Here is a 113,726-nt window from a genome sequence, read left to right on the forward strand (position 1 = left end):
GAACATTGAAAATCTATTGCTGTGAATGAAAATCTGTCACTCTAAATGGGTATGTGCTCAAATTTGACCAGTTGAGTTTAAGACACAAAACAGCAACTTGAAGAAGGAAAAATGAAGAGAGTTTACAATTAATGGATTAAATTTTGTTGTTGTAATAGTAGGGTTAGTCTTATATTTCTAAATGAAAAATCATATGTATTGTTACCATGTCTGATGATTCCTTTGTTAAAAGCAAAAGTGGTCATGTGATGTACTAAATGTAAATTGCTGTTTTTAAATGTTTAAATCATGCCAAACAAATTATGTCTGTGCCATCCAGGATTTATTGTTAATCTTTTACTGAGTACTTGGATTGGGATTAAGGGCTTGTACTATGCACTTTTTATCAATGAATAAATAGAAAATGTTAGTAACACTTTTTGTTTTCTGTTTGGCTTTTGTGGAAAGAGAAGCACTTTCACTTAGTAAAATGTTAACAATTATGTTAAAGTTTCTTTGTAAGACTGCTTACCCCTAACTAAAGAGAGAACTTTAAATTTTAAGAAACAATATTTATATAATATCAGTATAGGGCCAGTATTCAGAAGAGATTATAAGAATCCCCAGGATATTAAATTACAATTACATTTCTTCATTATTTTCTTTCTTCCTAGAATACAGAGTCAAAGTGACATTTGCTTTTAGGGAGTAATATTCAATAGTGTTAAATATTTGAACTTGTTATATGCTTTTATATGTTAATATACATAATTATACATGTAATTACATGTTACCTAAAAGGAGTGAGACCTGTAATTATACAGAGAAAATACAAAAATGATGATATGCTTTTGCTCTGACCTGGAATGTGTCCAGATACTAAAGATCATTAATATCCAGATGCATGTTAAAAAGGTACAATTGCTGTGACATTCTAGTGTCAATGTCTGTGCAATATCTTTAGTGTTACTTAAAATGGCAAAATTTGTGAAATAATTTTAGTCTGAAGTTTATCATTACATGTCATTGGTTAAAGGAATTTTTGATAAAACTTAAGGTTTCATTAAATGACTCTGAAATAATAGTTTTTCTCTCAGAAAATCAAATTCAAATAGAATAAATTTTTTGCTTCTTGCCATTTCATCTGATGATTTTTCTCAGTTCTGTATCTCAATTTGTGAAGTCCCACCACTCCCTAAAAGATGTTACACAAACACCAACCATGATATATTCTCATTCTCTCTCTCTCTCTCTCTCTACTGGGGATTGAACCTAGGGGTGCTTTACCACTAAGCTACATCCTCAGCCTTTAAAAATATATTTTGAAAAGGTCTCACTAAATTGCTGTTGGCCTTACTAAATTGTTGAGTCTGGCTTTGAACTTGCAATTGTCCTGCCTTAGCCTGAGTCAACTGAGATTACAGATGTTAGCTTCTGTGCCAGCCATGATTCTTTTTCACATTCAGATTTTCTTTGCAGTACTTCCACATATGCTAGACAAGCACTCTACCACTGAGCTATTTACTCAGCCTCACTACCAGACTTTTTAAAAACGAGGCATGATGGTACACACCTGTAATCCCAGTCATTTCAGGAGGCTAAGGCAGTAGGATTGAAACTTCAAGTCCAGCCCTCAGCAACTTAGCAAGACCCTGTCTCAAAAAGGGCCGGGTATGTAACTCAGTGGCAGAGCACCCCTGAGTTCAATCCCCAGTACCAAAAAGTTAAAAATAAAATGGGTTAACAATGTAATCTTTTCCCATTAGTTGGTTTTCATGAAACTTTAATGTGAATATCTTCTCAAATGGATTATATTCATTCAATAAACATTTCAACATTTGTTTGATTATTGCTTAACTATGTATATTTTAAAATGGATGTTATTCAGGAATAGATTACTGAAACAATTTTGAAACTCATGTGCCAAAATGGATGTCTATTGAAGGGATAGGGAGATGTCTGGAAGGCAAGGGCATGTGTAAAAGTGAAAAACAATTTTAGTTTGAAGAATAAAGCAGCTTGGTTTGGGGTTGTGGCTCAGCAGTAGAGCACCCGCCTAGCACGTGCAAGGCTCAATCCTCAGCACCACATAAAAATAAACATTGTGTCAAACCACAACTAAAAAATATTTCTTAAAAAGAGAATAAAGCAACTTTCATATCAGGATAATTCTAGCACTACAGAATAAAAAAGATTAGGAAGGCTACAATTTTCTCCTCTACAACATCCCAGGATTTTTTTGTTGTGATTGTGTCCCAGTATTTCAAGAACTCAACAGTCAGTTAAATAAGTGCCCACTGGCAACAGGTTGAATTCCTTGTGCTCTCATATTAAATTTTCTTGATGATAATCACTGAAAACATTAAATATATGTAAAGAATTTGGGGTTAAAGAAAGACAGCTGATGATTTTTTTTTTGGGGGGGGGGAATATCGGGATTGAACCCAGAGGTGCTTAACCACTGAGCCATATCCCCAGGCCTTTTTTATATTTTATTTAGTGATAGGATCTTGATAAGTTGCTTAGGGCCTCGCTAAATTCCTGAGGCTAAACTTGCGATCCTCCTGCCTCAGCCTCCCTAGCCCCTGGGATTACAGGCATGTGCCACTGTGCCCGGCTTTAATGTTCTTTATTATCCTGTAATTTTCATAAGGTAAATACCCTGACACAATGATTCAGTCCCCATAATCAACTCTTCATGCAGTTCTCAAACTTATTTTTTCATCATAGCCATTTTGCCATGTACATTATAATGTTTAATTTTGTTGCCAGGAATGATGGTGCACATCTGTAATCCCAGCAACTCTGGAGGAATATTGCAAGTTCAAAGCCAGCCTCAGCAATTTAGGGGGACCCTAAGCAATTTAGACTCTGTCTCCAAATAAAAAAGGGCTGAGGGAGCTGGGGTTGTAGCTCAGTGGTGGAGTGCTTGCCCAGCATATGTGGGGCACTGGGTTGGATTCTCAGCACCGCATACAAATAAACAAAAAATAAAGGTCCAGGGGGGGGGCTGGGGATGTGGCTCAAGGGGTAGTGCGCTCGCCTGGCATGCGTGCGGCCCGGGTTCGATCCTCAGCACCACATGCAAACAAAGATGTTGTGTCCGCAGAGAACTAAAAAATAAAAAATATTAAAAAAAAAAAAAAAAAAAAGGTCCAGGGGGGAAAGGAAGAACAGCGGAATAAAATAAACATTATTGTTGCTGTATGTATATACATGACTGCATGACTAATGTGATTCTGCAAACTGTACACTGAGAAAAATGAGAAATTATACCTCATCTGATTCAAATGTATTATATGTCAAGATCATTGTACTGTCATGTATAACTAATTAAAACAAAAAAAAAATAAAAATAAAGGTCCATTGACAACATTAAAAAAAAAAAGAAGGGCTGAGGATGTAGCTCAGTGGTAAAGCACCCCTGAGTTCAATCCCTAGTACCAAACATTTTTTAAATTTTATCAATGTTATTTAGACTTGGGACAAAAAATGCTAAGTAAGTTAGCTTTATGTGAGCCAGGCCTAATCACCAATGTAAATAATTCATTCAGGTTTTTAGCTTTTCTCATAACTAAAAAATACACCAAAAGAACTTGGGATATACTTCTGGTACAGTGTTTGCCTAGCATGTGCAAGAGTCTGTGTTTGATACCCAGCACTACAAAGAAAAAAACATATAAATAAAAATAATAAAAATGTATTTAATACCAAACACTCAATGAATCTCAAACCTTTTTGATTTCAGTTCCCCCAAAGAGCTTTTGTTTATTTTGGTTATATCTATCCAGTATTTACTATAGCCAAAATTAAAACTGAAGACATGTGAAATTATTAAGTATTTTTAAATAACAATAAACCCAATATATGTTCATGGCAGGTTTTACATTTTTGCAGATTTCTGACTTACTGTACAACAGCTGGATAATCATCTGTATTTTGCATTCAGTCTGTTGCAATATGTTCGCTTCTTATGAAACTATACATTAGTTGTCAATACTAAAAGACTTGGTGTATTGATGATGCTGGTATAGTGGCTCAGTGGCAAAGCGCTCACCTGGAACACATGAGGAACTGGGTTTAGTCCTCAGCACCACATAAAAATAAATAAATAAATAAAGGTATTGTGTGTCCATCTACAACTAAAAAAATATTAAAAAATTTAAAAAGTCACCCTGCTTACTTTTAAAAAAGAAAAAAAGACTATTGGTATTTTGAGCAACCCATACCGTGTCTCACCAGTAACTATGTGACCCTTAAGCAGCATTTAATACTACTGAAAATCAATTACAATGTTCGTAAATAATATTTTGTAAACCCCTACATAAATATTGGGGGTTTTGTCTTTATTTTCTTGGGAATTGAATTCAGAGTTGCTCTACCACTGAGCTTCACTTCCCAGTGCGTTTTTATTTTGAGAAAGGATCTTGCTAAGTCATCCAGGCTGGACTTAAACTTGCAATCCTCCTGTTTAGCCTCCCGAGTACCTGGAATTACAGGAGTGTGCACCAATGCACTCAACTGTATTGTTATATGAAGCAGTCACCATCCCAACAACAACTCCCCTTCCATTTTTTAAAAAATATTTTTTAGTTGTAATTGGACACAATATCTTTATTTATTTTTATGTGGTGCTGAGGATCGAACCCAGGGCCCCGCACATGCTGGGCTACCGCTAAGCCACAACCCCAGCCCCTCCCTTCCATTTTTAAAACCCAAGTTGTATGGAAACTGGAGTCAAGACACTTCTTTTGAGTTCCTATTGGAAGGAACTCACCCAACTAGGAATGGACAATGGCACCTTTGATGCCAGAGAACTCTTGATTTGGTGTTGGTAGAAACGAAAACAAGTCAGGCAAGAGAACATACAGACAAGACTTTTATTAGAGCTTCTAGTAAGAGAAGGGAGATAGATGCAGCACTGACCAGAGTGTAAGGCTGGTTCCCCTAACAAATGTAGAGAGCTAGGTTTATTCATGTGAAAGAATTGTTTGCCCATGTGGGAGGTGGGGGCAGTGCACTTTTAGGAATGATGATTGTCAAAGATGTGCTTTTCTTTTTCTAGGAGGGCACTTTTAACTTTGAGGAAGGTAAGGTCAGTTCGTCATCCTGGGACCAAATGTTAATTTGGATGCAGCATTCTGCATTCACATCTCTGCCTTGTGGTAAGGATGAATTGCTGCAGCTATTAAGTGAATACATAGGTGGAAATGGAAGAGAACACAAATCATGGGAATCTGCCATTTTGATGGCTCTGCAACAGTTTTTATCCTTTATGTTTGTCCTGGTAAGAACATCCTGGCCCTAAGTATGCATCTGGTCTCTGAAGTTGATCAGATTGTTTAAGGCACATACCTAACAGGCTAAGAGTTAAGGTGAGATAGCAGAGAAAAAAAGGCTTGTAACTATCTTTAATGGCTGTCAGGCCATAAGTTAAGGCCCAGGAGTTCTTTTGCCCTTTATCCCCAGGATGATCTCTGTCTCACCTTTAGGTCAGTGTCTGATTATGAGGTAGTGAGGTAGGAGTTCAGGGGCATCGAGATGGCAGAGGCAGGATACAAGAAACACATCTGGTGGAGTACAAGACAGAGAAATAAATCACCATGTCCCTGTTCAGGATCACTCCCATTACCGTGACAACTCTCACCATTGAGGCTTATTGCCATGGAAACTCCCACCACAAGTTCTGTATTCTAATCAGGCAAAAATCAAGTAACCAATGGGAACAAATGTGGCAAGATCTTCAGTCAAATTTCTCCCTTCTCTGTGGGTAGAGGAACAAGGCACAGCTCAGCATATAAATGACAAGACTTGTTCAGACATGGGACCTTTAGAGCTTCTCTCCCTCCTCCTACCCCCTTTTCCTCCCTCTTCCCCCCATTTTGCTTTACTTTATAGAGTGTCACTTTCACTTTCAATAAATCTAAGCTCTGCCTATTATTTCTGTGTGTCTTGCTCAATTCTTTGTCCTGGACCCCAAGAACGTGGACCACAACTGGCCACCCCACCAGTCAGTTATGTAGTATAATAAATCCCATGTTGTGTTGTAAAATTAAATGGGCCAACATTTGGAGGAGCTGCAAACCTCAGTGAACCCAAAGGGAAGAAATGCAAAAAATTGAGAGAATGATAGATATTGTTATATTTTGTGCCTGAACCAAGTCTGTTTTCCACTATAGAAAGCTCATTTTCTTATTTTTATGTGCTGAAGATTGAACCCAGGGCCTCCTGCATGCTAAGTGCAGTGAAAGACACTCCCAACACTGATAAGAACAAAATTCTTCAGATATTTTCTGCCTGCCCAATAATATAGTTCAAAGTTCAACATCTCTTTCTCTCTGGCTCTCATTCAGGGGACTGAACTTAGGACCTTGCACATGCTAGGCACATTCTCCACAACTGAGTTTTACCCCTTGCCCCTGTGTCTTTTCATCATGTACAGTGATCAATAATATCTCTTCCTTTCTCTAAAATTCCACCTTGTACAAAAGGACCCCATTGTGCTTATCACTGAGGATTTCATATTGCTCTGGTTCTACTGAGAACTATCTACTCCTAGGACGACAGTAAGAAAGCAAGCAAAATAATGCAGTCACGTCTCACTGTCTACTAAAAACTCTTCCAAGAAGAAAGTTACCAAAAGCAGTGGTTCACAAAGGCAAGTTTTACCCAGACTCTGGCTGCATCAAACTCATCTGCAATGGTTATAAAGCACAGATTGAATCTCATGTTCAGATTTGGGCTTCTGATAAAATTCTCTAATAAAATGTACCAACTCTCTTTGGAGAAGTGGCATTCTAGGACTGGGGCAGGAAATAATACAAGATGAACCTGAAGTATTTTTGTAGTGCCAGGAAGTGAGGAAACAATCACCAAAAATAAAAAACAAGAAATCCTATGTTAATAAGGGAATGCCAAAAGAACATAAGAGTTAACAAAAAAGAGCTCTTAATGGCCAAATCTGGAACAATTTAAGCATTGAAATAAGGTGCTATAGCATCATATCCCAAAGTACAAAATAAATATCCATGAACCCATAACTAAATAATTGAATTTAAAAATGGCAGAGAAGTCCCCTGTGCAGAAATGTAATTTATGTAGATACTCTACCCACAAAGTGGTGGAACATAATTCCCTAAATGCATAGTGAATTCCACTTTGTGGGTAGAGTATCTTCCATTTTCTAAAAATTACTTCACGTATCTAATCTCAAAATTGTATTTCACACCTAAATAATGGAATGAAGACAAAGGCAGAAGTTATTTAGTCACTTTTATATTGTAACAAAATACCTTACAGAATTATGAGGAAAGTTTTATTTTGGCTCACAGTTTTGAAGTGTTCAGTTCATGGTCGCTTGATCCCATTGTTTTCTTTCTTTTTTCTCTGTACTAGGGATGGAACCCAGTGGTGCTTTACCACTGAGCTACATCCCCAGTCCTTTTTATTTTTTGAGATGGGGTTTCTCTAAGTTGCTAAGAATGGCCTCAAACTTGCAATTCTCCTGCCTCAGCCTCCCTAATTGCTGAAATTACAGGTGTGTACCATCACAGGGGGCTTGGCTCCATTGTTTCTGTTTCTGCCAGTGATGTGGCAGAACATCATAGCAAGGAACTCCTGGTGGAACAAAACTGTTCATCTCATGGTGGCTGGGAGCAGAAAGAGAGAAGGATTATTGAAAGGACTGGGGGCAAAATATACATTTCAAGGTCATGCTCCCACTGACCTACTTCCTCCAAATAAGCCCCGCCTCCTAAAGTTTCCACCACCTCCCAAAAGCCTGGTAAACTAGGAATCCTTCAGTGGATTAACCCATTGATGAGATTAGAGCCCTCATGATCCACCTCCCCCCCCAGCATTTTTTTAATTTATAGCATCAAGTAAATACGTGCATGTCTGTTCTTTTTTTATTAGTTATAATCAGCAGAAAGCTTTTTGATTCATTGTTCATAAATGAAGCTCCCCTTTCAATAAATGAGCTTTCCAGGGACATTTCACATCTAAACCATGACAAGATTTTTTTTTTTTTAAACTACAAAGAGCCCTGTATTTCACAGAACTCTATTTGCGCCCATCCTCCATAAACTTGTGATACTCCTGTCTCAGCCTCAAGACTTGCTAGGATTACAGACTGGTGTGCACCCCTGCACTCAACAAGACTTTTTTTTAGGGGGAAGGAGGTACCGGGGATTGAACTCAGGAGCACTCAACCACTGAGCCACATCCTCAGCCCTATTTTGTATTTTATTAGAGACAAGGTCTCACTGAGTTGCTTAGCACCTCACTTTTGCTGCGGCTGCTTTGAACTCATGAGAATGATACCAAGAAGTCAGTCTAGGGTTGTGGCTCAGTGGTAGAGCCTAACACACATGAGGCACGGGATTTGATCCTCAGCACCACATTAATAAATATATTACAACTAAATCTATTAAAAAGAAAAGAAGTAAGGTCTGCATCTTATAGGATCTTGGAAGCCAAATATGGACTCTGGACTTTATTCTGTATATAAAAGAAAGCCATTGGAGCAGGGGGTGGAGATTATATGATCTAATTTGTGAATTTATAATCACACTCTGATTGCTATATAGATGAATTGTATGAATCCATAGAAGAGCAAAGGGGCTGGGGTTGTGGTTCAGTGGCAGAGTGCTTGTCTGGCATATGTGAGGTGCTGGGTTCAATCCTTAGCACTGCATAAAAATAAACAAAATAAAGATATGCTGTCTATCTACAAGTACCAAAAAAATTAAAAAGAAAAAAGAAAAGTGGCAAACCTTTTGGAGTTCAGATAAAAGTTGTTAATGGCTTTGACTAAGGTTGTGGAACTATGAATTATAAGAAAAGACCAGATGTGAGATATATTTTGGAGATAGAACCAACAGGTCACAATGATGGCCTAGTGAAGAATGAAAGGGAAGAGAGAACAAGAATGATATCTAGATTTGGGGCCTGAGCAACTGAGTGGAAGCTGATACAAGCTGAGATGGGAAAGTTTCATGGAAAGAGACTGAGGGGTTAGAGGAGAAAACAGGAAGTAAATATGAGTTAGAACACAGATTCACTTGCTGGAATAAAAAGACCCCATGACTTAAACTAGATAGACTTAAGTTCTCTTGCATGTGACAGGCCAAGAAGTGATCTAGGGCTGAAATGAATCCAGATTCTTTCTACCCCTAGAACAGTGCTTCCCAAACTGCTGAGCCAATGTTGCCCTTCTATCATGGTCAGTGCACAAGCACCCATGGGGTTAGTGCTCCAGCCCGAGGTGTTGTAGGGAGAAGAGACATGGTGAACCTGCCTCAAGGTTTAAGTGTTTGTTCTGGAAGCTGTTCATATCCTTTCCATTCACATCACCTTAGCCAGAACTTAGAACTTCAGAACAAACCCAAAGGAGGTTGCACAATGTAATTCTCATTCTGGGAAACACCTGCTCAGCTAAAATTTAGGAAATCTATTACTAAAGAAGAAAGTGACTAGTGTCTCTTTCAATAATTCAGTGTTGGCTATGATGATTTTGTAGTGCCAGACATCCAAGTGGAGTAGGGAGTTGGATACAGACATGTGGAGCTAAGCATCCATCATAAAGGGAGAGAAAATTTAAGAACCAAAAAAAGTTAGATGGTATTTGAATCTCAAATGGGACAAAATCACTTAAGGAGAGAGTTAAGACAGAAAAGAAAAAAAAAAATCCCTTAACTGGGCCCTGAGTTGCTACATATGTACAACTCTGGTAAGGAAGAGGAGCCAAACAAGTAGACTTAAGAAGAAATGGCCAGTGAAAGAAAAGAACTATTAGAGTGAATGTCTTGGGAGCCCAGAAAAGAAAGCAAATTTCCAAAGGAAGGTTTAACTTTGTCAAATTCTGCTGGGAAATCAAATAATGGGGATAAAGAATAGAGTATTTTGGGCAGAATATAGCTCAGTGGTAGAGTGCCTGCCTAAAACATTTGAGGCCCGGGTTTGATCCCCAGCACCACATACAATAAATAAATAGAATAAAGGTATTGTGGGCTTGGGTTGTGGCTCAGAGGAAAGAGTGCTCACTTAGCATGCGTGAGGCACTGGGTTTGATCCTCAGCATCACAGAAAAATAAAATAAAGGTTTTGTGTCCACCTATAACTAAAAAATAAATGTTTTTAAAAAAAGAATAAAGGTGTTATAAAAATATTTTTAAAAAAATAGAATATTTTGTCTGGTGAACTTAATAATTGTGTCAGTGGAATGATGGAGATGAAAACCCAACTGGAAGAGTTAGCAAGAATTGGTACTGGGGATAAGAAAGGAGAGACAAGGGCTGGGGATGTGGCTCAAGCGGTAGCGCACTCGCCTGGCGTGCGTGTGGCCCAGGTTCAATCCTCAGCACCACAAAGATGCTGTGTCTGCTGAAAACTGAAAAATAAATTCTCTCTCTCTCTCTCTGAAAAAAAATTATAAAAATAAATAAAATGTGTCATGTCTTTAAAAACAAAGAAAGGAGAGACAATACAAGCAATTCTTTGGAGGAGTTTTACAGTGAATGAGAGCAGAGGACAGGTAGTCATTTGAGTGAGATATGGACATAGAGTGGGAAAGAGAACTTTTTTTCTTTTTCATTATTGTTGTTTCATTAAGATGGAGGATAAAGTGTTTGCAGAGAAGTCAGGAATACCACTGAGCTTTGTCCGTGGAGCTCCTCTTTGTGTCTGGCCTGAGCACCACCATCATTGTGTCTTACAGGACTAGTTGCTCTAAGATTTTTGTGTTCTTGTCAAAGCTCCCTCACCCTCACCTTCCCATTCTCCCACTCTATTTATGACCTCACTGTGTTAATGTGCCTTAGAAACGACCTACTATCAGGATTAAGACTATCATGTCCTCATCAACTCTGTTTATATTAGCAATCACTAGAAGATCTGGATTCCCAGCTTGGTGTGTGTGTGTGTGTGTGTGTGTGTGTGTGTGTGTGTGTGTATTTTTCTGTGGATTTAATCCAGGGGTGCTCTAACACTGAACTAAGTCCCAGGCTTTAAAAAAAAAATTAATTTTGAGACAGGATCTTGTTAAATTGCAAGGCTGACCAAACTTGTGATCCTCCTGTCTTAGCCTACTGGGTCCCTGGGGATTAAAGGCATGTGCTATTTAGCCTTTCTACAAGGTCCTGTATATCCCCTAAATTTACTGATGCCCTTTTCCTCATGTCCCAAATCTCCTAAACTCAAGAGCTATCATCAGCAAAACCTGGTATCTTCAACCTTTGTTTGAACATTCCCTTTGGTCAAACCTGCTATCTCCTAAGGGGATTAACTCTTTCCCATCACTTTCTTTAATAGGAATTGTTCTCTTTCCCAGACTCTCTAACCAAAGAATGTAAAGATGGAATGAGCATCCTCCCAGTTTCTCATTTGGGCTGTCAGACTGTATATTATCCCTGTCTCCTTTTCTAAAATTCTCCAACACTTTGAAGCTCATGCTGTCAGAGATTTCCAGATGATATCCATCTTCTAACATTCATCTATAGACCTCTGAATCACTCCTCCTCATTTCTTTGAGATTTTAACTCTGGAATTTCTGCTCTTCTTTTCAATACTCTCCCTATTGTGATTATTGGTGCTATCAATATCCAAGTAGACAATTCTTCCAATAATCATTTCCCTGATCTCTCATTCAATAATCTTGTTTTCACACTACTGCTACTATCCACTCCTATTGGCATATCCTAGACCTGTAACTGCTAACATTTTTATTCGTATACTCCCAAAAGAATTGTGAAAAATCACATATTCATGCTACATATTATCTTGCACATTCTTTTTTCATTTTAGAAATGTAATGCAAACCATTTTTGATGATCTTCTTTAATAAAGTTTCTTATGTGTTCCTTCTTTTTCCACCTCAATTACCAGCTTAACTAAACAAACTTTTGGAGACATTTATTTTTCCTCTTTTTGGCCAAAATACACAGAAGACAGAAAGAGCCCTAAGTTTTGACTCATGTGTTTTCCCCTAAACTCATCTGGCTCCATCTATAAACAAACCACTTATCTCTGCTTGTCTTAACACAATCTTTGGGTAAGGCCACTAGTGTCAGCAATACTATTATGCAGAAATTTACAAAGGATTTTGTAAGACTACAACCAAATTGATTAGCTCAAAGTAGAAAGATAACTATAATTCCAGTTCCTGCTCAGTGTCAGAATCAACATGACTACACATCTTGGAAATTTGAAGAATGTCTCTGACTTCAGCCAATGGTGTGCACATTTTAATTTGGCATTTACTATGTTTCTAGGACTAATTTTGTTAATAAAAATAGAAAATATTAAACATTATATAAGGGGAAGATAAGTGGAAAAAAATGATTCATCATAATATTGAAGGCTGGGGTAATATAACTCAGTGCTAAAATGCTTGTCTTGGGGCTGGGAATGTGGCTCAGTCGGTAGCGCGCTCGTCTGGCATGCGTGCGGCCCGCGTTCGATCCTCAGCACCACATACCAACAAAGATGTTGTGTCCGCCGAGAACTAAAAAATAAATATTAAAAATTCTCTCTCTCTCTCCTCTCTCACTCTCTCTTAAAAAAATAAAATAAAATAAAATAAAATGCTTGTCTAGCAGGTATGAAGCCCTGGATTTGATGCCCAGTATAGAAGAGAGGGAGAAAAGAGAGGGAGAGGAGGAGGGGAGGGACAGAGAGATTGGATATAAGTTCAAATGTTTGTCAAGTTGTTTTTAAAAGAATCAAGGTCACTAATTTTGGCATCTTCTGTTTGACATTCAGACCCTACCAACCTAAGCCAAAATTTACTGTTTCGTTTCTTCCTTCCTTCTGCAACTGGATATCAAACCCAGAGCCTGTGCATGCTAAGCACAAAATCTTCCCCTAAGCTTATACCCTCAGTCCCCCAAAGTTCTGTTGCTTACTCTGAACTTCACCCTTAACAAAAATATGCATCAAATTCGAGGATCTTTGATTACTCATTATAGGTGACTTCCTCAAAACCAGAACTCAGTAATATCACTTTGTTTGGCACCAGGAAGAATTTTCCACCTGGGTAATAGATCATAGTCATGTTTTGTTTGTTTGAAAGGTAAGCCCTTCTTTTGTGAAATGGGCTGTTCTCAGATCAGTTTTAGAAAAGGGTACCTGTGGAATTTGAGAAACTGGAAATTAGGATTCTTTTAACTATATTTGTCCAAAATAAAACTAACCTTTACTGTCAGAATTCAGGAAAGTGTCATCCTTGGTGTGACATGAAGTAGCAAGGAGGGATATTATCAAAGCCTTTATTACTTTTAATCCCCAGTCATTTCTTGAATCTGTTATTTCTCTGAATCTCCACTGCTTCTAGACATGCTACCTTCAGATGAATGTAATTGATAATCCCACATTCACTCTTTGTATTCCTCTAATTACCCTCGTCATTTCTTTCTAGTTAATGCCTGTATTTCCTTTAGAAATCATTATAACTTGAGGAAATATCTATGATCTACTATGCTAAATATTATATTCACCCTTTGACTACCTTTCTTTTTTCATATTTATTTTTTAGTTTTATTTGAACACAATACCTTTATTTTATGTATTTATTTTTATGTGGTATTGAGGATCAAACCCAGGGCCTCACACGTGCTAGGTGAGCATTCTACCGCTGAGCCACAACCCCAGCCCCCATAGCACCTTTCTTTAATAAATTTTTTATTTTTTGGTACTGGGGATTGAACCCAGGGGTGCTCTACTATTGCGCTACATCCCTAGCCCTCTTTTTTATTTTGAGACAGGGTCTCATTGAGTTGCTCAGGTTTCAATACTTGCAATCTTCTGGAATATGCAATGGTCTGGAACTTGCAATCCTCCTGTCTCAGCCTCCAGAATTGCTGGGATTACAGGTGTGCACCACTGCATCATTTAGTAGTTTTAATTTTACATTTTTCTAGATGATTGTTTGATGTTCCCCCATAGAGTAAAATTTACAAAGGTGGGGAACACATCATCCTTTACTCACAATTACAGTCCCATTAAATAGCACAATCATACCATGTAATCAACAATTGGGGAAAATACTTGTTTCAATGAATGAATCAATAGTTTTTAAATTCACACATGATAAGCAAGCATTCTACCACTGAGCTAAAACCCCAGCCCTCTTTGTTGTTTTTTTTTTTAAATAATAATTTTCAAAACAGTCAATAGAATCTCAAATTAAATTAGAATATCAATACTAGCTAGAATGGGTTCCATTCTCAGCACCACATATAAATAAATAAAATGAAGGTCCATCAACAACTAAAATAAGAAGAACCCATTTGTAAACTGAAATCCTACATGAAAGGGTTACCTATAAAGAAGATAAAAGTAGAAGGAGAGGGATAAGAGAGACCCAGAGCCCTGCATTTAACCTTCTACTTCTTCTCTTTTCTAACAGACTCTGACAAACCTCCAGAGAAATTTAAGGCTCTATGAAACAAAATTTGAAAACTGGTTTGGGGCTGGAGGGATAGCTCAGTGGTAGAGCATGTGCTTAGCATGTGTGAGACCCTGGGTTCAATCACCTGTACCACAAAAACAAAAAACAAAAAACAAACAAACTACATCAGCAGTTCTTAAATTTTTGGTCTCAGAAATCTCAAGTTTAAAAGCTGAAGACTACAAAAAGGGTTTTTTGGATGGGCTGTATCTATTTACCATATCAAAAATGAAAAGTGACAAATTATGAAAAATATAAACTCCTTTAAATCAACAATAACTATACATGTTAATATAAGTAGCATGTTTTATGCAAAATCACTATATTCTTCAAAAATATTTAGTAAGAAGACTGACATTGTATTTTTTTCTAATCTCTAATATCTGACTGAAAAGACAGCTGGATTTTTATTTCTGCTGCTGTATTTAATCTGTTACAACACAATATAACCTCTGAAAAATTCCACTGTACACTTGTGAAAGAATGAGAGTGAAAAAAGCAAATAGTATATTATTATCAAGAAGATGTTTTGACCTTGTGGATCTTCTAAAAAGGCCCCGGTTACTGTTAGGGAACCCCTAGTTTAGAGTTTGAGAAGTACTGTCCTAGATTCAATGGTCCATTCTAGCTAATATTGATATTCTAATTTAATTTGAGATTCTATTGACTGTTTTGAAAATTATTATTAAAAAAACAACAATAAAGAGGGCTGGGGTTATGGATCAGTGGTAGAATGCTTGCTTAGCATGTGTGCGGCACTGGGTTCCATTCTCAGCACCACATATAAATAAATAAAATGAAATATATATATGCACACGCACATATATATATGTGTGTGTGTGCAAAGAATGTGAGGTGAACACTATGCAAAAAAAAATTTTTTTTTGATTGAACCCAGGATCTCACACATACTAAAAAATGTTGTCTTCAAAATAAAGGGAAGATTAGGTTTATTCTAACAACAAATTAAATCAATGCTAAATTCAAAAAGATACCTCTACTATATTATTTGCCTCATGCATTGCAGTGGCTTGTAAGCACGTGAGCTTTGGAAGAATGAACTGAATCAGTCCATTTTGCATCTTCTGCCTTTAGGATAGTGTCTGACCCGAAGTCAGCCCTTAATAAATATTTGTTGGATGAATGAACTGCATTGAATGTACAAAGCCTACATAGTCTATCACACTTTCTACAATTTGCAGCAAGTTATAATTAACATTCAACAATTTTCTTAAAGTTATCACCATGATCCCATTAAGACAATCACAATCCACATGATAGTTTAATGTACCTTCATAAGTATAAGTTGTTTTTTTTTGGGGGGGGGGTACTGAGGATTGAACTCAGGGGTACTGGACCACTGAGCCACATCCCCAGTCTTATTTTACTTAGAGACAGGGTCTCATGAAGGGATCCTTCATAAGTTTTTAATCACTCTCCTCATGAGTTACAAGTCATGCGCTGCATTAACTCTCACAATAGTCAAGGACTGACCCCATACAGGATGATAGTCCTGTAAGATTATATTGCCTACTGACACAGCCGGCTTAGTTTGTCTAAGTACACTCTATGATGTTTACACAATGAAAGTGCCTAAGGACACATTTCTCAGAAAGTATCCTCATCGTTATCGGATGCATGACTGTATTTAAAAACCACTTTCGACTTCCAAGTACAGATTACGTCACCTGATGTAATTCATTTAATTAGGGAAATTAAAAAAAAAACTATGACTATGCTTGATTTTTTCCCTTCTAAGATTTGAGGCTTAAAATGATCTCGGAGTAGCGAAAGAAACAGGAACTGCCCTTCACGTTAAGAGTGGGCGGGCTCCATACTTTAATTTTCCTCTTTTTCAGACACTTACACATTGCTTACTGCCGGCTATGTATCATGCACAGACACCCCAGGTTCTGGGTTTGGCTGTATGGAAAATTCGCCTGGAGGGCGTGGGTGTCCGGCTTCGCCTGCCAAGGACCGGGCGGGGACACTAAGTGGTCCAGTCATTACGGAACTCAGCGCCTCCTTCCCAGACGCGGCGGTCGAGCGGGACGTGACTAAACCTTGGGCCGCGGGCCCAGAGGGCGCAGCAGACCCAGGGCCTGGAGGGTGTGGAAGGGGAGTAATCCACCCTCTGGGACCACGCCACACGGTCTAGGAAGCTGCACAGGAGGACAGCGCTCCAGCAGTAGGGGAGACCGGAAAGGGGGCAGGACCTTCCGGTCGCCTGGGCCCGCAACACTCTTTACCCCTTCCCTGAGTCCCCGGCAGCCCACTGCTTGGCTGACACAGTCTCCCGCTTCAACGCCGACTGCCAGTACAGCGAAGCAGGGGCAGAAGGTCGGCCTCCCGACTATCCAGAAGACAAAAAGAGCACTAAACCTCTTACATGCAGCAGCCTAGACCCGCCGCGCGAGAGCACAGTCGCGGGAGGGGTGGGGCCGCTGAGCTGGCCTGTGCGGATTCGCTCAAGATGTCGGGGGCGGGACCTCCCGCCCCGCCTGGCCCCGCCCCTGCGCCCTGCTGGAAATCGGGGCCCGGCCCTAGGCCTAGTGCGGCGGCGGGAGGTGGAGCAGGCTAGCGGCGGAGGGCAGAGTCCAGGAGGGCCTGGCTCTGGGGGAATGAAGCCTCCGCCTTCTCGGGCAGAAGCCTTTAAATACGGGCGCTGGCCCGGGACTCAGGGTGCGGCGTCTGGCAGCCTGAGGGAGAGGCGTGCGCTGAAGGGAGATCAGGCGGAGTAGGTTGCGGGTGCAGAAGCTGCTGCAACCGGGTCGGGAGAAAGGTGCAGTCCGAACATTCGGAATAGAAGCGGCCGCGGAGCTCGGGGCTTGGAAGCGGTAAGCGCTTTTCCCCAGCTAGCCCCGCCGCCGGGTCAGGATGCTCCCGGGTCGCGGATGGACGTGGAGGGAGCGGGGCGGGGTGTGTGCGCTGCTCCAGGTCTCTAGCTGCGCTGGGTCCTGGGCTGCCAGTCTCTTTGGCTCCGGGCGGGAATCGCGTTTTGTATTTGCTTCCCTGGAGATGGGATAGCCTTACTCAAGATTCATGCGCCTCTAAGACTCTTCTCTTTCTGCTTTTATCCACTTTCTGGCTGGATGCAAACGAGATTTCCCCCTCCGCTTCTGAAAGCCGAGCGTCCACCGAAAGAAGCGGTCCTTTCAATGGGGACCTCAGTTTGGTCTGAGTCTAGTCTTTTGTTTGGGTTTAGAGTAGGCTCACCTGGGGGGACTGCCGCTATTTTCAGGCCGCCACTTGAAATCAAAGAGAAACGAAGTCGGAAAACCCCTTTGAAGGCAAAATCCCAAGACATTCTATCATGATGGCTGTGTAGGCTGCCTGCAATCCATTGTTGACCGCTACACATTTAATTGTACTACTTCTTGTCGGGAAAGGAGCCTTTCCTGCGTGCTTCAGGAGACCATGTTTGTGTGAGATCTTGAAAAAATTGTACGTCCTACATATAAGAAGATAATTAAGTAGAGTTGAGATTTCTGATACACAGAAAGAGGGATTGACTGGTAAGCAGCTATTCATGATGTTCAGAGAAGTAGCTTTCCATAGACTGGCCTCAAAGACACAGTGAGTCTTTGAGTTTCTTAAAATCCCCTAAGAATTGGAGAACAGTAGTCTGGTCTGTTTCTTCGGAGGGGTTCTGAAAATGAAAGAGCCAACTGTCTGCTCTGAGATGTGCTTTTTTAGTACACAGCATCTAGTTTAAGGTAAGCACTAGAAAACCCTGGTTGAAAGGATCCCATTTTCTTTCATTCATGTTCTCCTTTCTCTAGCATAAAATCTGTACCTGATAAGTATGCTCCATCTTCCTCTACTTGTTAACACAGATTTGCAAAATGCCCTTTAGAGATAATGTTAACATTTTCTCACTGGTTAAATATTTTTATTGGATCAAATATCTTAATATTTAATTTCTGGAACTGAAAATGAAATGTGAAGTTGAGAATTCCATCTTTAAGGCCCATTGATTAGCTCCTGGTTATCTATGAAGAGTGCTGAAGAAGGCTGTGGGCAGAAGGATTATATTTTATTTAAATTGCACTGTGGGGCATTTGTTATTTGTTAGTGACATCTTCTAGGTTGAAATGTTTATCTGAATTTATGAAATTTTTACATGAAGAGTAGTTTTGGAATGGCTTGGGTGTTGCAACTTTCAAAATACAGAGGTGAGAACTCATTTCAAAATGACCTATTCAGTAAGCAAATATCATTTTTCTGATAGCATAATAGAGGAACAGAGGATACCGACAAGTAGAAATAGAAAATGGACTCAGAAAATGTTATACAAAGTGCATCACTAACACTGTATCAACCTCCATATTAAAGTTTATTGAGGATGTCATTGAAATTTCAAGTGATATTTATTTGGATTTGTACGGATTGTTCATCTGGCTTTTTCATTAATTTTCCCATTATCATATACAAACCATATGAAGTAGCAAGAGAATCATACCCAAAATGAAGTCCTAAAACATATTCAGTTCTATAATACTGATCCACCTACCATCAATTATCTGCCTCAGTTGCTCTATGTAAGGGAAGCTGAAATATGGTCTTACAATTCAGAAAAGAAAATGGGAGAAAATGCTTTGGAGAAAATGTTACTGTTCTTTAGGGCCACTAAAGAAAAGAAAACATGGCTGGGGTTGTGACTCAGTGGTAGAGTGCTTGCCTAGCACATGGAAGGTGCTGGGTTCGATCCTCAGCACCACATAACAATAAATAAAATAAAGGCATTGTGTCCAACTACAACAACAAAAAATATATATATTTTTTTAAAGGAAAACATGGTAGCATGCTTCTGGTTCCTTATTATAAAATACTGTGATTAGCCATTTAAATTAAGCTGTTTAAACACAAGCCTGCAACTTAAGAGGTCCTTGTGAAAAGTTACTTATTCAATGAAAGTTTATTGAGGGGCTTCCATTCTAGGTGTGAGGATATAGCCATGAATAGCAGGAGATAAGAACTGTTATCCTCAGGGTGCTTTTTTAAACTACGAATTCCTTAAGCCTAAGAGTTGCATCAAGTAGATATTTAATCTATGTTTATCATGTGAATGTTAAGAGAACCTATCATTGTTGAGATTGAAGTCATAGATTTTGTTAAGATTCCTAATAGCTGGATGCCATTGTGCACGCCTGTAATTCCAGTGATTCCATAAACTTAGGCAGGAGAATTACAACTTCAAGGGCAGCTTGAGCAACTTCATGAAATTCTGTCTCAAAATAAAGAAGCGCTGGGCTTGTAGCTTAATGGTAGAGTGCTTGCCTAGCATGTGTGAGGCACTGGGTTCAATCCTCAGCACCACATTAAAAAAATAAAAGTATTGTGTCCATCTACAATTAAAAATTTTAAAATAAAAAAGGGTTGGGAATGTGGGCTCAGTGGTAGACCATCCCTGAGTTCAACCATCAGTACAACTGGGAAAAAAAAAAAAAAAAAAAAAAAAACCGCCCAAATAACCTCTTGGCTATAGGGTTGAGTGGTAACCCTGAAAGAGTCTCTAGTTCAGAATTTCAAATTATCTTTTGTAGATATTATAGGCAAACTGGTTTTAATTAGCAAGGGAGGCTAGCTAGCTGTTCGGTAGTCTTCTAGTATGTTAGTTCTTTGAAATCATCACAATTCAGGATCTGATCTCCATCCCTGCAGTTCTAGAAAGTAAACACTCTAGGGGCTGGGGATGTGGCTCAAGCGGTAGCGCGCTCCCCTGGCATGCATGCGGCCCGGGTTCGATCCTCAGCACCACATACCAACAAAGATGTTGTGTCCGCCGAGAACTAAAAAATAAATATTAAAAATTCTCTCTCTCTCTCTTCTCTCTCACTCTCTCTTTAAAAAATATATATATATATATATTTATATATTAAAAAAAATAAATAAATAAAATTCTTTAAAAAAAATACTTTAAAAAAAAAAAAAAGAAAGTAAACACTCTATACACTCATTGGTCTCAGGTGTTGATTTATTGTAGTCTTCGCTATGGAAGGCTATACTAGTATATACACTAGAATGGAAGTATTACTATTTCAGTAGGGGAGCGTTTTCTCCCCCCAGTACTGGGGATTGAACTCAGGGCTTCCGATACGCCAGGCAAGTGCTCTGTCACTGAACTACATCTCCAACCCCAGCTCCCCACTTCTCTTTTTTTTTTTTTTTTTTTGCAGTGCTAGGCATGAACCCAGGGCCTCCACATACTGGGCAAGTGCTGTCTCACTGAGCTATAACTTTGGTCCCTCTAGACCCCCTCCTCACTTTTACTTTTGGTACTAGGGATTGAATCCAGGGGTGCTTAACCACTGAGCAACACCTCTAGCTCCCTTTTTATAAAAATTTAAAAAAATATTTTTGTTGGGCTGAGGTTGTGGCTCAGTTGGTAGAGTGCTTGCCTAGCATGTGTGAGGCCCTGGGTTTGATTGTCAACACCACATATAAGTAAATAAATAAAGGTCAATCAACAATTTTAAAAAATTTAAAAAATATTTTTGGTTGTAGATGGATATCATACCCTCATTTATTTTATTTATTTTTATGTGGTGCAGCAGATCAAATCCAATGCGAGGCAAGCACTCCACCACTGAGTTACAACCCCGTCTCCTAGCCCTTTTTAGTTTTTGAGACAGGGTCTTGCTAAATTACTGAAGCTAGCTTTGACTTGGGATCCTCCTGCCTCAGCCTCCCAAGCTGCTGGGATTACAGGTGTGCCTACTCCCTCTAGACCTTTTTATTTTAATTTTGAGACCGGGTCTTGCTAAATTTTCTAGGTTGGCCTTGCATTTGCAATCCTCCCATCTCAGCCTCCCAAGTGACTGGGATTACAAGTGTGTGCCACTGTATGCAGCTTGGAGATTTGTTGCAGTGTCTGGAATACATTTATCCTTTGGAATCAGTGGTGGATTGGTTCCAGGGCACCCACGACATATCAAAATCCAAGAATATTCAAGTCACTTAGATAAAATGTGTCGTATTTGTGTATAATCTAGGTAATCCTCCTGTATACTTTAAAAACATCTCTAGATAGTTGTAGTACTTAATACAGTGTAAGTTGTTATACTTTATTGTTTAGGGAATAATAACAAGAAAATATTTTTTTTCAAATGTTTTCAATTTGCACTTGGTTGAGTCTGAATGCAGAACTATCAGATTCAGATGGCCAACTGTATCTGTGTCTCAGATCCAGGTTATTACTTTTGAGTAGCCTGGTTTCTGGGAATCTGAATTCATAAATCAGAATGGAATCAGAGCAGCCAGATGCAGTGGCACACACCTAAGATCCCAGCAGTTTGGGAGGCTGAGGCTGGAGGATCCAAGTTCAAAGCCAGTCTCAGCAGCTTATCGAGGCCATAAGCAATTAAGTGAGACCCTTTCTCAGAATAAAAATGTGGCTCAGGGGTAAAGTACCCCAGGTTCAATCCCCAATGCCAGTACTTAAAAAAAAAAAAAAAAAAAAAAAAAGGAACAGAGCAAAACAATCTTTGGGAAGCATGGAAAAGCCTGTTCCTGTCCCTGCTTCTCTGAAACCAGAAAAGGTCTGACCTCCAGATTCCACATCACTGTTCTTTTGCTGTATTAAAATAAATATTGTATCAAATAGCATGTGGTTCTTGTTCTTCACTCCTCTCTTTTCCAGACTTCAGGTTTATTATTCCTTTAACACTCCCCAGCTCCCTTCAGTGGAGTAGATTTGAGCTACATTAACACCTTTGATTATTATGGTTATGTTCTGCTATGTTACATTGTTTTTAAATTATAGCCTTATGGATTGTTATGGTTTGACTTTTCTGAGAGGGACATTCAAGACTCACTTAAAATTCCTTTCCACTGTGGGAGATAAGTATTTCTGATTATTATTCCTTAATACCTTCTCCATTTTTTGTTCAACTGAGAAGATCTTCTCATTTCTCTGAATTCATTTCTTTGTCTTTATTCATTTCTTTTTCCTCTCATCTGGAATGTTCTTCATTGCTTTCTTTTTCCTTCTAAATCTTACCCAATCTTTAGACCAAGTTCAAGTTCGACATCTACCTTGAAACTTTCTTTCCTTTTCTTTTTTGAAACGTTTGTTTTCCTCTGGACCTTAACACTCATTTTGTCATTTAATTGATTATATTCTTTGTATAATTTAACCATTTTTACTTAGTTGTGAGCAACTTTTTTTCATCTTTTTAACCAGTTGCAAAGTCAACCTTTCAGAGTCCTTCTCTAACTACCCTATCTAAAGGACCCCTTTTCCCCACAGGTTCTCACTTTTTCACCAGTGTGTTTCCATTATGTGAAACTTTCACAACTGCCATTATTTTGTGTTTCCCTTCCAGAATGCAGCTGTGCAAGAAAGAGCAGGAGCTGGTCTGTCTTGTTCACTATTGTATTCACAGTACATAGAACAATGGTGTCCATTACTTGGTGGGGTACTTAATGAATGTTTCATTGAATTATTCTCCAAATCAGTTGTTAAATACTTGAATGTCAGGACCTAGATCTCTCCATAGCCAAATTCTCTGCTGTGCCTTTAAATTGGGAATATTAATTTTTTTGTGAGGAAGAAGGGAATAGTCTGGAACCAGTCGGAGATTTTCAGAACATTCCTCTGAACTTTAGTCACCTAGTCCTTCCGATATAGTCTTTCTGCCCATGTAGATTCTTTCTCCATGTGTGAGGTACAAGAAGCCTGAAAAATGGTAAAGGGTAGAAGTGAAAGTAGAAGATGGGTGAAGCAAGGAAAGAGGGATGGATGCCACAAGTCAACTATGGTAGGCTCGGTATTTTTGCCAAGGTGAATCTTGGAATCCTAAAGGCTTAATAGGAATAGTAAGTAGGCTTCGCAAGTGATAATAGAGAACTATTAACTCATTCAGGTTATTAATGAGAGAATTTATCAGATTTAGAACATGGCTTAAATATCTCTTATAATTACACATGCAAAATGGGGCAGGAAGAAAAGGAGATGCCTTCAGAATGCGTTAAGTGAAAAAAGCCTGGTGTTGGTAGAGCATGTGGTATTCTGTTTCCTCAGTTTAGAAAGAAGAGATTATTAGAACATGTATGTGCATGTGTGTGTATGTGTATTAGTTGTGGTTTCAGGTAATAGCACTGAGAGGATATACAAGAAACAAAGGAGCTGCTGAGGAAACAGAGTAGAGGAGAAAAAGTAAATTGAGGCTTCTCAGTGTATATCTTGTTATAACATTTAATTTTTGAATCATGTGAACATATTACCTATTCAAAACAAAAAATATTTTAAATTTTTTATGTATATCACTAACAGTGTTTCTTCCCTTAATAGAATCATATGATTCCAAACTCTGTTCTTGTTTATTTTATTTTTGAAATACTGGGGATGGAACCCAGGGTGGCTCTACCATTGAGCTACATCCCCAGCCCTTTTTATTTTTTATTTTGCGGCAGAGTCTCACTGTGTTGACCAGGTAGACGTGAATTTGCCATCCTCTTGCTTCAGCCTCCTGTGTTACTAGAATTACATGCATGGGCCACCATGCCTGGCCAGCTCTTTGTAATTTTGATTAGTGTGAATCAGTTCATCTAATGACTTTTAAAAACCTATCAAAATCTGTGTTACAGCTTTAGTAACACAGAGTTGTTTTTTTGTTTGTTTATTTGTTTTTTGGTGGTGGTGCTGGGGATTTAACCCAGGGCCTTATGCATGCAAGGCAAGCACTCTACCAACTGAGGTATATCCCCAGCCCACAGAAGTTTATTTAACCATCTCATTGCTTCTGTGGAGTAGAAAGAGTTTAAAGTCATTGCCCAGTATACCTCAAAATAATCTAAGAAGCCAAACTAAGTATGTAGGGAGTATCAGTTGCTCGCTCCTCCCTCCCTCCCTCCCTCCCTCCCTCCCTCCCTCCCTCCCTCCCTCCCTCCCTCCCTCCCTTCCTTCCTTCCTTCCTTCCTTCCTTCCTTCCTTCCTTCCTTCCTTCCTTCCACCAGAGATTAAACCCAGAGGCACTTAATCCCTGAGCCACATCCCCAGCCACATGACCCACATGTAGTGTCATTGCTCATATGTGCCTCACTGAGTTGCTTAGGGCCTTGCTAAATTGCTGAGCTGGCTTTGAACTTGGTAATACTCCTGCCTCAGCCTCCCAAGCTTCTAGATTTCAGCCATGCTCCACTGCGCCCTGCTCAAAGTCAGTTTCAGTCTCTCTCTCTCTCTCTCTCTCTCTCTCTCTCTCTCTCTCTCTCTCTGTATTATAACAATATCTGAGGTGGATAATTTATAATGAATAGCAATTTCCTGGATCAAGGTTCTGGAGGTTGGCAAGTCTTAAGATGGAGGGGCTAAAGGCTAAGGCCTTTTTGCAGCGTCATTCTCTGGCAGAAGGGCAGAGAGCAAGAGATCAAACTCAAAGCTTTAAGTCCATTCATAATAGGCACTGATCCATACATAAGGTTGGAGCCCCACAAACTAAGCACCTCCCATCAGGTCCCACCTCCTAACACAGTTGTACTGGAGATTCAGTTTCCAACACATTTTTTTTGAAGACATTTAAACCACAGCCAGGAGGATAATCTCAGAGCCCAGTTCTGGGCTGTGAAACTAATCTTAACATCTCTCATGTTAGTCAAACCTGTTGTATAATTCACCTTTGTACACCACAGCTTAAGGAAGAATTGCACTGCTGTGTAAATTTACCCTGGAGCTTTCCCTCAGCAAAGTTCTCCAGGTTTATTTGAGGCCTAAATGAGGCCTTATTTTGCTTTATGATTTTTTTTCTTTTTTTTTTGAAACAGGGTCTTACTAAGTTGTCAAGACTGACCTCAAATTTGTGAGCCTCCTGCCTCATCCTCCCTACAGATTGGGGTAGCGAATATGTACCATGCTTGACTGCTTCATGACTTTCTAAATATTAGGTCATAATTGTTGTGACTCTTCTCTAGTAATATCAGTTACTATGATTTTTTCCATCTGTTTCATAGCTGAGAACATGCTAGGTCATCCAACTGGAATGTTGTTTTTTTCAATCACTGTTTCATAATTCTTATGAGTGAATATAGGAAATCTTTCCAGATATTTCTTTTGAAAGTTTTTAAAGTGCAATGAATGTGCAATGGGATTTCTTGAAATTTTCTGTTTGCAGAATGAACATTCTTACTGTTTCCCTTCTAGTACAATCATGTTTGAAATTAAGAAGATCTGCTGCATCGGTGCTGGCTATGTTGGAGGACCCACATGTAGTGTCATTGCTCATATGTGCCCCGAAATCAGAGTAACAGTTGTTGATGTCAATGAATCAAGAATCAACGCATGGAATTCTCCTACCCTTCCTATTTATGAGGTAAATGTATTAAACATCTGTTTGTTTTCTTTTTCTGGTACCGGAGATTAAATCCAAGGACACTTAACCACTCAGCTATATCCCCAGGCCTTTTTTATTTTTTATTTTGAGACAGGGTCTTGCTAAGTTGCTTAGGATCTCATTGAGTTGCTGAGGATGGCTTTGAACTTGAGATCTTCCTGCCTCAGCCTCCTGAGCTGCTGGGATTACAGGCCTGCACCATTGCGCTGTACTCTATTTTCTTACTATTTGTTCAATATTTTGTATATACTATTAACATAAAAATCTATGGTTACAGCAGATGATAAGAAATTTAGTGAGAAAATCTGGATACAAAATGTCATGGATGTTTGGTTGGGAGCATAGTTCAGTGGTAGAGCATGTGCCAGGCTCTAGCATTAGCACTGCAAAAATAAATTAATAATAATAATAATAATAGAAGCCATGTACATTAAAATGAGAAGTATGTCAAGTATTCTCAGAAAAAAATGAGTATACTTGAGAAAGAAGAAGTATATCAGAATATTAGTAATGTTGGTATTAATTGCAGTGAGATTATGGTAATTGTTTTCTCTGTGTTCTTTTTTTTTTTTTCTTTTTTTTGAGTACCAGGGATTGAACTCAGGGGCACTTGACCATGAGCCACATCCCCAGCTCTATTTTGTATTTTATTTAGAGACAGGGTCTCACTGAGTTGCTTATTAGCACCTTGCCATTGCTATGGTGGCTTTGAACTCCTGATCCTCCTGTCTCAGCCTCCCTAGCTGCTGGGATTACAGGCATGTGCCACTGTGTTAGGCTCTATGTTCTAATTTCCTCTGTTAATATGGTTACCATATTGTAGTGGAATTAAAAGGTGGTATCCTATTAAAGTAAATTAAACTTTAGTTGCTTATAATGTTAATATAAGTCCAATATATTTTTAGATTATTGTACTTAACATCAGATAAAACTTAGATGGAATAACAGAGCCTTCCATAGAGTTCTTACCAAGAATTACCTAGAATTTCAAAATTTCATGAATTTGGAGAATTTATAGTTTGGAAAATATGGTTTTATTTAAATGAACTATCCAGATCCCTTTATTATTTCACCATAAAATGAATTCATGATATGCTTTTGAAACCCAGCAGGAAAGTATCTGAAATTTTGATGGTAGTATTTTGTATCCAACACAAATATATTCCTTTTTATTCCCCAGAAAAAGTTGAGTTATTTTTTAGACTCTATCAGCCATAGTCTTTAGTTTTTGAGACTCTATTTAGCCATAGTTCATAATCCCAGGAAGTAGGGAGGATGAGGCAGGAGGATCACAAATTTGAGGTCAGCCTCGACAACTTAGCAAGACACTGTTTCAAAACTAAAAAAGGCAGGAGGATCCCAAGTTCTTTTTTAGAAGAGAAGTCTCAAGTAGTTTTGTTTATGAGCCCATGAAAAAGCATTCACAGAGTAGTAGCCACTCAACATTCCAAGTTTACTCATATCTGAATCAGATTTAGAATTAAAAAGTTCTTCATATGTGTGGTTTTACCCTCTTACCTTTACCCTTTTTGTGCTTTGTCCTTTCTCCTACCAGATCACCTGCCATAATAGTTCTTTAACTTCATGTTATAGCATTCTCCCTGTTGAAAGAAACTTACTACTATATTTGGCTTGCTCCTTTCATTTTTTAAAAAACATTTTATAAAGACAGCTTGGTAGAGAGTTTTCTAATTCTGATATCCATTAAAGAGCCACAAGTCACCTGAAATCATGTACATCCATACTTAAATTCAGTAATTAATTTTGCTGGTAGTGTAGTCTTCAAAAATAAAGTATACTTATCAGAATAGTTAAATAAACTGGTACACTCCTGTAATCCCAGCAACTTCGGTGGCTGAGGCAGGAAGACACAAATTTGAGAGGATCAGCAACCTAGTGAAAGCCTGTCACAATAAAAAATAAAAGGGCTAGGGATGTAGCTCAGTGGTAAAGTGCCCCTGGGTTCAACCCCCACAAATAAATAAGTAAATAAACAAATAAATAAATAAATAAATAAAATTACCAACAGTGCCAAATGTTAATAAGAATGTACAGTAATTGGAATTTTATACATTGTTGGTGAGGATGTAAATTGGTAGAGCCATTTTGTGAACTAACAGCATCTAATGTTAACATTTAACATTTAATGTTGACGTCTAATGTTAATACCTTTCTTATGTGTTACCATATCAACTGAATAGTCATTGTCTTTTTGTTAACTTTCTTCATTTAAAAAAAAAACAAATAGGGTTGGGGTGTAGCTCCATTGGCATTTAAATTCTTTCATAGAAAATATCATTCTAACCTAATTATGATATTTACATAATCAATTAAAAGGTAGAAGCTGGGTATGGTAGCACATGCCTGTATTCCCAGAGACTGGGAGACTGAGACAAACTATAAGTTCAAGACCAACCTTGGCAATTTGGCAAGATCTGGTATCACAATAAAAAAGTATAAAAAGTATAAAAAAATGAACAAACAAAAGCCCCACAGAGCTCTTGATGTTTATGAGAAGTGAAATTCTTCATTCCAAAGAACTGAAGAAGTCAGACTGATGTACAGAATATCTTTCTTTCCTTCCCTTTCTCTAACCCTTTCCAATTGGCTTATTGCCAATACAAGAAGTCTTGCCTGGTATACTTATACAGGCCAGATCAATAATGAAAATGAATGTGCTACTGCTAATGTAATAAAGTTAATAACTGACTTAAAAAAAAGTATAAAAAGGGCTGGTGTATATTTTAGTGTTAGAGTGCTGTCTACTATGTGATGTGTAAGGCCCTGGATTCAATTCCCAGTACCACCAAAAAAAAAAAAAAAAAAATAGAGAGAGAGAGAGAGAGAGAGAGAGAGAGAGAGAGAGAGAGAGAATTTTGGGGGCTGAGGGTATAACTCAGGGGTAGAGTAAGGAGCTTAGCATGCTCAAGGTCCTGGGTTCAATCAGCACCAAAAAAACAAAGAATTCTTTCATTTATTTATTTTCCATATTTTTCTATTGGTAACCAAAGAAATCTTATATATGTTCTTACCCCATAGTTAATTTGAATCAAGATCCAAGTAAGATCTATACTTCACAGTAGACTGATACCAAAGTATCTTTTAAGTCCACAATATTTGGGAGAGGGGTACTGGGGATTGAGTTCAGGAGCACTCAACCACTGAGCCATATCTCCAGCCCTATTTTGTATTTTATTTAGAGACAGGGTCTCACTGAGTTGCTTAGCACCTCACTTTTGCTAAGGCTGGCTTTGAACTCATGATCCTCCTGCCTCAGCCTCCCTAGCTGCTGGGATTACAGGCATGAGTCACTGCCCCGGCTTTAGTCCACAATATATTTTTTTAATTATTTTTTTTTTTTGCAGTTGTAGATGGACACCATACCTTTATTTTATTTGTTTATTTTTATGCGGTACTAGGGATTGAACCCAGGGCCTCACACATGCTAGGCAAGTGCTCTGACACTGAGCTACAGCCCCAGCCCAAGTCTACAATATTTAATGTCCTCTTCCTTCCCTCTCCTTTTATTTTATTTTTCTCTTAAATTAAATTTGTTTATCTTGTAGAATTTTTTGTTCTGATTTTGCTGTTTGAGTCCTGAGACCCCTGGGTTTTGTTTTATTTTGTTCCCAGGATTGAACCCAGAGCCACATCCACAGCCCTCTTATATTTTATTTAGAGACTCTAAGTTGCTTAGGGTCTTGCTAAGTTGCTGAGGCTAGCTTTGAATTTGAGATCCTCCTGCCTCAGCCTCCTGAGCCACTGGGATAATACAGGTGTGCCATCATGCCCGGTTCCCTTGGGGTTTATAATTTTATTTTTCTATATCCTTTATTTCATGTAAATTGGTAGTTAGATCTATAAGACAAGTCTGATTAGATAGGCTTTGTTTTCTTTTCCTTTGTTTTTTTTTTTGCAAAAATACTTGTCAAGTGACTTTGTACATCTCAGTAGTCTTCTTTTGTTTTGTTCATCATGGAGTTTTGCTGTGTTGCCCTGGCTGTCCTCAAACTAATGGGCTCAAGTGATCCTCCCACCTCAGCTTCTTGAGTAGCTGGAACTACTGGCTCATGTCCCTGTGCCCAGCTTCAACATTCTTAGCATAAGTATATCTCTTGTTAAATTGTATGGGAAAAAGTGTTAAAAAAAAATTCAATGTGTTTTTTTGTAAAAGAGAGAGATTTTACATATAAAAAAAGTTTAGGTAAGATTGAATTAGGTATGTATGTACAGAGTAAATATTGCCTTTCACAACCAATTGGCCTGAGTTATTGGGAGTAAAATGCTTCATTCATGATGACAATGCAAAATCGTTCTAACTTGAAATCACAAAAGGCCTTGAATTTTCTGAAAATCAAGGTGATACTCAAGAGTTAATATTTAACTTATGAACTAGTCAGGCACACAGTAAACAATGACAAAGCACATTAGAACTTCTGCTCTGATTGTGTAAGTTCAATTTTGCTTTAATGGTGATAACATATACTGTACATTTAATGGCGTTTCGTGTATGAGCCTTGGCTTATCTATAAAGGTGCTATTTGAAAGCCAGTTTAGACCTTTATATTACATTATAACCTTCCCCTTTAACAAACACAGCTCACTGTATTAGGTCATCTCCTATGACTAGTAAACTGTATGTATAATTTCTTTTCTAGCCTGGACTAAAAGAAGTGGTAGAATCCTGTCGAGGAAAAAATCTATTTTTTTCTACAAACATTGATGATGCCATCAAAGAAGCTGATCTGGTATTCATATCTGTAAGCATTATTCTTTGCTGTGTGAATTTTAACGTATTCTCATCTATATAAAAGTTCCATTGACTTTCTCATTGCTATTAAGCTACAACATTGCTTAATAAAGAGATGTCCAATTGAATTTTGATGACACTTTGTCAGTTAATCAAACCCTGTACTTATATGATCATGTATATCATTTCAAATCACTGAACAAATAAATCCAGAGAAAGTTCTAATCTGAGATCTAGAATTAGGAAATGCTGGTAGCACATAAGCACACATGATGTTTGTACATATGTCATCATTTCTTGTTTCCATTGAGTGGCAGAGGTGAAGAGAATCAGTTTGCAAACTTACAGCCATCTCCTATCTCCACAAATTGCATTGCAAAAGTCATCTTAATTAATTATTTGGCATATATTATTTATATCATTAGGATAGTCCACAGATACTTTCAACTTGGAATGCAGTGTAACTATTTTTTTTTTAAAGAAAGAGTGAGAGAGAGTGAGAAAGAGGGAGAGAGAGAGAGAATTTTTAATATTTATTTTTCAGTATTTGGCGGACACAGCATCTTTGTCTGTATGTGGTGCTGAGGATCAAACCCGGGCCGCACGCATGCCAGGCGAGCGCGCTACCACTTGAGCCACATCCCCAGCCCCGCAGTGTAACTATTATATCTTATAGTGGAAAAAAAAATGGAATGAACACTTGGGTTTAAATTCTAGTTATTCAGTATTTGAACAAATACAACTAATTTCTTACTGTCCTTGTTACCATCCACTCAAATATTCTGTATGTGATGGTGTAGCTATCACCAATTGGTAGGTGAGCTATGATTTTTTGTACCTAAGGGATAAGTAGAAAGTTAGTGGTATGGGATTTGACAGTGTTCCATGAGCTAAAGTGAAGGAGCACGTGGGTCCAGAGAGGTAGCTGCTGTTGAACTGATAATGTGTATTGTTAATGGTTATACATTGTTGGATAGGGGTTGTTTTCTGACTGATGAGACAAAAGCAGTACTATGAGAATATGTGAACTCTAGAAGAAAAGTGGTAATGAAGCTAGTGATAAAACAATGTCTCTGTTTTGGGCCTTCCTTTTGTGTGTGTGTGTGTGTGTGTGTGTGTGTGTGTGTGTGTGTGTTGCTGGGGATTGAACCCAGGGCCTCATGCATGCCTTACCTCTGAATTCCAACCACCCCAGCCCTGTTTTCGGCCTTCTTTATCATTTCAGAAAAACTGAGGTAGCTTCTATGACTCACTTACACATCCTTTATTTAAGCACACAGAGTTATAAATATAAACTAGATTTTAGGAGGAAATCAAGAAGTTACCTTAGTCCCACTTTTAGATGACTGAAGCTTGGAATGGGAATAGGGGAATTTTCTGTAAAAAGGACATTTAAAAGTAATCTGTTCTCTGGTGATAGAGTGCTATCTTAGGGTGGTTCTGGCACAGATAGCCAATTTTATACTTGCTTTTTTGGTGATCCAGACTGAGCTGCCCTGAATCTTTCTAAACTATTATTCTGTATGCCTGATAAGTGAATTTAGTACTGTCTAACTCATGGTCTACATTTCTAGTTCTCTTTGTTCTCTGGATCGTTTTTATTTCCTTGCTGCATGCTTTTCATCATGAAAAATATCAAATTTATATAAAAATTTGATAATAAGGAGGGCACAGTGGCACACACCTATAATCCCAGCGACTCAAGAGGCTGAAGCAGGAGGATCACAAGATCAAGACCAGCCTGAGCAACTGAGCGAGGCCCTTAGCAACTTAGAGGGGGCCCTGTCTCAAAATAAAAAATACAAAATGGCATGTAGCTCAGTGTTAAAGTGCCCTTTTTATTTTATTTTGAGACAAGGTTTTGCTAAGTAACCTACACTGATTTTCCTGCCTTGGCTTCCCAAGTGGTTGTGATTATAGGCATGTTCAACTTCACTTGGTTCATAGGAATCAATTTTCAACTGTTATCTCAGAGCTACTTTACGAGGGGAAGCTGTTGGATCATCTCCCATCTTTAGCCCGTCTTGCCTTCCCCCATCAGCCATCTTTGCCCTTCTCTGCTCCCTGCCTTCCATGTCTAAGAGGTATCCTAAATTGTTCCATGCATGCAAATGACTCCTGTTTTTTACACCTCAGCTTAATCCTCAAGTTTTGATTTATTTTGCCTGGTTCCTTTATTAGTTTCCTTCTAGGTCATAATCATAAGCTTGTCAAGAGAAGAGGTTTAATGCTATTTACTACCCGTTAAAAAATTATTCCTCTTCTCATTAAATTTTAAACTTTTGATAGCACATTCATTTTTATTATTTATGTATTTTAGACTCATGTGTTAATTATTATAGAGTGCTTATTTACCATTGAGGTTGTTGAGGCAGAAGCAGCCACACTTGCCCAAAGTGGTATGTTATTGCTAAGCCAAGACTAAATGCCTAGACTCTGGAGTATGATTTATTTTTCTTGCCATTTGAAAGTCCTGTGCATGTAGTATCCTTTGTTCTGAAGATCCTAGCTGATATCTGGCTTTAATGGGCTAAGGAATCATTCATGAATGAAATGGCAATTTTTTTTTTTTCTGTTCTAGGGATTGAACCAGGGATACTTTACTACTGAGGTACATCCTCTGCTCTTTTTTATTTTTTGGTTTTGAGAGCAGGTCTCCCTAAATTGCCCAGGGTGGCCTTTAACTTGCAATCTTCCTTCTCAGCCTCCATAGTTGTTGGGATTACAGACATGAACCACCATACCCGACTCTGCAAACATTTTCAAAAAGCTATTGATATAGGGCTATAGAAATGGAATTAAAAAGGAGTTCAAAGTTTATTTTTAGAGACTATGACAATACATTGCATACAATAAAAAAAAATGAAAGAAGAGGAAACATGTTTCTTTTCAGACCTTGAACTTCTTTTTTTTTTTTTTAAAGATTTTTTTAAAAAAATTTTTTAATATTTATTTTTTAGTTTTCGGCAGACACAACACCTTTGTTTGTACGTGGTGCTGAGGATCGAACCTGGGCCACATGCATGCCAGGCAAGCGCGCTACCGCTTGAGCCACATCCCCAGCCCCTCTTGAACTTCTTTAGGATGAAAACTTTCTCATCCATTTGTATCTCCAAGGGTTAGCTTGGAACCTGCCTACTCTAGTATCTGGCACATATGTAGTAGCTTCTCAACAAAAATTTACTGAATGAGTTCTCCAGATGTTTCAAGTTTTTTCTTCTGATGATTATATTTATAAAATGCACTGTTTCCATGGAAGTAAGGAGAGTTCAATCATGACTGCTGATGTAGTGACCTTCCCACTTGACCATGAATTGATAGTCTGAGGAATATCCTGAAATCACTCTTTGTCCCATATACTTTCATCAGGTGAACACTCCAACAAAAACCTACGGAATGGGGAAAGGCCGGGCAGCAGATCTGAAGTATATTGAAGCTTGTGCTAGACGCATTGTGCAAAACTCCAACGGGTACAAAATTGTGACTGAGAAAAGCACAGTCCCAGTGCGAGCAGCAGAAAGTATTCGTCGCATCTTTGACGCGAACACAAAACCCAACCTGAATTTACAGGTATAAAAAAATGAAGCATTCAAGTCTGGTTCTTTATGTAGATATTGATGGCTTTGGATTGCCCATAATTATTTCTAACTTAAACCTTTGCTTTGTATCTGGATTTTAGGTGCTGTCCAACCCTGAGTTCTTGGCAGAGGGAACAGCCATCAAGGACCTTAAGAACCCAGATAGAGTACTGATCGGAGGGGATGAGACCCCAGAGGGCCAGAGAGCTGTGCAGGCGCTGTGTGCTGTGTATGAGCACTGGGTTCCCAGGGAAAAGATTCTTACCACCAATACTTGGTCTTCAGAGCTTTCCAAGCTGGTTAGTGCATGGCTTTCAAATCCCCATTAAATACTGTTGTTTTTAGACAGTCCCACCATGTTGCCCAGGCTGGCCTGGAACTCCTGAGCTTGAGCATCCACCTGTCTCAGCCTCCCAAGCAGCTGGGGCCAGAGCTACATGCCACATACCCCACTTACCTTCCATAAATTTAAAGCCAAGTGTTTTTTTCTCTTAAATCTGATAAGCTACACAGATACTCTTTTTTTTTTTTTTAGATGTATGGACCTTTATTTAATTCATTTATTTATATGTGGTGCTGATAATCGAACCCAGTGCCTCACACATGCTAGGCAAGCACTCTACCACTGAGCCACAGCCTCAGCCCCAGATACTCTCTTAATTTTAATAAAATGTTATCCTTTTGAAGATAATGTTCTTGCACATTCAGATTATGAACTAATTTTTCTAAGGGGATCAAATATCAGAGTATAAAATATTCTTGTAATATTCAAAAATTTTAATAAGATGTAAGATAACATGGAAGCTATATTGAGATAGTATTTTTTAATCACTCTTTCCGTTCTTTTACCCTTTTTTCCTTAATCATCATCTTTTCTTGGGGCTGGGGCTGTAGCTCAGGGTAGAGCTCTCACCTAGCATGTGCAAGGCCTTGAGTTTGATCCTCAGCACCACATAAAAGTAAATAAATAAAATAAAGATTATGTCCAACTACACTTAAAAAAAATAAATATTTTTTAAAAATCATCTTTTCTTATTTAAAACATGTTTCTTACCAGACCATCCATTATCTCCTTTAATTTGGTCATCAGTAACTTTTGTATCTCCACAACATTTGCATCAACTCAATGAACCATGGTACTGATGTATAAAATCACTTATTCCCCTCACCATACTTTTCCTTCTTCTTTTTTCTTTTTAAGGCAGCAAATGCTTTTCTTGCCCAGAGAATCAGCAGCATTAACTCTATCAGTGCTCTGTGTGAAGCAACAGGAGCTGATGTGGAAGAGGTAGCAACAGCCATTGGAATGGACCAGAGAATTGGAAATAAGTTTCTAAAAGCCAGTGTTGGTAAATTAACATTTTCCTCTACCAATATGGGTTTGTTTAACTTCAGGGAAGTCTTTTTATTAAACTTAATATCCTTTAAGAAAAAAAAACATTATATATTTGTCCTTCAGCCTACCCTGGGCTTCCTAAGTGAGGCAAAAATTGCCTATATTGTTTAGTAATGACTGATTATAGGATAAATATAGTTCAGTGTTTTGGAGGAAAAAGTTAATAGTTTGTGGGCCACATAAGAATACTAAGTAACACCTTATTAAGCAAGTAGGAAACAAATTTCACTATTGTTTTTTCTTACTAATACATTTTGGGAAATGTGTCCAGGTGAAATATAGTCAATCCTTATTCATGGAATCTGTTTTGTGAATTTTTCTGCTCCCTAAAACTTTTTGGTGATCTCAGAATCAATACTAAGGCTGTCATAATTCTCTGATAAGCAGAACAGTGAAGAATTTGTGTGGCATCTGAGTCTGCAAGGTTGAATAAGGCAATGCTTTGCCTTCATACTCCAACTCTTATACTGTAAACAAGTGTCCTTTGTGGGCAGTTTTTCACATACTTGTGGGTTTTTTTTTTTGGGGGGGGGGGTAGGGGCACTCAACCACCAAGCCCTGTTTTGTATTTTATTAGAGACAGGGTCTCACTGAGTTGCTTAGCGCCTCACTGTTGCTAAGGCTAGCTTTGAACTTACAATCCTTCTGCATCAGGCTCCTGAGCTGCTGGGATTACAGGTGTGCGCCATTGCTCCTGGCCATACTTGTGCTTTTTGTTGGTGACTTTATGATTTAAAATGGCCCCCAAGTGGAGTGCCCAAGTGCTGTCTAGTGGTTCTAAGTGCAAGAAGGTTGTGATGTGTCTTATGGAGAAAATATGTGTGAATTATAGAACCATTGGCCATGAGTTCAGCATTAGTGAACCAGTTGTATGTATTACATGAACATGTGTGAAACTAGGTGCTGTACTGATCAGTTGAAAAAAACATGAGTGGAAACTTGCAGCAACCTCACCCTGTATTTTACTTAGGAGCAATGCTTCAGTGTTCGTAGTGACTTTGTCGAATATAACTACACAAATAATGAGAATTGACTATATTTTTGGATTAAGTTAATAAGGTTGATATAACACTCAATTGGATATTTTACAGATTGGGCTATAGGCAGAAATTCTAGTATTTCAGGGACTATCTGTCATTTCCAATACTAGTTTCCCTGGCCTTTTATATCTTTTTGATGTTTTCTTCTAGCTATACTTTAATAAAAATATCTACAATTTACTGAAGGCATTTTTATGTGCCAGGTTCTGTACCAGCACTTTTTATATCTCATTTAATCCTTATTACCTGTTAGGAATGTGTTGTTATTTCCTTTTTAGAGATGATTCAGGCTTTTTCAACTTGCTCAAAAATCATACAACTACTAAATGGCCAGGTGTGTCTTACTCCAAAGCTCATACCATCCCTCATTGCATCCTAAATTACACTAGATCAAGGGTGAGCAAATTGTCCCTCAACTCAAATCCACCCCATAGCTTGTTTTTGTAAATAAATTTCATGGGAACACATAACGGTTTTTGTTATTTATTGTCTATGGCTACTTTTGAGCTACAGTGACAGAATTGAATAGTTGCAACAGACTGTGCGGCCCACAAAATATCTACCAACTGGCCCTTTCCTGTGAGTTTGCTAGCCCTACTGAAGAGTAAGAGATATAGGACAGTCATATACAATGAATGAGAGAAAGAAAAAAAAAGAAAGAAGGTAAAAATAAAACAAAATGTCAAATGTACCCATATTGAAACTTTTGTTAGAAAATTTTTGGAAATTACTTAAGGGGTTGATAGATTTCACACAATTTACACAAACTCACTAATTTTCTAACATTGGAATTTTATTATTAAAAATCTTAGTATGGATCCTCTGTGGTATAGAGGATCCATATGATTCAGTTTCTGGTTCTTACATGAAAATATTGTTGATTTTTTTTCTGCCCTCAGGTTTTGGTGGGAGCTGCTTCCAAAAGGATGTCCTAAATTTGGTTTATCTCTGTGAGGCTCTGAATTTGCCTGAAGTAGCTCGTTATTGGCAGCAGGTATTAATAATCTTTAACTTCTGATTAGATTATAATTAAACACATCACCCTTTGTGAAGTGTTTTTGATGGAATTTATCCTAAGAACTCAAATCAATATACTTATTTTAGGTTTATTTATTAGATGTTCGTCTTTTTTTGGTAGTCAACTGTGATGGAAATTTCTGATAAACCAATATTTTTTCTAATTTCATAACTAAATATGCTCCCAGAGAAAATAAAAAACTATCTAGTTCTTGATAATTCTCTATCTTGAAGGCATAAATACAGATTAAAGGAGGAACCTGTATTGTGATGCTTTTGAGTGGCTTGCATCAACTGATGCTTGGCTTTGTCCCTTTCATATTCACAGAGCTAATGTTGGAAACCCTTGCTTACCCTGTGCTGAGTACTCTGTAGGGCACTCTGCATGCAGTATCTCATTTAATCCTCATCACTAACATTAAACCATTTTTCAGATGAGAGAATTGACACGGAGATGTTAAATAATTTGTCCAAGGTACTGGCCACTATACTTGATACTATATTTTTCCCGAGTTTATAATTTTTCAGATTTCAGCAAAAGATATGGGAAGGAACCTAAGGAAATGCTTGCTTTTTAGGGAAAATATACACTCTGGGTCATGTCACTCAATCCAGCAAAATACAGATCAAGTCTTAATTTTCCAACATTTTGGGCTCAGTTCCCAAGTTCTCAAGGTTTGATATGGCCCCTAGAAACTTAGAACCTTAAATAAAAAGTCTCTTTCCTTATGAGCATTGTCACCAGTCTAAATTTTAACACATTGGGTGATCAGATACTATTAGTCTCATAACATTTAGTTAAAAACCTTGCAAAGTATTTGTGGTGTCCTGATTTGTCCAGAGGTAGCTGTTAAGTCTGTACATTGACTATACCCTGACCATTTTCCTCTCAAACTAAATTCTGGTGAATGGTGAGACATAAGCACATAGGGACCTACTTTCAGATTTGATTGCTTAAAGCCTTATTTCCACAGGGTTTGGAGAAAGTGGTTATGGAGAATATTGTTTTATTTAGGCTGTCTTTATAGTTGGATCTCAAATGCCTTCATAGTTAAAATTAGCTATGCACCCCATCTTTGTGTCCATCCCATCCTGATGCATGCCAGATCAAGCCAAGTAAAAATGAAAATGTTCAGTAAGGCTTTAATGAAGGGGTTGGGTAGTTCTTTTTATTTATTTATTTTTTTGTGGTGCTGGGAATAGAACCTAGGACCTGTGCATGTGAGGCAAGCACTCTACCAACTGAGCTATATCACCAGCCCTCTTTTTATTTTTAAATTTATAGACATCAAAGTGTTTGGTTAATCTTTGTCTTCTGTAAATATATAAGCTTTATGTTCATATAGGAAGCCCCACCATAATTCTGAGTAATGAATGTCATGGGCTGTACTTTTTTAAAAATAATATTGCATAATTATACATTTATTTCAGGTCATAGACATGAATGACTACCAGAGGAGGAGATTTGCTTCTCGGATCATAGATAGTCTATTTAATACAGTGACTGATAAGAAGATAGCAATTTTGGGTTTTGCATTCAAAAAGGACACTGGTGATACAAGGTATGTGTTCTTTAAAACATTTCAGGGCTGGGGATGTAGCTCAGTAGTACAGCACTTGCCTAATATATGCACGAAGCCCTGGGTTTAATCCCCAGCAGGACCTGTGCACACAATTCAAACCCTTTGAGAATGTTTTTAACTTCTCATCTTAACAGTGATCCTTTGCTTAGTGGATTTGCATGTGAAATACATGTACACACATAGTTTAAAGAATTTCCAGGCACAGTGGTGCATGCCTGTAATCTCAGCAGCTTGGGAGGCTGAGGCAGGAGGATTGTGAGTTCAAAGCCAGCCTCAGCAAAAGTGAGGTGCTAAGTAACCCAGTGAGACTCTGTCTCTAAATAAAATATTAAAAAGGACTGGGGGTGTGACTCAGTGGTTGAGTGCCCCAGGGTTTCATCCACAGTACAAAACATACAAACAAACAAAAATATCATGAATAACTAAAAAGAACCAATTAAAAAAAAGAATAAAAATGAACATATCCTTACCACTCGGCCAGCTGAAAGACAGTGAATCTTGTATCTTAAATTTCCTAGTATTAGAATATAAAGTCATTTAAAGCAATACTAATGTTTTTTTTTTCATTCAGAGAATCCTCCAGTATATATATTAGTAAATATCTGATGGATGAAGGTGCACACCTCCATATATATGATCCAAAAGTACCCAGGGAACAAATAGTTGTGGATCTTTCTCACCCAGGTGTTTCAAAGGATGACCAAGGTAAGGCTTTGAGTCTCATGAATCATCTTGAGTGCAGTGCTCAAAACTTGTTTGTTCTCTAGAAACCTTTGTCTGTTACCATTTATATCATTGGTATGCCTTGAATTCAATTCTTATTTCTCTAAAGTTAAACAGATATTATGTCCTCATTTGTGGGTTATTCTAATAATTTTTCTAATATATTTCACAAAGCCCCAGATATTCCAAGGAGATGCTTCTAGAACAAGGTTTGGGGGTGCTCCAGGTCCCCACCATCACCCCTTCACTTTAACCGTAATGTTCCACTTCTAGCAGACATTAAGCTCCTACATTCCAGTGTTAAAATACATGGTTTCACGTAACTCTTGTTCCTGGTTTTTTGTTGTTGCTGTTACAGTGTCCCGACTTGTGACCATTTCCAAGGATCCATATGAAGCATGTGATGGTGCTCATGCTGTTGTTATTTGCACTGAGTGGGACATGTTTAAGGTAAGGTGACAGAAATCATATTAAGGAGAATTCTAGAGGTGTTCTAGTATCAGTGGGGTTGAGTATGTTTTTCTTGCATGTGTACTAATTGTTCCATCCATACATCTTTACAGGAATTGGATTATGAACGCATTCATAAAAAAATGCTGAAGCCTGCCTTTATCTTTGATGGACGACGTGTCCTGGATGGGCTGCACAATGAACTACAAACCATTGGCTTCCAGGTAATCATGATGATCCTGGACTACTATTTATTTATTTATTTTTAATATATTTTTTTAAGTTGTTGATAGACCTTTATTTATTTATTTATTTATATGGGGTGCTGAGAATCGAACCCAGCGCCTCACACATGCCAGTCAAGTGTGCCACCGCTGAGCCACAGTCCCAGCCCCTACTTTTTGAAAAAAAAAATATATATATTTTTAGTTGTAGATGGACACCATACCATTATTTTGTTTATTTTTATGTGGTGCTGAGGATCAAATCCAATGCCTCACACCTGCAAGGCAAGTGCTCTACCACTGAGCCACAACCCCAGCCCATGATCCTATTTATGTATTTGTTTGTTTTCTTTCTTTCTTTTTTGGGGAGGTATTGAAGGATTGAACCAGGACACTTTTCCACTGAGCTATATTCCCAGCCCTTTTTATTTTTTATTTTAAGGCCAGGTCTTGCTAAGTTGCTGAGGCTGGCCTTAAATTTGCAATCCTCTTGCCTCAGTCTCCTCTGAGTTGCTGGGGTTATAGGTGTCTGCCACTTCACCTGGTGGTTATTTTCTTTTTAAACCTATTGTGTGGGTTTTATAATTTTTATGTTTTTCTTTCTTTTTTTTTTTTTTTTTTTGGTTGTTTTCTAGTACTAGGGATCAAACCCAAGGCCTCGTACTTGCTAAGCAAGCACTCTGCCAATGAGCTATATCCCCAGTCCTTTTTACTTTTTGAGAAAGGGTCTTGCTAAGTTGCTGAGTTTGGCCTTGAACTTGGGATCCTCCTGCCTCAGCCTTCCAGATTACTGAGGTTATAGGCGTATGCCCCCAAACTGGGTTCATATTTTCTTATTTAGCAATAAAATAACTCTGGGACAATACGTCAGTTCTCTAGGGAATTCTCTATGGGACTTTTGTAAGTAACTACTCCACTCCCAAATTTATGATGTAAAGTTCATTTGACATCACATTCAGTATTGGTCTCCTTTACACAGCAGACATCAGTCACCTATTATATGGAAAAAGAATGTGCCCTGACTTACCTTGTATCATAAAGATCAAGTAAGAAAATACATGACTGTGTTTTGAAAACTGCAAAACACAGTATATAGTATTATTATTGTCTATTATTACTTCCAGCTGACCCCATCCTCTTTGTTTTCTCTTAACCTCTGAGGATCTGGCAAGGGCTGGGTTGTGATTGTGGTGGAGAATGAGGAAGTACTCTGTCTTGAGGGCAACTCTGTCCATCCTCATGTGGGAATAGCTACCATCTGTAGTACCAGGTGCTGAGAGAAGGAAAGGAGTGATCAACAGGTGCTCATCCTATACCTTTTGAATGCTCAGCACTGTCCCAGTGCTGTGAGAGGTCTGAATAAAGACTACAAAAGCTTCAGTGGTATCAGCCTTCATCTCAAAGTTTGTCTGTCATGGAACCTCTGGACAGTTGACAGATGCTTCTGCCCAGAACAGTGCATTCGTATGTTCCACCTGTTTGAATTCCACTGGGGATCCCTAAAGTACTAATACAAAGGAGCTACTTTCCACTTCCTCAGGGTAGTGTGTACATGGGGTTGGGAGGTTGGGGAGGTGGGGTAATTAAGGAGGGTACAGGATTGCTGTCCACATTAGTGCTCAAGCAGAGCAGAGGGGGGCAGTGTTTGATAGCCAGCTGTGTGTCTCTTCTCAGCACCAGCTGTCCTGGAAAAGTACCAGTAAGACTTTGTATGATATTCAAAAACACCACATCTATTGGACATGGTAGCACAGCCATAAGCAACTCAGTGAGACCCTGTCTCTAACTAAAATACAAAAAAGGCCTGGGGATGTGGCTCAGTGGTTAAGTGCCCCTGGGTTCAATTCCAGGTACAAAAAAACAAAAACAAAGCCGAGGTTGTGGCTTAGCAGCAGAGTGCTCACCTAGCATATGTGAGGTGCTGAGTTTGATCCTTAGCACCACATAAAAATAAAGGTTTTGTATCCAACTACAACTAAAAAAACATTGTGTTTGTATACACATACACACATACACACACACACACACATATATACATACACATATACATACACAAAAATATAAGCAAAAACAAAAAACAAGAAAAACCTCATCAGGTCTGGTTCTCTTTAACTTTTTGCCAACTTGTTGAAGGGCCTTCTTACTTAGAATTCAGTGCCATTTCTCATTTATGAGACATTGAATTGAAGCAAGAGTCAGATGGTGTCAGTGTCTGCTAACTCTCCCAGCAAGGACCTTGGGGACTCCTCTATCCTACCCCTCCTTAGTGAGTAACAACATGACTGTTTTTCCCAGTTGTGACTTAAACTCAGGAATGTTCTTTATAAAAGGTTATTTTCAAGACAGACATATTTTCACTTACTATATGTAGAAGGATAACATAATTAAAATGATTTTAAATTCTTCTAAAAGCTAATTTCCCCTAGTTAAAAAAAAAAAAACCACACAAGAATGGAGTCACTAAATAAACAAAATATATGAATTACTGAAAAAGCCAGCAGGGGACAGTGGTGCATGCCTGTAATCCCAGCAATTTGGGAAGCTGAGGCAGGAAGATCACAAGTTCAAGGCTAGCCTCAGCAACTTATCGAGATCCTTTCACAAAATAAAAAGGGCAGGGATATGGCTCAGTGGAGAAGGTACCCCTGGGTTCAATCTCTCATACCAAAAGAAACAAGCAAACAAATATATAAAGCAGAAATTTTTTATTTATAGTCACAAATATCAAGTTTTAATTCAGAAGAAATGAAAATGGAGTAGTATATTTATACTTTGCTATGGAGGGGAGATAAACTTATGACTATTAAAGAAGTAGTCTTTTTAATGATAAAACTGATTATTTTTAATAAATGGAATATATGAAAAATATTATGTGCAAAATAATAATTGACTCATTTATTAAAAGCTGACTTGTATTAAAAGCTAAGCACTTTAATTCTTGCCACAACCTTTTGAGGTAAGTGTTATAACACCATTTGTGAGTAAGAAATATCTAGAACATTTAGCAAGATAGCAAGTGTAGTCAGGATTCCAGCTGGGCCCTTTCAGAATCTGAAGCCTGCACCCTTATGAATGATGCTGTTATAACTTTCACAAGTTTTTTCCATGTAAGAGAAATGGAAATGAGCAGAGCATGAGAGAGACATGAACTAACTGGAATCTCCGTGTTCATTGCTTTCATACATGCTACTAAGAACGACAGAGGCATGTGACTCTGCTCTGATGCCTTGCCTTGTGTGGGGAATGGCAGAATGAGAGTGTCTAGACGTGAATATGAGACGTGGAGTAGAGGTGATTCTAGAAACAGAAAACAAAGAAGGAACCAAAGATCTCTCACAGCAACTCAGACAACTTGAGAAACTTTTTCTGCCTGTAATAAGAATAATAATCTTGGTTTTCTTCCTTATGATACTACATTATAGAACTCTTACATTTATGTGTTATAATCATTAATAATTCTCTTTTTAAAATCTTTTTTCTCTTCAGATTGAAACAATTGGCAAGAAGGTATCTTCAAAGAGAATTCCATATGCTCCTTCTGGTGAAATTCCAAAGTTTAGTCTTCAGGATCCACCTAATAAGAAACCTAAAGTATAGACATTGCCATTTTTATTTATGATTATTTTGGTACTTCAGGATAGCAAATATCTGATATTAAATGGTAAAGAATCAAGCGTTTTTAAGGAAACAAACTTATTTTTTTAATCATCAAATTTATACTAGTTATGAGTATTAGCATATCTGGTAATTATGAATCTATAATATTTTTTACATATTTTTATATTATTAGCTCAGTTATTGGATGAATGGAAAATAATCATGTTGGTTTTAACAGTGTCAATTTTTGTAAAATAAAAATTAAACTTCAAACACCTTTTATTTTACAGATTATCACAGATAGCACTTTAGTATCACATTGTAAAGTCAACCTGGTTTTTCTAGGCATTGGTTTATGTGCTTGTCATTGTGTATTTTGAAGCCATAAAATTACTATGCTAAGTAGCCTTGATAAGTATGGTCTGTTGAAAAGTTCCTTGTTCATTTTGTTTTAATGAGAATAACATTGATTTTTTTTTCACCCCAAAAGATCATTGCTGTTCATTTCCATACAGTCTTTAACTTGAGGAGTTCTCTATCCGTCTCTCTTAAATTTAACATGAGAAAATCAGTAGTATGGTCTATTTCTATTTGTCAGATTTCCTTATTGAATATTACTTTCGTAGTCTAAAAGTCAAAAATGTTTGTTACCTTTATTTTGCATTTTTCTATTCTTATTTCTAATTTTTCTTTAAGTAAAAATAATATAACTTCATATATAAAAATGAAAAGATTTTACAAATTACAAATAGCATCATTCAAAAACAAGAATTTTTGTGTGTATTCCTATCCGCTTTTTTCCTATGTCTCTTGTTGACTTTTATATCTGCAATGGTTGTTTTGATCATTATGAAAGTGTGTAGTATATACATTTGATGTCATTTACATTTGTGCTCTGCTCAGAGTGTGCAAACTGTGTTAAACATACATAGGTCTGAACATTTGGGGGTTCAATAAGATGAGGGAGTCAAATGTAAAGATGAGGACAGAAACATCTGTACAGATAACAAATATATAAATTAGACATCAACTACCATGTGGGTATAATTTTTGTCATGGTAGAAGAACAAATGAGTCATGGTGATTCAACAGGTGAGAAAAAAATGACTCATCACTTTTTAAAGAAAAAGGAATTACATCATTCTTTCAAATGATGCAAGAAAGGGAGGGGATTTACCAATAAAGCAGGCATTGGCAAAGTATAATCACAATCAGGCCAGCCACATGGGAGCTATGAATGGTTTTACACAGTTAATTTTTAAATGGTTATATAAGTCCCTACATAATATCCTCAAATTTGCCTCTTGACCCACAAAGCATACAAATATTTGCTGTCTAGCCCTTTAAGAAAAAGTATGTAGCACACTCCTGTAATCCCAACTACTCAGGAGGCTAAGGATAGCACATTCAAGACCAGGCTTGGGGGGCTGGAGATGTGGCTCAGCGGTGGCGCGCTCGCCTGGCATGCGTGCGGCCCGGGTTCGATCCTCAGCACCACATACCAACAAAGATGTTGTGTCCGCCGAGAACTAAAAAATAAATATTAAAAATTCTCTCTCTCTCTCTCTCACTCTCTCTTTAAAAAAAAAAAAAAAGACCAGGCTTGGCAATTTTGTGAGACCTGTAGCTAAGAGGTAGAGCACCCCTGGGTTCAATCCCCAGTACCTCCAGTACCACAAGAAAAGGAAGGAAGGAATGAAGGGAAGGAGGGATGAAGGGGAAAAGAGAGGAAGGAAGGGAAAGTTTGCAGACCTCTGAGAAAGACATCAGTTGAGTTTGAAGACCATAAGATGAGCCTTTATTCTTAAGGCTTTAAAAGCTTATTAGAATTTTGCTTTACATTTCTGCTTAAAAATATTCATGTGTCTTGCTTAATGATTTTAAATGCTAGTAAAGGGATTATAAACCTAGAGATGTCTTGCTAAAGCAGATAGGATAAAGCACTTGTTTTGCAGGATGCTTCAGTGCCTAGAACAGAGAAGTAATACTTACAAGTGAAATATAGTTACTGATTAAAAGGTAGAAGAATTGGTAAGTAGAGGAAAATGGGCAAAAGAGAGCTGATAGAGGGGCTGGGGATGTAGCTCAGTTGGTAGAGTGCTTGTGTCACATGCACAAAGTCAGAGAGAGAGAGAGAGAGAGAGAGAGAGAGAGAGAGAGAGATATGACACAGCCTTGTAAGCTTGCTGTTTGTAATGGGGAGGGAAAAAAACCAGTAACTGGGCATGTTATTTAACACAGCAATGTGTGAAAAGTTGCAAGGTTAGGGTTAGCCTTCTTGTCCCCTACTAGGAGAATTAAGATGATTTTTTTAAAAATGATTCAAAGTTTAGCTAGATTTTTAAAAATTTATTTTGGTGAGAGTGATATTGGTGAGATTATTAACTAATACTTAAAATTGAAAATAATACATGGGCGTGATAAAAAGCCAAATAAATTTTTTTTTGTATATGTGTGCACCAGGGATTGAACCCAGGTTTGCTTAACCACTGAGCTACATCCTCAGCCCCCTTTTATATTTTGAAACAGTCTTTAAGTTGCTTATAGCCTTGCTAAGTTGCTGAGTTCAAAGAATGTACTTGCAATCCTCCTACCTCAGCCTCCCAAGCCATCTGGCTCACATAAGTGATCTCCTGTCTTTGACACTTCCATACCAAGAAGTACAGGAGATCAACATGCTCCATTCTGGTGATGTTACTTTGTCATTTAAGGTGGTATCTGGCAGGTTTCTCTGTTGCAGAATGATTTTGCCCTTTGTAATTACCTCTATGGTAAGCAGAGAGTTGGAGACTATCAAATTGTTACTCTTCAAACTTTTATCCACTGATATCAGCTTCTGATAATTCCTATCTCTATCAACTATTATGACAATGATAGCTGCCACTTGGAGACCCAAGTTTGAATCTGGGTTTTGACAGTTAGTAGCAATGAAAGTTTGACCCATTCAACCTTTCTCAAGTGTCCATTTTTCCATATATAATTCAAGAATATCATAGTACATATTTCAGAAATTTGTGAGGATTACATTAGTAATGCATGTAATACCCTTGGCACAGGGCCTAGTACACAGTAAACACTAAACAAAGGTGAGGGGGATCTTGTTGGTTGCAACATTTTTTTCCTAATCTTCCTAATAGCCCTGGTAGTCAGATATGCATCCCCACCTTCTAATCCAAGGATGGGCTTATTTCTGTCAAGGATAATGCCCTTAGCAAATTTCCCTTTATGGAGGCAGGAAGGCATCTGAGGTGGATCTGAACAGATCTTAATAGGGCAGCGGGAGGAGAATGGGCACATCAGTGAAAGAAGCAATAGGAGCCAAACGTTGAAGGCAGGAAAGTTCAGGCTGGTTTTGTCTGGAGTTATAGGGAAAATGAGGAGGAAGAGCTGGTGAAGAAAGGATAGATTGTGAAGGGCTTGACCTCTCGGCTGAATTTGGGCTTCATTTAGTTTCACTTTAAAGGGATTTAAAGTGTTTTAAATTTTAATTATTTTAAAAAAGGAGTATATAATACTATAGTTCCCACCCAAATGAAGCAAACACTATGAAGGCTGGAATTTAGGAAACACAGTAGTAGGTGACATTATTTCAAGTAGTAACACAAAGCTTAGGGAATTACGAGGGAATTTAGTTTTTGGTTTTTTTTTTAAAGAAAGAGGGAGAGTGAGAGAGAGAGAATTTTTTAATATTTATTTTCCAGTTCTCAGCGGATATAACATCTTTTGTTTTTGTATGTGGTGCTGAGGATCGAACCCTGGCTGCACGCATGCCAGGCGAGCGCGCTACCGCTTGAGCCACATCCCCAGCCCCGGAATTTAGTTTTACTGAGACTAGTGACCCAAGCCTACATCATAACAAAACATACTCAAATGTCACCTGCTATCTAATATGATTTTCAAACTGTGATCCAAGCAGCTCAACAAGAGGTGCTACTACAGGAATCCTGAAATGATTGATTTAAATATAAATACATATATACACATACAGATAATAATATATGTAAAACTATCTACAAAGCTAATATTAAAAAGGCAACAAGTGGAGTTCTTGGTAATCAATATGGCATACTGAGCACATTTATAGCCTTTTCCTTTGAAGGACCACATTACAAATATAAATAGCAAGGGGTTGAGGTGGCCGGTAGGGGAAAACATAATTCAATAAAACAAAGTACAGGAGTGGGCCACTGGTGATCAGGAAATTTCAAGACATTTCTGGAAAGCATCAGATACATGGATGTGTATACTAAAAAAGAGCTGAGGAAGCTACTTCCAGAACTGGTGTGATGGACAGAGGAGGAGGACCTGGCTAACAGAACAGCAGAGGCTCTACCTGCCTCCCCCAAAGCAGAGAGGAGGCATAAACGAAGGGTTCAGCTGTGGTTAAATTGAACATTCAACCTCATCTCACCTAACCCTATAGGCAGGGTGACGTCAAGCAGCCTGGCATTTATACACATGACGCAACACCATCTCTTAGCCCCAGGATAGAAAAAAAGGCAGGATGAGGAGTGTTTTTTTCTCTAAAGAAATCGAGACAGCCATATGGAGAGAACTAGAGCAATAAGTATTGTTCTGCATCACATTTTTTAAAACCATATGTATTTATCACTTTAATTTTTAAAAAAAACATGTCATTGTCCTATGGAAAGAAAAATCATACATACTGAAATATGTCATATACCGAATTTTAATAGATTAGAGAGCACCAGGGCATTAACGTGTGCTGCCAGTTTTTTTTTTTTCCTGCCAAGTCTGGTCATTTAAATGCATTTCGTATAAATGCATCCATGTGTCACTTTTTATGAAGGTCAAAAGCTCTGCTCTGGCCTTTTGTACAATTCAAGTCTGACTATCCTCACATAGTTGTGAAAGGGAGTACACCTCTACGGCACATGTTCACCACACTTAAATGTCCAGCAAGACCCAGGCATTTGGTCATACACATTTTAGTCATGGTATAATGGTCAATAATGCAATAAAAAGTGAAAGAATAATACATCAAAATAATACTATCTATGATTAGATTTTTTTTTTTTTTAATTTGGTACCAGGGATTGAACTCAGGGGCACTTGATCACTAAGCCACATCCCCAGCCCTATTTTGTATTTTATTTAGAGAAAGGATCTCAGTGAATTGCTTAGTGCCTCGCCATTGCTGAGGCTGGCTTTGAACTCAAGATCCTCTTACCTTAGCCTCCTGAGCTGCTGGGATTACAGGCGTGCACCACCGAGCCCAGTTGTGATTCCATTTTGAAACAAACATTTTAGTTGGGTGCAGTTGTGTACACCTAAAATTCCAGCGGCTTGGGAGACTGAGACAGGAGGATCCCCAAGTTCAAAGCCAGCCTCAGCAACTTAGTGAGGCCCTAAGCAACTTAGCGAGACTCTGTCTGTAAATAAAATATAGAAAAGGGGAGGGGATGTATCTCAGTGGTTAAGCATCCCTGGTACAAATAAAATTGGTTCTGCTACTCCTCATTCAAGTTTCTGGATTAGGTTTAACTGGAAAATACTTTGGGACTGCAAAAGATGGGCCAGGCATGGTGGTCCAGTGACTTGGGAGACTGAGGCAGGAGGATCACATGTTTGAGGCCAGTCTGAACAATTTAGCAAGATCCTGTCTCAAATTAAAAAAATTTTGAGGCTAGCTTAGTGATAAAGTACCTCTAGGTTCAGTTCCCAGTACTGCAAAAGACCAAAAGAAAACAACAACAAAAAGCAGTCCAATGATGAATTATATATTAGTATTTTGGAAAGAATTCTTTCTTCAGATCATTACTATTATTTAATACAAGCACTTCATCAAAGTAGTATGAGGAATAAATACAACAGTACATGCAGATGTAGCAAGTTACTATACATAATAAGGGTTAATACTTCTTAGATTAAATTTCTGTGTCTCTGACAAAAACGGTCTTAGTGTCATACAGGTATTAAACAAGTTGTCAGTACATAACTATTTTACAGGGTCTGAAGTATCCATATCAAGGTGAAACATTCAAACTCTAAAGCTTTCCTAAGTTATTCCACTGGTGCTAGATTATTATTTATATTATATTAGGTAAAGGTCATATGCTACTCATAAGTAAATTAACCACAGTCTCAATCTATGTTTACTGTTTCATTACAGTACCATAAATGAAATTTTATGTATTCATTCTTCATAATGAAGTGCAACAATGACATATAGGCTATCAGTAACTTAAAAATATCTTTTGAAAGTTTTTAATATATTTTTAAGTTACAAGGTTAGCAGCAAACCCTTTCAAGAATGCTTTGATTACATTTAGCAGGAAATTATTAAGATAAAGAAAGTATGCTAAAAACCAAATGAATTATCATAATTAAATACATACAGATTGCTAACATTTCTCTTGAAACAGAAGAAAGTCAAAGTTCGCCTGTAATCCCTGCAGCTTGAAAGGCTGAGACAGTAGGATTTTGTGAGTTCAAAGCCAGCCTCAGCAATTTAGCTGAGGCACTAAGCAACTCAGTGAGGCCCTGTCTCTAAATAAAATACAAAATAGGGCTGGGGATGTAGCTCAGTGGTTGAGTTCCCCTGAGTTCAATCTCCAGTACCAAAAAAAAAAAAAAAAAAAAAATCAAGGTCCATCCGCTGAAGTTTAAGCATTCTGGCACCACTTAGGATCCAACTGGAAATATGTTTTTTAAATTTCTGTGATCGAGGGCTGGGGATATAACTCAGTTTGTATGTGCTTGCCTTGCATACACAAGGCACTGGAATCAATTCCCAGCACCACAAAAAATAAAATAAAATTTCTGTGATCTTGAAGGTCTTGTCCAAGTTTTAGAGGGCTTTTGTTTTTCTTTTAGCCACTAGATTTTTCAGGAAAAATTCACCTATTTAAGAAAATGAAAATACATTAATATTAATTTAAAGTTAATAAAAGTAAAACTACTATTTCAGAATTATTCTTCTATGATTTCCCTACAAATTATAAAGAAGATTTGTACAAATTCACCTATTTAAGAAAATGAAAATACATTAATATTAATTTAAAGTTAATAAAAGTAAAACTACTATTTCAGAATTATTCTTCTATGATTTCCCTACAAATTATAAAGAAGATTTGTACTTACCAGCATTTTTCTCGTCTTCAATCTCAAAGAAACTATTTTTTAAATCTAAGTATTCCCTATATTTTTGGCTCTTTTTCCCAACAACAAAGAACAGTCTTTTTTTTTTTTTATTTTAATATATCATATAGTCTATCAGTTTCTTTCTTTCTTTCTTTCTTTTTTTTTTTTTTTTTTTTTTTTTTTTGATACTGGGGATTGAACCCAAGGGCGCTGTATCAATGGGTTATCTCCCCCTGAGCCATTTTATTTTGTATTTTGAGATAGGGTCTAGCTAAGTTGCCCAAGTTAGCCTTGCACCTGCAATCCTGTCTCAGCTTCCCAAGTTGCTGAGATTACAAAGTCATGTGCCACCACGCTTTCCTCTCAACTATTACTCTAATAACTCAATATTATAAAGGGTGACCCTATTGTATCTATGGGTCTGCTTCTGTATATTTATTCCATTTTGTGTGCACTATCTATTCCTCATCACTGACAAAGAATTGCTGTTGGCAAAATTCATTTCAGAGAGCAATTTTGTTACATTATTAGCCTGGATCTGATGTTTTTAAAACAGACCTTGTTGCAGTTGAGCACACTCATCTGATGGAATCTCTTCAGCTTATTCCCCTCTAGGGAAGCGAGCACTCTTCATTTATAATGGGCTTTCTCCCCACCCCCTGAGTTGTGCCTGCATAATAAGTTAGCTGTTTAGAGGGGCACATTCACTTTTCAGGCCATTAGGATTCCATTTAGTTTATCACTTTTATAGCAGAACTCAATGCTTATCGGCAGAGCTCAGCACTGGAGGTCTGATTTTATGAGGAATCTGATTAACATGTCTTTGTCATCTAACATATATGAGTAGAACTGCGATGACCATATTCAAACTCAATCACCAGGAATCCCAGGATTCAACCCAGCCAAGTAATCAATGCTGCTCCATACCTCATCTAAATCTGGTAGAAGAACCAACATTATCAGGCTCTCATCCATCACCTGAGTATAATGCTCCAGGTAACACAACTCAAATCTTTTACTGGCAACTTAAAAAGCATTTTAAAAGTTCCTTACTCAGGCTGGGACTATGGCTCAGCGATAGCACGTTTGTCCAGCATGTGTGAGGCACTGGATTCTATTCTTAGCACCACGTATAAAATAAATAAAATTTTAGGGGCTGGGGATGTGGCTCAAGCGGTAGCGAGCTCGCCTGGCATGCGTGCGGCCCGGGTTCGATCCTCAGCACCACATACCAACAAAGATGTTGTGTCCGCCGAGAACTAAAAAATAAATATTAAAAATTCTCTCTCTCTCTCTCTCTCTCTCTCTCTCTCTCTCTCCTCTCTCACTCTCTTTAAAAAAAATAAATAAATAAATAAATAAATAAAATTTTAAAAATTTTTAAAAAACACCTTGAAAAAAGAAGTTCCTTACTCCCTCAAATATTAGAAATTTTATTTTCCCTTAAAAAAAAAAAGAAAAACACCTTTTAAATTATATTACTCTAATCATTCTAGAAGCTGATAGTAGTTTTTTTTTTCTTTTCTTTTTTTGGTACTGGGGATTGAATGGGGTAGGGGGGTGGGGGGGGATGCTTTACCGATGAGGTACATCCCCAGCCCTTTTTAAATTTCTAATTTTGAGATAGGGTCTAACTAGATTGCTGAAACTGGCCTCAAACTTGTGATCCTCCTATCTGAACCTTCTGAGTCTCTGGGATTATAGGTATGTGCCACCATGCTTGGCTAGTTCTATTCTTTATACATATTTTTAGCTTGCCAGTAGTTTTGGTTGAAGACTAAATCACATAATTACTGATTTTCAAAGTGCCCCATCCTGTCAGTCACTGTTGAATCAAACTTTAGCATTTAATAACTAGGATAAACTGTTAATTCATGAAAATGTCTTAATTTTTTATAGGAACACTGATATCACTAATACTTGAACACCAATTTTTTCAAATATAATTTATGCTTAATTTAAACATATCTATATTTAGGCCTCAATTTACAAAATACTCATTTAAAAGAACATTAATAGTAATAACATATTTTAGACCTCAAAAAACACCAGCAGTTTTTTTTAAACTTTTTTTTTTTTTTTAGTTGTAGATGGACGCAATACCTTTATTTAGTATTTTTTATGTGATGCTGGGGATCAAACCCAGGGCCTCACACATGCTAGGCAAGCACTTACCACTGAGCTACAACCCCAGCCCTCAGCTGAATATTCTTTTTGGTTTTTTTTTAATATTTATTTCTCAGTTTTTGGCAGACACAACATCTTTTGTTTGTATGTGGTGCTGAGGATCGAACCTGGGCCACACGCATGCCAGGCAAGCGCGCTACCGCTTGAGCCACATCCCCAGCCCCATGCTGTTTATTCTTAACAATTATAATTATAATTGTTAAGCCCAACTAACAGGAAAAACATCTGCATTTTTTAGATTACATTCAGTCTTCAGATACGTTCTTATGGACTTACTGATGACCACTATTAAATAACTTTTTTTTTTTTGTAGTCCTGGGGATTGAACCCAGGGCCTTAGGCACACTAGGCACTCTACCACTGAGCTACGTCAACAGCCCTTTTCTTTAAAAAGAAACAATTTTTTTTTTGAGACAAGGTCTCTCTAAGTTGCCCAGGCAGGCCTTTAATTTGTGATCCTCTAACATCAGCCTCCCAAGCAGTTGAGATAACATATGTCTCACACTGTACCTGGTGTCAACTTACTTTTTATCCCTTAGAAAATGCTTTTATTTTCATAAATCATTTTTAGCAACTGATCAAACAAGTGCAGAATTCCACAGGTGAAAAACTGCACTGTAGCTAATAAAGCCATTAAAATTTTCTTTAAGGAAAAATATTGTACAAATTTTTGTTGTTGTTGTTACCTCTAGGGGGAAGCACAAAGAAATTAATAGTGCAAACAGCAATGCTATCAAATTTCAGTGCTTAAATTGATCTGAAATTGGGAGTCTGGGGATGCAGCAAGCATCATTTTCAAATGAATATACATTTTTCAGAAAACCATATTATATGCTTGACATACTTTGTCATTCCTGAATAATCTACTACTAAAATCCACAGATAGAATAATCAAATAAACTAACTGTTCTTATTTTCATCAGAGTGGCTGAGGGATTTGCTAAAGGAACAAACTAGGTTTAAGAGAAACTTCTTAATATATGATCCCTATGGAGCAAAGCTCTAAAGGATGGTCCAGGAAAAAAACACTCTTTTCCATCTGACAAAAGACAAACACAGCTATTACAATTTGCCTTACAGCTTTAGCGATTTAGGGTAGAACTTAGGGTGGGAAGTTATCAGCCTAAATAAAACCATTCCCTGTAGTTTAACTTACCTGCTTTATATGAAGAACGCACTAAAGGACCACTTGCAGTATAATGAAATCCAAGTTCATTTCCTATTTTTTCCCAGTATTTAAACTTTTCAGGAGTAATATATTCTTCAACCTAGACTTAAATAATGACTTCAGATCAGATTCTAGAATTCCCTAAAATAATTTTGATTCTATATGAAGTTTATACACATGTACTCTCCCCAGCCCTTGCCCGCCCCCCTTCCTTACTAACTACATGTCTAGTGATTACTTGATCACTCTATCAGACCACAATAACAGGAAATTAAAAAGGAAGGAAAACATATCAATTCTGTATTATATTAGCTGTTCCAAAGGATGGAGAAATAAAATGACATCATCTTTAGTAATTATTTAGCTATATTTTTCCTTCATTGATTAACTGGTAGAATCGAGAGGGCTGGAGGTGTAGTTCAATAATAGAGCACTTGCCTAGCATGTGCAAGGCTCTGGATTTGACCCCAGCACAGAAAAAAATAAAAATGAAATGAAACAAACAAAACAAACCAATCCCTGAAGGACTCTTGAGGAAAAGACTCTTATTTACCTTATATCTTCTCCTTAGCATTGTGACTGGCATACTTTATATTTCAAAGTTTAAAAATGCCAAGAATCACAAAGACTTACTCAACACAACTTTCTTGAACGAATGGATAAATACCCATTACAGTAACAGAAACAGCGCTTCTCTTTCTTACTTCAATGTGGCTCTCACATAATTCTAAAACAAGTCACAGGATCACCAAGTGTCAATGAGTGCACCTTCCAAGTTGTTAATCCTTTTTCTGTAGGTTCACTTGAATCAGACAATTCAGGCAGTGGCAAATAAGCACCAGTGTAGTTGCTTTGTATGAATAATAAATAAATGGAAACTGGAACTTATAAATATACATGGAACAATAGTTTCTTATTTTTATCTATGGACAGTGAAGATTTAATTCAAAATACTAAGAAACATTTGGCAATTCAAGATAGCTATACCTTAAGGTGGCGCTTCGTTGGCTGCATATATTGTCCTAAAGTTAAACAGTCTACATCTGCTTCACGGAGCGCTACAGGGAAAGAAAAAAAAAAAAAAGCCTGAATTATATTAGCAAATGTTTTACAATATTAAAATTATAGATCTAAGTATAATTTTCCTGAGGAGTATCTCAAAACAGTGTGAATACTGTGCTAGTCCATAATCCTCATGATGGCAAACAGATACCTATTCATTGAAAAATATTTATATGTCAGGAACCATAAGGACTGAAAGCATAGGAATAATTAAGATCATCATATGGGGCTGATAGATATAAAAACAAATGACTTTAATACTATGGATTAAATACTAAAATAGGAGTGGAGGGTGTTTTAGAGCAGAAGTCTGTTATGCAGAAAAGGTAAAGGAAACAGAACATGCAAAATCCTGAAAACACCCATATTACAGACCAAACATCCTGCATTAGGCTTTTACTCAATTTTTAAGATATGCTCTTGAGGATATGATTTGACCTCTGATATTATTAGAAAACTTTTAGTAAATAAACTGTGTTTATTGTGATAAAAAGCAGCTTTTAATTACTATATGAACTTATTATTTTTTGAACCACTGAATGACTACAAGTAGGCCAAAGACTCAGGGAAAAATAACAACTTTTATATTTCAAAGTTTAAAAAGGCCAAGAATCACAAAGGCTTATGGGAGAGTAAGGTTCGCAAATTCCAAAGCCCAGCATGTTTTATGACAGTATTACAAGTAAGCTCTTCTCAAAGGCCTGGGTTGGTCTTATTCTACGAATTGTCAGTGTATGGTACATGGCTGGCTCTCAAAAACTGTCTAATGACAGAATAAAAAACATGGGCTAAGCATAGTGGTGCACACCTGTAATCCCAACAGCTTGAGAGGTTGAGAGTGGAGGATTGTGAGTTTAAAGCCAGCCTCAGCAACTTGGCGAGACCCTCTCAACTCAGTGAGACCCTATCTCTAGGTAAAATATAAAAAAGGGATGGGGATGTGGCTCAATGGTTAAGCACTCCTGGGTCAATCCCCAGTACCCTCTCCCAAAAAACAACCAAAAACCCATGTGTTCATTGGATGAATGGGTGAGGAATGAAATGGGACATGACTTCATATCTCGACCTTTATACATATAATTCCATGAAATACTAAGAAAACATTTTCCTTTTCATATTGCTGTTTACATCATATGTGCACTATGGGTTAAATCCAGGGCCTGTAATCCTAACAGCTTCAGAGGTTGAGAGTGGGTGTTACCCACATGTATACAATGTGAGCTACACTTGCAGTCACACATACTTAGTTCTTACTGGCATTTGCATTGAGACTATAGAAGAAACATAAATTGAACAAGCCTCAAAGTGGGGTTCTTGCTATTACTCAAATTAAACAGGAAAGTTTTTATTTTTAAATTTCTTTACCTTTCATTGTTGCATATACTTGCTCATCATTCTCACCTAAACCCAACATTATTGATGTTTTAGAAATAAGATCAGGCTGAACCTCCTTGGCATGTTTCAGTACACGTAGAGACTGGTCAAAATTGGCCCTGGGATCACGAACTTTCCTGGAAAACAGTAGTGCTGTTGTCAGCAAGAATAACCACAAGTTCAACCAAATACATAGTTACGCAAGCAACCTGGAAGACCAGGAAAGCACATTCTGAACATGATATTACATTATATGGTTCAATGGTAACATCTGTATACAAAAGTCTGATAACCTAGGAAAGAAAAAAAGGCCTCAGTGGGCTCCCTACCTCTGTTAACTTAAGGCTTCTCAAGCCCAGGGCAGAGAAAACTAAAAACACAGAAGAAATAGATTTAGTTTTATGCGTTGAGAAATCAGAATTCTGAAGCTCAAGATTATAATAATTGTAAGAGACAGTCAAAAGAAAAGAAGATGAACAGAAGTAAAACAATTTTGGCAATGAACAAAGAAAAAACTAACCTGAAACCACATTTCAGAAGGTTGAAACTTTTATGTTCATTTCTTTTCTAAAGACTAAGCTGCCCTCTGCTGGTAAGTACACAACATTGCCATCTCTTAGGTAAAGAAATGTACGATTCTGGAATTTTCACTGGAAAGGATAATGTTTCTTAAGAGAAACCAGGGAAACTGGCACCCACTGCTGGCAGTACCATGACAGGGTTGATATAAACTGTGCTAGACTTCAACAATGGCCTCACCATCCTAGTTTAAATGTCAAGAATGCCAAAAGGCCAGAAAGTTGCTGATGTTAAACCAGCATTCGTTTGAATTCAAATGTAGCTTTCTTTTCTAGAATTTATTTGGGTTTTATTTTGTTTTTGCGGTACAGGGGATTGAATCCAGGGGTGTTCTATCACTGACCTACATTCTGGGTCCTTTTTTAAAATTTTGAGACAGAGTCTGAGGGTCTTGGTAATATGCCCAGGCTGGCTTCTCCTCTTTCAGGATCCTGGGTTGCTACAATTACAGGGGCACCACCATGCTCAGCTTACTATAACTTCTTTTAGGTTCTATGATATCAAATAATATACAAAGCTAATAAAATCACAGCCAACACTTAAGGTAAAGAAAATGAACAATATTAATTTTCTTGAGGTTTAAAATATTTTTAATTTTTCTGAAATTTGAATATAGTCATTATGTGGAACATTTCTTAATTAGTACTAACAACTAAAATTAACTAGGAAGAGTAAAGAAGATGGGCTAGGGATGTGGCTCAAGCGGTAGTGTGCTCGCCTGGCATGCGTGCGGCCCCAGGTTCGATCCTCAGCACCACATACAAACAAAGATGTTGTGTCCACCGAAAACTAAAAAATAAATATTAAAAAAAATTCTCTATCTCTAAAAAAAAAAAAAGTAAAGAAGAATAGTGTTTATATTTTAAAAGAGAATTAAAGTAGGGCTGGGGTTATGGCTCAGTAGTAGAATGCTTGCTGGGCACATGTGAGGCAATGGGTTCAATCCTCAGTACCACATAAAAATAATTGTGTCCATCTATAGCAAAATAGCTTAAAAAAAGAGAGAATTAAAGTACATCTGAACAATACCACATTATCTGCTGCATTATTTATTTACTATGTGAATTAGTGGCTTTTTTATTTTCCCAATGCTGGGGATTGAACCCAGGGCTTTGTATATGCTAGGCAAGCACTATACCACTGGGTTACATTCCCCAGTCCCTCAAATGTACTTTTAAGTATTTTCTTTAGAATTACAGCCAAGGCAGTTGCTCTAGTGTAGTTATTTTCCATTTGAAAATTCTTCTTTGAAAAGAGTAATACTCATTGGCATTTGCAAAATGATAGTACTTTTTAAAAATAAAAAATATGCTTATTATGAGAGCATATATCAAAAATTACATGTGTGCAGTGGTGTATACCTATAATTCAAGCTACCTGGGAGACTGAGGTAGAAGGATCACAAGCTCAAGGCCAGCTTCAGCAATTTAGCAAATCCCTATCTCAAAACAAAAAAGGGCTGTGGATGTAGCTCAGTGGTGCAGCACCCCTGGATTCAATCTACAGTACTATAAACAACAAACAAACGAAACATGTAAATATAAATACAAAGTTGATAGTAACTGATATTACTGGGAGGAAATATTATTAAAACAGCTTATTTTAATATTATTAAAATATTATTAAAACAGCTTATGCTGTTTTTGTTGGCTTTATTTTCTGATCTTTCTGTAACAAAGAGGGAGTAGAGGAAGGTAGTAGGTAAGGAGGGAGTAAAAGAAGACTGAAGGGAGGGAGGGAGGGAAGGAAAGTTTATTTTGTAAACGTCAACTGCAAGTTGGCTCCTGAAAAGTGAGAATATAAGCATATTCCGATCCTCCTAACTCTCCCACATTACTCAGTACATGTAATCACCTCTGTAATTCTGGAACTGTTTCTATATTATGTGCATACACATCTAATCCTGACAGTGCAACTTTTTCTATTGCTTTAAGATCTCCTCGGAAATCAGGGGTGAGGCATTCCACAAGAATTTTTGGATTCCTAGGGGAGAAAAAGATAAATATCAAACTGAGGAAAAGAAATGAAATAATTATTACTCAAAATGAATTATCAATACTTATCCAGTATCAGTTTCAACATAGTAATATTTAGAACTTGGCTAAAAAAAAGCATGGACATACAAATGTCCATATATGAGCTATCATATGAAAAAAAAATATCCAGAACATCAAATACTATGTTCATAATGGTTAAAATACACCTTCATGCAAATAATAATCAGAATAAAACTTGAGATTAGGGCTGGGATTGTGGCTCAAGTGGCAGCATACTCGCCTGGTATGCATGAGGCACTGGGCTCGATCCTAAGCACCACATAAAACAAAATAAATATATTGTGTCCACCTAAAAAAAAAAAAAAACTAAAAAAAAAATTAAAAAACCCCTTGAGATTAGATAAGACTTTTAAACCTAATTTAAGTAAATTTTTAAAAAATACAATATGAAATATTAAAACATTAAATATATTTTCTTGTTTGGAAAGAAAATTAGGATATTTCTTATGTGAACACAAATATTACTTGATTGATTCAATTCTGTCTTCTATAATTTATCAAATAGTGTCTTCCCATCTTCCTCTAGGCAAATATTTCACAAGTGCTATAGATTTTAAAAACTATTTTCTGGGTTGCTGTGACTTGAGTTTTGCTTAAATGAAGGACAAGCTAAACATTAATCTTCCTATTTATACTGTGGCTATGTCTATTCATTCAAGCATTATAATGTGAACTAGGTCACAGAGCTGTTTCCTTTGACACTAGCAGAAATGATTCAGACAGCTGACAAATTTTTTCATGAACCCAATGGCAAAGTGTCTAGAATTGTTCCCCGAAAAAACAGATTAAAAAAAAAAAGACCACACATATACCCTCTCATGAATACAAAAATGTTGAAAGAATATATCCCAGAACTCACTGTTTTTAAACTTCAAGTTGAGACCCATTAGTGGCTTGAGAAAGAAATTTAGTGGGTTGCAAACATATTTTTATTCAAAAGAATTTAAACAATTATTTTGGTATTGGGGATTGAATCCAAGGGTGCTTTATCACTGAGTTACATCCCTAGCCCTTTTTATTTTTTAGTTTGAGACAGGGTCTTACTAAGTTATGGAGGTTAGCTTTGAACCTGTGATCCTGTTGCCTCAAGACTCCCAAGTCCCACTGTTGTTGTGTATGTAAAAAAAAATAATAATAAAATCAATTAAAAAAAAAAGACTCTCAAGTTGTGGGGATTGGAGGCATATGACACTGTGCCCAACCACAAATATTTTTAAAAAGGAACTCTAATAGATGTAAAATAGAAAATACTGGTGAATCATTAGAAAAACATTAAGTATGCTAGATAAGCACTGAGTTATAGGAAATGATCAGAGTTCCTTTTCAGTGCTTTTTTATTTTTTGGTACAGGGGATTGAACCCAGGGGCACTTCATCATTGAGCCACATGCCTGGCCTTTTTAAAAAATTTTCAAACAGGGTCTTGTTAAGTTACCTAGGGCATCACTAAGTTGGTGAGGCTGCCTTTGAACTTGCAATTCTCTTGACCCAACCTCTAAGGTCACTGGGATTACAGGTGTGCGCCCCCCATGCCCAACATCCCTAACTATTTTTAAATGATTGTTAATTCAAAGTCAGTGCTCAGAAGACCACAGCTTAATACTTTTTGAAGAGTATCACTTGACATTCAGACTAATCCTCAAATATGAACCCCTAAAATGTCCAGTAAATATGTATATGTAAGCACCAATATACTTTATTTGGCTGGGGGGGCAGGTGTCGGGGATTGAATTCGGGGGCACTCAACCACTGAGCCACATCTCACTGAGTTGCTTTAGCCCCTTACCATTGTTGAGGCTGGCTTTGAACTCGAAATCCTCTTGTCTTAGCCTACCAAGCCATTTGGATTACAGGCCGTGTGCCACCTCATCCAGCACCAATATACCTTTTCTGGAGAAATGGTCACATACTTTTCAGTAGATTATCAAAAGGGTATAAAATCCCCCAAAAGGTTAATAACCACTGGTGGTTTTTAAAAAAATTTTTAGTTGTAGATTTATTTTATTTATTTATCTTTATGTGGTGCTGAGGATCAAACTCAGTTCCTCACATGTGCAAGGCAAGCACTCTACCACTGAGCTACAATCCCAGCCCTAATAACCCCTAATAACCACTGTTTTAAGGTGAAGGCTTTAAACTAATTTATATAGCTCCAAAAAAAGTCCTTAAAATACACAAATAAATGCAGAAACAAGTACCTTTCCTTAAGGTATGATACAGTCTTTGCAATGTGCTCAGCTCCCCCATCAGGTATATCTAGAAAGAAAATAATCTGCTCAGGATAATGTCACCATTTAGAAAGTCAATATCTTTAGACACCATGATGACACACTAACCATCTCGATCCACAGATGTCAGCACAACATAATCCAGACCCCACTCTGCAATTGCCTTTGCAGTATTGTAGGGCTCACTGGTATCCAGGGGAGGTGGATTTCTTGCAGTCTTAACTGAACAAAATCTGCAACCTCTTGTACATGTGTCACCCATTAACTAGAATAGAGATGTTATAATTTAAGTCAAGTAGACAGATGACTCTTTCATAATTGCTTTTTACTGAGGACACAAAATATCCCGTTTCCGTTTCTAGTCTAAAGTTTCAAAGGTTGAGCTTGTCTTACCATGATTGTGGCTGTGGCAGTGGCATATTCTCCACCTCCCCAACACTCTCCAATATTGGGACATCGAGCCTCCTCACATACCTGTAAGTAAAAGGGAACAGAATACAATCAGGTTGAAACTACCAACCAGTTGAACAAATAGTGGTTCAGTATTGAGGCACCCATTGTTTACAACATATTTCTTTTTAAATTTGCTATTCAAAAATTCTGTTAAGGGGCTGGAATTGTGGCTCAGCAGTAGAGCGCTCGCCTAGCATGGGTGGGACCCGGGTTCGATCCTCAGCACCACATAAAAATAAAGGCATTGTGTTATGTCCATCTACACCTAAAAAAAAAAAAATTCTGTTAAACTGCCAAACCATATATTAAGATCTCATTTTTAAATTGAAAAGTATACAAATATAAATATTTTATATGTTTAAAGAAATTGGTCTGAGTCATGCATGGTGGCACACTCTTGTAATCCCAGTGGCTAGGGAGGCTGAGGCAGAAGGATCACGAGTTCAAAGCCAGCCACAGCAACGGCGAGGTGCTAAGCAATTCAGTGAGACCCCATCTCTAAATAAAATACAAAAAAGGGCTGGGGATGTGGCTCAGTGGTCAAGTGTCCCTGAGTTCAATCCCCGGTACCAAAAAAAAGAAATCGGTCTAAAATGATATACATTAAACAGTTAAGGGGTGTGGTTAATAGTTGAGATTTTTCATAATTAATTTTATACTCTTTCCAACAAACATATAATTTCTATTATAAAACCAACAGGCTGGATACAAGCTGGGTGTGGTGACACAAGCCTAAATCCCAGCAACTCAGGAGGCTGAGGCAGGAGGATTGGAAGTTCAAGGCTAGCCTCAGCAACTTAGCAAGGCCCTAAGGACTTAGCGAGACCCTGTCTCAAAATAAAACATAAAAAAAGGGCTGTGGGGCCAGGGTTGTGGCTCAGTGGTAGAGCACTTGACTAGCATGCATGAGGCACTGAGTTCAATCCCTGGCACCACATAAAACAATAAACAAATAAAATATAGGTATTGTGTCCACCTACAGCTAAAATATATATATATGGAAAAAAAAAAAAAGGGCTGTGGATGTGGCTCAGTAAACAACCCTGGGTTCAATTCCCAGTAACAAAAAAACAAAAACACCAAGCTGGGTACAGTGGCATGTGCCTATAGTCCCAGCCACTTGGGAGGCTTAGGTGGGAGGACTATTTGAGTCTAGGAGTCTGAGGCTAGCCTGGGAACAGTTTTTATTTGTCTCAAAACAAAACAAAAACCTTTGTTTCTCTAGTTGCAGGGAAAAATCTTGTTTTGTACTATTAAATGAGACATTAATATAATCACCCTTTATTTCTTTTGTAGGAATAATTATTTTAAATGATTTTTATTTGTTTGCTTTGGGCAGTGATGGGGATGGAACCCAGAGCCTCAAAAATGCCTAGGCAAGCACTCTATCAGTGAGCTACAGCCTCAGCCTCTAACTAATTCCCCCCACCCCAATATTGAGGATTGAATCCAGGGCCTTGCATATGGTAGGCAAATACTCTACCATTGAGCCATACCTATCTGCAATGTATTTTTATCATTGGTAATAATGCATCACTTAACGTTTTTCATTCATTTTCCTTGCTGTATTTATATATGAATTAATAATTTCTAAGTTATAAATATGTATAAACATTTATAACCATGGATTAAGATTGACAACTTACTGTATGGAGATTTAAATTTCGCAAAGTATTTTTCAGTTTATTGTAATTTTTCCCCATGGGAATCTCTGTCTTTAGCCATGGAGGTAGTCTTAACCTAAGGAAAGCCAAAGATAACTATCCATTAACAAACAGGCAAACAAGTAATCACACAGCCTTGAAGTTACTTTGTTTTATTATAATTCTTAGTTAAATTTTTTTCCATAATCCTGGATTAACCCTTATTAATTTCTGCTGTGGGCAAAAGAACAAAGATTCAAATTTAGGATTCCTCAAATCACATTAGAAAACACTGATATTGGAATCTGACAGACCTTTTTATATATTTTTAAAATTTTTAAATTTGTTTTAATTAGTTGTACATAACAGTAGAATGTACTTTGATATATCATATATAATGGAGTATAATTTCTTCTGGTCCTTTTTGTTTTAGAGACAAGATCTCACTTGAACTTGCAATCCTCCTGCCTCAGGCCCCCAAGCTGCTGGGATTACAGGTATGCATCACCTCGCCTGGTTACCCAAAGTAATATTAATTCACAGTAAGCAGAGATCCCAACTGTGCACTATCAGCTTATATTCTTGATTTTATGGTGGTGATTAAATGGCAAAATTCTAATATTTGAAATGGAATTAAGTATACTTGGTTTCACCATGACTATACTTACTTATGATCTGGAAGTTGTTGGATAAATATTTTTCAAAACAATTTGCCATCTGCATTAAATTCTCATTATTATTTTAAATTACAGCAAGGGAGGGGGAAAAGAGGAAATTAATTAGTTAAGGCAAGATATACATAGATCTTATGTAAATTGACTGGGAGCAGTTAGATCATCAATACCCATTTAATAATGAAAATTTTATCAAGGTCTAGATGGGTGTGGTGGTGCACGCCTATGATCCAGAAGCAGCTCAGGAGGCTGAGGCAGAAGGATCCTAAGTTCTAGACCAGCCTCAGCTAGGCCATAAGCAATTTATCGAGACCCTGTCTTGAAATAAAAAACAAAAGGGGCAGAGGGTGTAGCTCTCTGAAATAAAAAAAAAAAAAAAAAAAAAAAGGGGGGCAGGGGTTAAGCACCACTGAGTTCAATCCCTAATTTAAAACAAAACAAAAAAACAGAAAATCAAGAAAAGATTTCAGCATTCTCATCAACTTACATGTTCTCTCTTTTTTCTAATGACCTTTCACTAAATTAAACAAGCCTGAAATTAAAAATATACTCTAGGACTTGGTTACATCTGAAAATAATGCACAGTAAGGAATGGGACATTGAAATTATCTCAAATTCTCAGTTACCTTTCTCCTTTCTGGCGTTTTAAGTTTCCTTTATATTCCTCCCAGGTGCTCTTGTCTGAAAGATCCCCAGACACAAAATCTTGAAGATCTGGTCCATTCTGTAAAAATTCTTTTTTTTTATCTGGCAAAGAACTTAATGACCTGATTGGACTGTATAAATATCTTCCAAATACCTAAAGAAAGAGTTCATTATGACATTCATTTAGTGGGTTCTGGGATAATTTAGTTTTAACCCATTATAATATCTAAAAGATACCTGGTGCTATGGTGTATGCCTGTACTCTTAGAGACTAGGGAGAATGAGGCAGGAGAACTTTGAGTTTGAGGCCAGCTTGGACAATCTGGTGAGACCCCATCTCAAAATAAAAAATAAAAAGGACTGGGGATATAGTTCAGTGGAAGAGTGCTCCCCCCACCCCGGGGGGTTTCATCCCCAGTAACACAAAAACAACAACAACAAAAAAACCCCACAATAGAACAAATCTAAAAGGAATGGAGGGTAAAAGCAAAGAAGTGATGCAGGGGGCTGGAGCTGTAGCACAGTGGTAGAGCACTTGCCTTGCACGTGTGAGGCCCTGGGTTCGAGCCCCAGCACCACATATAAATAAAATAAATAAATAAATAAATAAATAGAAGATATTGTGTTCATCTACAATCAAAAATTAAAAAAAAAAAAGAAGTGATGCAGGAATTATATCAAGTGGTTTACTGCTTACAAGATTGGAATCTAAGGGGCTGGGGATGTGGCTCAAGCGGTATCGCGCTCGCCTGGCATGCGTGCGGCCCGGGTTCGATCCTCAGCACCACATACCAACAAAGATGTTGTGTCCGCCGAGAACTAAAAAATAAATATTAAAAAAATTCTCTCTCTGTCTCTCTCCCCTCTCTCACTCTCTCTTTAAAAAAAAAAAAAAAGATTGGAATCTAAGATTAAAGAAGAATCTAGAAGGAAACAAACCCAAAGAAGATTAGGAATGAACTTCTGAATACCAAGTTTAGAATAGATTTAAAAACCTTTGGAAGTATCTATCATAGATCACACTTTTATGCCCTTTTTACTTTATATTTTGAGACAGGGTCTTGCTAAATTGCTGAGTCTGACCTTGAACTTGGTATCCTCTCAAATAGTTGACATTACAAGGGTGGGCTAAGGTGGCCAGGTTCACTACCCTTCTTAACAGTACTAACACTTCGTCTTTCAACAAACTTAAACTGCAGTAACTGAAGATGCCAAGGCTATACATTTTCTATTCCTGACTTGAGTCAGATATGTTTAAAAGGAAATTTGCAATAAATCCCTCTAGCTTTGTGTTTGGGGTAAAGTAAACATGTTAAAATGTAGTGCTAATATCTAGTTGGTTCCAGAAAACTGGAAGTAGTAAAACCAAACCTAAGCCCACCAGCCTCTCGCACTAGTTTATGCTGGTGTCTTGGTTTTTGTTTGTTTGGGTGATGCTGGAATTGAATTACCCAGCACTCACACTTGCGAAGGACTCACTTTCCCTTTAAACTACAGTCCCCGGCCCTGTTTCTGTGCTAGAACCTGGCAGTTAACCAGTGCGCATTTGTGTAAGAAACCACAGTATTTGACTTCTAGATCTGAATACAAACATGCACGAGACAGGCAAAACACTGTAAAATTAAAGGGATCTTCAACAGTTCAAAAGAAAAAAAATATCTGTTAGAGCACTGCATGATTGGTAGTGCACTTATCCAGTCTACAGCTTTAGCCCAGAGGGCAGGCTGTGTTCTCAGCTGCAAGAGTGGTGTCTAATATACAGGAAGAGCCCAACGATGTGGGTTGAGCACTGTTGTGGTCCTTTAAATATAAGGAACAAACCACTCTAAGCAGGAAAAAAAAAAAAAAGACAAAACCAAAACCCATCATCACCGACCCAGAGAGACCTTCAAACAAAACAAGATCAGGGACTACTTCATGGGGATGTCAGGAGAATTAAACGAGATAATACGATAAACGTTTAGAAAAGTGCCTGGCTGCAAGCAAAAGCGTTGGCCTTCATTACGGAGTGCTCTGAAGAGATGGGAACCCCTCACCCCACGCCTGCACGCTTGTCGCCCCGCTGCTCACCCGGAGCCCCAGGGTGCGAGCAGCGTCCCCGCCGCGTAGAGACATCGCCTCTTTAGACCTAGTAGGGTCGAGGGATCACACCAATGCCAGGGAAAAGACTGATCGATAAACCGTCGCTCGGCTTATGACAATCACCAGAACTACCCCTAAGCCCGAGTAGCTTGAACTGTTCCGCAATTGGCTGCTTTAGTCTTAGTGGCGTCGCGCACTCATTACGCAATACGCAGAGTCCTTACGGGCTACAAATACGTGATGACGAAAGACGCTCTCTCTTTCCCGTATCTACTGCGAGGTGAGGAGGATAGTGATTTTTGTGGGCCCTGGGAATCTGAAGCCATCGGCTCTAGGAAAGCTAACAGCATGGGTTTTGCGCTCTCAGCCTTTACCCTGATTGTCTCCCGGCGCGGCGAGTGCCGTGTGGATCTGCTGGCGCGAGATGCGAGTTCTGTATTGGGGCTTTAGGCCTAACCCTACCGCTCTGCCTTACCGGGATGGCGCGCCGGGCTGGGATTCCAGGGTTGGGCCGACAGTGTGTTAGCCAGCAAGGCTTCGTAACACCTCTTTGGGGGCTGCACCTACCAGCCCCGGACGCACCGGAGGCCACTCTTAGTTTGGGTCATCTTATATCCTCCCACGTCTCCCGGCACTTTCCTGTGGGAGTGGAACTCTGTTTGGCGAAAACACTCCCTGCACTGGCCTGACTCCAAGTGTTTGTGTTTCAGAATGAAGACCATTCTCAGCAATCAGACTGTCGACATTCCAGAAAATGGTACGGTACTTGCGGTTTTTCTGATGGGTGTTTACTACGTGTTCTAAGCCTTCTGTAATCTCGGAATTCATTCTCTCTCGTAGTCGACATTACTCTGAAGGGACGCACAGTTATTGTGAAGGGCCCAAGAGGAACCCTCCGGAGGGATTTCAATCATATCAATGTGGAACTCAGCCTCCTTGGAAAGAAAAAAAAGAGGGTAAGGTGTAGATAACTTATGTTGCTCGTTCGGATGGTAGTTATTTGTAATAGCATTAAATTTGGTTGCTTGTAAAGTTTCCCAATTGAGCGACGTTTGGCTTTTAAGTTTAGCATCCAAAATAAATTTTGCTTTAATGAGGTTGGAATATCAGATTCTGAATACAATGTACTGTAAAGCTCAATATCTAGTAGTCATTCTCAAAGCGGTTTTAACACTAATACAAGTTAAATTTATTTATGTGATTGCTTAAAAAGTAAGAATTTAAACCAGTAATGGGGATTTTTTTGGACTTGATTTTATTTTCCAGTGGTGAAGTTTGTTGCAACTTGTTTGGGAGTTTTCAACGTGAATCTAGGTACCTTTGTACAGCAATAAAAACATTTGTGAAATGTAGGAGACTCTGTATGTGGTTGGATTTTCCCAGTTGAAAATCCTATGCTTTAATTGGGGTTAATTCTAGAATCTAGAGTAATTCGTTGGGAAAAAAAATGAACTGTTCTCCTTCCAGCCTACTTATTTATGGGAAGTTTTTGTTGTGTTACAGCTACGGGTTGACAAATGGTGGGGAAATAGAAAGGAACTGGCCACTGTTCGCACCATCTGTAGTCATGTACAGAACATGATCAAGGGTGTTACACTGGTAAGCTGACTAATAAAGACATTCCGCCCACTCCTTTATTTTACTTTTGAAAGTTTTCTAAGCTGTATTATATGTGTGTGTATGTATTATATATAGAGGTAGATGTCTATGGCCAGGAATGGATTAACCATAAGAGTAGGCTGAGGGTGTGGAACTTTTTTACTATAGTGCTGGAGCTCGAACCCATGCTGGTGCCAAGTGCTCTATCACTGAGCCACATCCTATTTATTTATTATTAATAGAAAATCTGCTATGCCATAGCACATAGGTAGGCTTTGCTTACTTAATGGAAAGCCACCATTAGGACCCTACAACCCTGCCTGTTTCCCTAAATGCATGTCTGATGTCACTATTGATTTCAAGCCCCTAAAGTAAAGTTTGTGTTGACTTGTGTGTATGCATTAAAACCTGGTCCCTCTAGACTATACCTAATAAGGGAATCCTGCGTTTAACCTCTATTATGGACCTATTAAATGTTTCTACTGCGTATCCCTGATTCCAGAAGGTAGAAGCCCTGTCATACTTGATATTCTCAATTCTGCCATTAGTCTTAGTAAATGTTAGTCTGAAAATGTGGGATTTGGGGAGTTCTCATTAAAAGGTGTTAGTATTGTTTACTGTGGTCATAAAGGTAACAAAATAAGTGCTTCTTTAAGAAGCTTTGCTGTCCAGTGAGGAGACATAAAATTGTGTACCTATAGTGTACCAATAATAAAAATGTTGTAGGAGGGTTAGTACAGGTGTCAGTTGTTAGGAAACCTTGCAATGAATGCAATATGGGAACTGTTTAAATTATAAGTAACATAAGCATCCTACTAAATTTTAAAGTGAATTTCTTTTAACTAGGGCTTCCGTTACAAGATGAGGTCTGTGTATGCTCACTTCCCCATCAACGTTGTTATTCAGGAGAATGGGTCTCTCGTTGAAATCCGAAATTTCTTGGGTGAAAAATACATCCGAAGGGTTCGGATGAGGACAGGTATGTTGTATGTGCCCTCAGATATGATTCAGAAATTGTAAGTCTTTTGAAGCCTGGTTTTTTGGGTTGGTTGTGACTATAAGTATTTCAGAATTGTCTAAGGATATATTGCTCTAAGGATAGCTTTGAACTTGTGATCCTCCTGTCTCTGCCTCCCAAATTTCTGGGATTACAGGCAAGTGCCACCATATCTGGCTGCATTGTGATGTTTTGATGGACATATGCATAAGTAGAATGATCAAATTAGGATATTTAACATGTTCATCTCCTATTTCTTGGTGATAAAAACTTTTAGATTCCAAAAGTATCTTAGTTATTAGCCTACATTCTGCCTAGGTTTAAATTTTAACATTTATTTTTTAGTTCTCGGCAGACACAACATCTTTCTTTGTATATGGTGCTGAGGTAATAGCTGTTTTCTGCAACATTTAATGAGAATCCCCATGTAAAAAATAAACTTTTGGGGATAATAAATATGTACAAAGAGTTGGTACAGAACTTTGTTTTTGGTGCAGGAATTGAACCCAGGGGTGTGTAACCACCACTAAGCTACATCCCTAGTCCTTTTTTATTTTGAGACAGGGTCTCTCTAAGTTGCTGAGGCTAGTCTCAAAGCCTCCCAAATTATTAGGATACAAGTGTGAACCACTATGCCTAGCTTGGTATAGAGCCAACTAAGTTGTACTGTCGAGTCTCTGAGTCTGACTATGATTCATTCCAGCCAGAACACAAATTTTAAAATTTTGGCTGATATAAGCCAGATCCTATAAAGCAAAAACCTCAAGAGAAAATTGGTTTGTTGTATGGAATCTTAAATGGAGTTAATTACTAGTGGGATTTAAGTATTTGTTTATTCTAACACCATGCAAATGCTTTTTTGCCTTTTCAGGTGTTGCTTGTTCAGTGTCTCAAGCTCAGAAAGATGAATTAATCCTTGAAGGAAATGATATTGAACTTGTTTCAAATTCAGGTTTGTATGTTCTCAATACCATTTATGTATTTCACTTAAAGCAGTCTTGTGTAAGGACAGGGACACAGTGTGAGAAATGTGTTATTAGGCATTTTTGTTAGTATGAATGTCAAAGTGTACACAAAACTTGATGGTACAGATTATTTACTGAACATGGTCCTTGGTACAGTCAAGAGACCACGTAGAAAAGTGTATATACACAAGTTGCCAGCAAAACATGGTATATTGTTTGATAACCTTTTCAGTAGATAGAAGATTTAGATTAAAAAGTGTAGTAAGTAGTTGTTTATTATGATTATCAAGTATCCTATGTATAATTGTGTTGTATACTTTTGACAGGCAACAATAAATATTTTTCACACTTGTGAAAAAAGTTTGTTCTTGCTGGCATCACCAAGAACAAATGTGAGTGATGTGTTCACTAGTACAGTTTTACTAGATGTAGGAAATTTTTTGTCTCTGTTATTACCTTATGGAATCATTGCTGTATATTTGGTTCATTGTTAACCAAAATGTACTGTACCTGATTGCTTTTTAAGATGAAATAATTGACTTTTTTTTTATTCCTATAGCTGCTTTAATTCAGCAAGCCACAACAGTGAAAAACAAGGATATCAGAAAATTTTTGGATGGTATTTATGTTTCTGAAAAAGGAACAGTTCAGCAGGCTGATGAATAAGATCTAAGAGGTAGGTTCTTTAGTGTCTGTTTTTGTTTTGTGTTACTAGGGATTAAACTCAGGGCTTTGCACATGCTAAAGAGCTCCACTATTAAGTTATATCCCCAGCTATTTATGCTAAGTTACCTAGGCTGGCCTAGAACTTGTTATCCTCCTGTCTCTGTCTTCTAAGTAGTTGGGATCACAGGTGAGCACTATCATGCCTGCTAATGTCTATAAGATTGATTACTGCTTTAGATGGGTTTTTAATATACTGAGGCTTAAATAGAGCTTGCTGAGCATGAGCAACGTGTCTAGGCTCCATTCCTCATTCTCCAAAAAGAAAGAAGACTTAAATTGAAATTATATTAATGGTAGAGAATGGAGCACAGTAAGTTCTAAGTTTACAGTTTACTATGAACAATATATTTAACGATAATTTACAACTTTAATGGACAAAGATAACTGATGGAGATATTTTTATTTCTTTTTACAGATGTCCAGTCACAGAAACATGTCCTGGAGTCAATTTGATATTTCACTGATGCAATAAAAGATCTCTATTGACTTTGGACTTAATCCTTTCCAACGGGTTGAATAAACTTTCGTGTCCTTTCAAAGGAACAGAACAGAAATTTTTTTTCTAGTTTATTTTTTTCTTCTTGGGAACAAGTTGTTTGAATCTGGTTCTTGAATACTAGCTAAATCTCAGGCAAAAAGAAATTGGTACCTGTGACAGGCAACCTCTACCTAGTTTTTCAATGGATAGAGAGCTTTGGGGAAGATCTGAAGGGGTTTTAATATTTTTGAGGCATGAATTTGAATATTTGGTGAGGTAGGTGCACTCTAGTCACTTGTGAAAAAGTTCTGAGAAATGAAACAATATACTCAGGATGGAGATGTGCAGTTAATTTGTGAAATATTGCTGACCATATTACTGTTGTGCTGTAAGATTTCAATAATCTTGTCCTCTGCCTCAAGCCAGTAGTGTATGTATTTTGAATTTTTTTGTTTTGTTTTGAGACAAGGTCTCAAAGTTATTAAAGCTGGCCTTAAATTTGCAACCTTGCCTCAGTTGTTGAGATGGGCATGAGCCACTACACCTGTCTATTAGCCGTCTACTAGTGTGTCCAAGACCTTTATTTTTACATACCATAGTTCTTAACCACTGAGTCATACCCCCAGCCCTTTTTATTTTTCTATTTTGGGTGTCTCTAGATTGCTGAGGCTGTCTTTAAACTTGCCATTCTCCTGCCTCAGCCTCCAGAGCTGCTAGAATTACAGGCTTGAGCCACCATGTCCACCCCCACTTGGTATTCTAAAAGCACAACTTACATTATATCTTCATTCCCTGTCAGAGTTTTTAAGTATTATGTAATAATATTTTACTAGACTTAACATTCATTTATTATAGCACCTTTTTTCCCCCTAATTTTTTTAATGGTGCATTATACTTGTGTGCATTGGTCAGTGTTGATCCCTGGCCATACCAGGCTTCCTTAAACCCAACATGGTTATCCGTTTAATCCCCTCTTGATCTGTTGAATTCCAACATCCCAAATTTTCAGAAAATTAATATCAAACCTTGAGTTCTTTTTACACACCATACAAACAACCCTGATACATACATATATTCACTATTTGGTATGTTCAGAGTCTATCAGAACTATTTAAATGAAGAGACTCAGTTGGAACCTCTCAATCAGACTTGTTTCAAGTGTACTGATGGTGTATGATTTCATGGAGGTAGTGTTAACCTTGATTATAGAGTTAGGTTTTTTAAGAAAAGGATGAAGTGTTAAACACTTGAGGTAGGGTTACAGGCATTGAATGTTGGTTTCTGAGTGAAGTAATATAAATTGACAACTATTGAAGCTGAAAGGGCTTTGTTATACTATTACAGTGTTTGAAAATGGTAGAAAATGAAACAACCTTGACTTTCACTTGGATTATTGGTTATTGGTTCTTCACACTCCCTCTGGTAGTGGGAATTGTACTGAGGATTGAACCACTGAGCCCCATCTGCAGCCCTATTTTGGGGTCTCACTGAGTTGCTCAGTGCATCCATCACTGTTGCTGAGACTGGCTTTGAACTTGCAATCCTTCTGAGCTACAGGGAAAGATGTTCTTTTTGAAAGTATTTTTCAAAGGTTTTTTGTTTTTTTTGGTACTGGGGTGTTTGAGCAATGAGCCACATCCACATCCCCACTCCTTTTTATTTTTAAACAGGGTTTGCTAAGTTGTTTAGGCTCTCTAAGTTGCTAAAGCTGGATTTGAACTTGTGATCCTCTTGCCTTGGCCTCCTGAGCTACTCCGGTTGCAGGTGTATACCATCACTCGTGAATTAAGCCTATAAGTTTTTAAAACTTGCCTGCTTTCATACTTGAGTTTTTATATTTTTTATTACTATTTTTTGCAGTGTTGGAGATTGAACACACCTTTGAGCATGCTAGACAAACATTCTGCCACTTAGCTATATCCTCAAAACTTTCAGTTTACTTTGTTGATTTTCAATATCAAGCAAGGTCTTTCCTTTTAAAAAGGGCTTTATAGCTGAAGTGTGGCAGTCCCCTTCAATGGCATAGTAAAACCTACCTTGATCACCCTATTTAAAAACATTGCATTAGTTCATCCAGTAATCTTGCTCCTGTTGCACTTGATTCTGTCTGTAGCATTTATAAACATTTACAGTTCACCTTGTTGAGTTTTAATTGTATTCTTCTGTTAGAACACAACTGTTAGGGGGATGCAATCTTCTGTGCTGCTTCATTTCAAGAATATGGAAAAATGGCACATCATTGTTTGCTGAGTGGAAACTATTGGTGAAATTTTGAGGGAGAAATTTCAAAGTGGCAGTATTATAGTAAGCTAGAGACATTAGGAATGAAATAGCAATATGTAGGTAGTTGCTGCTGTGCAAATAGATTCCTCCAGGAGTGAACTGATGCTAAGTATGACCTGGTAACTTGGAGAGTAATTTCCACAAAACTAGGGTGTGGTGACAGTCAAACCCAACTTTTAGGTCAGGTGTTTACATTTTACTAATGGATGCACATTCCCAGAGGTAACTTGCTCAGTTGGGGCAGAGTAAGTCAAAATCCACTCACCAGAATGTTAGCTAAATATATAGTAAGCATAAACCCAGTGAGGTGTTTTTGATTTTTGAGGTACAGGGACTTGGACCCCATCCTACTGTGTGGTAGGCAAGTGCTCTTTGAGACGATCAAAGTTGCCCAGGGTGACCTTGAGTTTGCAATTCTTTGGCCTCAGCCTCTTGAGTTATCAGTGTGCCTCACTGTACCCAACTTAAATTGATTTTTTTTAATAAACCTGACTATTTTAGTAAGCTTAGTAGATCATGAGCCATATTAAATATTTTTTAAAAAAATTTTTAGTGGTAGATGGTCATAATATCTTTATTTATTTTTATGTGGTGCTGGGGTCTCAAGCCCCATATTAAATATTTAACTAAGGTTTTTCATATGACAATGACTTAAATACTCCCAAAGTGGCAGTAAGGGAAGACTTAAGCTTTAAGCTAAGGAACTTGGCTATTTGGGGGAGTTTATGGCAAAGTAATTTGAAAAGGGAAACCATGTTTTTAAGAATACGTAATGTAAACATTAAAAAATAGGCCAGATGTGGTGTACATGCATGCCTGTAGTCTCAACTATTAGGAAGGTTGAGGTAGAATCTGAAGTTAAAGGCCAACCTTGACAATTTAGTGAAACTCTGTCTCAAAATGTAAGAAGGACTGGGGAAAAGAAAGTCTAAACTCAGAAATCATAAATAACAAGATACTTGAATCAGGGCACAAAATATTTGAAGACTAGAAAACAAAACCTGAAAATGTTTGTTATTCTGATCACATGTTTTTTTCAACACCTTGATGTTAAAAGAGGTTGATGAGTTGATAATTAATTGTTCAATTGACACCAAAGATTTTCACTGTAACTCTTGGGTCAGGGTGAGCCTATGTGGCATAAAAGGGGAGAAGCTGGGGGGGGGGGGGGGGGTTGAGTGGGTGGTGGCTATGGTGGTGATGGTGGTGTGAGGCATGGAACCTAGGGCCTCAAGCTTGGAGCTTGCTAAGCAAGTGCTCTATCACTTAGCTGCAGCCCATCCAAGTGATTCTTCTAAATGACTTTTCTACATAGTCAACATGTTAGAAAATTGACCAGTTATAATTATGCATAGCATTAGGTACAGTAAGTTCTCAAAGGGAAAAAAAATCTTGCAAAACATGCTTAAGACTAAGAAGGGTAAGAGAATGGGTATAATGGGAGAAAGAAGAGACAAAAGCAGGATTTTACCATTTGTATTTGACCAGCCACACAGCAAATTTATTGCCTATTCCTTAAGCATTTGCATGATCAATTTTCTCTTTACACCATCTTTGAAATATAATTGCTCTTCATGATCAGTTAGAATTCCAATTGTGTACATTTGACTTCTGACCACACATTTTTTCAATACCTTGATGTTAAAAGAGGTTGATGGGTTGATAATGAATTCTGGATACAATGAAAACTACCTTTAATTTAGGATAATTTCCTACTAAGGCTTTTTGAAACAAACTACTTTCCTTTGACTCTAAATTCCTGGAGTGGCCAGTGAATGTGTGCAAAGGCCATTATTTGAATATTTATTAATCTAAAAAATTATAAGCATAAATTGGTGTACATTCAGGTTCATTAAAAAAATACTCTCAGTTCAGATTTAAGAATTTACTTAATTCTAGCCTTACAAAGTGGTAAATAAAACAAAATAATTTTAACTCATTTAGACTAGTAATACTCAACTCATCCAGAGTCACATTGCTAGGTCCAGAAAGGGCCACACTTTGTATTTTGCTATATTCATGTAAAAAGCAGTGAAACTCTTTAGGGGGAAGGGCGGGTCTTATGGAATAATAATATGGTACTTTTCTATTGATAACCAATAAGTAAAATTTACATCTTTTTAGCTTTACTAAGTCTACCAAATCTTGTTTATCACTTCATGAAAATTGGGGAGAAGAAATGCTCAATTTATTTAAAGGTGAAATTTCTGTACTAGTCAGTTTGAGTGACTTCCTGTCTTCACAGACAGTTGGGTCCAGCTTTTAATCTTTATCCTGTGATCTTGCCATGAGATCAGTTATGGAAGTTGAATTTTTCTAAAATTCACAAATCTAATAAGAGAGCTCACAAGTTTAGATGTTTTAGAAATTCTTGATAATGTTTTTGAGAAAAACCTGTCTCACAAATTTAGATGTTTTTGAAATACTTGACAGGTTTTTTGAGAAAACAGATTGATGCACTTCAGAGTCTGCCATAACTGGCTATAGACAAGCACTGCTTACCTTGTTGAGATTTACTTTTCATTTCAGAACCACCCTGACCTAAAGGACAAAGCACCTTGTTAGAAGTGACAGAATGTCACCAACTATCCAGTTTAAAGAATAGTTTTAAATCTCTGCTATGGAGTCTGACAAACTTTCACTTTTTAAAAATAATTCTTTTAACCATGAGAAGATATTGACATTTAGAGAAGCTAGAGAATAATGATGGAAAATGCTTCCTGAAGCAATTTAACAGGTAATCCTCATAGTTTACAGTCATTGAAGTCTTATTCTTCAGCTCCAAGAATGGAATTTGTTGATGTCAACACCTAAGGGAAAGCTCATTTAAACCACACTGCAGAGACATCGATTGTCATCACCTTGATTACTGCTGTATCTCAAATTGTCTTCTTTCTTACACTATGCAGGAATACTGTAAGTTCCCAGTATATAGAACTGGAGTGAATTTTTTAATGTGAATACAGATCACTTTAGCTAAGGACTCTCTTGTGGCCTTGCTTTAATGGTATGTTTTGTAAGCTCTTTGCTTTCCAAAATTGATTTCTCTTTCGCTGATGTAAAATAGTGATTGATAATAGTAGAACCAGGGTGGAGAAGAAGCAACAACCAAAGAATATCAGTGGTTTCTTCTGCAGGAGAAATGAGCAGGCAATGCACTCTGCTTTTTCTTGAGTCTGATTACATCTAGGACTACTGTTCTCCAAAGGGAAGCCACTGCTGCTGATCAGGTGATTGTAAAATTGTATGGAGGATTTAGCTCTGAAATCAGATGTGAAGAATCCGAATCTAGGTTTAGATTTTTCTTCAGTAAGTTTGAATGCGTAATAGCCTTTGATTTTGACTTTATCAATAAGGTATGCTGAAAAATACCCAAAATGAAAATCATTAATTACAATGAAGTATCTTTGAATAAGAATTTAGATTTCATTGAAACAAGCTAAACTTATGTCCATAAAATAAAATGTAATGATTCTCACTCATTAAAGGCTTTTTTAAACTTTTTTTTTACAATCTATGAAAATAATTTTTAAAAGATTTAAAGTAAAACTGATATATAAATCATCCAAAAATATTTTTAAAAGCAAATTTAAGAAGCAGAGCCATGAGCACAATAGTTCTTATCACATTTATTCTAAGAATCACAAGCAGAAAAATCTTGCCTGTCTGTCCTCATTCTGAATCTCAGATATGCTCTTGGTGCTGCCCAGTAACCATACTTGGTTTCCCTAAGCATTCATTCTTTTCTTACTTTCCTGCTCCTATAATTCTATAAAGTCTTACTGTCCTAATCCTACAATTCTATTTTTTTTTGGGGGTGGAGGGTACTGGGGATTGAACTCAGGGACACTCAACCACTGAGCCATATCCCCAGCCCTATTTCGTATTTTATTTAGAGACAGGGTCTCACTGGGTTGCTTAGCACCTTGCTGTTGCTGAGGCTGGCTTTGAACTCACGGTCCTCCTGCCTCAGCCTCCCAAGTCCTGGGATTACAGGCGTGTGCCACAGCGCCCAGCTCTAATCCTACAATTCTAAACAAAGCCAACAAGATCATTAATGAGCCTTCTCCCCTTGTTCTTTTGTTCCTGTCAGTTAACATGAACCTCACACCTTACTGTATCTAAGCTGGCCCCGAACCTCACCTTTCAGAGCCTCCTGAACGTACTTCTCCAAGTAGTACTTTCGGAGTTGATCATTTTCCAAAGACTGGTCGTCGATGCCATTGGCAGTGATGTAGATATCTACGTCTCCGTAGTTCTTCCGGATCCACCTGAGCAGCTTGCGCTCTCCCCAGGGCAGCACCGCCAGGCGAGTCGGGGAGCTCAGGCAGGTGATGTCTTGCAGGAACTGCACGTCCCTGTCCGAGTCGTAGCGGCTGCCGTTCTGCTGCTCGTGCATCACGTATCTAGTGGTGAAGTGGTTTAAGGCATAGAAGTCGGCGGCGCCCTTGACCAGCCTGCGCTCGTCCTCCGTGAAGTGAGGAAGCGCAGAGCTGGAGAGCCCTTGCCGATTCTTGGAGGCTATGTACTCCCTCATCGAGGTGGGGTAGTCCCCGGTCTTGAACAGAGGATCTGCGAACCAGGCAATCTCGAACTGGAGGAAGCGCTCCGCCGCCTTCCAGTGAGAGTCGACATAGGGGTTGGCTGGTTCCGCCCAGTCGGAATGCAAGGACAGCGACACCGCGCCACGCTGGGACTGCCTGTACTGCTGGTCATAGAGGTGCCAGACCAGGGCATGTGCGATCAGCAGATTGTGGGCTGCCCTGTAGGTGTCGTTACTAGTGCGGTTGTAGATGTCACTCAGCCGGTTAGGCTCATTGATGGTGATCCAGAGCTTCACCAAGTCTCCCAGCTCCTGGAAGCACAGCCCTGCGTAGTCCTGGAAGGCCGTGGCTGTCGACGGGTTCAGCCAGCCCCCGCTGTGTAATAGGGGCGTGGGGAGGCCTAGATGGGCGTGGGTGGGGTGATACAACGTGACCATTGGGGAGATGTTGAGCTTCAGCCCCTCGCTGATCACACACCTGTAGTACCTCAGAACTTGTTGGTTGACCTCAGACAGGTTGCCAGTGGGAAGGACTGAGGCCCAGTCCAGAGCAAACCGGTAGTGGGTGACTTTCATTCTGGTCAACATCTCAAGTTGTTTTTTGATGCTGACAAAATCTGTGCATTGAGCGGGCCGCGTTTTCAGCCTTACTCCTTCCACTCGGTGCAACAGTCTGTTGCCAGTGGCATTCCACAAGTACAGGTGAGGGTCAGTAAACTGTGGGGAGGAAGCCATTGACTCGGGCTGTGGGAAAAGAAGCACATTCAGATAAAGCACATGCTGGCTAACTGAGGCTCTCAGCAATACACCCTTTAAGAGGAAGAAGGGCCTGATTTTATGGGGCCTCTCAGGACAAGAGAGAAAATACATTATGCATATGTCCTTCATAATGACCTCTGTGTTCCGGCTGTTCTCCTGGTGATGCAGAGAAAAGGCCTGATGAATTGATTATCTTCCCTTCCAGCCCTTGGCATCTCCAGGGAAACCAGGAAACATAGGGAAGGAACCATACCCAGGGTTTGGCTTGGAAACAAATTGAGAAAAGACTGAGAAGCCATTTTCCAGCTCATTTCACCTAAAAATCCAGGTTATACAGTGGGGTCTCCTGTGATTCTCTTCAAATGCATCAGGAAATTGGCTTGCTATCCTCAGTTAAAAGCAATTATGAAAGATGGATTCTAAACCCTGTCACAAATTGAAAACAAAGGTGTAAAGGAGTTCTCAGACCGCACTAGGATTTAGAGGGGACTGGTTGACAACAGCTCCAGTTCCTAAAAGAGACGGCAGGATGGGGGTAGGCAATGACTCCTTTCATTGGCTGAATGCACCTCTCAACTTTTTCTACTTGAAAAGTCCAAGTGATATTATCTTTGCTTCAGGTGTATCTCCCCCTACCCACGTGCCTGTCAAAATACAACTGTATGTCCCCCACCTGTAAATCTGTCAGAACACAGATTTATTTATCTAAAAGAAGATGATTGAATTTTTTCTCTATGCAAAGAACTTGGATTATGAATGGAAAGAATACCCATAAAATAAAATACCCATAAAACTCCCCACGTTGCCCCTTGGATCTGGTAGTGTCTCATTACAGTCTGTCCTAGTCTGTGCCTTTGAAACTTAGGCTTGGCAATTATATAGTGATGGAGCTGTCTCACCTGCCTCCCAGGTGTGCGGTGAGGAGTTGATGCTCTGCAAAAGGGCTCTGTCGACCCTAAAGCACTGTATAAATGTAAGGTAGTCATGACTTGGGTTTAGTTTTCCCTGGATGCAATAATTGTCTTGTAGACCTTTGAGTCTAAACTAAAATAAAGGACTTAAAAAAGGGATTTCTAAATTTAAGACTAAAAAGGGCAAATAAATGTTCTGTACTTATGTTAAAGTACTTTTTCTTTTCATGACTGAGTTTAAATGCACCAGGGAAAATGATAATTAGCCTTTGGTAAATATTTTCCCTCTAATTGTTTTCTCATGTGTCATCTTTCATAGTATAATTACAAAACCATATTACTGCCCACTTGCCATCTGCCAACCAGTTATCTAGAACATTAAACTAGAGAACATTGATCATGTGAGCATGAAGTTTAATCTGGATATAATTAATTATTTGAGTGAAATCTTTCTAGCCTATATGGTCAGTTTCAGTGGGTAAAAAAGCTGACGACATTATGATATTAAAAAGGTATTCACAAAGACAATCCTGCCATGCGGCAAGGCAAGATCAAATAAATATCTGTTACTTTTTTGTTTGTTTGTGGTACTGGGAATTGAACCCATGGATGCTTTACAACTGACCTATATTCCCAGTCCTTTTATTGTTTTATTTTGAGACAAGAGCTTGCTTAATTGCCTCAGCTAACCTTGAAAAATCCTGCCTCAGACTCTCAAATCACTGGGATTACAGATGTACACCATTGCGCCTGGTGGTTTTACTTTAAAAACTCTTCAGAAAGTATTAGTTTTAGGCAGCAAGTGGGTTTGATTAGCCTGCAAAGAAATCTAGTTAAATATGATGAACCCTTAACCCAGCCCCAATTCCCAGATTTTGTTTTTAAAGTTGTGTTCCCCACTAAAAGGATCCTGGGCTCCTTGGAGAATTTTTTTTCAGGTCTGGGAGAGAAAAAGAATGAGGTGATGCTGGGGCATCTAGTGCTGGAAAACAAGGAAGTGCTTAAAAACTGGAAGGTAAATGTCAAAAGATATATGAGCAGCTTGAAGGGGTCCCGGTGTGACAAGTTGTGCATAAAAATAAATAATGTTCTAAAGATAATAATGAATTACAAAACGTTGAACTTCAGAGAACCCAGCTAATAAGTGTAGAAGGAACAGTCTAATTCAAATTTCTCCATTTTGCTATCTATGAGAGGCAAGTTTCATGAATGAATTTTAAAACAGTTGTTTGAATTATTGTTCAGGAACAGGATATTCATATATTCTCTGGGTATCATCATCAGATCACTTTTTTTGATGGGGTACCAGGAATTAAACCCAGGGGCACTTAACCACTGAACCACAACCCCTGGTCCCCTTAATTTTTTTTTTTAAATTTCAAGACAGGGTCTCGAAATTTAGGGCCTTGCTAAGTTACTGAGGCTAGCTTTGAACTCACAATCCTCCTGCCTCAGCCTCCCAAGCCACTGGGATTACAGAATGGGCCACTGCACCTGGCTTCATCTAATCACTTCTTAATTAAAAATAAAGGTACCATTTAATTAAGAGATCTGACAAGTGCCACCTTAACCAAGAAATCTGGTGACACTACTTCAACTGCATTGATATTTTCCATAATAAAACAAATTGACATCAGGTACCTCCTGATGGGATGCACTGATAGTGCATAATATCATCTATTTATCATTTTTCCAAAACTGGTAAGTTCAATCTAATAAAGAAATAATCAGAGAACTCCAAAGCATGAGACATTCTATAGTCAATTAGTCTGAATTTGTCAGAATTGCCAATACCATCAACTTTGAAGGAATTGTTCTGAATTAAAGAAGGCTAAAGATGAAAGATGTGGGCTGGGGATGTGGCTCAAGCGGTAGCGCTCGCCTGGGATGCGTGCGGCCCAAGTTAGATCCTTAGCACATAGAAACAAAGATGTTGTGTCCGCCGATAACTAAAAAGTAAATATTAAAAAAAATTCTCTCTCTCTCTCTTTTAAAAAAAATAAAATAAAAAAATAAAGATGAAAGACGTGTGACCTTTCTTTGCATTCTTGATCCAAAAATAATTTTAAATCTATAAAGGACATTTTTGGAATATTTAGAAAATTTGAATATGGATTGTATATAAGATGGATTGAATCAATGTTAAATGTTCTGGGCCTCTTGATGATAGAGTGATACAGGAGAATGTCCTTGTTTTGGGAGATACATGCTGAAATATTTCAGGGTGGAGCATAATGATGTCTGCAATTTATCCGTGGTTCATAGAAGAGAGGGGCTGAGATAAAGTAGATGTGACAATGTTAGACGGCCATGGTGGTGCACAACTATAATCTCAGAGGCTCAGGAGGCAGAAGCAGGAGGATCACAAGTTCAAGGCCCGCCTCAGAAACTTAGTAAGGCCCTAAGCAACTTAACAAGACCCTATCTTAAAAAATAAAACAGGCTGGGGATGAGCACCTGGGTTCAATGCCTGGTACCAAAAAAAAAAAAAAAAAAAAAGTGACAACATGAATAATTGGTCAGTCTTGAGGAAGAGAATATGTGTTTTTGTTGTACAAGTTTCAAATTTTTCAAAATAAAATGTTGAAGGAACAAAGGATACTAGAGACTAGAGGAAAATAAGATGGGAATGTGTGGGGTTAGGTATAGTAATATTTTTGAACTGTTAATTTCATTTTGTTATTCTTTCTGAAGACGATATCCAATTTTCTGCCCACATAGCATCTAGTCATACATCCTTTGGCTGATTTTTCAAAAACCAACATAATTTTCTTTGGCAAATCATTCATCCCCATTCTTAGTCCAAGTTGATGAACAGAAGCTGACTTTCCTGGGCTCCGAGGGGTGAGTATGAAACCAAGGCCTAACAGACCACAGAAATGATTTCCCCTCACACAGGATCAGTTCTTGCTCCTAAAACTAGGAGTAGGGCAGATATCACAGTGTCAATCACTGGGAAGCTGCTGGGTCTTCAGCTAAAGCAGGAACTTGAAGGTTGGATCTCCCGTACAGGAGGGAGAAGTAGCTCTTATATCCCCTCAGGTCTTTACCTGCTGGGTCTGGAGTTGTGAAAAATATCAACCTACTGAAGTCATAGGGAAAAGATGGTCACAGGAAGGAAGAAGTAGGAACTGGATAAATAGGTGGTTTAAGAGGGGACACAAGCAGAAGATGAAAGTTTATGTTACTTTTAATAGCCACAGGGGTTGAGATTCATAGCCTGTGAATATCAAAAATTACATATATTTTTTTGCACCAGGAAGTGAACCCAGGGTTGTTTAACAACTGAGTCACATCCCTAGCCCTTTCTATTTTCTATTTTGAAGCAGAGGCTCACGAAGTTACTTAGGGCCTCACTAAATTGCTGAGGGACTGGCCTGGAATTTGTTATCCTCCTGTTTCAGCCTTCTAAATTCCTGGGATCACAGGTATGCGCCACTATGCCTGTCAATAATCTGTGAACTTTGGTCACTTGTGGTTTGGACCCTTTTGTCTGGTCCCATTCCTGTACAACTCATTGTCTTTTCATACACTTCTAAAGTACAGGAAATTGTGTGTTATTGTGAAGTTCTATAGCATAGTATTCAGGAGACAGACCTAGGTAACCTGCGGGCAAGTTATGTAACTTCCCTAAACCTCAGCTTTCTGGTCTGTAAAATGAGATTTTTAAGATTAAATAGAATGTGCATGCATGCAATAGTTACATGCTTGGCAAAAAGTATGGGCTTTAAAAATAGTTATTAGGAAAAATTAAAAAAAAATAAAAGTAGTTCTTAGGGATGGGGCTGTAGCTCAGTGGCAGAGTGCTTGCCTAGCATGTGTGAGGCACTGAGTTCGATCCTCAGCACCACCTAAAAATATAAAAAAATAAAATAAAGGCTTGCTGTCCATCTACAACTATAATAATTAAAAAAAAAATAAAAATAGTTATTTGGGAAAGAGCATTGTGTATCTGAAGGCTTCCAGACTGTCTGATAATAGTTCTGCCACTACTTGTGTTGCCTTGGGAAAATTGATAGGTCTCACTTTCCTGGCCTGTAAAATAAAGAATTTGGAATGGAAAGTCTCTACACCCGTACCTGGCTCTAAAAGGTGATCTCATTCACTCACCCGATTCTAAGAGATGAGGACTTGCCATGTGCCTGGTGCTGCCCTACTAAAGCATACAGCAGACATCAAATAATTAAACATCTCTGCCCTCACGCACCTTGCATGGTAGAGGAGAAGACAGGTGATAAATAAGAAAAATGGATAAGGTTCATAGTAAGTTAGATGGTGAAGAGTTCTGTATAGAAATACAGAGCAGGGAAGAGAGAATGTAATAGGGCGGATTTAGGGTTTTTGATCGCAGGGAAGTCTGATTGAGAAGGAGACATTTGAGCAAACCTTGGAAAGAGGTGAATAATGAGATGTGGGGGGTGCTCCACTGGGATATGGAGATCTCAGAAGGCAAATTACTCAGATCTACTATTTGCATAAATAAAGGACTGCTAATGATTTGCTTTTGGACAAACAAAAATATATAAAATTGTTTTTTCTCACAGAGAAATGGTCTTAAGTTCTGTCTGAACTATACACTTCCAGAGGGCAGCCTCTTGGTTGCTTGGACTCCCTCACCAAGTAAACCTTCTGGCCCATGAAAATGTCTCAGCACTCATCTCCTTCTTCCTCTTTCTTCAACTCTGCTCCATTACCTCTAAATAACCATGGTATTTGACATTGCCTAATACCTATCTTCCTAGCTATCATTGAGTAAATGAAATAAAACATGGTGTCCTATCTTCTCCAGTTTATGGTTGATTTGGAGGTAGCCACTTACCTTAAGAACAGATTCAGTGATACCCCAGGAGAAGTCACAGGGAAACTGACCCTGCATATCTGGCGTGGACTCTTTCAAAATAAAACCATTTTCTTGTATGATCTGTTTATAGTAATGTGCTGAGGACTTGGGTTTTCTTTCTTTCTGTTTACTATTAAAATCCACATAAAATAATCCTCGACGGGTGTTGTAAGCATCATGCCACTCAAAACCATCCAAGAGAGACCAGGCAGTATAACCAAACACTTGAATATCATCAATCCTTATTGCTGCACAAAGAAAAAAAAAAGCAGAGACATTCAGAAAGGTAAACACTCCAATTTACAATTTCACTATCATGGCAGGGGACAGTGTATTGTGAAACCAACCTTTTCCTTGATTTGTGGGCCAGTTATATCAAATAGAAAATGCATGTTTCTTCCTGAAACATGGCAGTTATTTTCATCTAGAATGGTACCCCTATTCACATCACCCCTCATAACTGAATGGCACAAAGGATCAAATGAAAAATATTACTGATATTTAGTGTGGAGATCTGTGACAGGGAGGCATGATAATTTCTACAACCCTCTGGGACTAATGCAGATGTCTGCTAGTGACCAAGAGTTTTTCTCACTTCAAATTTGGTTTTGTTCCCATTTGTGGACAAACTATCTATTCTAAGAAACTGTTCTTCAGGGACTGAAAAGTCAATTCTTAGAAGTAGCATAAATCTGTGTAGATATAAGGAGGTAAAAGAGACAAAGTGATGTAAGAGAATGAGCTCTGACTGGGCCCGAGGGCAGGGGGCCCAGGGCCTTACCCTGCTGTGTTCCTGGGAGGGTGCTATTGGGCAAGTTTCTTGGCCTCAGTTTCCTTATTTGCAAACAGAATGTATTGGAAAGGATGATCTCTAAGGGCCTTTCTAGCTTTAAAACTGTGAATTAGTAAATTGCAGGAATTGGGTAAACATAAATTGTGGATAGCAACATAAGCAACACAAACAATTCCCATATTAAAATTCCCATATTAACCCTGATTTTCCCTCCCTCCCTCCCTCTTTGTTTCTTTCTTTCTATATTCTGACAGTACCTGGGGATTGAACCCAGGGCTTCCCACATGCTAGGCAAGTGCTCTACCACTGAATTACATCCCCAGCCCACTCTGAATCATTTTCCTTAAAAGCTTTCATTTCTATTTTAGAAATGCCTCAGTTTTGCATTTTGGGGGTTTATCACTGACATTCTTTCCCTAAAAGGTGGAAAATCCATGGCAAAAGATTCCAAGAGGTAGAATGGACACCTCTTCTGCCCAAGTGCGGAGAACTTGACCCAGGACCTGTGGGCAGTATCCTCTGTTCTGAGGTCCCTCTTGTGCATGTGGCTTGTGACTGGGTATAGCTCTTCCATGCTGTTCCTTCTTGCAATCTGGAACAGCAGAATTGGGGCAGTCTTGCTCTCCCTGAGGACCCTCCCTGAAGGTTCTCTCCTGAAGAAGCTGGGATTTTCCTGTAGACTAATGACTTCTAAAAAGAGCTACAGAGTTTTAGCAAGATTCACAGAGAATTCCTCTATTGGATGAAAGGAGCCCAATTCTGTTTTTTTTTTTTTTAAGAGAGAGTGAGAGAGGAGAGAGAGAGAGAGAATTTTTAATATTTATTTTTAGTTATTGGCGGACACAACATCTTTGTTGGTATGTGGTGCTGAGGATCGAACCCGGGTCGCACGCATGCCAGGCGAGCGCGCTACCGCTTGAGCCACATCCCCAGCCCAGGAGCCCAATTCTGTAGGGAATAAAACCATCATAACCTGAGCTTGACTTTGGTTCCATTGTTTCAGTCCACCTGAAGATGTCCTGCTTCAGTAATGGAAAAGGAATGAGGAGATATGTTGAGGTCAGAGGAAATCACTAGGATTAATAGAAATTTCTCAGTTTTGTCTTCAGACCTTTTATCATAATAAAAGAGAAAATGGATCACAATTTCTAGAAGCATCTTAGAATAAAGTAAAACCCAATAGGGAACTTTAAACTTAATCTCTTTTAGCATTGTATCGTTTATAAAGAATAAAACATCATATTCCTAACAATTAAAGGTCTACCTGTAGTCTGAAATTATTTTGACCTTAAACTTTTATTTAAGAAAGGACATAAAGCTGGGCATAGTGGTGCACGCCTGTAATCCCAGTGACTCAGGAGGCTGAGGCAGGAGGATAGAGAGTTCAAAGTCAGCCTCCGCAAAAGTGAGGTGTTAAGCAACTCAGTGAGACCCTTTCTCTAAATAAAATACAAAATAGGGCTGGTATGTGGCTCAGTGGTCGAGTGCCCTTGAGTTCAATCCCTGATTTCCACCACCCCCGCACCCCCCCAAAAAAAAAGAAAGGGCATGGGAATAATACTTAAAAGTTCTATCAACGTTGTACAATATGAAATAAACCCACAACAACAATGATTACACATTCAAAGAGGACTTTAAATATCCTATAAGGATTCAACATTTTTAAAAATTTGAGCTAATGTCAACCCACCTTGAAGAACCTGGTTGAGGAATTTCTTCATCATGTAGATGGCTGTGGTATCTTCTGTCTTCACATAACTGTCTGTGAACCACCCATTCTCGGTAATCAAGATTCGGGGGTTACCATATTCCAGTTTAATCCAGTTCAGCACTTTTCTTAAATTGAGTGACAAATTTTGCCCCATTTTATCTATGGTGTTTGGGGGCTTGAAATTGTTGGGTCCAAAGGAAAAGGCAAAGAAGTCAGCCGTGCCCCTTACCTCCTCCTTCTCTGCTTCTGAGAAAAGGGGTAGAATGGAGAGCGACTTCTTCATGGTATCTGGATAGTCGCCATTCCCATGAATAGGGGTGGCAAACCATCCGAGCACAGAAACCATGGAGTCTTGGCACATGTTCACATCCATCGTGTTTTCTGACCTGTTTGGCTCAATCCAATGGGATCCCAATGTGATCGATACATAGCCTTTCTGATGTGGGCGGAAATTTCTGTTGTAGTTATGCCAAACTTTTGAATGAGCCTAATAAGAAGAAAATATCATTGACCTTTATTGTCCTTACAAGGGTTGTAAAACGACTGATGATACAAGGTAAAATGGCTAATAATAGAGCTCACCACCTAAGAAAATAGTTGTGAGGACTGAATGAATTTAACATATGTGAAAGGCGTTAGAACAGTGTCTGGTACAGAGTAAACACTCTATAGGTCTCTGGTATTATTTCCATTATTATAAAAGGATGGCAGGCATTGCCCGAGGCAGAAAACCAATGGAAAGAGTGTGGGCTCTGGCAGCACACCTGGGCTTGAAGTTCATGTATACTGTGTGGCATGAAGCAAGTCACTTAACCTTTCTGAAATCTCTTACAGCCCAGCTGTAGAATGAGACTGATAATATAGCATGAGATTAATAATACTAATATCCTTTGTAAGGTTGATGTCAGATTTAGAACTAATGCATGTATAAAATAAGTGGCATAGGGCTGGGGTTGTGGCTCAGTGGTAGAGCACTTGCCTAGCATGTGCGAGGCCCTGGGTTCAATCCTTAGCACCACATAAAAATAAATAAAATTAAGGTATTAAAAAAAATTGTGGCATAGAATAGAGCAGATAGAAGTACCACCAAAAGATGGATCTTATTATTACTGGTCCTCCTAGAGTTTACATTTCCAGGTGAGCTTTCTTGTAACAGAGTCCATTGATCAGTTTCAAGTCTATTTAATAGATACTGGCACTTACTGAATGTGTGGCTTAAGAAGCTGAAATATGACATGGGAACTTGTTCTCAGGAAGCTACTCATTGGGAAAATAAGACTGAAATATGATGAAGAGAAACATATAAAAATATATAAAATAAAACATTAAAAGAAAATGTAACCAAAAGCTAGAAGATATAGTTCAGCAAAAAGCCATGAGCTATGGCTGAAGGAGGAACAAATGTTAAGGACTCAAATTAAGGATTCCTGGTTCGTTAAATGCCCAAAGTCACTTCTCTGTACTGGTCAACCATGGAATTGTCCTTTCTCTATACCATAGCTACTGCTCTTCTCCTCAGAATTTGACTTGTTTGCCTCTTTTTTTTTAAATCTTTTTTTTTTTTTTAGTTGTAGGTGGACACAATTCCTTTATTTCCTTTATTTATATGTGGTGCTGAGGCTGGAACCCAGGGCCTCATGTGTGCTAGGTGAGCGAGCACTGCACCTCTGAGCCGCAACTTCAGCCCCACTTGCTTGTCTCCTGATGTCTCTCCCCACATCTCTCAATTTCTTATCTATTTGACAAATGCAAACTCTTGTTTATTTATTGTGGTACTGGGAATTGAATGCAGGGTCTCATACATGATAGGCAAGAAGAAGCTCTACACTGGGCTCTATCTCCAGCCCTTTTTATTTTATTTGGAGACATGGTCTCACTAAGTTGCTCAGGCTGGCCAGGAGCCACTGATCCTCCTGCCTCAGCCTACCAAGGAGCTGGGATTGCAGGTGTGCACCACAATACCTGGCCAAATCCTTGTTATTTTTAACCTATTTTAGTTTTGTTCCTTAGCTTTTCTTTTGCTCAAAGGTGATGTTTATATCAGGACAAACCATTTGAAACTGCCTTTTTGTAGGTCAAAAATAATCAAATATGAGCAATGAATTCAAACTGGTTAGATCTTATGAGCTTGAAAATGTTCTATAAATCCTGTTAGGGTGGGGAAAGTTTGTGTTGATGTAAGGGGTGAGGATTCCAAAACTGGTGCCATCCTCCTTAATGCAAGGAAAGCTAATTTAAATCATCCCTTGGAAGATTTTCTACAGGTGTAGATGCCTTGAGGCATCCCTGTAGTTAAATATTTAAATAAATAAAGAGTTTGGGGCAGTATAAGAGAAACTGCAAACATTGCTGTTGGACGTTTCTGCTTTCTGGAGAGAATTGCTGCCCCTTTTGCTTACTCAGGTACTTCTGACTTGGCCATTTACAGTTGGTTATGTTGGGGGGGAGGGAAATAATATTCTAATTTCTCTCCCTTGGTCTTCAAAGCTTCTCAGCACTTTTGGCGAAAATAAATCATGAGTAGTTGGTTGTTGCTAGAGCAAGTAGCCATAAGTATCTCATCTCCAGGAAAAGCCTGTTGCTCAACTTTTTCTGACTTATTCTTTTGCTTAGTCAAATGGACAGCTGGGGCTTCAGTCTGCTTTCAGAACACAGTTGAACTGGGTTTGTTTTTTCAGATTTAGAGGATAAATCATCCATTAGCACTTGGATATTTCTGTAGTTTTCTGGGCCCTTCTGAGTTCTGTGAATTCGAAACCCAAAAAGTTTCATAGAGAAATTAAGCCAGAAAATTAAGTAGAACATCTGTAGCTTAATTTTGGTAGATGCTAGAAACACTGAGGAAAATCTTGAAAAGTGTTTTATTTCTTTTAAAATAGTTTTTAGTGGTGGATGGACACAATACCTTTATTTTATTTATTTTTATGTGGTGCTGAGGATCGAACCCAGGGCTTCGCACATGCTAGGCGAGCGCTTTACTGCTGAGCTACAACCCTGGCCCCTTCTTTCTTTCTTTCCTTTCTATTTTGTTTCAAAATAAAAAGCGCATTACTAGGATTCAGGTGGGGGCAGGAGTGTTCTTTGCTTTATTCTCATTGTTCATTTCATCTCTCGGTAGCTTGAGTGCTTTCATCCATAGAGAACACAGTGACCAGCAGCTCTCTTCAGGGCTGTCATGTGCCTCTGATATGTACCCAGAAAAGCACCACACAAGTGTAAACTAGCTGCCTTGCAAATAAGATACTACGGATGCTAAAGGGTGAGATACCATCAGCATCAATGTATTAACCTAGTCCTAATTGGAATCAGCATGCCTAATAGGGAAAAACAGGGCAGGAGAATTTATTCAAAAGAGATGTAATAGTTACCTACTTCAGAAATTATACGAAAGGTGACCTAGGTTGTGATAAGAATTTTGGTTCCATAAGAATTTAAATGAGACACAGTGCAGCATAGAGAGCAACAGGCATATTATACCTCAGCAAGGCCTTTCCCACCTCTTTTCTGGATACCCATATGCATGTATTATCATACCCCAAGGTGACCTTCATGTTCCACTGTGTCTCTTTCACCATTGCTGCTGTTTGCATAGGCTATCAAGGTATCTAAGGTTATCTTTACTCAGGGTTGAAGACAGCCTCTCCGTTCTCAGTCAAGAATGGGGGAGGTTCTCTCTGTGGTACATATGGTTATACCTTGGTCCTTTTGCCAAGTCACAAGGTAAAAATGTTTTGCTCCGAGATAGTGAATTTGACACAAATCTTGATGAAACAGGGATATCTACAGGTGTTATTTGAATTACACTCATAAAGGAGTTCTGTTGGAAAGACTAAAACAGGATTCGTAGAATGCAAACTGGGCCCAGCACCCTTGCACAGCAGCATGGACAGTTCCCCAAGGTTACCCACTATCTTGCACAAGGCCATCTACCTTTGGAATGATGAGTTAAGGGAGCTTCAGCCTTTGTTCTTTAGATTCCCTAGCTTAACAGGGAAGTGAGCTGTTTTTTCCTTTTGAGCCAGGTCTCAGGGGCCCAGGTCATTGAGACAGTGAGGCGGGATGGGAGGCTAATATCTCTTCTGGTTCCCTCCTCCAGTCTAACATGCCTGCTGCCTTTGATACCCCTGGAAGTACAGACTCAGATAAATTCTGTGGATGATAGGAAACAAATAAGATAGCAGGCACAACTTAAGAAAGAGATGAGGAGAGGGTTAGAGGTCAGGAGAACATGAGGGGCATTGGTGGAAAGGATGGAGTGAGGACAAATGCACAAACTCAGTACATCACACATGGGCATTAAAGGAACTCTCAATTCTTTGTGAAAAGTTAAATTTTCCATATCTTTGCATGATTTTAGTCACGTTTCTTCATGTGAACTGTAAACTAGTCTGTTATTAAAAAGCTACTTACTAAAAGTATTAAATAAAAATTGCTAAAGACAATTTATTTAAAAGCTCCAAAATCATAGCAATGTTTTCATATTTCTGTGTTCCTGTTCAGCCTTTCCAAATACATTTCCCAGTTAAAGTCACTTTAAACATTTCCCATGTTATTTTAGTTTCATAATTATCTTAATAGTATCACAATTCAACAGTTTGATAAAATATGATTTACTTGGCATCTCTCTTCTAATAGAAATTGATTTTTTTTTTTTGTGGTGCTGAGGAGGGAACCCAGAGCCTTGTGCATGCTAGGCAAGTACTCTGCCAGAAGAACTGTATCCTCAGCCCAAAATTAACTTGTTTTTATTCATTCTTTTCTCCTGTGATAAATAATATAATAATAACTAACTTTGTGCATATAGCTTTTAATTTATTTGAATTATTTCCTTTTGGTAATCCTAGGAATGGACTTTTTTTTTTGTCCTGGGGATTGAACACAGTGGAAGTTACCACTAAGCTATGTTGAGACAGGATCTTGCTAAATTGCTGAGGCTGGCCCAGAACTTGCAATCCTCCTGCCCCAGCTCCTGAGTCACTGGAATTATAGGCATGTGCCACCATGGCTAGACTATTTATTTATTTATTTATTAAAAATACCTATTTTTCAGTTGTAGTTGGACACAATACCTTTATCTTATTTATTTATTTATTTATTTATTTATTTATTTATTATGTGGTGCTGAGGATCGAACTCAGGACCTTGCACGCAGTAAGCAAGTGTGCTACTGCTGAGCCATAATCCCAGCCCAGGATTATTTAGTTTTTAAATTGTATTAAATTCCCAAATTGCTTCCCATACTTTTTTTTCCCCATTGGTTTCAGTGTTCTTTGACCATCTGTTGCAAAACACTGATAGCTTTATTTGTGAATAAATGGCCTTTGAGAATGACATAAAGGTGTTACTCACCTACATGGTCCTATAGGGGAAATGAATGACACTGGTCTGGCAAGCGGGAGACCTGAGCTCTAGTGCTGGTTCTGCTACTCATAAGCTTTATGATCTCAAACAAATCATTTCCCTCTCAGAGATCCCCGTTTCCTCCTTCATTATACGGAGCTAAAAATAAATACTCTAGAGAACTATTGTGAAGATCTAATGAGACCATAGAGGTGAAGACCCTATGAAAGTGTAAACGTGAAGTACTCTGAAATAGAAAGTTGAAAATAATTCAACTTGCTATGAAAAATCACAATGGAAATGTGATGGGGCATGAAGAGTCTCCTTCAGGTTGCTCCTAAGCCCTTACCTTTCCCGTTTTTGCCGGTAGACGTTTGTCCTTGTTTATTATTCGTAGTGGTTTGAGTTTCATTCGTTGTCCTTTTGGACTGGGATTAATCTCAATTTGATTCTGTTTTCATCTATTCAGCACTTCTTTATGTGTGTGTGTGTGTGTGTGTGTGTGTGTGTGTGTGAAGTTTTATGCTAATTACCAATGTTCCTCTTCCAGATTATTTAACATTAATTTATCCTGAATTCCACACATATTTATTGACTGGTTAATGAAGGCAAACTTTAGTGTGCATTGCTAAAAACATATGTGACTATTATTGCCTTAAAGTACATCATTATGTAACCATTATTTACTTAAATTTTTTGATAATCTTAACTTCTCTTGGAAAATATATTTTACTTTCATTAATTTTAGGAGACAATTCAGTATTAACAAAAGTTACCACCTTTGTGCTAGGGATGTGGCTCAGTGACAGAGTGTTTGCCTACGGTGCCTGAGGCCCTGGGTTTAGTCCCCAGCATCATAAATAAATAAATAAATAAATAAATAAATAAATAAATACAATTATTGCTACCTTTCATAAGAAGAATATTGTACCCATTCTATTCCCCCCACCTCCTGCCCAAGCTCTGGTGATTGAACTCAGACACATTCTATAAGTAAGTTATATTCCCAGCACCCACTGCCTCTTTTTTTTGAGACTGGATCTCACTAGGTTGCCCAGGCTGCCCTCCAATTTGCAATCCTTCCTCAACCTACTGAGTAGCTGAGTAGTTTCATTCGTTGTCCTTTTGGACTGGGATTAATCTCAATTTGATTAATTGTGCCACAGTGCCAAGCCTGAAATAATATTTTAAGCAACATAAATGTTATTACACAGCTATAATAACATTTATGTTAGCTTCAGTAAAATTGAAGCTAAAATGGCCTGAGTTGCTGACTTGAAGCCTTTCCTCAGAATTTAAGAACAAAGAGTTAAAGATAGTCAATATAGAAGCCACCCTGGAAATTATAAATAATGTATTATTATAATAATAAAAATAAGACCTACCATTTTCAGGGCCTGCAGCAAAGGCAGATTTATCATGACTAATGAAGCTAAGCTTCAGGGCCTTTCACTGACCCAGGTCCTTGGTGATGTTCTATGTGGATTGGAAAACCAGGCTACAATTGGACACATTTCTAGGTAAGAATTTCTGGTATTCCTGCAAGGACCTTAGGAAAAAAAGGTATCTGACTTTTCAAGTCTGAAGTAATTTTTTTTGTGATATTTTTCTCATTTATAAGTGTCAGGCCCACAAAACTTGGATCCACACCTGGCCTAGGACCTTTATTTTTTGTTAGTTAGTTTTACAGTACTAGGGATTGAACCCAGGGATACTCTACCACTACACTATCTTCAGTCCCTTTTAGTTTATGCTCAGGCTGGCCTCAAACTTGTGATCCTCCTGTCTTACCCTTCCCAGTTGCTGAATTACAGAACATGGGTCACCTATCCTAACTAAAAGCTTCTTAAGTATGGCAACTATCTATTTTGTTCACAGTTGTACACAGGCATAGAATACTTGATGAATGAATGCTCCTGGTGAATCAGCTATGACCTGTTGTTGATAATACAGCTTCTGCAAGAAGGTCTTACACGTCCCATTTTAGAGAATAAACTGAGACTGGACAGTGATGGTGTAAGGACTTGAACCCAGGGCTCTAATCATTTTTCCCCACCCTCCTGCTTTCCATATGTCTGCCAGTTCTAAATTTTGAAGCTGTTGGGGAAGGGCTATTTGACATGAACCACAACGTATTGTTATAAATTTTTATTTTTTAAAATGTATTTGGCTATTAAAAGAACTAAATAGTCCCAGAAAGAAACTACAACACCCCACTCTTGCATGCTGAGAAGAAAATATATTTATGTATTACTGGAAATCAGGACAATCATAAAGGTCATGGAGGACCTGCCAGCCAATTTGGGGTGTTTAGAAAACCATGTGGTTATCCAAGTGCCCAGCACAGCGTGTAACATGCCTCTTTCCTAGAATCAGCGAGGTTGATATTACTGGTGTCAGAGGCTAACTGAATTCCTTTGGGATCACCCCTACATTGATTGCCTTTCTCTGAGGATGGTGTTGTTTATACCACTGTAATTAGACTGGAAGGACACAGACTGCTCTGCCTACATAGCATTTTGGACAGTGCCAACTTCAAATAATAGTGGAATGGTTCTTAAAGTCTTAAAGACTTTGATGATCAAATTGAATAATGATTGCATTAAGAGCCATCAAGTTTGCTTCTTCTTCTTTTTCTTTTTTTTTTTTATTTTGGCGGAGGTGGAGATTTGGCAGAGGGTCTTAAGAACTCATAGCTTCAATGATGCCTTTATCCTGCTTCACTAGCTGGGGCATCCCCTCACTGTCTAAGGGGGAGTTCATCAGCATTTTCTTCTGGTTCATTCTTTTCCTTTCAGAAAGTTATATACAATCAGCAAAAAACAAGTTTGTTTGCAGTGCTGTGGATTAAACCCAGGAGGGCCTCTCACATGCTAAGCAAGCCCTCTACCACTCAATTATATCCCAGATCCTATCTGGCTATTGTTTCAGAGTAACCTGTTTTCAGTTTTTGTCCATTTGCTTAAATTCAAGCCTACAAATATGTATTCAATAAACATAAGGTACTGCAGTAGACATTTAGAAAAAAAGATTAATAAGACAGGCTTTGTCTTCAGATGGGCTGTTACATCTAATAGGATAAAGACCCACAGAAATAATAGAATAAAAGCAATATACTTCTACATTTTGATTAGCCAGAAATGATAACTAAAGTGAAATGATCAAATTTTATTTAAAAAATGACAATATGTGTGTGTTTATGTATACATAGACAAAAATTTGAACAGGTTATTAGCAGTGGGGTATGCAGTTAAAGAGTAAGGAAAACAGGAGACCTTTCATTTTTAGTGAAAAATGATATATCTTAATATCTTTCTGTATTGTTTGTTTTCTAATAAAAATGCATTATTTTTATAATTTAGAAAAGTCGAGAGAAGTGATTGAAACAGTTTGTCAGTGAATATTTCTTCTTTTGATACTGGGTATTGAACCCAGGGATGCTCTACCACTGAGCTACACCCCCAGCCCCTTAGCCCCCCACCCCCCTTTTTTTTATTTTGAGACAGTTTTTTTGCTAAGTTACCCAAACAGGTCTCAAACTTGCAATTCTCCTCTCTTAGCCTTTCTAGTTGCTGGGATTTCAAGCATGTGCCACTATGCCTGGCTCTGTCAGTAAATTCAGTTGCTTTATGTTCATACTCTTCGGTTCCCCCAAATTCTCAAAATCTCAAAGAAAAAAAAATAGGAACATAAAAATAAAATTCAGTTATTCCATTTTTGTATTAAGAATATATTTTAGGGGCTGGGGTTGTGGCTCAAGCTGTAGAGAGCTCGCCTAGCACGTGCAAGGCCCTGGGTTCAATCCTCAGAACCATATAAAAATAAATAAACAAAATAAAGGTATTGTATCCAACTATAACTAAAAAATAAATATTAAAAAAAGAATATATTTTGGGGCCTGGGGATATAGCTTAGTTGGTAGAGTGCTTGCCTTGCAAGCACAAGGCCCTGGGTTTGATCCCCAGCACCGCCCCCCCCCCAAAAAAAGAACATATTTTACCCCATAATAATTTGTTGATGTTCAAAACAAGGTAGAAGGAGGCCATTATCTTGAAAGAAGAATCAATAACAGTAACCCCTTGCCCTTTATTTAAGACTTAGTCACATAATCTCTGAACAAGATAAGACACTAGAAAACCAAGCAGCAAAGTCTCTTAACTACTAAAAGATACCAGCTTTCATCAATCTCTGAGTTTTTCCAAAACATCTTTTAAGTAACATCAATAGCTCAACCAAAGACTACTTTACTTACTTCTGTGATTCACTCTACAATAAGTTAGAGGGTTCTGGTCTATTTTCAACATCTCTGCTGCTTTATAGCAACAGAATTGTTGTTAATGTTCAGCTATTGTAATACTATCTTTTTCTGTTGACATAGAATATTTTCTAATGTTGAGTTTTCTCAACCCCAGACTTTATATTTGCAATTAAATTACTTATTTCATGTTACAAAGTAATGTCAGTTTTCCCTTAATTCATTGCTTCATTGTATCCAGATCATTTCCATTACTTACTATATTTTTTGATCTTCTGTTGGGCCTAATTTTCCATGTATGAGAGTATTTATACCAAATCAAGCTGTTTAAATAGAATTAAAATATTATTCTAAAAGCATTTATAATTACATTTATTTAAACTCTTGTTAATCATTCACTAAAGTATAACTTTTTCTACTTAATGGTTAGAAAAGTAAATATTGCTCTCTCGAAGGCTTTCTAATATCAATTTTGGCCTGCAAATTGTTTTTTTACATGACTTATAACTAAAAAAAAAAGATAATTAGATTGTAGAAACTGTTTTTGGCAATTCTCCATGCACAGTTTTTATCACTTATTCAAATTTGATTAAAATCGTCTATACGAGTACTAATTTTAACTTGTCTGGTCGTATTTCTTGTATTTTATTAGAGACATCTTGGGTCCTAATGGAGATGGTTGGGATTATAATATAGGAATTCTGCATTAGTTAATTAATTAAATGAAATGTGTTAACTCATTTATTTAAACTCTAAATGATATTGTTGAGGGCACACATATGTGATTTAATATCACTTTAATGGGATGCTGAAGTTTCAAGCAAATAAAAATTAAAATCACATGAACAGGCTGGAGGTATAACTCCATGGGAGAGTGTGTGTCTAGCGTGGGAGGTCCTGGGTTCCGTCCCTAGCACCTCACACAAGTACAATTAGGATGGAATGTCAAAAGCTGTCTGTAATAATTGTCTCAATCCTTCCTTTTAAGAACCAAGATCATATAGTGTTGTTTCATCTTCTCTCCTCCTTTTTCTTCTTTTGCTATAGAAAGGGAAAGTAGTGGAAGGTAGAAAGTAATAAGGTTTTTTGTTTTTGTTTTTTGTCTTCATTTTTCTGTCATTGGCTTTTTTTTTTTTTTTAGTTATAAAACTTAGAAAAAGTTAATTTTGTTATGTTATTCTCTTTCTGTTTTTCTTTTGGTACCAGGGATTGAACCTAGGTGCTCTTTACCACTGAGTCACATTCCCAGCCCCATATAAATAAATAAACATTATATATTATAATTTTATTTATTTATTTTCTTTAGAAACAGGGTTTCACTGAGTTGCTTAGGGACTGGCTTTGAACCTGAGATCCTTCTGTCTCAGCCTCCTGCTTCAGCCTCCCGTGCCACTGGGATTACAGGTGGGTGCCTGTAATGTGTGCCTGTGATGTAATAATGCTGGTATATTATTCTCTTTCAACCCAACTCTAACAAGGGAGTTTTAAAAAATCCTTCTTTTTTCTTTTTTTTTCTTTTTTAATATTGGGGATTGAACTCAGGGCATACTACCACTTGGCTATACCCCCAGTCTGTACATACATATATTTGGATATAGGGTCTTGCTAAATTGTAAAGGCTGAACTCAAATATGCAATCTTGACTCAGTGTTCAGAGTAGCTGGTATTATAGGCATGCAGTACCATACCCTGGTAAAAATTCCTTGTTTTTGTTTTATTGAACCTAGGAGCACTTATCCACTTAACCACATCCCCAGCCCTTTTTAAATTATTTTTTTAAAAATTTGAGACAGAGTTTTACTAAGTTAGCTAGGGCCTTGCCATTAAGGCTGGTTTGAAATTGCAATCCTCCTGCCTCAACCTCTGAGTTGCTTGGATTATAGGCATGTGCTACCATGCCTGGCCCTGGGGTCTTCTTAAATATCAATTTAAGAAAGCAGTTGCAAAGCTGGAGTTGTGGCTCAGTGGTAGAGCATTTGTTTAGCAAGTGTGAGGCATTGCATTTGATTCTCAGCACCACATTAAAAAAAAATAAAGATATTTTGTCCATCTACAACTAAAAATATTTTTTAGAAAAGAAAGCAGTTGCATTAACATGTTGACAAAGAAGGCTTGGCTAGTAATCATACAAATACAGAACCTTTAAGAGAACTATGTAAAGATGGTTGTTTTATTTTTCATTACCTTTAAATATAAAACGATATTTTTACCTTTTTTTTTTTTTTTTTTTTACATTTTATTTAGAGACAGACTGTCTCTAAATTGCTGAGGTCTGGCTTTAAATTCGAGATCCTTCTGCCCTAGCCTCCTGAGTGGCTGGGATTTCAGGTGTGTGCCATTGGTCCAGGCTTTACTTTTTACTTTTTTTAAATGGAAATTGTCATATTACACGAAAATAGAAAGAACATAATGAAACCTCATAAATACACCATATAGCTTTAACAGTTATCCAAATTCTGCTTGTTGTTCCAAGATTGTTTTCAATGTAAATATTCTCACAGGTTGGAGATATAGCTCAGTGGTAGAGTGCTTGCCTAGAATGTGCAAAGCCCTGAGTTTAATCCCTAGCACACAATTTTTTTTTTTTTTAGAAACAAATGCACATAATTGATTTGTGTGTGTTGAAAAGACTGTATGTTTATACCTCTGAATGTGTACACATATGGAATTCATTTCTGGCCCATTGCAGGTTTAAATCCTTTCTGGGACAAGGTAGATCTTCCCCCAAATTGAAAACAATCAATTTATATAATACCTGATGCATGTCCAGCATTGTGTGTTTGAGGAATGCCAAGAAATGTTAAAAGAGAGTTCCTCAGGAAGGTGGGAAAACAGGGAGGAAATACAGTCTTATTTTTCTGGTGATGGGGATTAAACCCAGGGCCTCAAGCATGCTAAGCATGCATTCTACCACTGAGCTTCACCCCCTTCCAAAGAATACCAATCTAATCCGTGGTGCAGGAACAGCTTGGTGAGGCCTTGACCTAAGGTAAGGTTTCCCAATATTGTTTTTTGTCTTAAGAGTTTCCTTGAACATATTAAGCAATCTCTTGAATCCCTGAGGAATGTTGAAAATAATTTCATCATTTATGTGTGGTATACAAAAAAGCATTGACATATATTGTTTATAGCCTATTTTATTGAAGACTGTATAGTTTATTTTCAAGTATTAATTATGAATACTTAAAGTGCTAGTAATACGTAAACATATATTGACATTTTCTTAGTTAAAAATAATGCTCATTATTTAAATTCTCCTACTTATGTAAGAAAAAGCATTTTATGACATTTTTAATGACATGCTGTGTTTGGTTTTGGTACTAAGTGTACACCAAAGTGCTGAGCAAACTTACACAATTCAGTGTTTTTTTGTTTGTTTGTTTTTTGGTGCGGTAAGGGATTGAACCGAGGGCCTTGTGCACACAGGGCAAGCACTCTACCAACTGAGCTATATCCCCAGCCTTCAGCGGTGTTTTCTTTTCTTTCTTTCTTTTTTTTTTAACCTAATTTTAGTTATAGGTGGACACAATATCTTTATTTTATTTTATTTTTTATGTGGTGCCAAGGATCAAACCCAGTGCCTTACATACTAGGCGAGCGCTCTACCTCTGAGCCACAACCCCAGCCCCACCCTCAGTGGTGTTTTCTAAGGCTATTACACCTACCGTTTTTTATATAGTAGATGACATTAGGTGGAGCAAAGTTGAGAAATTAGTATTTAAATGTTATGTATTATTTGGGGGTATTAAAAATATTGGTCCTCCATTTATTGTAGGATATAAATTTTCCTTCAGAATATTTTTTTCTTTGAGGTACTAGAAACTGAACTCTATCACTGAGCTACATTCCCAGCTCTTTTTATTTTACTTTGAGATGATCTTACTAAAATGCCCAGGAAGGTCTTGAATCTGTGATCCTCCTGCCTTAGCCTCCCGAGTCTCTGGTATTATAGGTGTCCAAACTTTTTTTTTTTTTTTGGTACCAGGGATTGAACCCAGGAGGACTTAACTACTGAGCCACATATCCAGCCCTTTTAAAAAATATTTTATTTAGAGACAGGGTCTTGCTAAATTGCTGAGGCTGGCTTTGAACTCTTGATCCTCCTAGCTGCTGGGATTACAAGTATGCACCACCATACCCATTCAAAAATAAAATTTTAAAGGGATGGGGATATAGTTCATTGTACAGTGCTTGTCTAGCATGTGTGAGGCCCTGGGTTCAATCCCCAGCACCAAACACCTAGGGAAAAAAAAAAAAAGACTAAAAGAAAATTTTAAATAAAAGCACTTTAGTAAATAAAATAGTACATGTGATATTTGAATATGTGAACAAACGAAAAACCAGAAAAAGGTTCAACATTAAGTGATACCCCCAAAAACAAAAAACAAAACAAAACAACAACAACAACAAAAAAAACCCCAGAAACTTTGTAAAACAATGTATGGCATCGAAAATGAGTAAAAATTTATTATATAGCATTTTATTTAAATTCTTGAAATTTGTTTAAAAGAATAGAACAAGATTTTTTTAAAGTTAGTATAATGTTTTGTTCATAAATAACTAACAGGCTGGCATAGTGGTGCACTCCTGTAATCCCAGCAATTTGTAAGGCTGAGACAGGAGGATAGAAAGTTCAAAGCCAGCCTCAGCAACCTAGCGAAGCCTTAAGCAACTCAGGGAGACTCCTAAATAAAAGAAAGAAAGAAAGAAAGAAAGGAAGAAAGGAAGGAAAGAAGGAAGGAAGGAAGGAAGGAAGGAAGGAAGGAAGGAAGGAAGGAAGGAAAGGGCTGTGGCTCAGTGGTTAGTTGCCCCTGAGTTCAATCTCCCATATAAATAAATAAATAAATAAATAAATAAATGTATGTTAATGTGAAAGATGATGAGGCAGGAGTATCATGAGTTCAAACCAAGCTTCAGCAACTTATCGAGGCCCTAAGCAACTCAGTGAGACTCTATCTCTAATAAAATATAAAAAAGGCCTGGGGATGTGGTTTGGTGGTTAAGTGCCCCTGGGTTCAATCCCTGGTGCGCCCCCCCCAAAAAAAAAAAAAAAGAAGAAGAAGAAGAAGAAATGGTTTGAGGCAGCTCTTTCAAGTATTTCACAAATAATACCAAGCCAGTAGGGGTAGTAAACCCAGTAGGTGAAAAACCTGGTAGCAGGAGTGTGAATGGGAGGAATGGGAGAGTGGGGATGGGAATGAGGTAGGTAGAGGCCAGGGCTGCTGCTAAACATCCTACAATGCAAGGGACAGTCCACTACAATGAAGAATTATCAGGTCCAAATGTCAACAGTGCTGAGGCTGAGAAACTCTTGCACTGTATCTATCTATGAAAGATGACATGTTAGCTGGATGTTCTGGTGTAGGCCTGCAGTCCCAGATGCTGAGGCAGCTGAGGCAGGAGGATCACTTGAGCCCATGAGTTTGAGAGACCAGCCTAGACAACTTGGCAAGACACAATCTCAAAAAAGAAAAAAAGAAAAAGATTAAACTCATGAAGTGTTCAAACCATCATGGAGGCTGACGGTATTTAGTAGAGTAATGAACTGAATGACTTATGTCTCATGAACAAATTCATTTATCCAAACTTCTGTGAATGATTACTCAGAAGCTCTCAAGTATTCCATTTTAAGAGGAAAATCTACAAATTTAAATTACTATATGAATTTATTGATTTAAAAATAGAATGGAAACAGACATCATTACTGTCATTACTAATGTGAACCCTTGGGGCTTTGCTGAGAGCCAAGAGCCTGGTCCTAATGGGCCAAATCTGTTTATGGAATTGAAAAACCTGAACTTAAGAGAGAGAAATCCTTCCTCTACAAAGGAAAAACTGACATCAAACCACCAGAAGAACTGGATGTGAGAGACGGAGATAAAGCCCACTCTGAGGGTATCCTGGTTACTGAGTCTATTCATCCCTGTAGTCTGGTAACTGAGTCAGGAAATTACCCTTTTTTTGCTAAAGCCAACTTGAATTAGATCTGTCACCTGCAACCAACAGTGTCTAATACATCACTTGATTAATGTAGGCATATCAATATATTCTTAATATACTTTAAGAATTAGCAATAATGTGATGAAATATGAAGATTGAACTTGACATTTTTCTTTTTAAATTACAAAGTTTAAGGTAGAAATCCTAAGTTACGCATTCAACCAACATCTATACCCTAATGTATATTAAATATCCTGTGTTAGGTGCTGGGAACATAAAGACAAAATAAAACCAAACCCCGCCCCCCAAAAACAAAAACAACACCATGTTTCCCCTTTCAAGGAACTCTCACTTGAGTTGGGAGGACAGAAAAGTTCCATGTGGGCAGAAAGGTTCCATATGGTGTGAATGCTACACAGAAGCAAGGACATCTTGTGAGAGTACACAGAAGGGGTGCTTAACTCTGATGGGTAGGGAATAACCTAGAGGTGGAAACTGTCTAATAAAACGAGTCTTTTTTTTTTTTTTTTTTTTTTTGTGGTACAGGGGATTGAACCCAGGGTTATGTGCATGGAAGGCAAGCACTCTACCAACTGAGCTATATCCCCAGCCCTGAAGTGAGTCTTAAAAGGCCACTAGGTGGGTGAAGCAGGGACTGAGAAGGGCAGTTTAGCCGGAGAGAGCATGCTCCAAGAGGCTGGGTGCAAAGGAACAGTAAGGTAAATTTGGTACCTTGGCAGCAGGGAATTAGGATGAAATGTGAGGTGCACGGGGTGGCATTGGCAGTGGGATGAGACAGTGGCCAGAAAGGAGACTGAAGGGGAGGCTGGGGGTTGTGTCTTGAGGGCCTTGGTGAAAAATTGAGACTTTATCCTGGAATCTTTGGGGAGCCACTAATGAATTTCATGCAGGTCGCCAACACTGTGTGTATTAGAAACAGCACTCTGTAAGGGGGGATAATAATAGTTATCTGACAAGGTGGCCACAGAGATTATAGGTATTTAAAGTGGTGATTACTGTGCTCAAAGATAGTCAAGTCAAAACATGCACTCTCATTCTATTCTGGGCAGTGTTAAAAACTCAAGAGCAGAGCATCCATTAGTAGGTGGGATTATTGAAAATTTTTACCAAAGGTTTAGACTTGCTCCAAGATAATCACCAGATCTGTAATACTGTGACATCTAAATTCCAAGTCAGTCTTGGACCTGACAGACCATTCAGGTTCCCACCAAACCAGGACATTTTAAACTGAGATGGAGTCTTCAAGATCATTCTACAACTAAAGGGTCTCCAATAGTCACTCTGAAATTTTTTCATTATCTGAGAATGGGGGAATAAAGTAGTCTATAACTAACTACCTATGAATTGAGTTTTACTTGAGGCTTATTTAACTCAATGTTTTTGGACTAAAAACAAATGCTAAAGAATGCTTCTTCTGGGTCAAAAGAGGAAAAGTTAAGGAAAAAATACTTCATTGCAACATAAAATATCAAATGAATCTTTTCTATGTTAAAGCAAGGACAGAGAGGGGGGAAGAGGGACAAGTGGCACCCAGGCTGCCAAACCATTGCAAGATTTCTTTCTGGAACGATAGGTCACTGGGTTATGTGGAGAATTTCACTTTGTGACCGATTTCAAGGGACCACTTACAACATTTACTTAGTCTAGTTATTTAGAAATTTTAAGGAGATAAAAGAAATTATTTGGGAAGCAATTATTTAAAAATGAATCTTTCAGTTTAAAAAATTTATGTCCCTATCAGAAAGTACTAATTTTGCATTGAAGGCAGAGCTTATCTAAAATTAGATGAAAATGGAAAGCATATGAAAAATACAGTATTTTATTAGTTAAGTGTGAAAGTAATATCCATTTGTTAGTTAATGCTTTTTTCCTCTTTATTTTTATCAGATTGTCAGTTTTTAAGGCTTTAATCACTGGAACATGTTTTTTCATGAAAATCATAATTATTAACATTTTTCCAAGTAACTGAAACTTATCAACAATTTAGAATATTTTTTCTTATACGAAGTTTAAATAAACCTATGCCTGGTATGTGTTTACATAGGAAACTTTAAAAAGAACATAGTTTCCTTGGGTTGGGATTATTAGAGGGGAAGAAAGGGGCTAACACTTTTATTTTATATCTTTTGGTACAATCTAATATTTTTAAGCTTACATGAGCATGGATTGTCTTAATAATTAAAAGAGCTAGGGTTGAAGTTGTAGCTCAATGGTAGAGCACTTGCCTAGCATGTGTAAGGCACTGGGTTCGATTCTCAACACTGGACATAAATAAAATAAAGGTTCATTGACAACTAAAAATGATTTAACAAATAATTAAAAGAGTTCAATTAAAAATGTTTTAAAACATGTGTATCTTAATAGTTATTAAATAGCTATATAAACTTTCTCCTATTTAATTTCTTACATTTTGAAGTCATAGTATACCCACACTTTAGTAACATGTTCTGTATCAACTCTATTCAAATATATGCAAATGACCTTGAAATGATCATACAATCCATTTTCTACAAGAGCTGATGTAATCAAAACCATAGCATTATTGTATATATATATATATATATATATATATATATATCCAGAAGATCCAATAAAAGAAAGTTTAGCCTGGAGTAGTTTTATGTTCCTGCATAATTTTTTTTAATATTTATTTTTTAGGTGTAGATGGACACAACACAATGCCTTTATTTTATGTGGTGCTGAGGATCGAACCCAGGTCCTGCCCGTGCTAGGCGAGCACTCTACCACTGAGCCACAATCCCAGCCCCCTTGCATAATTTTTTAAAAAAATTTCTACATGTTTAACATTTGCTCCTTCAAAGTACATCCCCTAGCACAGTATAAAATCCAATTAATAATTTTTCTCCATTTTTAAAATGTAAAAGGGATTGAATAATTTATTTTTTCAAGTAAACTCTTCGACTCAAAAGTTAAATCTAATTCCATATGTTAGTCTCCAAGTGAGGCTAAAACTCCTGAAAATTTCTGAAAGATTCCTTTAAAAAAGACTTTTAATAAGGATGATGTTTTAATTATGTCATCATTTATGAACCTCATCTTCACAACAGCTGCATTTTTTTTCCTGTAACCTTGGGCAAATTATTTAATCTACCTAAGCTTAAGTTTCCTCACCTTTAAAATGGGAACAATTATAGGACCTAGTTCATAAGGTTGTTATGAGGATCAAACATGTCAATGCATGTAAAGTACTTAATGTAGTCTGTAGGACATAACAATCAATAACTATTAGTTCTTATTTTGTTATATTTTACTATTGTTTTAGTAAGTTTAACATTTCCCAAGATAAGCTCTAGCTTTTGAAATACACCACTTTAACATACTTAGTAGAACACATTCTTCCCAGTTTTTATATTAGCAGTTTAATTTTAACTTCCAGTACAATTAATCTCATCTTTTCTGTCATACAACACAAAACTAAGTGTGAAGGACATTTATTTCAGTTTCTGTATTTAGTACTATTCATTAGCTAACATTTATGTATCTCACTATAGCTAAGTACCACTAAGAATAGCAATGCTAACAACAAATGCCTGTTTGAAAGGGTCATCCTTTAACATAATTCTGAAACGAATGACATGTCAGAAAATGGTTCCAACAGTTAAATATGCAAAGTACTGGTTTCCCACAGAAAGAAAGTAAACTCACATTCTCACATTCTAATACATAATTATAAAATTTAAAACAGTCTCAGTTTCCTCTTGGAAAAGATTAATTGGATTAATGCATTAATAATAGCTTAGGCAAATAAAACACACCCTATTTTAAAATAAAATTTGAAATAGAACTTGTGAATGAGCCTAAAAGTACTTGAGCTGATTTCAATCAAGAGGATCATTTAAATAGAGAAAAATTTCCTAGTGTTTCTTTTTAACTTCTGCTGCCTATATATTCTGAAGATATAACAAGAAGTCAGCTGTACAGTACCTTGATCAGGTTGTGTCCCACTGTGTAGACAGCTGCTAAATTTCCCTTCTCTCCAGGAGCATGCAGACCTGTGTTATATCCATGCCAAGCAACTAGATATGGGTTGTGAATTGTAATCCAGTATTTGACACGATCCCCAAACTTCTGGAAACAGTATGTGGCATAGTCATTGAAGATATCAACCATAGATTCATTCTTCCATCCCCCATATTTTTCTTGCAACGCCAAAGGCAAATCCCAATGGTACAAAGTCACTACAGGTTTAATGTTTCTAAGTACTAGAGCGTCCAGAAGAGTATTATAATATTGCAGACCTTTTGCGTTGGCAACTGCTGCTATTCCATCGGGGAAAAGCCTCGGCCAGGAAATTGAAAACTGATAAAAAGAAACTCCTATAAAATCCAGAGCCGATAAGTCTTTTTCCAGAAAAATGTAACTGTCACTCCAGCCATTCGTGCTGTTGACATTTTTAAGGTGTGTATGGATGAAACGATCCCATACAGAGGGTCCTTTTCCATCCTTCTTCCAACTCCCTTCCACTTGAAATGCTCCAGTCCCAACACCCCAAAAAAAGTTTTTAGGGAAAGTGTCATAGAGAAATAGCTGACTTGCATTTACAGGACTAAAATTAGGATTTTTAGACCATATAGCTCTTCCGTCTCCAGAGAGGCCAGTAACAGCTTGTAGCAGAATAAATGCTGACAGGATGACAGATCTTTGCAGCGCACCGTTGGACATTGTTTTCCTATAGCGTATGTGTCTTTCATCGGCTCTGAAGAAAATCCATTCATTCCCTGGAGACCCTGCTGCACAGCCTGGCTTCATTTGCCACTAACTGTTGGACTGTCTTATCAACGCGTTAGCAAAAGCCTGTGATTGTAAAGCTCTGTCAATGATTAGCTTGAACTGTGAGACTCAGGATGGGTCCTGGAGAGCCACGTAACTTGAGGGAGGTGGCCCTATTGCAGTCACCCACATGTTTCGTCCTGGGAAAAATTAGACGAAAATGCATGGGTGACAACGGTTTGGATGTGTAACTCAAACATATGTGAACAGTGAATAAGAATGGCATTTTCTGTGTAGCCTTTCACATTGACGCAAATCTTTTGAACATTATTGAATAAGTATATATCTTGGCTATTTTTAGAGTTTTTGAATGGTAATTTTATTATTTCATATTTCAGGAAAAACTATCTGATATACAAGTCAATAGCATTTCTGTATACCAATAATAAATAAGACATAAGACATTATACTTCCATAAAATCATAAACACAACTAAGAATAATCTGAATAAATATTACCAACTGTATTAACAGATTTGAAAGAAGATTTGAATGGAGAAATATAGCACTTTCTAGATGAAACATGAATACTTTCCAATTTAATTTACCAATTTAGTGTACTTTTCACCAAAATCCCTTAATTTCAAATTTAGTTCAATTAGATTATTGAGAAAGATTACTTGAAGAATAAATAAGTAGAATTACAAAAAGAAAAGAAGAAAACCTGAAAGAGAAATAGTGAGGTCATAACTGCTTTCAGACCACAAGTTAAACAGCATGATTCTGGAACAAGAATAAACAGAAAGAAGTATTGTACAGAGGGCTGGTGCTGTAGTTCAGTCCTCTCCTGTTATGAGAAAAATTAGACGAAAATGCTTGGGTGACAACTGTTTGGACGTGTAACTCAAACACAGCACTTGCCTCACACACGTGAGGCACTGCGTTTGATCCTCAGCACCATATAAAAATAAATAAATAAAAATAAAGATATTGTGCCCATCTACAACTACAAAAATATTGTTAAAAATTGTACAGAATTTCTAGCTTTCAAATAACCTTCAAAAATTTTTAATGTTTTAAATATTTTAATGTTTTAAATATTTGAAATATTATGTATTAATGAGGCATAGTGGTTAATAGTTCAAACCAGGCCTCTAGTTTAAATATCAAAACTTTCTGTACTGCAATTTCCTCTTATGTAATAATAATAATAATAATAATAATAATAACTCATGGATTATTATGAGGTTTAAATGAATTAATACATCTAAGGCACTTAGAGAATGACACATACTAAGTGCTCAATAAATATTATTCTATCTGAAAGGGAAGAATTCAGAGAAGTGATGCTCAGATTTAGCATAGAAGACACTTCTTTTCTGGCTCATTTTGAACTTTGTTTCTTAATTGACTACACACAGTATAAGAAATAACTTTAATAAGTTGTACACATCCAAATCACTGATATCCCTGTACATTGGTGTGTGTGCTCTCTGTGTACAATTGGTTTCTTCCTTTATCCAGCTCATGTCTATTTTTTAACACCCAGTTACCTCTTCCGGAAAGCTTTTCTGATTCTGAAATGCAATTAGATTTAGGTGAATCTCCTCTATGTTTCCATGGCAGCCCATGTTTTTTCTATTATGGCACTTATCACCCAATAAATCACACAGTATACCACACAGTACATTTATCTATATCCTCTGTTGGATTACAGACTTCCTCTCCCTCCCTCTTTCTTTAAAAATCAAAACAGGAGCAGAGTGTGGTGGCATGTGTCTGTGGTCCCAGCCATTCCAGAGGCTGAGGCAGGAGGATCAAGACCAGCCTGGGCAATGCAGGAAGAACCTCACCTCAAAAAAGCAAAACCTGGGCTGGGATTGTGGCTCAGCAGTAAAGCGCTCACCTAGCCCTGGGTTCGATCCTCAGCACCACATAAAAATAATAAATGAATGGAGTAAAGATATTGTGTCCAACTACAACTAAAAAAAAATAAATATTAAAAAAAAAAAAAAGCAAAACCCAAGGGGCTGAGGCTGTAGCTCAGTGATAGAGCATTTGCTCCTCACATGTGAGGCACTGGGTTCAATCCTCAGCACCACATAAAAATAAATAAATAAATAAATAAATAAATAAATAAATAAATAAGATTTCACTCTTCCCCCCAAAATACTTTTAAAAAAAAGAAGAAAGAGAAAGAAACAAACAAACAAAATGGACCATAATTGTTTTGTTTCCTATTAAATATCTGGGACTTACCACTATACTTGACATACAGTAATCACCAAAGTATACATTGAATAAATGAATATATCATAGTATATACTACCTGTACCTGTCTATCATTGCATTTATCACCTAATACTGGAGTTGTTTGTCTCCTCCACTAGACTGTAAGATTTACTTTTAATTTTTTTTCAGTACTGGGGTTTGAATCCAAGGGTATGCTGAGCTATATCTCCAGCCCTTTTTATCCTATTTTATTATTATTACTTTTTTGCAGTCCTGGGGATTGACTCAGTGCCTTCTGTATGATAGGCAAACACTTTGCAACTGAGCTACATCCCCAACTCCCCTTTTGTTTTTTTATTTTTGAGGCAGGGTCTCACTAAGTTGCCAAGGTTGACTTTGTACTTATGATCCTCCTGCCTCAACCTCCCAAGTTGCTGAGATTACAGGTGTGCACCACTGCACTTAGTTTTTTTTTAATGTATATATATATTTTTAGTTGTAGTTGGACACAATACCTTTATTTATTAATTTATTTTTATGTGGTGCTGAGGATCGAACCCAGTGCCTTGCACACTGTGCTAGGCAAACGCTCTACTGCTGAGACATAAACCCAGCCCCTGCACCTAGCTTTTATCTAAATTCTTATCATTTCTTATCAGAATAAATGCTTATAATTGCCTGTTGAATAAATGGAGTCAGTACAATTACCATTCATGAAAATAAAAACTTAAATGTAATAATTTATTTATTTATTTTTGAGAGAGAGAGAGAGAGAGAAAGAAAGAATTTTAATATTTTAGTTTTGGGCGGACACAACATCTTTGTCTGTATGTGGTGCTGAGGATCGAATCCGGGCCGCACACATGCCAGGTGAACGCGCTACCACTTGAGCCACATCCCCAGCCCTAAATGTAATAATTTAGACCCTCACATATATTTAATTAAAAACTATATAGCCACAGAAATTAGTAACAAATTAGTAAATTAGTAGTTAAATTTTGAATTATGTATATTTTGCCACAAGAACAAAACAGAAGTTAACATTAAATTATATATACAGTTTATATACAACTATACAATCATATTTATAGAAAAATAATATGTAGGGCTGGGGATATGGCTCAAGTAGTAGTGCACTTGCCTGGCATGCGTGAGGCACTGGGTTCAATCCTCAGCACCACATAAAAATAAAATAAAGATATTGTGTCCACCTAAAAGCTAAAAAAAAAATAAATAAATTTTTAAAAATAATAATATGTAAATCATGTAACTATAATTAAAATGTACAAAAAATTTAAATTTGAAACCAGAAATTACAAATAAGAAACTGGGAAAGTATTAAGGTAAATCTAGAAGGGAAATAAATGGTCAAAGGGAGGGAAATTGTCACCAGAGGAGGGTCCAAGTCAGTCCCCAAGAGGGGGATCTCAGCTCTGGATGACAAGGTCCTTGGCATATGAGACAGAAAAGAATTATAGCATATATCACATATTGAGGCACAGACAGATTATTTAGGAAAGCAAGGAAGCACTCAAAGGGGAAGAGAGAGTGTGGGCTGCTTTTGAGAGTGAGAAGCAACATTTTGGTCTGGGTTGTTAATATTTATAGAGAGACAGAAGCTAGGGGCTGGACTAGGGGTGAAATCAGGTTGGGGTTATACAATTTCCCACCAGTTTTCCTTGTGCTTGTGTATTGCCCTTGAATCATGCTACTTTCTGCAGGTGGGGATGTGGACACCAGGACACAGCTGGGTTGCTCCCAAGTTGTTTGTTTTGTATTCTAATGGTTTATGGGCACTTATCTTTTAAGACTCAGTATATCTTCTTTCCTCTGTATCTTGCAAATTCCTACAGCAAAATGGTCATAATTTCTGCAAATCAAGAAGAAAAAATAAATATCTAACAAATAGTCATATAACATGGATCCAATCACACAAAAATGAATGCAACTATATAATTAATGAAAAAATATTTAAGTCATGGGTAATTAAAAGTACATATAAGGCTGGGGATGTGGCTCAGTGGTAGAGTGCTTGCGTAACATGTGCGAGGTCCTGGGTTCAGTCTCCAGCACTGTAGAAAACAAACAAAAATTAGAAAGAGAAAAACTCAGGACAATAAATTGAATAATCAGTATTACTATAATGATATAATAAGAGCATAGCCAACAAGGAATTGTTTAAAAATACCAATTTTTTTCCATATTGTGTTTGGATGACAAATTATGGGTTATAGTAATTTCCCTCCTTTTGTATATTTAATTTTACTTTTTACTCCCCCCCCCTTTTTTTGGTACTGGGGATTGAACCCTGGGGTGCTTTACTACTGAGTTATATCCCAGTCCTTTTTATTTTTTATTTTTTACTTTTAATAAGAAAATGAACATAAAAAGCAACAAGTCAATATTAGATATACAAGTTTCTTGATGAGAAAGTAGATACTTTCTCACTAAGATTAGGAGTAAGGCAAGGATGTCTATTATTATCACTACTGGCTAAGGCAATATGACAGGAAAAGGAAATAAAACATACAGATTGGAGTGTTGGCAGTCGCCCCTGCGTGGCCTCTATCTTGCCAAGCTCCTGCCGAAGAAAAAGTGGAGTTAAGTAAGAAGTCCTTTCTACCATGGCTTGTACAAAGCGAAATGCCAGCAAATCAACGGTTGCTAAAGCACTCAGGAAACAACTGGCTGCAAAAGCCGCTTGCAAGAGTGCGCCCTCTACTGGAGGGGTGAAGAACCCTCATTGTTACAGGCCTGGTACTGTGGCAGTCCGTGAAATTAGATGGTATTAGAAGTCCATTGAACTTCTGATGCGCAAACTCCCCTTCCAGCATCTGGTGCTAGAAATTGCTCAGGACTTCAAAACAGAGATGCACTTCCAGAGCGCAGCTATTGGTGCTTTGCAGGAGTCAAGTTAGGCCTATCTGGTTGGCCTTTTTGAAGACACCAACCTGTGTGCTATCCATGCCAAACGTGTAACAATTATACCAAAAACATCCAACTATCATGCTGCATACATAGAGAACGTGTTTAAGAATTCATTATCATGTGAAACATTTCATTCTCAAAAAATTTTTTTCTCTTTTTCCTGTAATTGGTAGTTCTGAACGTTAGGTATTTTTTTTTTTCATGGGCCCAAAAGGTACGTAAGTATATGATTGTGAGTTGAAAACTAGGGGACAGAAATCAGGTATTGGCCATTTTCCCATTTTCATTTGTATGTGAATTTTTAATA

General features: G+C 37.7%; 4 protein-coding genes and 1 pseudogene across 10 annotated transcripts; 3 read left to right on the plus strand and 2 right to left on the minus strand.

Moving 5' to 3' along the window:
- Positions 1-16,992: 16,992 nt before the first annotated feature.
- Ugdh (UDP-glucose 6-dehydrogenase) lies at positions 16,993-44,809 on the plus strand. Its single transcript, XM_026385947.2, has 12 exons — positions 16,993-17,262; positions 25,566-25,734; positions 30,414-30,515; positions 33,875-34,075; positions 34,185-34,382; positions 35,285-35,432; positions 37,419-37,513; positions 38,968-39,098; positions 39,691-39,824; positions 40,201-40,292; positions 40,406-40,516; positions 44,003-44,809. The coding sequence occupies exons 2-12, from the start codon at positions 25,573-25,575 to the stop codon at positions 44,111-44,113; spliced, it is 1,485 nt and encodes a 494-aa protein (XP_026241732.1). The 5' UTR covers positions 16,993-17,262; positions 25,566-25,572; the 3' UTR covers positions 44,114-44,809.
- Positions 44,810-47,814: 3,005 nt separating this feature from the next.
- On the minus strand, positions 47,815-67,489 carry Lias (lipoic acid synthetase). 7 transcript variants are annotated; one of them, XR_003300511.2, is made up of 11 exons: positions 67,357-67,489; positions 65,268-65,440; positions 63,971-64,064; positions 62,265-62,345; positions 61,980-62,136; positions 61,842-61,899; positions 59,442-59,570; positions 57,000-57,145; positions 55,560-55,630; positions 54,561-54,677; positions 47,815-50,977 (listed from the first exon to the last, which is right to left on the minus strand). XR_003300511.2 is itself a non-coding variant. In XM_026385962.2 (11 exons), the coding sequence occupies exons 1-11, from the start codon at positions 67,399-67,401 to the stop codon at positions 50,925-50,927; spliced, it is 1,119 nt and encodes a 372-aa protein (XP_026241747.2). In that variant the 5' UTR covers positions 67,402-67,489; the 3' UTR covers positions 47,815-50,924. The 7 variants fall into 7 exon arrangements, 6 of the variants coding, with proteins under 6 accessions (XP_026241747.2, XP_026241758.2, XP_077659224.1 ...); XM_026385962.2 differs by having other exon boundaries at positions 54,561-54,672; XM_026385973.2 differs by lacking the exon at positions 59,442-59,570 and having other exon boundaries at positions 54,561-54,672.
- A 534-nt stretch (positions 67,490-68,023) lies between these two features.
- On the plus strand, positions 68,024-72,141 carry Rpl9 (ribosomal protein L9). The gene is made up of 7 exons (XM_026385869.2): positions 68,024-68,125; positions 68,209-68,324; positions 68,872-68,967; positions 69,814-69,946; positions 70,836-70,916; positions 71,489-71,605; positions 72,071-72,141. The coding sequence occupies exons 1-6, from the start codon at positions 68,080-68,082 to the stop codon at positions 71,593-71,595; spliced, it is 579 nt and encodes a 192-aa protein (XP_026241654.1). The 5' UTR covers positions 68,024-68,079; the 3' UTR covers positions 71,596-71,605; positions 72,071-72,141.
- A 5,247-nt stretch (positions 72,142-77,388) lies between these two features.
- On the minus strand, positions 77,389-108,299 carry Klb (klotho beta). Its single transcript, XM_026386711.2, has 5 exons — positions 107,475-108,299; positions 87,953-88,460; positions 85,449-85,717; positions 78,560-79,703; positions 77,389-77,777 (listed from the first exon to the last, which is right to left on the minus strand). The coding sequence occupies exons 1-5, from the start codon at positions 108,297-108,299 to the stop codon at positions 77,389-77,391; spliced, it is 3,135 nt and encodes a 1,044-aa protein (XP_026242496.2).
- A 4,816-nt stretch (positions 108,300-113,115) lies between these two features.
- On the plus strand, positions 113,116-113,525 carry LOC113180855 (histone H3.3A-like; annotated as a pseudogene).
- Positions 113,526-113,726: the final 201 nt, after the last annotated feature.

This window comes from Urocitellus parryii, chromosome 10 (genome assembly GCF_045843805.1).
Source record: "Urocitellus parryii isolate mUroPar1 chromosome 10, mUroPar1.hap1, whole genome shotgun sequence".
Lineage (NCBI taxonomy): Eukaryota > Metazoa > Chordata > Mammalia > Rodentia > Sciuridae > Urocitellus > Urocitellus parryii.

Excerpts from the sequence above, each read along its gene's own strand:
- Ugdh (XM_026385947.2), top strand. The coding sequence starts at position 25,573 with ATGTTTGAAATTAAGAAGATCTGCTGCATCGGTGCTGGCTATGTTGGA. Across the intron at positions 40,293-40,405 it reads CTGAGTGGGACATGTTTAAG|GAATTGGATTATGAACGCAT; the intron begins GTAAGGTGACAG and ends ACATCTTTACAG. Across the intron at positions 40,517-44,002 it reads TACAAACCATTGGCTTCCAG|ATTGAAACAATTGGCAAGAA; the intron begins GTAATCATGATG and ends TTTTCTCTTCAG.
- Lias (XM_026385962.2), bottom strand. The coding sequence starts at position 67,401 with ATGTCTCTACGCGGCGGGGACGCTGCTCGCACCCTGGGGCTCCGG. Across the intron at positions 65,441-67,356 it reads CTCGCACCCTGGGGCTCCGG|GTATTTGGAAGATATTTATA; the intron begins GTGAGCAGCGGG and ends CTCTTTCTTTAG. Across the intron at positions 59,571-61,841 it reads GTATCATACCTTAAGGAAAG|GAATCCAAAAATTCTTGTGG; the intron begins GTACTTGTTTCT and ends TTTCTCCCCTAG.
- Rpl9 (XM_026385869.2), top strand. The coding sequence starts at position 68,080 with ATGAAGACCATTCTCAGCAATCAGACTGTCGACATTCCAGAAAATG. Across the intron at positions 69,947-70,835 it reads AAGGGTTCGGATGAGGACAG|GTGTTGCTTGTTCAGTGTCT; the intron begins GTATGTTGTATG and ends TTGCCTTTTCAG. Across the intron at positions 70,917-71,488 it reads TGAACTTGTTTCAAATTCAG|CTGCTTTAATTCAGCAAGCC; the intron begins GTTTGTATGTTC and ends TTATTCCTATAG.
- Klb (XM_026386711.2), bottom strand. The coding sequence starts at position 108,299 with ATGAAGCCAGGCTGTGCAGCAGGGTCTCCAGGGAATGAATGGATTTTC. Across the intron at positions 85,718-87,952 it reads CCTCAACCAGGTTCTTCAAG|CAATAAGGATTGATGATATT; the intron begins GTGGGTTGACAT and ends TTCTTTGTGCAG. Across the intron at positions 79,704-85,448 it reads TCACTGAATCTGTTCTTAAG|CCCGAGTCAATGGCTTCCTC; the intron begins GTAAGTGGCTAC and ends CTTTTCCCACAG.